The sequence below is a fragment of the Anser brachyrhynchus genome (assembly GCF_964034855.1).
Source record: "Anser brachyrhynchus genome assembly, chromosome: 4".
Classification (NCBI taxonomy): Eukaryota; Metazoa; Chordata; class Aves; order Anseriformes; family Anatidae; genus Anser; species Anser brachyrhynchus.
Genome location: NC_137698.1, coordinates 16,710,575 through 16,832,470, shown reverse-complemented (window position 1 = coordinate 16,832,470; position 121,896 = coordinate 16,710,575). Strand labels below are relative to the sequence as shown.

The following is a 121,896-nucleotide window of genomic DNA, read 5'->3' as shown; positions in this document are numbered from 1 at the left end:
TCATTGACTAGAAGCTTTGCCCGACTTTAATGTGTTCAGGGTTGTTTACTGATGGTACTTTTTTACCCAGAAGGATGAAGGATTTACTACTTTAATTTAAAAAAAAAAAAAATCTAACCTAAGCTTGAGATAAAGCACTGAAAGGGTTTTATCTGACCAAAGAGAAAACAACTTCCTTTCGTAATATTCTGATGCTGTGATAAAGCTAGGAGATGGAGCTTGCTCCCATGCAGCATGAAGCCTGATACACCCTAGCCACCTTTGACTCCTCTGTCTTGCATTTCAGTCACTCTCTTCTCAAAGGTCAGTAAAATTGTCTTGTTGTCATTTTGCTTTTAATAAATACATATATTTAGAGAGGACAGATGTAACTTTAACATGATGCCTTTAAGTCTGTAGCTCACTACACTAGGATACAATGCCTATCCTTGGTTTTAGTTCTAAGATTACCAACTTTTTTCTAGGTAGCACCTTTTCCTTTCAAAGACCTTTGGGAAATGATACCTTGAAGGCCACTGTGACATGCTTTAAGAAGAATCCGCGATCCTGACAGCTATATGTTTAGTGCACATTTCACCTCTTCACAGAATATGCGAGACCACAAATCATTACTGAAATAAAGAAAAATCCAATCTTTTCCCACTGTCTCTACATGGACAAGGAGTAAGAGACTACCTCTGTGCACTATGCATAACATAAAAGGTTTTGTTAATGAATATTTTAAAAATACACTGAGATTAGGTTATTAAAAGATAAAGTATGCATCTCAAACTGCTATTGATGCTGGATTCTTGAAGGGATTTAAAAATATATTTTTAAAATACGCCTTTAAATAATGACGAACTTGGGCTTTCATCGCCTCCTCATCTACACACAGCCCTGTTAGTGAAAGCAGAAAAAAGCGTTTCCCAAACTGAGCGCCCAGCAGTTTCCTCCCTTCTCAGGGAGGAAGTTTCCTCCCTTCTCTTTATAGGGTGACTGCATTTCAGTTTTGGATAGCCAATGCAAACGTGCACATATACTGGCTACAAAAAGCATGTGCCCACCCGGTCTTTAGTTTTGGGGAAACATATGATTGACCATGCTCACGCAGTACAGCTTTCTAGCAGAGCTGCAGTCAGTCCAGCAGCACCCAGATGACAAAGTACAGAAGTCACCAGGCAGCACCCTGGAAATCAATCCAGCATGCTCTTTCCACAAACCTCAGCATTAAACATTTTTCTACTGCCTAGCACATCTGCATGCGTACTGCCAACCAGGACTCTGTTTTTATCTCACTGTTCCAGTCCCCCAAATCCACTCCCATCCCCAACAAACCCTGAAAGATGGGAACAAGTATGCTTGGGAAAGCCCTGTGAAAGGAAATGTATTTGCAATGGTTCAGATCCCCTGAAATATTTTTCTTTTCTTCCCCACAGGGCACCTCTGGTGTAAAGTCACTACCCACCCTGTTAGCATGCCATCTTTTCTTAAGGCTTTGAGTAGTAGTTAGCCTGTATACAGGTCATTTACAATTTTGTTTTGTCATAACCAGATTTCACTAATGCTGGGAAATGAGGCTTAACTGCCTTCCTACAAGGAGCGTCATAAAGAAAAAACACTGAAGTGCCATTTGCCTTGCTGCTCTCATTTCCACTCCAGTCAGTTTCCTCCTAATGACCAACTCAGAGGCCTTGCAGCTAGCACTGTAATCACAGGACTCCTCCTGCTGGAAAGATGACGCTTTCAGGAGAGAAGAAAGCATTTGTTAATCACTATCCTTTTTTTTTTTTTTTTTAGTTAAAAAAGTAAAATTAGGCTTCAGTGGGGTTTTGTTTGTTTCCAACTAAGTTTTCTTTAAGATGAGGGAAAAGTCACCCAAATGTTTCTCCACTTCAACAAAACCCACAAAGACCACTACAACTCCAGCTGCAAAGAAATACCATCAGCACGGGTTTGTGATATAAAGATATAAAGATAACCTAGCACAACATATTGGGCCCTGAAGAGTCCTGCTGCCCCACTGAGGATCACACCGAGCAGTTTCCCACGGTCACAGCCCTAACGTATACCTGTCTAGCTCCACCACTGACCAAAACAATACAGCATCATGAGGTTACCAAGGGCAGTAACTGCTTCCTCACTCGGCATTTCCAACTTCCTAGCAATTTTGGACGAACAACTTTCCCCCTTTCTTTCCCCAAATACTCTTGGAGCTAGAAAACTGTCTCACATTTAACTTAATGGAACTTTATGGTAGCAAATTCCGCTCTGTTTTGACTATTTTTACATTTTTCATAGGCTGTTTTAGCAGAAAGCCTCATCTTTGTTCTCAAAAGCCTCTCAAATGAGTGCCTGCCTTTGCAAGGTGACGGAATGTTACCCACCACAGGTACAGGTAACCCTAAAAATAAGCATCTTATGTTGAAGGCCACTGATGAAAAACAGTACTAAGCCTTAGATGTCAACCCAAGCCCACTTTCTCACAAAGCCTCTTCCTCATAGCAGGGTGCCATATTGTATTTTCAGTCAGTCATGACAGCTTCATTTCCCCCTCTCCTAATTAAGTCAATGGAAGTTTTATCCTATGGGCAGAACTAAGCTTAGCATTAGCTTCACCCAAAATTGGGAGACCACAATCCAGACTGACAATGCCAACGGTACTGCAGAACATGAACGTAGCCATGCTAGCCAGATTTCCGTTCCACTACTCCTTCCCTTCTTGCTTTTAAAGGTGTTTTTCTCACCTTTGTGCACGAAGGAGGAACTTCTGGAACAGAAAGTGCTTGGAACACCACTTTTACTGCCCCACACTGTCCCCTTTTGCACAGTAGTTAGGGATTTTGTTAATGACATTTCCTTCACCTTCTCATTTCCATGCATTGTATGTTACAGACAAAACCTGTCTCTGCATCTAGAATGACCTTATTCATTGTAGGCACCATGGGATGTTTAAACAAGACTTCATCAGTGACATCACCCAGACAAGCATCGTGCTGAGCCCAGATTTTCCAAGCAGTTTTGTTTGCTCCAAACGAAGCGCTCAGCCTGACACCTTAGGCCAGCCTAACTTTCAGAGCAGGGGCAGCACGCAGCAGGACTTGGCAGCTCTGGAAAAATTAACGAGGGAGCCCGGACCTGACAAGTTAAATCAGGATGTGTACAAGGCTGATGTTACTTGACATTTTGGAGGCAGTGCTCCGTTACAGTACGGCAAAATGGCAACTGTGGGACTAGTGCTAATCCCAACAGTGAGCAACCTGGGAAATCCCCAGCCAGTCCTTTCGTGCATCAGTTTTGAACGCTGCATTTGCAACATCCCTATCCTGCTCTAGCTTTACCTCTGTGCCATAGTTTACAGCAAAAGCTCTGTGAACTCAGGTTGACCTACCCAGATTGAAGTTTTTTGGAGTGCAACTAATTTCCATACAAGTCCAGGTTTAGGCTGACAGCCTAAACCCTTCATTCCCCACAACTGCACACACGCTTCCATTGTAATTTCTTCCTTGTTTGGGCACATTTTTCTCTAAGTATCAACTGGGAATTTAAGTTCATTGCCTGCTTCCCCTTAGTTATACAGCAGTTTCATATGGGATAATTTTAAAAGCAATCATACATCATCTGCATTACAAAGTACACTGCAGCACTCCCTCCTTTTCACAAGGAGACAGACCTGGGTTAATGGAGTTTTGCTTTTGATGGAAGATCTCTGCTCTATTTACCTACCGAAGGAGTATTAAGCATTCATTAACAGAAACGCTGGCAAAGGGCTGCCTCTTATCATACGTGACTTACAAGAACTTAATGTTCAGGACAGATAACCAATTTATATACTGCCATAACTAAATCAGAAACCACCAAAGCATTACAAAACCACACTTGGCAAATAGTACAGTAGTATTCATAGCTAGATGCAAGCGACACCATCTTAGTTATGCTTACATGACAATTAAACAGGTTTCCAAGGCACACTGGCACAAAAACCACACATACAACAGTTCCTACTCTGCTTGTTTTGGGACTAAGCTTATTACAGGGGATCAATCACAGGTTGTCTTCCTCCTTTTCATCTCTCCTCTATCTCCATCAAACATTTCAGGATAAAATCATAATATAAACAACGTTTTGTATAATGCCGTTTCGGTATTATGAAGGCCAGGAGCATTATTACTACATCAATTAGTAACATGGCGTACTCAAAACTGCAAGATTTTCAGATGCATTTGTTCAGGTACAGTTTGCTGAGTTCATTAGCTATTTTTTTCCTCACCTGACCTCTAGAGATTCAGATTTACAGTATTGCCACAGCGTTCAAATTTTCAAAGTATGCATTTCTGAAGGAATATACAGTACTCCACATTTTTATTCTCTGAAAATACATTCGGCAGTCAGCCTGAGATACGTTCACCTGTGTATTTATGCTTAAGCATTGCTAAATAAAACAGAACACCCATCTTCTAAACAACAGGCCTGCAACAACGGATAGTAAAATCTGAAATAAGTCAAGAAAACTACATGAGACCAAGAAACCTAGGCAAATGATATCATAAGCCTAACTTGTCTATATCAGCAGGTATCTTACCTTCATCATGTTCCACTGCAGTCACAAACAGCACATAACAATATCTCATAGCATTACTCGTATATACAATTTGTTAGTGCTAAAGATGCTGTTTGCTTACATGCACACATAAAACTTTCTCTGCAGAGTGGAACCCTGTAAAAAAATCCTACTTTTTGCTAAAAGTGTTAATCAATTGCTCGTGAACTATCTGAGTTGCGCAGAAGCTTAAGAGACATCCTCAAGCCAAGGCACACCTCCCATGGCTTGATCTTCCCTGTTCAGACCTATGTACAAACTCCAAGTTAAAAAAAAAAAAAAGCTTACCGTATAAGTGATGTACCTTTAGAGGAAGCTGTACTTGAGCTAATGAAGCTAGACATCGTACAGGCAAGGAACTTGTAGAAAAAATTGATCATGTTCATTAGAAAAAGTCATCTCAGAAAACATTGTCAAAAGCAATCAAGCCTTTTGTTGCAGAGTAAGTTGCTCCTCCGCTCTACGCTGGCGTAAACTAGACTTGCTTGCACACAGCCAGCAATCAGCACAGCCAGCTATTTAAGACACAGGGTGTCTTAAATACATTTTAAAATTAAACCTAAACTTCAATGCTAATGCTTTGGAATCTAATGCTTCAGAAAAAAACATTTCTCTTTATTATATATCTTTCTATGTCTTCTGAAAGTTGCCAATTCTGTCTCAACTAATCATGGATACACACGTTTTTATAGGGAAACACCTCCCCTTGCAATACCTCTTTTCTTGATCTAGCTAGGATTGGACCAAATTTGATGTTTAGGTCAGTTAACTTCACTGAATATATTTGACACAGTATTTCTGCCAGTCGCACCAACTCACTTCCACAAACATCGGTTGATATTTCTTCTTTCCACAAGGCATGAGCACAGCCCATAGCCAAGGTTGTTTATATAGCTATTCAGAAGTACTGACATTGCCTTTTTGCAAATACTACATAGAAAGTCTACTGAAGTTAGCGCGAAGCCTTCCTTTACCCTTAAGACAATTTTCTGATGAAATTGCATAAAGCACTCCACATACTTAAAGAAACAGCAGTGTGGCCTAGCAGCAAGCTGTCAGGCACCCTGACTGACCACAGCCAAATGCTTCAGATAGAGGCACAAGGATTTCTAAGCATATATGGGTAACCTCCTCAAAAACAAATCAACAACTCACGTCCAATAAAAGGAATGATTTAAAGCCCCAAACACAAGCTACCCCTCCAGGTTTGGATAACCTCATCCCCTTTTATATGGCCTATCCTTTCTGGAATCATCTTAATTCTTTGGATTCCTTTCTACTAGCATATGTCTAGCAATGAAACACAAAAATATCAGCAAGAAACTTCCCCTAACAACCCTACATACGGGAAACAAGAATGCCACCTGCTGGAAACAACGTGCAGAAAGCTGAGAAAAATTCTGCAGCAAGGTGGAAAAACACCTGTTTTTTAACCAGCCAGTTAAAAGACGCATGGATATTTTTTCTGGTCTCCAGTTAATAATTAAGAACTATGCTGGAAAAAAAAAATACAAATAGGCAAAATAACAGGTCACAGCAATTGCCACACAAACTGAATTAAATTGAGCAGAATGACAGGATCACACTACAAGCACACTCATTACTACCTGTTGCAAAAAAAGGGTTGGTGTTTTGTTTTTAATTGGTTTGACCCACACCAACTAGCCCTCAAGAACAAAAAGCTAACTGTGCAAAAAGTTGAAACATTGCCAAGTTGAGCCTTCTGGTGTAAGAGCTCAAACCCCAACAAGAGTTTAATTCATTTGTCAAACTGTGCTATTCCTAAAAGAGATCTCCATTCCAACTAAGAAGCCTTTACCTTCAAGATTTTCCACCAAAGCTAAGTGGTATTCATAGTTACCATGAGTCAAAGGAACAAGCTAAGCTAATACATAACCAAAAAGGGACCCAACAGCCTTTTTTTTTTTTCTCCCTGTACACTGGCAGAGGAGTTGGGGAGCCTCCACCCAATGAGCAAATCGGGATTTTCTAAGCCAAGTCTAGTGGTCCGTGCACTCTCGAGATAACTAACCCAGCACAGGACCACGGCCCTACATATCCTAGCTACTCACTGCTGCTCTTATGTACGTGCTCTTCATTCCCAGCTGGTAACACATGAAATACTCCTAAGGCATCAGTCAGCATTTTGAGGCAAAGTCTCAACACAAAGCATACCGCAGGAGCCTTCTTAGGCTCCTTAGGCTTCTTCACCAGTATGGAACCAAGACCTCCTGCTTGTTGTGAAGCTGCCTCTTGCGCCCCTTCAAAACATATCCGCTTATCCCTTGTGGTTATTTGGAAGCCCATCAAAAGGAACCTCTTTGGCCGACCAGAAAGGGATACTTAAATTTTGTAGCTTCACTCAGGTCTCATCTCAAAATAGTTTAAGATCAACTCTTTCCAGGGTAGTACAAACAAGCCACTAATTGGGTTCGCTGAGGGGCATAATATCAATTATGCATTGACGAAGTGTTGTTAGAAAAAGAGGGTGCACAATCACTCCTCTCGAAGAAGATAATCCGTTTTTTTCTGTAGAAAAAAAATCAACTATTAAAGTTTGTCACAAAGGCAATCCCACATTCAGAAGTAATTTCAGAGTGCCAAGTAGAACAGAAACCCATACATCACACCTCTATGTATGTAGATTAAATGAAAACAAAGTGGGATACCATAAGCATCATGCAAACGTGGCTCCCACCAACTCAAAAGCAAAACCACCTCTGATTTTGCAGAAAACAGGATGGTAAATTAAAATCTAGCTTTTCTCTTGGCAAGTTATACAGCAGCTTTCCAGAAGTAACTGCATTAGCTTCTCTGTGTGAGGTTGGGTCTAACAGACAAAAACACTGAACAATTTTGCAATTTCAACAGAGTAGAAAACCCAGCATTATGGATATAACACGTGCTGGCCTTTCAGCTGCAGCTGTGGAAATTGGATAGCAGTACCTCGAGCTTACAGCACTACATTTATTAGACTAAGAACTATTATGTGCAAAGAAAAAAAAAAAAAAACACAAATTAGGGAACTGTCAGCTACCAAAAAGAAGAAACTTAGTGTCTTCAGTTTTGACAACATACTCCCGTTTGTGACATAGTTACTTGTTACACAGAATTTAAAAATGAAACTTGTGTATTTATTTTTCCTTTTCACAGAATATGATTTGAAATCCACCATTTGCTTTCCAAGCCTGATCATCAGATCTACAAGGAAAGGCATCAGGTACTAACAGATTCTTGAACAGGTTTTTCTTCATCATCTCCTTCCATTGTTTCTTCTTCTTTTTCTTCTACTTTCTCTACCTCAGGAAGAAGTCCATCAAGGTTCAATAGCAAGCCTTCACTGGTTGAAGATCTAATAACCAACTTCTGCACAAAGGGACCTACAAAACAAAGGACGCCACCAATTTAGTTACTCCAACACTTTTTGTGTCTCCAGGCTGAGTTACCTTAGTACTAATCTAGATCGTGTCAGGTGTATGACAGTCACAGAACGGTATGAGTAGACAAATCATTTCAGTACAGACAGTTTAACATGCACCCTGCCAGATAGGGCTCAAAATGCACTTCACACTCTGGTGCTACAAAAAGGTAGTAACACAATGGCTACCTTATTCCTTCAGTACCTCACCAGCAGTTGACATAATTGATATTCCTGGGCCTTGGAACATACAAATCAAGCTACACACACATACACAGTCTCCTCTAAAGTATAGAAAAAAATCAAGTCAATTTGGAATCTAGTCTGACTAGCAAATTACAGATGGGAAGTTCCTGACAACCTAACAGCTTTTCTTCCAGCAGTCAAATACACCAGCCTAGGATCCAGTTTTCTGAAGAGTGCCTTGGGAAGCGCTTGACATATAAGCATAAGTGAAAAGCCTGCTTTTTAAAGGCAACAGGCATGCCATTCCACGAACAAAACCCTACATTTTTATCTACCACAACATGTAGCACCCATAGCTTCTGCATGGGTTAAGAATGGTGCTCTGCTATCCTGTGCTCTCCAAGAAATTATTTGGGTATTACAAAGCAGTGGAAATAATACCGAGCTCAAGGCAGAAAGTCCAACACATGCTTCCTCCCTATTCCTCCTCCAGAGCAGCAGAGGGAGCAATGCAGGAAAGTTCTGTGAAGTGCAGTCTGATTATCTGTCAATCACATCTGCATTTTGGATTGAAGCTGCACAGGAGGCAAAGGTAAGGACAACAGCATGCATTTGAGGAAGGGGCTGCTGAGGTAGGCAGCGGTTTTCAAGTTCCCTTTGGATTTGGAAAGGAACTGAATAAAACCCAGACTGTGGAGGAAAAGGCTAAGATGTTGTGGTTATTTGTAACACACACATATCCGATCAAGATGATTAGGAAGCAGTAGAGATGATACATGTCTGATAGCTAAAATAGAGCCCCTAGTACAAAGAAAAAAAAAAAGCAAACCAATCCCATAGAGCAGGAAGAATACATTTCAAGGTGAGAAACCTAACAAGTCAAAAGACTGAAATAAATGATGATAGATATATTAACACAACACACTCTTCCCACATACAGCAAATAACATTCTCTCAGGTCAACTCCAATCATCCTTTCATCTTCATGATGTCAATGCCATCCCTACATAGCTTGGCTTCTGAGTGTTCACAATTCCTTATATACAATAATTAAGCCCTCTTTCTAACATTTTAATCCTAGTAAAGATGACCACATGGGCACTGAGTTCATTTCCAACCCTCCCACTCCACCCCTCACTGAGTGGTCAGGTCAGAACAACCATGTCAAAAAAAAAAAAAAGCTGCTGTAGGCTCCAAAACACATTACAATTGGCTTTCCCCTATTTGCAACTTCACAAAAATTAACTAGCCACCTGTTGATCGCACAAATATTCAGGCGTGCGTGATAGAGAGCACCAAAATAGCCCAAACAATCCTATTTCAGGATCCTACCAACAAATGCTGAAGGAGTCTTTTGACAAGAGGCACTACAGAAATAACCCAATTTCTTTGTGGAGGATTAATTAGAACTACATTATACTCTGAGAACATATGGCTGGTGGTATTTTTAGCCTTGCATTAGATCAAGTGACTTGCAGAGGGATGCCTTTTTAGTGGTAACTGCATAGTTGCACGAAGACACACTACTACATATGGAAAATCTAAAACGAACAGAAATCTGTAAACGAAGCGACTGACAATTAGCAAGCCTACCTAGATTCCCTTCCTGTAAAGATATGTTGAGGACCACGCTTGCTTCCTACAAATGGCAAATATTTTTGACCAAGCAAGTAAGAACAAGACAAAAGAAACACACCACAGTCATCAAGCTTGATACCAGCAAACAAACAGAAACGTTATCAAGTCCAGAACGGCTTACCCTTACTTAACCAAGTTGGTGTAGTTGATATATGAATCTCATCAATAAAAAAAAAAATCATGACTTTCTGCTTTTATTTAGTTTTATTTTTAGTCAACTAACCCCTTATACTTTTATTTGGGATTAAATGCTTCCAAAGGCTTGTTTAGTTTGCTTTTCACGGTCCATTCTGTTTGTACAGTCAGAGCATCAGTGGAAGAGACAAAATTTGACTCTTTTTTGCAGACATTAAACCAATATTAATATAAAAATTGGTTGGTTAGATTACAGAAGGCTATTCTTCCCTAGAATTATGTTTTTAAATCACTGTTTCCACTCCAGTAATGCAACTGACATCTGTTTTACATTTACTTCAATATGAAAAAGAACAGCTAGTATATTAGTTGGTCAAATTCTTTACAAAAGAACAGTGAGCAGAACCCACAGGAACAGCATGCCGAATTCATGCTTTTACTCCTTTGTAACATGATCATTCAGTTAGAGAAGGAAAAGAAAAGATTAACAGCTTTGCACCAGGAACAGCAGAAATTTAAAAAACATCTTGGCGACAGAAAAAAATGGTTGTATATATTCAAACGGGTAGTTAGTATCAGACTAGATGTTAGCTGAAGCACTGGCGTTGTCTTAAGCAACTGCAGGTGGATTCTGGGTTCGGATTCTTTGTATTCAGCTTCAAGTGGTGTAAACCAATCCACCCATACCCTGAAGACCCCCATGTCTCACAAGGATTCCAATGTATTGTTATAATCCATTTAAGCATCAACCCGCCAACTCAGTTTTGTACATCATCTCACTTCTTTCCTCACACAGACACTTCTGCAGTGCAATGAGAGTTCACGTCAATAAGAGCAGACACTATTCATGTCCTTAAGTGCTGTCAAGCTGTCAAGCGTTAATTCACTGAGTAGCCTAACAGCTCCCTCCTCCCGTCCCAAGTAGACAAAGCAATGAGGTCATTTAATGACACCCTGGTTAATAATCATTTCTTTATTTTGTTTCTAGAGCTTCAACTAATAGACTGGAAGAACAGCTACTTACCAGAACTTGATGGCTTGAATTTGCAGATATCCTCTAAAATTGTTTTTAGATTGGCAACTATCTGCTCAGTAGGCATATCCAGCTGAAAAAGAATAATGCAGAATTAGCCATGGTGATACTTAAACCCTTAGATTAATAAATCAGTATGTGCTGGGTATGAACATATTTCATTTGGATACATCTTGTTTCTCTGTATCCCTGTTAAAAGAGTTACAAATCCCATTAATGGCCTCATCAAAATGACTCTGAGAAGTATACAAGGCTGTATTTTTATCGTTATTTTCCTTCTCTCTACTCATGACATTCAATTATTCCATTCCCATGACTCTGTATACAACATGTAGCCTTAAAGATGTTTTTAAAAACAACCCACATAAAAGTGCTTTTGTGAAATAGTACTGAAATTAAGTATTAAATATGGGCCCCCAGCATAAGAAGGATGCAGGGATCTGTTAGAACGGGTCCACAGGAAGGCCACGAAGTTGATCAGAGGGCTGGAGCACCTCTCCTACGAAGAAAGACTGAGAGAGCTGGGGATGTTCAGCCTGAAGAAGAGAAGGCTCTGGGGTGACCTCATTGCAGCTTTCCAATACTTAAAGGGGGCTTAAAAAAAGAGATGGAGAAGGACTTTTTGCTCAGGCAGATAATAACAGGACAAGGGGGAACGGTTTTAAATTGAATGAGGGAGATTTAGATTAGATGTTAGGAGGAAATTCTTCACTCAGAGGGTGGTGAGGCGCTGAACAGGTTGCCCAGAGAAGCTGTGGATGCCCCATCCCTGGAGGTTCAAGGCCAGGTTGGATGGGACATCCACCGTAGACTGGTGGCTCCTGGTTCTGCCCGACGTGCTCACGTAACGAAGTACTTACACACTACTTCAGGCACATAAGCAGTCCTCACTGAACAGATCACAAATACTTGGGAGTAAACCAACACTGCTGCTAAAAAATTAGTATCTCCATCTTCCCTCATCTATTAATCACCTTAAACCACAACTGCTATTCATCTCACCTGGAGTCTCTTCAACAATGAGCAACTCACGAGGAAGAGACGCACAAACCTGAACACCCTCGGGTCAAACCCAGGGCTGACTTCTCTCAGCTCCTGGAGAGCTTAACGCACGTTTCTCAGAGTTAATGTTCTGCTAGCGTTAACGCCCTGCTATGCCTTATTTAATCTCCCTGGTCTCACCCGTATCACCCAGACATGTTTATGAAGTCTTTTTCTAGAAGTTTCAGAAGTGGAATTAAGAAAAATGAGCTTGCTTTTTTTTTTTTTTTTAAACAGAATTAGCTTTGTTTCAGTGGAGTGTACAGACATCACTCGGTCCCGCCTTCTCCACTCCCTCTCAATGTAGCACAAGCAGGTTTTAACAATTCACTTGTCCATAAAGGCATGCATTACAATAGAAATCTTGTTATACTTCCCTAGTCTCCTCCCAGATTTGGTCCATTAATTTCTTTTCATGCTCCTCTGGCAGACTTTTGATCCAAATGCCATTCTTCTGTTACACAGGCCAGTAACCATTCATCTTTATTACTGTTAGGCTGACTGTGAAGTGCTTAATCTTTCATAAATTAACAGCTGTAAAAATTTGTTTGCTAATGCTGAGCATTTCACTTCACTGACAGACTCACCATGCTGTACAGAATTCAAAATAAAGGAACACTTGCAACAATTTCAACAATTATAGTAACTAATTAGAAGCTATATATAAAGGCTTGAACTGTGTTTGCTTCCTAATCTTGCACTAGGTTCAAGTCTCAAGCAAGCCTCCAATTGTGCAACTTGAGTGAGCTACTTAATATTCATCATCTGTCACCAAGCCTGCAAGAACACAAAATATACAGAACTAGCAAGCTGCTCTAAACAGTAAGTTACAATTTCTTCTAAGAACTATAACACATTATGAGAGAAGACAAACATGTCAAAATATGAAGACATTAGTTAATATCCCCTGTTTGATACTACAGGAAAATAGGGCAAAGCGAGTTACATTCCATCATGCAACATGACACATCCCAAGAGATCGTGTACCACAATTTTCTTGAGATGCAGATGGCTCCATAATGAAGACAGGTAATGCCCAAAGGGTTTTAAGTATTTCAAAGTAGCTTCTACATCACCAAAGTATCCCACAGTAACTCTTGGTGTGCGCACAGTCACTGTGTATCAGCACTTAGATATTTAGGTTAATTCTAGCCTTCCCCAAACTGACAGAAGCACCCTGGACCAGATCTCCAAAGCTGCACGAGCTGCTCTGCTCAGATCGATTCCGGTGGGACCTCAACATCCAAGTCCTGAGCCACCCTGACAAATAACAATGCCTCCAGAGGGAACAACTATGAATTTATTTCTAGTCCACTTTGTATAAATACAACCTAACCACAATGGAGCTTGAAAAGATGGCAGTATGTGCTAAAACCAGAGCGCAGAACTGAAGCGTTACCTAACTATAGTTTAGGTCGCTTCTCTCTAGAGCAGCACAAGGTGCTGTAAGGAGGTACAGAGAAGTTATTTGTTCTTTCTGGGGGGAAGAAACAAGTTTCTTTAACAGGACCTCTCACTACCTCTGCTGCCTAGGCAGAAGCTACCTATGAATATCCAGCACTGTACAAGTTTAACCAAAAGAGATGATGTTTAAAGCTCCATTCACAAAGTCCCAAAGCTTCTAATCTACTAGAGGATCTTTAGAAGGCTGCAACTGAACACACAGAAGACCCACTCAGCCATTTGGTGGATACATCTGCAAATGAAGAACTAGAAGATGCCCCGCTATCAAAACACTAGCTTTAAGTGTTAAACTGCGCTTAGGGAATTGTATCAAGAGATCAGTCGTGGCACTACACCTGCTCTACTGATTTGACTACAAGGGCTGTATGTAGGGAATGCAGCCATGGCAGGGCAGAAAAACCTGACAATATAAAAAAAGTTATCAATACCAACAACTCAGAACACTGTGGTAAACAGGATTATCACCAGCTAGTTAACTAAACGCTCTGGGAATCTGGGGACCGGAGAATCAAGTCAAGCTAGCTACAGAAGTCATTTAGACACAGCAAAGGTGCTTTGCATGGCAGAATCTGTACAGAGAATGTGCACAGCATGGGAGGAAGTGGGATATGCCCAAAAAGGAACACGACGTTTGAGACATTCGAGCTCAAGAGCTGTAGGAACCTCCCTCCAAAAACAGTGAGACAGCCAAGTCTTCCAGATGCTAACCTTAAAGGCTGAAAGTAACTGTTGCCTTATACACCCCAGCTGACAAAAAACCCTTCCCACTCCTTGGTGCAGGGAAGAGGTGTGATTTGAGAGGTTCATGATCATGCTGTAAGATACTTAACGGTCTGGGAACCATCATGTGGAAAGACTTATTTGGTAAATATGAAATAAAGAAGCAGCATGTATGATTTATGCATCCAAAAGGCTATACATACACATAGGTTTGCTGTTGTTGTTTTTAATTGAGCAACAAAAAATAAAGGTAATGCTAAAAGGCTTCCTGATGGGAATTTCTATCAATTTCTTCAGGTTGCGACTTGTTTTACAATGGTTTCACTGCCTGGGCTAAAAAGCAAAGCAGAACACCACCTACCTAACCACAAAGCTGACAGCTCTGAAGTTCAAGTCATGCACTAACATATGTACAAACCTACACGTCCACTGCAATCTGCAACCAACTTACACAAATCCAGAAAATGGCTAGCCCTGCACATTAAACAAAACAAGAAGCATGCCAAGGCAAACCAAGGAAGAATGGCACATCTGTTTGCCATTACCTTCTCTGAACATCTCTGGTGCACCAAGATAAAAAAGCCCTAGTCCAGGCATACTGCTGTTGCATTTCAGAAAATGGACGTGCCATCTTTCCCAAAGTTAGACAAGGTCTAACAGTGTACAGCATTGTACAAAGTCTAGTTTTGGTTCATCTATAAAAGATAATGGTTTGAAACTCCATGATCCTTTCAGTTAAGTGACAAAGTCCAGTAGCCCTTCCTTTTATTTAGAAATAACCCTCTTCACATATTTTTGTTATTGAATGGAACTGTACTTGACCATCTCAGCTACTAACATTTTAGTCCCTCATATTTTAAACACTATTGAATCAATTAGAATAACTTCTAAACATAAATGAAAATACTAGCAGGTACGGCACCCCTGCATCAAAAGGAAAACCCCGTAGCTGACATGCTGAAGCTGCCTCATTTCCCTCATAAGCAAGGGTTATGTACAAGAAACGTGGTTAGGTATTAACTTCCAAGTGTACCAATCCAACTGTCCTCATTCCTGTGTCCAGTAAGAGTCCTGTAATACTACCTGCATTGCCATGTTTGTTTTGTTCTACTCATTTCTGCCCCAAGGAGGACAAAGAGAGCCTTTTTCCTCCTCTTTTCCATGCCATTCTAACAGAACAGTCACTTTCAGTTCAGAACAGAGTCATTTCACACCACATTCAAGAAATTTAAAGGAGCTATAAAGCTTGTGCCTTGATCTCAACGTTCACACGTCCTCTTCTTCAGGCAACCAGGATGAAGGATAATGTAAGCTCTAACATGTAGTCCTAAAATAATGCCCTCCAGAGAGCCTCATAGAGTGGGGCAGATCAGTCTGCCCTCTACTTCCAGCCACTTTACCTCCATGGTGGCATGGCCAGAACACCCATGTATCAGCACGGATCCACCTACGCATTTCCAGCTCGGTCTCCAGCTGAGGGTCTTCCCACCTGCAGTCATGAGGACTGGGGCTCCCACAGTGAAGGCTGCAATCAGCCAGAAATTAAGAGTTTTGGCACCTTCACTCAGAACTCAGGTTCCAGCTTTTCTGAAGACTTACAGGGCAATGCAACCACTAAAAACTGGCCGTTTCAAAAAGGGAACTGGAATTTTTATGGCTTTATCTCACGGCATGTCAGAGACCTGGGCTGCCTAGCAGCCATTCAGCCAGAAAGCTAAATCAGTTCTCAAGGCACTTAAACTGGGCTTACAGTCGTGGCATCTGACATGGGGGAAATCTACTCCAAGTCCCATACTACAGCTCTCATAAGACAATCTAACAAGAACAGAAAACCCACAGATCCCCAGCATTTCACGGTTTAGCTCCATCAACTCCAAGATCTAGAGTTCCAACTACCAACAATACTTTATTTTTTATTTCAGTCAAATGTGAAACAAGTTCATGAAGAGAGACATGAGTTCACAGCTCTGTTTTCTGAGCAAGTACATTTTGTCTCCTGGTGCTACTAAGAGATGAACAGAGCCCTGTTTTACCTGTTAGCAATGGTGAGACATTTCTGGAGCACAGTAAGCCGCCAAGCAATTAACAACGGTACTGTAACCAGCATCCCGTAACAATATGTAACCTCTGTATGTCTCTGCATTATTCAAGTAAAACCAGATTTCCTCTTAATTTCAAGAGAAGCACTTGACTCGGCTGAACTCCAAGAACTTGTCCTCAGATGTCTCTATATAAAATGTTAACTAAATCTCTTCAGAGCAGGTTTAGAGCAACTCCTAACAAATTTTACTTTGCACTGCACCAGCATAATAAAACGACTCCATTTTGCCATAATTCAGGGAAGTCAAATGCCTCTCATGACAGCGAAGGCGGGAACTGGAACATCTCTGCTTTCAGGAACAAAAAAAAAGCCCCCAAACCAAGAGCTAAGTGCTGACAAACGTGGCAGATGAACATTTCCACAGAATTGGAGAAAACATTTAGTGGACAGACAGTATCAGTTAAAGAGCACTGACCCATTTTGTGTTGCCTTGCTTTCACTGGCTTCAGCTCAGTTATGAACCTTCCCAAGAAGGTCAGAAGGGAAAGGAAAAAAAGCATTTCTCTGTAAGAGCCTGGTGACCCTGCAGATATCCTTTTCTCATCCTGGCACTCAAGCTGGTTGCACTTCTGAGATACTAGCAATGTATAGGAAAGAAAAATGCAGGCACAGAATACCCCTTACTGAGGCTGTGCCCTTGGTCCTCGCTGTTGTAAAGTGCTGTTTCCTGTTCTATAGTTTACTTCGCTATGTTTTTCGCCATCCTCAGTCCTTGTTTTGTTCCAAATTCAAGCCTTTTGCCATATAGGATTACTAGGAAGACATTACTTTGGTATAGCACATACCATCAAGAGTTCCGCAAGACCTTCAGCTCTTGCTGAGGTATGTATTGTAAGGCTCAATGTCCCTCACAGCCTGCAAGGACACTGACACTTCTGGCCCTCCCGACGCTGACAGACGAGGGAGGTAGGTGCTACTGCCAGTGCAAATTGCCATTTCCAGCCTCAACTCATGATTTCCACTCACCAAGTTTGAGAGGCCTCTGGTTCAGTACACCTCTCTCCACACTCCTAACCCTGTAAAGGAAATGGTGCTCCTGTGCACGTCCCTCCCCAAAATGTATATCCTTCCAAACAAACTTTTAAGTCTCACCTCAAAATAACCTTCCTGCATTTCACAAGAGAACTGCTTCCCAGGCAGCTCCCTGCACAGACACAGAAACAAACCAAAAACTCCTTCCTGGTGTCACCTTTACATTTTCTAAAGACAACACCTCCAACTTTGGAGAAAGAATACTTCATAGCAGTCAACAGCAGCCTATCCCAATTCAAAAGCTGTGTCAAAACCCTCAACAAAAATGACTTCAAGCTGCCCTCTTCAGATAGCATGATTCTGAAGGAGACATCCCAAGTGTCTCAGTTGTCTCTCTTCTGCTCTAAGCTCTGTGTCTTAAAAGATGATTTTACATTCTTGGTTTCACAACTTCAGATCTACTAATTAGACTTAACTATTGCCAACTCCTGGGCTTTTCAAAGACATCTCAATTACTCACTACATAAGAAAACACCACTGAGGCTGCTGACTTATGTGGGAGGGCGGCATTACTTCAAGCTATGGGCCATAACTGAACTAACAGGCAACATAAGACAGCAAGCAGCACTAAAGGGAAAAGCTCTCTTTGAGAAACACCAGCTTGGCAGAGTCCCAGAAACATCTATGCCACTGCTTGGAACACAGCAATAGATCTTTACACTTCTGTGTAATTCACAAATGATTATTTTCTCACTGACAAGGTTTAAATTTAAAGAGCTCTTGATTTAGTGGTGAGCAGACATGCATAACCACTCAAGGCTTCCACCACCTCCCAGAGCCTTGCCTGTGCCAGCTTTCCTCCCAGCGGCGCTGCACAAACAGCAGCACAACTAGGTCAGGCACAGGAGAGCAGCTACAGAGGGTGGAGACATTTTACACGAGCCGTAACCACAGTCATCCTCTGGCGTCCAACTCCCTGAACACGTCACTTCCACTGCGGTGGAGTCACCTCTGCCACGGAGCTGATGTTACCTTACCACAGCTCAACTGCGCACAAGTAAACCCCCAGCACGCTATTTCCGATCCAAGATTAAGAGCTCATTCACAAGAACCTGCTATTTACTAATTATAATTTAAAAAATGACATCTCTGGCTGCACCGTAGCTTCAGAAGTGCTTACAGAAATGCAGGGCCTGGGCCACCCAAAGAACCTAAGGTGCCCTGTAACGCCAGCAGCTCATGGCAGTAACAGGACGTGGTTTAAGTCTCAGAAACTCTAACCACAGCAGTAAGAAGCTATACCAAGTACAACCAACTGCAATTGCACGGAATGCTGTCAAGCTATCCGAGTTTTGATTGTTGTTATTAAAAAAAATTATTAAAAAAAAATGTTGTTGTTTTTTTTAGATTAAGTGTGAAAAAAACTTTCAAAGATATTTAATTTGCAAGTATTTTAAAGGCTGATCAAGAGGATTACAATTAAAGTAGTCCAAAGCAAAAAATTAAAGATATAGAATACAGGCAAAATACTTGAAAAGTATTTTCTTTTTTTTTCTTTTTCCATTTTATCTATGGATTTGAAGTGTTTTATGTAGTCACATCAGACTTATAGACAGCTAAAGATACCTCCTGCCTGTATGAGAATCTAATACATAACACATTTTGGGAGAATAGTCCTGAAAACCGCAGTTTTGAGGTATTGTACAGAAGAACAAGCCCTTTAAATTCATATGCACAACTCACAGGAGCTAGCCAAAATCAACAAACTTGCTTATCTAATATCACCAGCCAGAACTGCAGAGAACACAAGTCTTGTGAACTTCCTTTCTGTACCAGTATCAGTTAAAGTTACAAACGGGTAGGATTACAAATAGACAAAATAGAATGGAAGTAAAACAATTTGGAACAGGAAAAAAAATACGGAAAAAAGCTTAAGAGCCTATAACAAGAGAAAAGACACCCTTCAATAACCCGGTTTCTTATGACGGTAGTCAAAGCGCAGATTAATTTTACGTTTCAGGTATGGTGCAAACAGTTGGTTTGTTTCCTCCCCTGAACCAGGACTAAAAGTTCTTAAAATTAAACCATGACTAAAAATTTCCTAAATTAAACCAGCCTTTAATTATTAGGTTCAAGTGAATACAGTTTGATCCAGAGATCCCACTCTTGGCATCCTTAACTTCTCAGCATTAGATATGTCTTGCTTCCAGTGGAACCAGCTTCCATCACCATACTTCAGTGACATACAAGGCTCACATCAGCTGAACACGTTGCACAAGAAACAGTAAAGTTCTTTTTAGTCAGTGAAATAACACTTAAAATCTTGAGAATGCACAGGTCAAAAACTTTTCTTCCCTGCTTTAATACTAACTTCAACTCTGCTCAGTAGAAACACTTAAGAACTCTCCATACTTACTCTTGCTATTCTCGTCTTGATCACGCGCTCGTCTTCCACCGTGTACTCTAGACCTTCTCTAAAGAGTTGTAGCATTTTGGGGATATCGTGGCCCAGAGAATCTAATTAAAGACACAAAATCTGGTTAATGTTTATGAGTAGGGCATAACATACTGCTAGAAAAGGGAGAACTCAATGTTTCAGCTAAAGCAGTTAAACTCCAAAGAAAAATGTAGTTTCATGAAGCACCCTCACACATCTTCTATGAAAATCTCTCTCCATATTCATTCCTTCCTCATCAATCAGCAGACATTAATAGATGATATAGTAAAAAAAAAAAAAAAAAAAAGTTAAGTAAGATTTCACTTCCAATAAAGAACCTGTGAAGAGCGTACATAAGCAGTCATTATTACCTAATTCCTAATATAATTAGTTTGGAAGATCAGAACCTACTGAGTTAAATTTAGAATAAGCCCCAAGCGTCTACCTTGAAAACAAACACTCCACAACTGTGCAATAGCAAGATTACACACTACGTGAAACATCCTGGCCCAGTCCAGCCATTGAACAAGTCAAGACAGCTGTTTTGTTATCTCAGCTGCAGCTCATCTGACAGATTTACAGCACCACTCGGTTGCTTCAACTACAAGTATTATTTCTCCCACATGCCTTTGAGTGTCTCCAAGAGAAAGCAGCCACCAATAACCTACAAACCAAGCAAATTTGTAATGGCGTAACATAACTTTTGTTTGTCCCCCGAACATCTGGAGTATTCTGTTGCAATGCTTTGGGCAGGTTCGTATGTTTGCCTCAAACATTTAGGAGGCTAAAAACACTGCCTGCAGCCTGTAAAAACATTGTTAGGGCAGCAGGGGAAAGGAATTTGGTTCAAGATTTAGCGTTTCATGCAACTGACGCTGCTCACGTGAATAACTTTTTTCCTGTGTTTGAAAGACCCCCGAAGTACAGCAAAAATAAATCAAGTCAGCAAGGGAGACAAAATATTCAGAGACATTTGATGCTGTGAGAACCTGATCTGAATAGGAAGTTTCTCGAGCATAATGAAAAGGGAGCAACCACACAGAAAAGTTAACAGGTTATACTAACAAGAAGCATAAATACTGTTATTAAGAAGCACAGACAAGTACATAGAGCAGTCATGTAGCTGGGATCCAAACAACTGTACAACAGTCAGACAGCGCAACTATCTCAGTGAACATCTTTTTTTCCCCAAAGTTGTTTCTATTTTCCTACGTAACTTCACTCCATAAAGTTTGCAGTACTATTACAGTTGATCAGATATTAACTCACACACACAACTAGTTGACAAAACTTACCTTGACCGTAATCCCAACGTTTTTGTTGCAGGGGAAAGGCACAGTACTAGGTTCCTAAAACAACTTTCACATATGACAAAAGGAGTGGCTCAGTCATATGCAGTCAAATACTCAGTGTAATTATATGTCCTCATGAAAAAAAAAAAATCACCTCAAGAGTTAATCTTGTCCCAGTACTTAGATTTATTAAAAAAATAAAAATGCTTCTTACTTCTTTTTGTGCTGGGGTATTTTCGTCTTAGCTTGCCTCTTAATGGTATTAGTTTAGGCATTATTGCAGGAACAGCTACATAGGAGTCCACTTGGATTTCATCTTCCAAAATCTGCAATAAAACAAGGTAAAATATATTTAGGAACACAATAAATTAACGAAGTACACAACTTCTATGCACAAAAATGTCAGAGCACAGAAACCAGTATCTTACTCTTTATATTGGCTGCTAACCTCAAGCTAGAGCTTGCTGGACATTAAGTTCTTTGCCCCCTCCCCGCTTGGTCACTGTTAAAAGCTACAATGTTTAATTTAGATAATTCTTAAAAAAAAAATAAATACCCATTTGATTAATTCAACTCCTCCTACAACAGCAGCTCCATTCTCTCGAGCTATTTCAGCTTCTTGCTCATTCTGTTGAGAGAAAAAGAATTTATTAGCATCTGTACTACCAATTAGTCTATATCAACAGCATTGGATAGGTTCTTTACCTTGACAACGGGATGTAAGAACGGACTATATACTAGTTAAGAAGGGAAGAAGAGTTTAAGACAAACCAGAGATGAAAAAAATATATCTAACACTGGCGATTTAGTATTGGAGCAGCAACCCCAGTTCACTTCCAGTCCTAATAGAAAGCAGTATTCAAGCTTTCAGTTTCTTTCTGGATAAAAAAAAAAAAAAAAAATCATCCCTTTGGGGAACAGCTCTGTCCCATGCCCTTTCTCTCTGATCGTCATCCTCTGGAAGCTTCAACCAATCATCCACTAGGTGGAGTCAACATGTGCCATTAATCAAAGCTAAAAGAAAAGCATGAAGCAGGCTTCTTAAAACCACCATAAAATACGGCTATTTACTTCTGAAAGTGCTATTAAACTATTGCTTCAAATAGCATTTAGAAGTCAACTTTGGTTTTCCTGTTTTCAAAGAACCATCAACTAAATCCAGGGCACTTCTCTAGAATCATTTCATACAGGTTATTTTGTTAGAAAGATTAACAGGCGAAGAACAACAGCAAAGAGACTGAACTAGCCTCACACAGATGCTACAAAGGCTCTCCACACCATTTCACATCACTGATCTCCTAGCACGGCAGATGAAAGGTTTGGGGGTGAGGCGGGGCAGGGTATTATTTAGATTGGTTGTCTATATTTTTTATTTGAGAAGTTACTGAACACCACCGCCACTCAATGGCGAGCCGTTACAGCATAAGCCACTGCGAGTAACTTCTAATTTGCACTGCCTACTAAGGCTTCAGACAGCAAGGTTAGACATGACTGCTAAACCAAACTGTCCACCTTTATTACAGGATAATCAAAGTTTTTACTCTGCAAACAGACTTCAATAATTTCTCTCCCTCAGTCACACCTACGCAGATGTTCACTCCCTGAGTGTATTGCTAGAATAAATTACGCATACGTAGATATATCAAGATGAAGGAAATTCAAGGTGGTTGTTAACACATTAAGGCGCTGCTGAAGATGAATCCTCAACAGGCTTGAGAATCCTGCAAAGCATTTAGAAAGCCTTCCCAACACAAGGTACAGCGCATACAACACGACTAGATCCCATGCAAGAGCATGCTAGGTTCATAGCACATATAACTAAGTAACTCGTGCTTACCCACCTCTGTGAAAACCAGGACCTTATTCACTTCGTCTGTAAAGCGATATGGAAGAAGAACGGTGCTTGCAAACGGATCTACTTTTTTCTAAAAATAAAGGAAAATATTGAAACAAAAAAGAAATCATGACTTCAGAGCAAGTCATACTAAATAATTTTGCACCCACACAAATGCACAGATGCAAGCATCTTTGACTAAAACATTTTTAACCACAATATACTTGCACGTAATAATCATAATAAACCAGCACAATGCACAGATTCTGACTGCCTTTGTAGGTCTGGTTTGGAGTAGCAGAATCTAGACTTCACCAACATAAAAATACATGATTTATGTATGCTGATGCTTGCCCAAGAGAAAGGGGCTGGGGTCAGTGACTCCTGCACGTGGAACTGCTGCCACGCTCAGGTGCCGACAGTAACGCACAGGGGGGTTCTGCAGTCACAGCTCATTTACATTAAGTTTCTGAGTAGGTAGTGGCCAATGCAAAGCATCAGCAAGAAACGTGTCTCTCACCAAGGCTTAAGAATGCCTCACTGCTACTGGAAGCAGGAACAAGAGGTCTGTGAAAGCATAAACTTATCTAGCTCTAAGTGACTCTGGTATACCAAAGGGATATTTAGTTACACGCACAAAGAAAGAAACTTTAAAGAGACCAAACTGTTTTCTAGCTCTGAGGGAAGGAGAAAGAGTTTCAGGGAAAATCTAAACTGGGCTAGGTGCCTTTGAACTGACAAAAGGGAAGAATGGCAATAAAAGCTAAAATACTCCACCAAGACAACACTCAGACCAGACTCCTAACAACCTCCTCTGAAGCTGAGAGCGCAAGAAATGTCACCTAGCAAAAATTTGTCCACACTTTTTCCTCATTTCTTAACCAGCATCCTCTGAAGACTTGCAAGGACACCATCCACTTTTAGTGTCATGAAAAGTGCTCACATTGACATTTCCACTTAACGTGAACATGTCATTAATCCAAGCCAGAAAAAACAAATAGCTGCAAGAAACTCCTCCAGAAATGATGGTCTTAGCAGCTTAACAGGAATCCTGGCTCTCTTGCACTTCACCAAGGTAACAGAGCAAGTCCCTCTGCTCTGGATTCAAGTCCAGTCTGTTATACTGACTAGGAACTGGTACCAACTGTGGTCAAGGGAAGTGAAACTATCTCCCAGTAATTGCTGAAGATACCGGCAGCTCTTTGGCATGCAGCAATGTAAATAGGGGTCTTGCATGAACCCCAAAGATCCCAGGGAAATAAATGATGAAATAAGGTTCTTCAAAACAACAACAACAACAAAAAAGGCTTCCCTTTCACTGCCTCTTGGTATGGAAGAAGAGCTGTGTATGCGTAAGTGCCTTCACTCCAACAGTACCCACAAAAAACATCATAAGCAAACAATACCCTACTTTCAAGGCGCACGACTGAAAAACAAAAATAAAAATATGGCAGGGGACAGAGATGGGAAGAAGCTAATCTACACTTCTCCCTGTAACAAAGAATCCAGAACAAAATATAAGCATGATTTTGGTAACACACCTTCAATTGGAAAGCCCAAACAAATGTGAAGTTCAGTTTGATCTGTTCTGCCTGGACCTGATTTTCAGTCACATAATAGCCCATCTTTGAAATTCTTGAAGGTGCTTACCTTGACCCCAAGAATTTGAGCCGTATTTAATAAGCATACACACAATAAAGGCATAAAGCCACCTGCAAAAGCAGACTGTACTCTGACAGCCAAACAGAGCAGTTGGAAGAAGCAGCTGAGAAGGCCAACAGAAACATCTACTCTACATTTAAAACTCAGCCTTCCCATGTTACAAAAAAAATCAGAACACCTCCTTATCCTCTTTGAACTTACCTTCTTCTGCAGTGCCGTATCTAGAAACACATTAATATACACATACTGTTTTGGGTATGTGAAGTCTAGTTCCTGAAATTTCTTTAGCATACCGACAGCCTCTTCTACATTATAGGATGGCCGCTTGTAAAGCCATGTCAAGTACACATCATCCACTGGCTTGCTCATCAGAGGCCGCCTGATAATTCCTTTTTTCTTTTTTGTTTCTTCCTGCTTGGCCTTTTGTGAACCTCTTTTTGCATTTCTGAGACAAAAAGAAAACAAACACCATTGTTAGATCATCAGCAGAAGAGTTTGGCACTTGCTCCAAGAAAAAGAAGTAAACACTGTCATAGGTCAGTTAATTAATGAGTAGTTACCAAGGTAGGCTCTACACATAAGAGCAAGTAACATCCTTAAATTCACTCCAATCACTTGTCTCATATGGCCAAGACAAATCAAGCTTCCAGTGGAGTTAACAAACACAAGCTCCAGTCTTTAACTCCGCTATTTTGAAAGGCTCTCAAAATGAGGGGGAAAAATAGAGATAGAAAAGGATGCTCCATTCCTCTATTAAAATGAAGGTTAAAATTGAAAAAGTTAACTATATTCCAACGCTCTTGGTGTACAGCATGCTCCGCTGTTCCGCGCACAGAACGCATTTTTCTTCTCCCACTTATGCAGCAGTATCAGACTTTAAGAAACATCAAAGCAATCTAGGTGTCTAGCTGAGGTCACTTGGTTTGTTCAGCTTGGGTTCCACACAAGGGTCAGGCGCTGAGCTCTGCTCTCTGGGGAGAGCGACAGGACCCAAGGGAACGGCACGGAGCTGGGACAGGGGAGGGTCAGGCTGGGTGTTAGGGAAAGGTTCTGCACCCAGAGGGTGGTCGGGCACTGGGACAGGCTCCCCAAGGCGGTGCTCACAGCACTGAGCCTGCTGGAAATCGAGAAGTGTTTGGACAACGCTCTCAGACATCTGGTCTGATTTTTGGGTGGTCCTCTGTGGAGCCAGGATTTGGGCTCTATGATCACTCTGGATCCCTGCCAGCTCACGATATTCTGTGCTGTGATTTTATGATAACGTGAGGCAAGAAGAGGAACGGTCTGAAACCAGTTCCATAAGCTCAGCAGCTTCCAAGCTGACACGATTCCTTCAGCTGTAACCCAGCCATCCTTTTCAAAACCACATAACAAAACCCATCGGGTTCCCCCCCCCCCCAACAGCCGTTGCACTCCTTACTTGAACCACTACCAAAAACCCTCCCTGCGGGCCCAGCCCTGATCTCCCCTCTCCGCACTGCTTCCCTGGGACCCCACTGCCTGCGGGAAGCCCCCCGAGAGCAGCTCGGAGTGAGGGCAACACCTCACACACCACCACCACGGCCCCCTCAGGGGCAGCGGGACCCTCCTGGACTCAAAGCCCAGCCGAGGGGCAGAACTACGCACTCACTTGGCGGCCGCAGCGTAGCAGCAGACGGGCTGCGGGGGGCGAGGCGAGGCGGCGGCGAGCGGCTGGCGGAGCCCGGCCAAAGCCCATCGGCAGTGCGGGGCCAGAACTGCGGGAAAAAAATAAACGCAAACGGCGCCTCAGCCAGCCGCCCGGCCGCCTCCTCGGGCTCCCTTCACCCCCGGGCGGGTGAGGGCGAGGAGACAAGCGGCCGGCTGGACGCAGACGAGGCCCCGGGAGCCGCGCCCCCCCCCCCTTCACCTCTCCACACGCAGCGGCCGCTGCCGGCCGCCATCTTGCGCGCCCGCCGCGCCGCCCCGCCGAGCCTGCGGCGGCGCCACCGCCCCGCCGTCCCCCCGAGCGCCGCTGCCGGCGCCCAACGTTCCCCCCGCTCCAAGGTCCCTCCCACCCCCTTCGCTCTCTGCTTAAAGGCCGGGGAAAACGGCGCCGTCCCGGCATGGTCCGAAGGCCAAGCACCAAAAAAACGCCCCTCGGGGCTTTCAGGGGGCCGGGTGGCGTGATGTGTGTGAAGGGAGGGTTTGGGCGGACAGTATTAAGGGGATCGTGAGGCACCGTGCGCCCGCCGCCGTGCCCAGATCCCGACAGGCCCCGCATCGCTTTGCCATGGCCCTGAGCCGGTGGCTGCCAGGGGAAAGGGTTTAAACCATCACGGTTTAAGCTGACAGCAGCCAGAAACCTGAAATGTGCAGTACAGATCTTACCCATAAACATGCTAAAATAGAAACAAGGCAGAACGAGTCGCGGGAGAAATGCACCGCGTGAGTCACTGCCAGCCTGCTGCGGCTACTCCCCGATTTCCTCCTGCTTCCCTAGCCACAGTGCTCACAACCAGGGACATTTCCATGTGGAATAAACTCCCCTGTGAGTTAACATCAGCTGCTCTGCTCCAAAATGATATGCTGAGAGTCCCTAACAAAACTCTGCCTGCCCCAGACATCGGCTGCCAAGTCAGGGACTGATGTCCTCCAAAGCTGCGCGGTTTGTGTAGCCAGGGTGTCAGCCCTGGTTTAAACCTGCTGCATCCTGCAGCCGCTCCCAAGCCTTGCTGTGCTCATCTGGAGACACTCGATGCTTCTGGCTGGGAAATTCAGCCCTGCCAGAAACCCCAGTTCCAGGGTACGTGGCTTTAAAAGCCACGTTTGTGCTATTAATAACGGAAACAGTTGTCAATTAATTCCCAGTTGTTCCAAATAACTCAAGAAAGCTATTTTCTGGCCAAAGTCACCCTTGCCCCATTTCAAATGTGTTTGGAAAAGATCTGTCTGGTCTACAAAACTACCTGTGGAGCACGTAAGGACTCTGTTTATGTGGATGCTGAGCTGCTCCAATATACACCATGCGCTATATTCCAGTCTCTTGCTCACTAAAGGGGGACCACTTATTTCACACAGACGTGCTTTTGGCTACAAACATGCTGACTTCTGCAGTTTCATTCCCTCCCTGATGAACCTGGGACCAAGAATATTCTCCACATTCTTTTTTTCTTAGAACTCCGAAGAGAGGTTTATCTATCTCTTCTATTGGTTTGCTCTGAAGTGTTTGTGAAACATCTGACTCACATTGACACTGTATGTTTCTCTTCTGAACAGTGTATTTTCCAGTAGCACAAGACGAGTCTAATTTTTCCCTGTAAGCTTCTTACTGACTTTAATAGACTCTGACGGGGGCCTAACCCAGTCTGCCGTATTCTCTTGCTGTTTCAGTGCCTTTGTGCTCTCCTGAGTAAGAGGCTGCCACACTCGCTGGAAGTCTGACCTGGAAGGGGTCTCAGCCCAGATCACCGTGCCCCTTTGGTGAAGAAAGAAATGCAGCTTTTGTCTCTACAGGGACCACGGGTAATGGGTAATGACCCTGCTGAAGGCCTGGCAGTTGTTTTGCAGGCAGCTGTTTGATGTTTACATCTCCTCGTGCATTCCCAAATACGGCAGGGAGCCCCTCGAACTAGAATAGTTATTTTTAAATCAGAGTAGCTGATGTTATGTGCACATGCAAAACATGGCATAACAAACCCGATACAGGTTTCTCCAATGTAACTGTTCACTCTGTATCCCAGGAAAGGATCCAGGAAGATGGGAAGGTACAAGGATGACAGGAGGAAGAAAACCTCCTCAGTTAAAAAGTCTTAATGACAAGTGAAAAAGCACAAAATCCAAGCATGGAGGCAGATCAGGTTTGGGCAATGGGGTTTCTTTTTGGATGGGCAATAGGCACCTACGTATCCTATAGCGGTGGCAAACGTAATACAAGACTTACCATGCGGGTCTGCTTAATATGCACCTGTGATCGGGTATCAACCCGCATCCTTCACCCTGTTCCTCCATGACTTCTGAATCCCCTCATGAGCTTCCCATTTGTTCAACAAAAGGTCACTGCTGCAGATTGTGGGTTTTGGCTCTGTGGGGAAACACAGGCTCACGGTTAACTTGCTAATGATTCTTCCGTATCACCTGTACAGATACTCTGAATACCTCTTGTGCACAGCACGGTGAGGAACACAGACATAACAAATTTATTCTGCAAAGGAAGCAGGGCCTTGGGGAGGCTGCGGTTTGCTGTACAAGTGGTGGGGGAGCCCCCAGGAGATGCTGATCCTGCCAGCGGTGACCCCGGGCAGGCCACTCGCAGAACCTGGTTTCTCAGTTACGCTCCCTTTTGAGAAGGGAGGGAAACAATACCTGAGGTGAGGGTGGCGAGGCCCTGGCCTGTAATGGGAGCTGGGAAACCTACAGAATGATTAACCCAGGCAGGGGAAAAAGGGAGGGCACAGTCCTCCTTCACTGGTCCGTTTGTATTTTTCAGGGGAGAGGAGTAATGAGTGAAACAGTTAAAGGCACCAATATCAAAGAAGTCAGTACCAAAGCCTTTAAAAGGCTGTACATGATCTTTCTCCTAAGAAAGGCAGGCCACTAAACTTCTATTTGAAGAGTCTTTTTCTTTCTCCCTCCTTTCTCTCTGCCCTGCTCTGTATGTCCGTGCTTGCTCCTGATTACTCATTTCCTCCATTTGCTAACAGAACCCCTTGAAAAATCGTGGAGGCTCCTTCCACACTTCTTGTTCTCTGAGCATAAACGAGTCCAGCATGAGTCTAGACAGCTGCAGAAGAACTGAGTTTCAGTAAGAACTGCTTGTCCTACCCTACACCTCCCCAGCTGCTTGCTACGAGGTACCTCACAGGTACTTCCTGGCAGCTCTATGCTGCTTTTGTTGCCAGTTTTCCCTCCTGTGCTATCCCACAGAATGAGCACACGAAGACCTACACTCCTCTCCACCCCTGGTTTCTTCTTTTTCATTTTTTCTGTTTTGAATCCATGCTCTGTCCTCATGCAACACCCCTATTTTTTCTCTTTGAACTTGGGAGCAGCCCTGAGAAGAAGGCAACCTCCAACTTTGGTGTGCCCAACTGGAGAAAATGGGCTCTAACACTGGCACGCCGTTTACCTGCGTTCCCGTGCTTCGTCCGCCCTCAGACACGGGCCTGTACAGCCACAGCGTGGGCGCCCAAAAGGTTTTGCAGCAGACAGACGCTTCCTTTGGAGAAACAGAGGTGACGAATGTGAGCTAAGACACCACCTACACCCTCAACACTCGGCTTTTGCCTCACGCTCGGCGAGGGGCCCGCTCACCCCGACATCTGCCTCACTTCCTCAGCTCGGCAGGCCTTTGCGGGGTGCCCTCTTCACGCAGGCTCTGGAAAAGGCTCCTCACTGCAATTAACGGCAACAATTAGCTGCGGAGGGCTGCTTACCCTCACTGCACTGGGGGGGCACGGGGTGGCCTCGCTGGGGTCGTGGCACCATTTTGGGCTGGGGCACCGCTTCGGGGTCCCGTCACTATTTGAAGGTCCCGTCACCATTTCGGGATCCCGTCACTATTTGAGGGTCCCTCCACCATTTCGGGGTCCCGTCACTATTTGAGGGTCCCGTCACCATTGCGGGGTCCCGTCCCCACTCGGGGCTCCGAGCACCCCCTCCCGTCCCCAGCACCGCCCGCCCCGCTCCCTCCTCCTCCTCCCCCCGTCCCCACCTCCCTCTCCCCCGCCCTCCGCGCCGCCCGAGCCCCGGCCCGCTCCTCCCCGCCGCCGCCACCGCCGCCACCGTCTCCCCGTCCCCGTCCCCGTCCCCGTCCCCGGCGGGCCGCCGCCTGCATGTCGTTGCTGCCCGCCGCCCCGCCGCCGCCGCCGCCCCGCCGCCAGCCGCGCCGGATGCAGGTGAGCGCCGCCGGGGCCTGCCCGGGGAGCGGGGCCGCCATGTCGGGGCCTGCGCCGCCCCGCCGGCCGCGGGGAAAGGGGAGCCCGGCCCCGGGAAGGGGAGCCCGGGGTTGGGGGGGGGGAGCAGGCGAAGCCGGTTCCCCCTCCCCGTGCCCCACGGGCGTGGGGCGGGCTGCCCGCTGCGGGGGGCTCGGGGGGTTCGGCTGCCCGGCCCCGCGCCCTGGCGGAGTTTGCGGGGACGGGGAGCGGGGGCTCGCTGTGGAAACTTGCTGGGGAACGCGGCGGGGAACGTGGCCTTCCGAGAGCCCCCCCGAGCCGCCCGCCGTGGGATCTTGGAGCAGGCCAAGCGATCGCTTTGGGGAGCTGTGACTTGTCGCCGGGCGGCCTGGGGTAATGGGGTGCTGTCAGCGTCGCTGTCACCCCCACGCCACGCTGTGCCGCTTGGACAGGCGCGGGGACGTGTCCCCGCCACCTGCAGCCAACCTGAAGGGGAAAACACCTCGCCTCGAGGCTGCTTCTCGCCTGTGTGGACATGGCCGATAACGAAAGTGACGATAACGCGGCTATTTTTAGCCCCCGCCGTTCCTCTGAGATGTTTGTGCCCCGGTGCACGTTTTTTAACAAAAAAAAAAACACAAAGTGTGTTCCTTCTCATAACGCCTTCTCTGTGACAAAACCCCAGGAATTCCTAGAAGCTGCATCCGAATTTGGAGGGCCAGAAGGCTTTGACAGGGGAGGAGCGTGGCCTTTACAAACACAGCACAGCCGGTGACTTTATTTCTGTGTTCTCCCCATAAATACACCGAGTTACGGTGAAATTCGTACAGACGAGCACCAAAACACAGCCCGCACGAGGTGCAGCCATGCGCTAGCAGTGCCTCATGGAAGGTGGAGGCTGGCTGTACGTGCGAGGCTCGCTTCGTGCCAGCACGGCAGCTTGACCTGGCTTCGTCTCCACTCCCACCCTGCTGCATCTCGGGCCGGCTTCTTGTTATTGAAGCAGCTTTGCAGCGACCTGCGGGACTGCAGACGCTCACCTGGAGCTCACTGTGCTCCCTCGGAGGGTAGCAAGGAGTTATTTACGACTTTATCCCGTAATGTTGCTCCAGAGTAGATCAGCGGTGCATGCTTGTGACATCTCGCTGCTCCATGCCCTGGGATAACTACGTGCATCACCATATGCATGACCCGCAGTGTCGTGTTGATTCATCCGAACAGAACTTATGTTCGAGCATCCGCTGGGGCATGAAATCTCCTTGCCCGCTGTCTTCAGAGATGATTGCAGATGATAAAAGGCCTGTTGCAGTTTGCCTGTTCGGTTTAACTGAACAGTGGGAATTTTGCCGTGCTTTGCTGCCTGCCTCTCTCCGTCTGCTAAACGCATCCCGTCAAACACTTTCGGTTTTGTTCTCTTCTTGCTGTTAAAAGCAAGAACTTTTTAGCACCATGAGTGCTAAGGTACAGCAGAACTTAATTTATTTGCTTTTGCCTTTTCTTCCTGCAGGGGCTCTTGCTTTCTAATTTAGTTTGTGAATGTAAAGTACGATGTAAGTGGATGATAGGTATTGCCGCATTCCTGGGCTAAGTTTAGGTTTCTTCTCCCCTCGGAAGCCAAGATGCTAACATGCCCACGACACAGGAGCAAGAATGCCGATCGTCAGACTGTTTGTTGGAAAAAGTTCTTTTGGCAGCGGCCTGAAAAACGCGAAACTTTGCAGATTCACTTTGATCGCTGTTGAGCTTCACACCAGGTCTATATGGCAAACTTCTGCTGGCACAGCTCTGTCTGCGAGCGTGGTGACGAAGTGTGACCCGTGACTGACATAGCTGTGCCAGCAGAAGCCCCAGCTGTAGATGCAGTTATCTGCACAAGTGGACTTTTACTGATAGAGCTTGTTTTCGTTTTTAAGGGTGTTTTTTTCCCTATGCTGGTAGCAGTGGCGTTGTCAGGAAAGCACAACTCTTGCAGGGCAGGAGGGGATCTGGTGTAATCAGCCGTTCGGCTGCCTGACTCGGAAGGCACGAGCGGTCAGTCTGTGTTTCGTGTGCGTGGCTCTCCTCTCCCCGCCCGTCGTCACTAGGGGCTCGGTAACTTCTGCAGTGGGAACTCTCCGCAAGTAAGTGGTGTTATGACTGCTACTTGTTTTCTTGCCTTGCGAGGGTATTTATAAAACTTCGTTTCATGTGATAAGCTGGGATTTTTTTATCATTCAGACTCTGGTTGTTTTTCATTACCGGTCTTATTTTTATAAAAAGCAAGGCAGGCTTTTCTCTGAGTTCGCCAAGCACAGCAATATTTAGCTCTCACACCAGTCTGACCAGAAGTAAGCCAGAACGTGACCCCAAGGTGTGTGTGGACTCTGGAAGTGAAGTGAAGGAATCAGTGGAGAAAAAATAATTAATTTGCACACCCGGGTGAGTCTTTACTTAATTTAAATCTAAAACATCGCAAAGAAAAACTCACATTTAGGTAGCTCACAGCAGCTGCTGTCTTTTTTGTTCAGAGTCAATGTGCACAAACGGGGAGGTGTCTCTCTTTTCTTCCTTCTGCAAACATTCCGTTTTAAGTGGTAACATGCATAATTCTAGAGCAAATTTCCTTTAACCACACAAAACCACTGCTTAGATCAGCCTCAGTCTGCTGGAGGCTTTCAGGTCACATAAGTTTAAGAAGGGGGCTAAATGCAAATAAACGGTTTGCTTTTTATTTACCAGAAAGAGATTTCTGAGTTGCAGACGGGTGTGTGAGGCACTGGGTGTAATCTGATTTGCAGAGCGCTGAGAAAGCCAGCGTCATGGTGGAGATCAGTTGTTTGGGAGCCTCAGATGGCGCTTCAGAAAACTTTAAAAAACGAGTTAAAATATGTTTTACTCATACCTCCTGGATCTAATTCAGGAGGATTTGCTGTGGATTTTCTACTTAAAGCGTTAAATGCTAAGCTTCTGCTAATATATATATTTTTTAATTCAGTGCTTAATTTTGATAATGGCCTGTGACAAAGCTTGCATGCTAGTTACTTGCCTCCCTCCATCTAACAGAGCGTTTCTTCTGCCTCAAGCAGATGTGTTAGAGCTGTTGAAACATCGACAGCCCTTAAGCAGACACTCTCCTCTGCACTTGTCCATGTGCGCTGTGTCCCACCGGTGGCTCAAGCTAGCAAGCTCCCCATGCTGCTGCTTGCCCAACCCTTGCCCTGCTCGTTTGCATTGTCATCGGGTCTTCCGTCACCCTAGCCAGCTGTGTAGAAATTGCGAGCGGATCCAAGAGCTGCGCCTTCTCCCCCATTTACCGGGTTGTAAATTTGCGTGTCAAAACGTGCGGCAGGCTCCGTGGAGTTGTCACCGTCCCAGCGGAGCGCGCTGCGCTTTGCTGGAGCCAGAAGGGGAAGCCCTGCTCTCCTCCCAGCCCTGCCTGCCTCGGCTCTGGCACGTGTTGGGTCCTGTGCTGAACCGGTTTCGCTCCCTCACCTGGCGGTAAATAAACAAAGCAGGAGACAGAGGCTGCGGGGCGCTCGTGTTTTTGAGAAGCGGTGGTGGTTGGATCACCAGAAGGCACCGTGTAACTTCATCTTCTGAGCAGTCCTGTGGCTTTTAGCGATTCGTCTTCACGGCTCCTGCCTCTCATCTGTAATGGTAAAAGCAGAGAGGGTTTTAGGACGTTTCTTCATGGCTATCTTTATCTGATGACAGCATTTCTGAATCTTAAAAGGCTCACACTTCCCAGCTCTGTGTCAGTAAACTTCACACATGTACTTCCAGCCACAAGACACCCCTCCAAAAAATGAACGGACAGCTCAGAGGGGACAAAGCGAACTCTCAAGGAACCTGCAGGAGATGGCAAAAGGACTCTACGCAGAGAATTTACTGGGTCCCTTTGTGACTCTTTCAGGAGTAGACCTCAGAGAGCGAGGTGCAGAAGGGACTGTAGGCTTTTAGCAGAACACGCTGCCTCGTTTTGCTGTAAGCTTGATACACTCACAAAAGGGCAAAGTTACAGCTACCTGTGCTGGCATGGTACTGGACGTGACTCGGTTCCCATTATTTAGGAGAGGACTTATCTCGCTGGTCAGTGCTGAAAACCAAAAAACCTGACCTGGAATTGTTCTGAAGGAAAAAAGAAGTGCATTGGAGGAAGATCTCACCAGAAAAGTTGCTCCGGAGTCCTGTTCAGCAGAATAACTTTTGCAGCCACTTGCACATCTCCGTACAGAGGATCAAGAAGTGATTTAACAGTGATTTAACAGTGTTCAGACACTACCAGAAAGCTTTCCCTCTAGGGCTGAAAAGGCAGTCATTTAAAATACGATTAAAGCTAGGCAGATATACCTTATGTGATGTTCTACAAGAAACAATTTTTACACCTTTCGAGGGAAGACATTAAATCAGCATTGAAAAAAATTCCACAAGATTAAGAAAAAGCAGCTGCAGACAATTTTAGACACTACTCGTGCAGGCAGCGAACACGGAGATTTTGGAGTGACACAAAGCCGGCACCCAGGGCTGGGGAGCAGAACCCCATTTAGCTGCTGCATGTCGGCAAACGACTGGTTTAACTAAAGCTTGCAACCTGCGTGTGTACACAAGGAGCAGATAAGGCTGTGTGTTCTCCCTTACTTTGGCATTTCCTGATGTAAATGATTAATGGCGTTTTATGGTTGCACGGCATTGTAGCTGGTTATGCTTAGCGTTTCGCTGAAGGGTTTTATTGTCTTTCTGCCTGCCGGTAGGGGGGCATTATACGTGATATTTGCCCCGAGAAAGATGTATAAAATAGGATTAAAAGGGCTGTAGGACTGTCTGCAGATTTCCTAGGATGTGTAGATGTGTATTTCAAATAAAGTTAACACTGTGTGTGTTCTCTGCAGGCAGGTTTCACAGATCTACAGCACTTGTACGCAGTCATGTTAACAAAGGTGTTCAGACAGTCACACACCTGGAGAGAAATGAAATACTTTTCCCTTTTTTGTCAAAGTTAACATGTTGGGGAATGCGAAATGCTGCCACTTTGAGCACAACGCTGTGAGTAGGGCCAGGGGAGAGAGGAAGAGGAGGGCTTTTTTGCTCATCACCTTGCTGCTGAAAGCAAGGCAAGGCTTGCTTATGACATTGGTAGTTAAAGATGGTGGGGTCAAAACTGGTTACTTGAGGATCAAAGCAGCAGCAGGCTGGCTCCCATGCCAGTAGGTCCATGGGAGCTCTTGTACAGCTTTACTTTGTCCACCAGATTATCTGTCTTGCCTACGACCATCAGCAGTGCTTATTCCAGAGAGAAAAGTTGCTGGAGGTGGCGGGACTGATATGGGAATAAAGGTGCCAGCCCTCTGGAGGAGACATACGCTTTCTGAATCCACGTGGTGATGGAACTTCAGATGGGACTTAATTTTTTTCCTTTTTTTAACCCGTTTGCAGCTTGAGGGTTGGTAAATCTTTGCTGGTGTACAGACCTGAACTGACCGATCCTTCACAGCACCCTGCAGCCATCCATCCCTGCTGATGAGTAGGGTCTCTGGGGGCCCGTGTGGGCAATGGGAACACAACCAAAAGCTCCTGCCTTTGCGTCCTTCGTCCTCAGCACCAGCTCTTCCACAGACACTACTGCAGGTTGGCACCTCTCCGGTCCCTTCTTGCAGCCAGCTGAAACTCAAAACCAATGTGAATATTTTAAACTCTTTTTAAAGGCAAAAGAATATTCACAGGTTGAGGCAGCTCTGCAGGTAGTGGAATAGAGATGAACGATTAGTACACTGCTGCTGCAGAGTGAGTTTTGTTGTGAGCTTTTGGGGGAGGCAGGGAGGGAAACGGTCTCCTCAGGAAGCAAGGAGAAAAGGGAATCGCCTTCTTTCAGCAATAAACCAGCTCGTTTACTTTTTTTTTTATGGCAGGAGAACTGTGAAAGAAGGAAAGCAGAGAAGCTGCTCTGGGTGCTTGGCTCAGTATTGTGGTCCTGTCTTCTGTGAATAACGGGGTGGAGAGCTCTCGCAGGTTTTTAAGCTTTCAGTTATGTGGCCTGCAGCTGTTCCAGCTTCTGGTGCTCAGCACTAAGGTTTCACAGCCTAGAGAGGTGTTAGAGAGTTTCCGATGGAAAGGCCCCGTTCAAATGCCGCGGAAACATTTGTCTCTTCCACGGAAGCTGGGGAGTTTGCTCCTGGGAGATGGAGGTGAATGGCCACCCGAGACTTGCCTGCCCCACGCACCTTGACTTACACTTGCATGAAGTAATTAAGCTTTCTGGTGGCTCTGGGGTGAGGGGGTCTTCCCAAACAAACGCCTTTGTTCTTCTGTAGTGCCCTCGACACATGGGGTATTTCCTTTGCCTTTCTCCTCGCTTTGGGCATAGAGAGCAGGAGCAGAGTTACAACGCTTGGGGAAAGAATAATGTTATCACCCGGCCATCTGCGGGCAGAACCACGGACAGGAACTGCTGCCAGCGCTGTGAGACTGCGAGCGTTGCCTGGTTTTTCGGAGAGGGCTTGCTCACTAGCTTCTTGTCGGAGCACGTATTGGTATGCACCGCTCAGCTTGTACACAAACGACACAGGCTGCTGCTAAACAGAGCTTCCTGCTGATAAAGAGAAATGTGAAACTTAAAACTGATTTTCACGGGACACAAAGGCAGAATATTTGTCCAAAAAGTTCTCTCCGGGCAAGGGAAAACACTCTCTTTGGCGTTTTCTTAGAGGAGAGGAACTGACCAGCCCAGAGCGGGAAAAGGCCAGCTGGGGCAGTGGTGGACGTAATTCCAGAGAACTGGGCACTTCTTTTTTACTCTATTCCTTAAAACTCAATATGTATTTACTCTGGTAGATGAATTTACAACTGGCCTTGGAAATGGGAGAGAGCTACCACAGGATGAATTATCCACCCAGCAGAAATTTCCACTTGTGAACGCCTTTCCTCTAATCCCTTTTTGTTGTGGAAAGTTAAGAAAGCAAAAGGAAAACAGGGCTAGGCAACTTCTCACATGACAGAATATAGTCTTAAGTGCCAGGAAGAGCTGGGTTCAGATCATCAGGTTGCCCTTAGCTTGCATTTTTTCCTCCAGACAAATTAGGTCTTACCATTGGGAGCAGTTAAATCTTCAGTTTTGGTTTTTGTTTTTTGTTTTTTTTTGCTTGTGCAATGACCCTCATCCTTCTCCCTCTTAGTCTGGAGGGGAAGATTGGGAAGGAGGGAAGCTTGTCAGATAAATGAGGAATATTTTGAGTGGATGAGAGAAGCATATATATCAAGTATTTGAGACCTGCTAACATATGGGCCTTAGGATATCCATTTCATTCTTTGATGCATTTTTTGATGTACGGTTTGACTTGAAGACAGTAAACAGTCCTGTGATGACTGCGAGATGTTTTTCTGCCTGTTGCAGTAACCCCAAAGTGCTGCTGAACTGAGCTCCCCTTGCATTTGAAGGTGCTGCTGTTCAGGTTTAAATTGATGCCATTCCTCTCGTGGTAGATGCAGGTACGGCCAAAGTAACCCTGGATGTGTATGCAGGGAGATGAGTACAACTTTACAGTATTTTCTACTTACAACATTCGGTGTTCTAAAATGTAGACAGTGCTACAGTATTCCTAAATCCATACCTGTCTCCTCTGTATACCCACTGTGTCTGTGCTCTTGCTTTAGATGCTGTCTCTGCGAAGCAGTGGCGTGTGTGCAGCCCGGAGGTGAGTGCCGCTTGGTAGGACCGCTGTCTGAGATTGGGCTCTTCTGTCGCTTCTTTCAGAGACCATCTTCTTCTTTGCAGGCTTACGTAGCACTTGGATGCCCCCACATCTCAGGGCATTGCCACCCTTGAAAGGCAGTGCGTGCTGCAGCTCTTCCAGCAGCAGCCGATGGCTTGCCTAGCTCCGAATCTGCAGCGAAGGACTGCAACCAAAACTCGGCGTGGTGGGGAGGGAAGGGGACTGCGGGGAGGCCTTTCCGAAAACAAACGTTAGGGAACTCTTTAATCATCTTGTGTGCCAGCCTGTGTGCTAACCGAGAACAGAAAACTGATCTGTTTGTGGAACGTCAGCAAAAATTGCCAAGGGTATTCCCTGGTGAGGTAATGAGCGCGCATTAGATGAAATCCCTTCCAGTGGCGAGCGGGGGAACCACCCAAGTCTAACTTACCTTTTGGCAGAGGAACGAGCCGAGTTGGGTAGCTCCTGGCCGTGCCCCTTGCTAGCTAGCATACACGGCAGGGTTCCTTCACGTTTCACTCTAATAGACTAAGAGTGAGCATTAATCTTTGTTCAGGGCAGCAGAATTAGCCTTACACGAATTCAGATTTAGAGACGGGCATACCTCAGTGCTGGGCAGCACCTTCACCCACTGGGGGTCACAGCTCGTGTGCCTCGTCGTTGCGGGCAGGTTTTATGGGTGCTTGGAGCAAGTTAACCTTCAGATGTTCGGGGCTGGTTCTTCTGTTAGATAAGAATTCCTTGGTCCCCACGGAGACGGTTTTGGGCTGTTATTAGCGTAATTTCTCATTTGCCATCATTCTGGAATGCATCTAGAAGTACATGTTAATTGTTAACATTGATTTTAAAACTAAACCTAGCATTTAGAGCTTAGGTTTGGTATAAGTGCACACGGGAGGAGTTGGATTATCGAATACAGGAGAAGCTGAACTAATTTTTGATACCTAATAGCTTTTTTTCTGGCAATCAGGCAAATTTTCTTACTTCTTTGAGTAAAAAAGTAAAGTACATTTAAATATACCCTACCAAGAAAGGGATTTATGCCTAGAAAGTACTTCATTTTTTAAATAATCCCTTTTATTTCTCCTCCACTTTTGGGCACACAGGCCTAGTGCAGCATCCCACGGCCCGGTTAAACTGGACTCTAATATGAAAGGGCTAGTTTTTTGTGCCAGTGATTGCAAAACACTTTCCACTACTGGTGTGCTTTTTCTTTGACTTTTTTTTTTATTTTATTTTGACTAGTCCAAATCTCCCCATAGCTGAACAGGGCAGGCTTTGTAACTTTAAAGCTGTTTGAAGCAAGTTTTGTGGTGGCACACTTCCACGTTGTTAATTATTGCTGCAAAGACCAGATTGTGAGAGATAAGCTGGCTGTTATCTCCCTGTCACGGAGGGAGAGTAGCTGAAGTGCTGCTGGGCTCTGCTTATGTTGTTAGAGCGCTGGCAGCCTACCACGGAAAGGTTAAGATAGCTTTGTAGCCACGGAAATAATCGCATTCGTTCTTTTCTCCGAACACAAACTTGCTTCGGATGATGAAAGATTTTTGATGATTGGCATTGTGTTTTAAAGAAAGGAAGCAGCATTTATTGAGCAGGCCCCTTCAGAGCTGCTGCAGTGGAGTGTGCAAATTAATAATTCTGGTGTGGTTCTGCTCAAAAGACGGATCGATAGCCAGCTTCTCTCCAGTTATTGAGCACAAGGAGCTGAATGAGCCAAGGTGTTGGCTCAGGGCAACCTGAACAGGCTCTTTGTTTCTGAGCGAGTGGCTGAATGAAGTGAGGTGTAGGATTAGGTTTGTCAATACAATAGTCCCTTCCCTAGAGGCTGCGAGCGATGCTAGTAAGCTCCAACACTTTGAACCTACTCAGTTCTCAGCGTTGGAAGTTTTCCATCTCCTTGGTCCTATCAATGTCAGGCAGGTAGCAAGAAAACCTGCTCTCAGCTGCAGCCACACACCGCTGTTTTTCTTCTGTGCTCACAGCCCAGGACAGTATTTTGTCTCAATGTTTACTATGGATCAGGCAGCCGCAGTGGCTGCTTCCTTCCCCAGACCCCCAGTGACTTTAGTTCTTAATCCTTTAAGCCACGCTGCCCCATCTCATTAACAGACCAGCGCTCTCCGGGGGCTGGGGAGGCACTGCAAGTGGGTCACTTCTTTGAACTGGTGTGGGACACTCATGTAAATAAACACGCTGCTTAAACCATCCCTCTGGGGGCTCCTGGTGAGATTTATTTACAGGCTGGCTGTTGAAACTGTCTTCTCTCCTTGTCCCATAACTGAGCCTGGTATGCACGTCTGGTAAATGGAGCTTTGCTTTTGAGCAGGTACCTACCACATATTTGCATGTAAACTAGTCCCTAAGAACCCTCCTTACGGTTACAGGTATAAAACACCTGCAAACAAAGGCAGGCATTACTTACTGGGACTGGATGCAGATGTTCAGGAGAGGTCATGTACACAACGAGAGGTAACAGACAGTTTCAAATAGAGCAGAAGCTGCTCTAAGTAAAACTGAAATGTTAACTCAATACAGAAATTCAAGTAACTACTTAATGCTGCATAGTATTTCCACGCAGTAAAAGGTTCAGCTGTTCTTGTAAACGGGGCTGTGACATAAAGGAAAAGGAAGGGCGGAAACCTGGATTTTCTTGCATTACCTGCAATTTAAGGAAAGCCTCACTACTTCATTTAAAGGAGATGAGGAAACGGGGGGAAATAACTCATGGGTGTATGTCAGTAGGGCAATTAGCATTTCAGTCAAGTGCCAGTTGGCTCTGAAATTAACAGAATACAGCTAGTTCCCTCCCTTCCCACTCCTCCCTTTGGCTTTTGCTCCTTTTTCTTTTTTTTTTTTTGTGACTTTTCTGTGCTTCTCTTGGCTTTTATGATCGTCGCTGAAGTGATAATGTGAAGCCCTCTGGGACCCCGCCACCACTGAAGTTGCTATCAGCTGCTGCATCCTGGCTACCTCTTGAATTGCATGATTCCCCCTGCAAATGAAATTCACTGTGCTCAGGCTTGTACTCCGTGTCAAGGCAAGCGACGCCACAGATGAGCAGGAGGTGGGAAGCCTCGCAGGATGTGGTTGCTGAACGTCGCTGCACCCAGCTGAACATCTTGTTTTGCTTGCCTTGCAGGGGCTTGACAGCACGTGGGTGAGCAGAGACAGCGCTCTAATCAGCGTGCCAGGCACAGGCAATTTTGTACTGAAAACGAAGCAAGTTAGGGTGACAGTGAACATGTCCTCAGTCCCTGAGCACAGTCACTTCACAGGGATTTGCCAGACACTGGTACAAACTGCTGCACCTCTTGCATGACGGGGAGCTCACTGATGAACAAAGAGAGGATTGCCTGTTAAACTGAGCATATGAAACTTAAATAGCCTCCTCTTGCTGAGCCTAATCTAAGTACTGCGTGGAAAAAAACTAGGGCAAGATTTGGACAAGTTCCATGTATTGTCGCTGTGCTTGTTGTTGACATGGCCTTGTCACCATGCTTCTGGGCTCACTAGCTGGAGCGGGTAGGTGCAAGGCCAAAATCCTGCAGTCAGTCTCTCACAGAGTTGCCACCAGTGATAAAGACTACAGCACTCCCTAAATCGTCAGCCCAAGACAACAGTTGCTCCATGAAGACTCCTTCTGCCCGTGTGAGCTTCTTTGAAGCCTGGTGGTTGTCTGAGTCTCTGCTGATGACCAAAGAGGTAATGCTGCCAGGCAGCACTGTAGTGAGAATCTGCTCCCTTCTGCTTTTCAGGGAAGAGATGCCTCTTGACTGATTACAGCTGGGAATAACAGCTTCTCATTCTCTCAGCGTTAGTATAGAGATCCCATGACTTAAGTCTTCGTAGTCTTCTACTTACTTTGCTTCCCTGACCCACCCCCCATTACGTGGGTGGGAGAAGATTGCATCAATTGTGATATAAAGCTACACTCTGGGCCTTGAAGGAGCTCTGCCAGATGAGGCTTTGATAGTTGCAAGTAAGGCCAAAGCAAGCTGCTTCTGAAGCTTTTGTTGAAATATTTCCTACATCTAATATTTACCTTGATGATGGAGCAGAGCAGGGTTTTAATGAAGCATTCAGCTTGCAATGTGTGTAGACTCTAAGAGCTTCAAGTTAAGGAAGTGAAATCCTGGAGCTAGACCTAACAAAATTATCTTAATTCTCAGTAAAGCACATTTGTTTTCAGATGCGTGACTGATGTGGTTCAAAACAACCTCCATATTACCTTGCTGTATTTTTAAATATGTTAGGAGTCGAGAAGAATACAAGCAGATGTAATTCGCTAACAGCATTCCACAAGCAAGGTCCTGTCTTTTCCACTTGGAGCACAGATTATGTTTTAAAAAAAGCAAACAGTGCTGAGGCTCTGTCTACAGGTTACAGTAGAGGCAAAGTTTCTGTTGCTACAGACTTGAAAGAAGTTAGAAGTAAATGATCTTAAATGCTGCAAATTTCCAAAGTTCCCCTGGCTATGTGGTTTGGGGCTCTTTCTGAGAAAGAAAAGATTGCTAATGAGTGGAGATCACTCCTCAACAGTCCTACTGAGTTCATGTAGAGAAACCCTCTGTATTGCAGAGTCAGTGTGCCATCTCACGAGGAACAGTTTTCTTGAATGGATGATAGGAAAAGAAATACATCTTTTTATAGGTTTATAAAACAAAGGACTTTTTCAGTTGCATTTGTGGACTGCGTAGTTTGTTGCTAGCTCCATAGTACTAAGCTCAAAATTGTAGCTGTTATTTCTAAGACTTAACATTAACTTCAAATTTGGTCTTTTGCCTTGTGGTATTTTCCTCGTTATTTTCCTCTTTGTTATTTTTTATGCTGTTGGTAGGACACTTACTTGTGTTCAAGTAGCCTCTATTTATTTATTTTGTCTGTACTTTCAAATCTTGTTTGAAACCTCAGTTTTGGGAAATGACCATAACAGAAAGCCTATTTTCTCTTACTCATTAAAAAAAAAAAACTATGAAGAGGTATTTTAATTCATTTCACTGATAACCTCTATTTCCAATCACATTGCTTGGAATAGGAAATTGAAGAGAGACAGTACCTTTGTTGACAGACCCCCAGCGTTCACTGAGCTCCTGGTAGATGCAATGGCTAGAGAGGTGGTTGAACACGTTCCTGTAGGAATGCACGAGGAAAAAATTCAGATCCAAGCAAAGACTATCACAGTTCTCCATACATATTTTCTTGCTAGTATATACACTAGCTACTGTATATACACTAACGTACCCTAAGCTAATATATCTGTACATATATTATCAGTTATGTTTTAAACCCCCCATAACGTACCATTGAACAATCACATTGTTTTTTTTTTTTGTTTTTTGTTTTAACTCTTCAGCTCAAAGTACTCCAAAAGCCAGTTTTTGTATTTGTGGGCATTGGCTGTACTTTCTCTTCTCCTTGGGGAGCCTGAGATGAGACTTGTCTGAAACTTGTATGAAAATGGAGCGTGCTTATTACAGAGCAGTAGTCTTCCTCTCCACCCTTTGCAACCATTTAGCCTTGTTTACAAGATACATAGATTAAAAATGGTTCTGTTTTCCAGCTTGGAGTCCAACTTTCCAATGTTAAATAACACATGCCTCTGTGTATATGTATGCATATATAATACATATATAAACAAACACATGCACATGCTCTGGCCTTGTCAGCCAGCAAGATTTTTAAACCCTGGTGAGGGATTACTGCATGGAAGTGGATGGACAGTAAGCTGTTACTGTGCAGAGGAAGGAGGAATGATTCAGGCCTGTCTGCTGGATAGTTTTCAAAATGCTTTGGCAGTTTGACTCATGTATACACAGAGGCTGAAATATCACAAAGAATGTCACTCTGCTGGAGGCCAGGATTTTGAGTTGTACCAACACATCCACAAATATAGGGCAGAAAGGAGATGAAGCTGTAGCTCTCTTCGATTTTTTCTCAATTTCTGCCCTCATTACAAATAGACAACTTATTTACGCATTGAGTTCTGAAAGAACTTGCACGGAACAACATTAGAGTAGCTGTTGTTTAAGAAATGCATCTTTTAAGCTCCCCAGGGAAGGGACTGGTCATTATTTTGGAACAGCACATAGCTCTAAGGGACTTTGACCTATCTGGCTTCAAAGTCCTCCTGCAACATAGATGCCAAATAATCAGGACAGCTTTGAGCAGTGTTTTTCTTTCCATGGAACATACATTAATCCTTTGGCTATATACGGTGTATTTGCCTTCAGAGTAAGAGACCCGACTATTAGAAATGGTAGAGCAGCTCATCTCTCATAGCAACCCCCAGGTACTTAATTTGGCTTGTCTTGATGTGCTGTGTAATGGAAGAGATTTTCCATATCCTCAACTGCCATTGATTTCCCCCTACCCATACAAACCACCCCCACAGCATAGTTTGGGAGATTTTTTGTCCCTAGCACAGCGTCCTCATTTCTCCTCTTGAGTTGATGTGATTTGTAGGGCCGCCTTCAGCTTCTCACTGAGAGGAGTCATGGTTTATAATTCACACTGCTAACTATATTCTGCTTATCTCATGCTCTCCACACCTACACAGCTTGAGAAGATCTCAGATAGTTAGATACTGAAGAGCATTGCTCTTTTCTGTTGTTACCTGTTTGGGTTTTTTTGAAACTCCAAGCATGCAGAAGCTCCTGTTGTTCATTACCCAAAACATCTCTTCAGAGTAAGAGCCTGATAGCTTGATACTTCTTTCCTCAATAGACCACACTCTTCACATCTTCAGTGCTATTATATTATGCCTTTTTTTGTTCTAGTTGATAGTCAGTAAGCCCTATAGAGAAGAAATAATAATAAAAAAATCCTACAATAGCATTTAAAAGCAACAAGAGAGAAGAAAAAAATGAGAAAACCCACACCAAAGGCAGCACTAAGAGGGATACAGACCTGCTGCTTATACACTCCAAAATCAAGCACCCTCCTTTTAGCCCCTTTTATAAACATTTGAGCTAGAGTTGCTCAAGTTCACCTGGGACCACACTTGGTTTCAGCTGGGTAACATTGCTCTGCCAGTCAACTTCTGGCCTCTGAGGGCAGACTCAGAGGAAGAGTTAGCACACAAGCATGAAACTGTTCTTAGGAACCCACAGATTTCAAAGTTTGTTTGGAGCTTAAATATCATTTTTGTAATGCACTCATGTTCTCAGATCCAGATTTTCTTTGCTTTATACAATATCAGGGTCATACTGTTGAAGTTTACATATTTAGGTTTTTAGTGGAGAGCAAGTTTTAATAGCTTCATAAATTTCTCAAGGGAACTCTTTGGAAGAAAAGACGTCGGAAATTTTCTTTTTTGTCCCACTTCAAAAGAAAAGAAACAGCGCACACATTCTGCTCATGTCACACCACATTAGCTGAGCTTTAGCAGAGGCCCCACGAAACTCGCAAGGTGCGATCCCTGCCAGCTGAAGCTGCCCCAAACCTGTGCTGCTTCGGTCCCCGTGCCCCTGGCTGCTTTGCTCCTTGTGACGCCACTACTGCTCGAACAATTCGGGGGTTAACGGATTCAAGGGACTTGGTGTAGCTCCCTGAAGACTGAGCAAAAATAGGTTGGGATTTTTTGATATTGGCTTAGCGCCAGGACAAGCAGAGGGGGAGAGGGAACCGTAGGAGCTGGGAACTCAGTCAGAATTCGGTTTTGCTTCAAAAAAACACACGCAGTGGCTTTCGAGTCTTGCTTAACGTTGCTGTTATGCCGAAGAAACAAGTATATTTGATTTGGGTTTGTTTTCCCTTTTTCTGTAACTGTGGAAATCACACTGATCTTTGACTCACAACTATTTCAAAATAATCCTACAGTGACTAACATCTGAAAAATGTGTGTGTCGTTCGACTCGCCGTTCGGGGCTCGTTTCGTTGGAGGGCCCCTGATTGCCGCAAATTGCTTTAAATTGGCAGAGCCCTTCTCATAACAGGCGATATTTCAACATAAGTTAATTGGGTTCCCTCCCAAAGAGGAAACAGCCATCCTGAAGCTTTTCGAAGGTGTCACCCGGTCGGTGGTCACCCTGGGCCGGCGGGCAGGTATGGATGAGCGCGGGGTGACTCAGGCTCCAGCCACCTCGGCACGAAGGCCGTCATCACCGGGCCGTGGGATGTTTTTCTGACTTCTGCCGGGCGGAGAGGAGCAAGGCTGCGGGGATCTGGCGGCGTGAGCCCTGCTCTGGTTCACAGCAGGAGGAGGCCTGTGCCGCTCACAGGCCTTGACTCGCCGTGCATGTGACAGCAAGGACCCCTGGCTGGACCAGGCCTGCCTGAGCTGTTAGCCATCTGCGCCTGGCTTGCGATGAAACAGCAAGCAGGAATACAAATGATTTCCCACTTGCCTTTTTTAACTGGAAGTGCGCCTCGAGAACTCGTAGGAAGCGGCCACGGCCAAGCCTTTCGCCAGCAGTACGCAGCAGGAGGTGTGTGTGTGTGTGTTCAGTGTGCAGAAACTGACATTTAAGTCTGTCTGGGTCTGATATTACTGTAACGTTATGCTGACAAAACAATCAGAAAAGCCATGTGAGCGTAGCCTGTCTCACCAAGAACTGACCCGAGTGCTAACACTGGCTATTGGGAAGCAAAGTTTGCGCTGCTGCAGCTGTCCTAGGCACAGATGTGGTGGAAGTACAGATTGGTTTCAGATATGACAGATTAAAAAGCAAAATTAAGACCCGTCCTGGTTTGGTTAAAATGCTTGATGATTAAGACTTAAAGATCCAAAAAGCTCTCTCCTACCATAAGCCCTTAATCCTTTGTGGGCATTCTGCTTGATTTTTAACACATAGCCTTTCAGTTCCCCCCATATAATCGGCATTATGCCTTACGGAGGAAATAAACACTGCCAGGTAATGAAACCTCATCTTCTATTAAGGGATCATTGCAGGCAATCCCATGGCAGTGATGCGACGGTGACATGACAGCTCTACTTGCTAGAAAGCTGGCTGCTTTTTGGCACGGACAAGCACTAGGACCTGATTTGGGTGCATCTCGTGTCAGATTTGTACCGAGCAGTACCGAGATAGCACAGGCAGCGCTGCACAAGGTGGTTAGGCTGGGACAGGAGGTAGGGTGGCAGTGAGATGTGCATCCTTGCAGGTATTGGGACTGGAGCCGTGCCCGCCAGGCTGCCAGGGCCTGCAGCTGTTCACAGCCCAGCTCTGGTCGGCTCCAGGGGTCTACCAAAATCCAGGAAGAGCCGTGTCAAGACATGCTGGAATGTGGATTAGCTTTATACACGTCTAAGGGCAAGGATGCCCAGGAGGAGATGCGAAATAGGGCCGCTCTGGCTCTCTGCAGGGGCTGTGAGGGTCTCTTCATGAGGCCAGGGGCTGCTGCTCCCTGCCTCTGCACATGCACACGTTTAACAGTGAGAATAAGTGCAGCAAAACACCAGATCTGGAGACTTAGCAGCTCTGAAATGTATCCTGTACCTGGAGCTGTGTCGGGCAGTACCGTTCCTGGTGTTGGGACCTAAGCTTTTCGGGTCTAATCCCGTGTCTTTAACTAATCTGTCTCATTCATCTCCCAGAACTGGATCTGTGCGGCTGAGCAGCGTGAGCGCAGAATCCTCTTAGGCCGTAGCTTTCATTGCCGTATGACTTCACCTGCAAATAGCAGGGCGCTATAATTAGCACCACGGCTTGCCTCTGCCCCGTGCTTGAAGCAGGCGGTCGTAATTCAGCGTGAATGGGATTCCCGTGTGTGCTCATCGGGGGGTGAAGACGCAGACCAGTAACCGAGACCGATCACAAAGGACAGCCCTGGTACCTCATCTCGCTGCAAAGTGCCAGCAATCCCTACCGGCTGGAAAACCTGCAGCACTTTAAACAGGGCTCACAGCGGGGACGCGTGAGCTTTGCGCAGCTGGGCTGGCTGAAAAAAGCTGAACGAGTTTCCTCAAATTCTTCATAGGTTTCTGTCTTGTCAGTTGAGCAAATGGCACCAATTAGAGTTATTTTAAGAGCTTCCCAGCTATTGGAGCCCATTGGAAAAGAGACATATGTATGAGGAAAAAAAATGCATCCTGGAGACCAGCTGCTTTGGATTTGTGTAAAATCAAGGTCTGTGTATTTTGTGTGTCTGGGGATGAAGAACAGGGCAGGGTTGACAGGACCAGTGACCAGAAAATTCAGCTGATCTTGTGTTCTTAAATCAAACAACTCCTCTCCCCCCAGGTGCTTCTTAGCCCAATGGCCTGGCAAGGAATGGAAGGAAACCTCCCTCCACGTCGTCTGCAAAGCGCATGGTTTTTGAGTGGGATGCCCAAGCTCTCTTCTGACAAGAATCTGGAAAATGAGATCATTTGCATTTGTGTGAAGCCCCATGTGTGTTAGAACCGCAAAAGTGAATTTTACCTGAACTTCCTTTGTGGCTCCTGGGCCATTAGGAGTCAATATGTCTTGGCTGATACTGGGCTCGAAAAACCACAAAGCACAAAAGCTAGACTGCTAATGGAAAAAAAATGAGCCAATTCCCCTTTAAATTGCAATTTCCAGTTTTGTATAAGTGGAGTGCAAAAGGGGGACTTCGCCTGTTGAAAATAATTGCTGTAAAAACAAAGGGAAGAGTCTTCCCTTCAGTTGTTGTTTCCTGTGAAAACTACGGGAGGGAGCAATCCGCATGCTTTTTCTCAGTGAATGGGCGAAACGCTGTTGTCCTGTCTACTTGCACAGCAAGTAACCTGGTGGTGATGGAGGTTATGCCTCGGTCTGGGCTATAAACGAGGAAATACAGAAATTCTGCATTGGAACGGTACAAGGGAACATTGTAGAAGACTGCAGAAAACCAAACTCTAGAGGGAAAAATGCCTTTTTCTGTTACGGGCCTGTATTCTGCAAAGGTCTGAGCACCTGCTTAGCTCCACGGGCTGTGAGCAGCCGGGCTGATGTCAGCGTAATATTTCTTGTCCATAAACTCCAGGGTGTGTGGTTCTGCAGGCTGTCACTGGGGATGTGATCTCCCGGCGGGGTGGAAATGAAGAAATGTTGTTAAGCGGCAGACGGTAATGGCTGTGATGTTCTTTCAGACTAAGAGGGATGCCAAAGGAAAAATATGATCCTCCCGATCCTCGCAGGATTTACACCATCATGTCAGCAGAAGAGGTAGCCAATGGGAAGAAGTCTCACTGGGCCGAATTAGAGATCTCGGGTGAGTCGATTTGCCTTTGAATTTTGGTTCGGCAGAGTTGTCGGTGCCCCGGAATTGCACCGGCCGCTTTCAGGGAGGGGATCCTGCAGTGAAAACAGTTTTTGTGCGGTGGGGGGGAGCATTAATTAACTTACCAGATTGCTTTCCAGCTTTGCTGACTCACTTGCAGCCCCGTTGATGTAAAACACCGACTGAGAATGGACGTGAGTTGTTGGATAGTGCTTCTCCTTCCCTAGAACCATACCTCTGTCTCTGTCCTCTTAACTGGGAGGGTTAGGTAACTGTTCAAGAGATGCTCCTGGAAAAGATAACACACAATTATCTTCTGCAGGCCTCACTGGGGCTGGGTTTTCACCCTGGGACCCCCGCCCAGCTCTCCCAGGGGGCGTTCTGATGTTCCCCATGGTTTGTATCTAATGGTTTGAGAGTGTAAAGCTGGCTGAAGATGTGGTTTGTCACTATTCTTTTTTAGGTAGAGTGCGGAGCTTAAGTACGTCGCTTTGGTCGCTGACGCACTTGACTGCTCTACACCTCAATGACAACAATCTGACTCGCATTCCACCTGATATTGCCAAGCTTCATAATCTGGTTTACCTGGATCTGTCATCCAACAAACTCAGAAGTTTACCAGCAGAACTAGGAAACATGGTATCTCTCAGGTGAGAGGAAGTACGCTGGTTACATTTTCAGGAAAAGTCTATATTCTGGGATTGGAATTGAGTTTGTTTGTTTTTTTTTTTTAATTTCGATTCACTCTTCTTTGACTTAAAACCATTCTTAGATTTAAGGTAGTTCTGAAAAATTCAAGATTGATATAAAGGTTCAGTTCTAGCAATTACTTTTGGTTATATTATTTTTTTTTTCTAATCTCTACAGATACATGTCCATAAACTGTGTAGTCTTCTGCTTTAAAACATTCTCACTTTGAGACTGTGTGATTGCCTGCTGTTTATATTTCCCTGATATGATTTTGTTGGATGTTTTGTTGTTGTTGCTTTGGCTTTAGTTTGTTTTGGTTTGTTTTTTCCTAATGAGAATATTTCAGTTGTGCTTTGAAATGGGAAGATTGGCATATCTTTCCATAATACAAAAAATTCAGCGTGAAAAGTGCCATCTTTGAAGATGAGCAGCACAGAGAGCTTTAAGAGCTTTCTTCTGAAGTGATAACTCATCAAAAGTGTTTTTGCATTTGCTGCAGGGAATTGCTTTTAAATAACAATCTGTTACGGGTTTTGCCTTATGAACTTGGACGGCTCTTCCAGCTACAAACCCTAGGTTTGAAAGGTGAGTGAGTTCTTTACGGTTAAGTATTCCGCGGAGTACTCTTGGATTAACGAGGAAGTTGGGCTCAAAAGCTTTGTGTGTTACCTCTACGTTTTCTTACAGTTACAGATATTGAGGTTAGAGCACCAATGACTAGCTAGTTTGGAAAACAGTGCTTATTTTTAATGCTATTAAGCTTCATTATGAACCTATTTCAAATCTATAAATAGGTAAATAAACCCCGTAATTTACTCTATTTATTGATTGAGGTGAGCTGAAGGAACACAGTCTGCATGTGCTAGCTGTTTCTAAAGCATCTGTTACTGTGGTGTTCTAGAGTTACAAGTTAAGCAATCTAAATACCTTCTGGGTCAATTTGTCTGTTCTCATTATGGGAGATTTTCTTTTATTGGAAAGCCTCAGGAAAGTCAGGCAGCTAATCACCGGGTTGTTTTCTGTTGTTGGCAGGCAATCCTTTATCACAAGATATTCTCAGCCTCTACCAAGATCCAGACGGAACTCGAAAGCTACTGAACTACATGCTTGACAATCTAGCAGGTGACAGACCTACAAACCTTGATTGACAGAAGTGGTTTAAAAGCATGCATAGCTGACAGTATTTGCCACTAAAACAAGAAAGTGAACCACTGAGGGGGAACATTTTTCTAACTGCTTTTATGTTTCTGCCAAGTGGTTCCACTCATAGACACACACTTGCACTCAGGGAAGGAAGTTAACATATTTCATCTAAGCTTTGCCCGTGTTACCCAGATGGTATCCCAAAATAACCCTTTAGTTTCCAACAAAGCCTAAAGCCTTCCTCGATAAAGCCATTTTGATACTTTCCAATAGAAATTATAATCCAAATGCAAGCAGGATGTCAGATTTAGATCTAGAAATACCACTGTGATTAATAATATCTAGGACCTGCCTCATGGTTCTGTAACTGAGCTTTCTGTTTTGCCATAGAAACTGTGGTAAAACAAAACAAACCTCCGCCTCTGCGCTAAATTTCCACAGATGGTCTCAGGGTCAGCTCGCAGCTGAACTTGACTGTGTTGTAAAGTGGCCAGGGTTTGACACGGCCCTTCTCTTGTGCCACCTCACAGCAATCCCTAGCTGCGTAAGTGGAGAGCACGCGTTGCAGGACTGACGGATGTGGGGCGAGGATAGGATGTCTGAACCACTGTCTCAACCGTTCTTCCTCAGCAATTTATTCAAGGTGCAGGACTCTTTCAGTGGTTCTAGATTTGCAAGAAAGAGACAAAAATAGTGAATCTTACAACTGACAGGCTTGTTCTTAACTGTAATTAACTGCTTCTGGCATTTAAATGCTTTTTGTGCATCCTTGTCTCCCGTGGAGCTTAAAAAGGCTGGGGAGTTGGGGTTGCAAATACAGTATGGAACATTATTGTTCAGTCATCAGTTTGATTTAGAAACTGTAACTTACAATGATAAACCCCAAATTAATCACTGTTGTGTGTTTTTTTTTTCTTTTTTAGTTCATCCAGAGCAGCTGCCTCCAAGGCCATGGATTACTTTAAAAGAACGAGACCAAATTCTGCCCTCAGGTAAAACTGTGGTTCTTTTCCCTGCGATCAAACAATGATGTGCTGAAGGACTGTTTTTGGGCTTTATTTACAGAGAATTCTTCTGGCTTACATGGCTCAGATTGAAAACAGCAATTTGTGTTCATTTGTATTAAATAATTAGCACATGGTTGTGCCGTAAATACAATTTTTGTAACTCAGATGGAATGCTGGTCATTTCTTCTCTCTGTTAGACTTTTTCATAACTGTTCCAGCTACTGATGCCAAAGGAGAAGAGCTCCTTTTTTAAAGCCTTTTCACAGAAATAATAAGAACTGAAATAACTGCATACAATTCCGTATCGATACATAAACTGACTAGAGTGAGACTTCGCGAAGTTCTATCTGCAAGAGAACACACTGGTACTGAGTGGTACTGAAGTTAGTTTAATGCCCTCTATTGTTGATTTTGGTGAAGTGCAAGAGGCAGCATTTCTTCAGTATACAAATCCAGTGCCTCTTCTTCCCCTGCACATCCTCAATATAGCCCTCAAAAAACACCCAAGAGCTTTTGTAAAGAACAAAAATGCTAATATTTTTATTGCAGAAGATCAGATTAGTAATCATCAAGGGCAATGTGGCAGTCCTCTACACTTTTGTTTTTAGAAGCTCGAAGATGGCAGGTCTTCAAAACTTAGCTGAATATTGTGTTAGGCAAGGTAGCATTGCAGTTAAGATCATCTGTCCTTTTATAATATTAAAGAACAACAAGTCCGAAAGAAAAAAAAAACAGTAGGAAAGGGGAAAATGCAAAAAGTCCTGTAAGCCACCACCACATTAGGTTCTGCATTTCTGTTTTAATATCCTTTACAAATCAGTATCTCATTGCAGTTCTACAGAGTTTGGTTTTATTTTTTAATCCATCATCTTTAGCAGAAACAGAATTTAGAATTCATTAAATAGCATTGCATTAAGCAAATGAGCTGTGGGATATTTCATGATAAAAACTGCAATAAGCCAATTGATTGTTATTATCAAATTGAAAGAACCAAACAGCAATCTTCTTTGACTGCAAGTAGGAAACATACAGCAGTAACCTCATACATTACATAACATACAGGTAACCTCACAGTAAAACCTCACTTCGTTCTCTGCAAATATGAGTAGTCTTTTCCAAGTGGCATGATGCTAGGGTGTTATATTTACTTATATTTTTTTTGAGAATTTTTTTATGTGAAAGCGTGATTCAGTTTGAATAATCTCATGAGCTGCATGCTGACTTCTCTCTCTCTTTTTTTTTTTTAAACGTCACCAAATAATATATATATGCTTGCCAATTGGTGATTTCATTTTTCATTCTCTTCCCTGACCTCACCTGGGGCTCTCTCTTCCCCTTGTACTCAATATACTTTAACCAGACGTAAGAGGAACAGCATTCTTTTCTAGGCCACTAGAAATGTTGTACGGGTGCTATGAAAATTGTACAAATGTTTTGGAATCGAACTGCCTAAAATGATGCCTTCTAAAGCAGCATTTCTTTCTGATGCTGTGGTATCATGACGTGGCGACAGCTTCTTTAGTAGATTGGTTTTGATATTGCTGTTGACCTGCACAGGTCATTTATGCCTGAAGTCGCTGTATCAAGGCACCTAATGCACTAATGACTGGGTTTTGACTCTATCACTGAAATGCGTGCTCCTTTCCTTCTGACTCCAGTTGCAGAGAGAGACACTGTTCCGAATTGTTGCCCACCAGTAGAGTTGTCCCATCCCCCATGCAAATCAAATTTAACTGCCAAATGGGATTGCATTGCTTTCTTACACATATGCCTTCTCATTTTGATAGTAAAGCTGATTTTTTTCAGGAAGAGGTTAGCCTTACATCGTAACTGCTGCCTCATGAGGGCCTTTTTACTCCCGTTCATGAAACTCTCAGTGGATTATCCCACTGACTTGTGTTCAGTAGGCCCTTCAGAACAGACCCTGTAAGAGCCGGTATTTTGACTTGAACACCTTCATCATTTGCTATCTTCAGAGCTTGGTAACATTTTTCTGTCTTTGTTTCCTTCTAGCTTCATTCACAGTTATGTGCTACAATGTGTTGTGTGATAAATATGCCACTCGGCAGCTCTATGGCTACTGCCCGTCTTGGGCGCTGAACTGGGAGTATAGAAAAAAGGGAATCATGGAAGAAATCGTCAACTGTGATGCAGATATCATTAGTCTTCAGGTAACCGGAACATTATTTTTCATCAGAAGCAGAAAATACTAACTTCCACCTTTAGAATGAAATGCTCCCTTGAAAACATCAAATTCTCCAGCTCACTAACAAATTCCAGGGCCTACCAATACAAGCTGTGCACACAGCTCCTTGTTCACATATTGTCTTGTGATTTATGAAACAAGATAAAGTGAGTGAGATAAACTTAGCAAAATTAGTATGTAATGTGCACTGCAAGATACGGGGTTTGCCTCTCAGCTACATGTCCTAAATACTCTCCCTCTGGGTGTATGAGGTTTCCTACAAAAGGGGAGACTGCAGAATGCTATATCCCCAAATGCCACTGTTCCTCCGTGGTAAAGAAATTAAAGTCTCAAAAATAATCTCACTGGAAAACGAGGGCATTGACCCATCAAAGTTAAATATTGATTGTCATTGGTACACGTATACTGTTGTGCTATTAGAAATCTATCGCCAATGTTTAGAACAGCTGAGCACTTCTGCCTTTAGACTGGTATTCTGTTTTCTAAGCAAGCTCTGGTAAGTAAATATTCCACACAAGAAGAGAATAGCTGTCTTGGTCTGAAACCTCAAGAGAATCCGCCCAGAGATCAGATGCTATTACAAAGAAAATGGATTGTTAGACTACAGTGAGAGACCCTTCTGTGTCAGAGTTCTCGAGGTTAAATATTAACTGGCACTGGATATCTATCGACCTCTAACAAGTTTTAACCTAGGACAGTATCTGCATTCATATGTCAAAAGCAGCAGGTGTAATCTCTTGCTATTCAAAATCCACCCATCACTTTCCCTTTTGAGGGGATTCCAGGTTATCCAGGAATGCAAATCTGTTTCCATCAGGCCATTAATCTAGGAAGTGAGATGATTTGTGCAAACAGAAGCTTTTGACTTCGGTAAGAGCTTCTGATTGCAAGCCAAGACAAGCACTAGCTGTCACATAGGAAGGGTTTACTCGACTTTGTTAGCCTAAAGTATTTGTGTTCAATTCCAGGAAGTGGAAACAGAGCAATACTTCACCCTTTTTCTGCCAGCATTGAAAGAACGAGGATATGATGGATTCTTTTCTCCAAAGTCACGTGCCAAAATCATGTCTGAGCAGGAGAAAAAGCATGTGGATGGCTGTGCAATATTCTTCAAAACTGAGAAGTAAGGAGCAGAAGCAGCTTTTCGTACATACATCATAAAAAGTTTGATTTAGATCTGAAAGTCTCCCTCTCTCAGGGTGCACAGTAACCAAACTACTGTGTTATAACACAAAAAAGTAAAGCTCACTACAAAGAATGATCCTCCCTCCCCTTGCTGCCCTGATTATTTGCAACAGAGTCTTTCCCTTTCTTTCAGACTAACGATATCTCTTAAGAATGTATCTTGAAGATATCTTAAGAAACATAAAAGTTGGAGGAGGGCTAGTATGAGTAAAAACACACATGCTTCACGTGTGTGTTTTTTGGCTGATCTAATAAATAGCTCACTTTCTTTACAAACCTTTGCCTTGCTTGACAAGTTTCACCCCCCTAAGATTAATCTTTAAAGGTCTTCAATCTTTAAAGCTGTGCTGGCTTAATCTTCAGGTATTAAAGGGTGTATTGCTGCCACAGGATCACAGAACACTCTTGGCTTTAATGTGGGTGTATTATTGAATATCTTTTCCAAAATGTTCTGCCACACTAAAAGCATCAAACCACTGGGAAGGCAGGAGAAGCTCTGGCATTCACGCTTCTCATTTGTGTGAACTGCTCAGGGGGCTGCACCCATGTTGTACCACACTGAGTATCCCTCTGAATATTCCCTTAGAACAGTTTTCAGTAAAAACTCTACCTACTTGCTAATAATAATCATACTTTTTATTATTATTATTTTCTGAGAGGACAAAAACAAAAAATCACTTTCAAGAGGCAGCTTTCGGTTTGTCCTGAAGCGAGGCGTTTTGGGGCATCCTATGGCTGTAAAGGAAGGAAAAAACAATGTCACAAAGCTAATGGTGGTAGCTAGAGGTTAGAAGGAAGCTGTTTTTAATAATGCATTTGCCCAAAGTAAAAGACAAGCCTTTAATTACTATCTCATCCTGATTTTTTTGCCTAGAACAGTTGTGGGGAGGTGTAATAACCTCTCAGCATTGCTCTGAGTAGTCCTTTCAGAGTGCTCTGCTGAAGCACATAAACGCTTCCTAAACCCCAGAGATCTCCTATTCCAGGACAGTCTCTGTCTTGTCAAGCAGAGACCTCTGCCCTGACTGGAAGACTGCTTCTTAGAACTGTTTTTGCTTCATGAAATGAGAGGCCAAAAGAAACGTGCCTCACCCTGTCCTTCAGACTCTGTCCCTGGATGTTGCAGACTGGAGGTCAGAGAGGAACCACGCCTTTCACGCAGCTGTATGTCACCCGTGTTCATGTGCGATTCTGCTTGTTTCACCAGGTTTACGCTGGTGCAGAAGCACACCGTGGAGTTCAACCAGGTGGCAATGGCCAACTCAGAAGGTTCAGAAGCGATGTTAAACAGAGTGATGACGAAGGACAACATCGGAGTTGCTGTGGTGTTAGAGGTGCACAAGGAATTATTTGGAGCAAGTGAGTATGACCGTGGCTATCTCACGGACTGACTGCTCAGTTCCCCTTGAAGGCACGACATTCCTTTGGCAATACATCTCCACGTGATATCACTGCCATTGGCGGTGGTAACCGAGTACTTGCAAATAAGCAAGCACTGCTCACTTTGCTAATTTGAGAAATGGAAGCCCATCGGTGGCTGAGGCAGGACACAGGTGACATGATTTCCAGTTCTGACTGCACTTTCATCCAGATGCCCAGCATTCAGCTTTCTCCTGTGAGGCTTTTGTCCTTGTTTAGTTAGACTGCTAAATTTTACTTGATGAATTAAGCTTTTCCAAGGTCACCGTGTCTGCATGCATATGCTCTTACCGGTAGTTGTTGGTAATATTCAACTTCTATTTTCAAGTCTCTTTTTTTTTCCCTTGATTGAATCCTTCTGTCCTCCCCCAGTGATTACATGACACTGCTGATGTATTGATGTGGAAGAATGAGATTATCAGGTGTCTTTTGATGCCACTTGATTGACTGACGCTCACTCTTTCATTATGTTTGATCAGACGCAGTAGACAATTTAAAGATACTTAAAATTGCCACCCTGCTCTGTCTGCGTGTCTGGATTTTTGATCACTGCTTTCTAATGTGTATTCTTCAAAGGAGCAGGGTGTCCAGATCGCAGGACAGGGAGAAATTGTGTGTAACTTCATGCCCCACCATTCAGAGTACTGCTTCTCAGGTATATAGTAAAAGCAGCTGTAGTGTTTTCCAGCAACTAGGTTCATACTGCATTTATTTAAGCAGATGCCTTCTTTTCCCAAGGGAGTAATTAATAAGCTAAGCTAATCTATTAATAATAATCTTAGCTGTGGCAACTAAGAGTCAAGAAATTTGCTTGTGCTTTAACCATTGAAGATTGGTGCATAGTTTATAAGTCAAGTGATGGCCACCTTCACCTTTAAGTTCATTATGTCCTTTAGTGACTGGGCATTGGAGAAGATTCTTGAGAAAATCTGTCCTTGAGATGTGGAAAGGAAGAGAAAGGGAGAGCATTCAGAAGATGTTAAGAAAAGCAGTTGACCAGTAGAGAAGGAATGCAACTGTAATTGTATCAGCTTATGCTGATTATTTCTTCCCTGTATTGGTGAGATTTAGTGAAGTGGTATTACGTACGAGCTGCTGATTTTGAAAGGAGACGTGGGTTAAGTAGTGCCTTTTTCTCAGCAATGAAAGGACATCTGTTTTCTGGTGTGCATCCCTTCAAGTCCTTAGTAGCTAGACCCTGATCATAACGAGGGATAAATCTGCTGTGTTCACACAATCAGCCTTTTCACTGAAAAAAAATGTATTTATCTATCTAGGTATAAAATCTCTTCATGTGGACAAACAGCTGCTTATTGTGGCCAATGCCCACATGCACTGGGACCCTGAATACTCGGATGTGAAACTCATTCAGACTATGATGTTTGTCTCAGAACTGAAAAATATCCTTGAGAAAGCCTCAAGCAGGCCTGGTAGCCCAACAGCAGATCCTAATTCTATCCCACTGGTGCTGTGTGCAGATCTTAACTCATTGCCTGATTCAGGTAAGACTGGTTGTGTCTTAATTTTTAACGTACCTTTTTAGAGTCCTTTTTTCCTCTGTGGGTGATTAAGTAGCTTGTACTTCCCTGGGTAGCTGTTGTGGAAAGATTTTTTAGAAGCAGCAGTCCTCTAAAATTTGAATGAAGAAAATGCAAGTCCTCCAGCTGAGCAGATTGCTTTTTATGATCAATCGTGCTCTCTAGAAAAGTTGGTCATGCCTCAAAAGATACATAGACAAGGACAAATAGATCTTAAATAAATGGTTAAAGAAATACCTGGATGGGAGGTTCATGACATAACATGAAAACTTCCTAAGGAGATGCACTTGCTTTAGTAATTGTGATTTTTGATACTGTTATATCAGGCACATGTAAAAAAGCTGCCTCTCTAGCACCCCTTGTGTCACATATATATAGCAGTATACACACTGTGGTTTTACTGTAATCCTCAAGAAATTGTGCCGGAACTGCTGGAGAGCTCCTGTTCCTTGGCTGCCTCTCAGAAAGGGGCAAACGTATCAGGAATGGACACGCTGGCTGTGCAGATTTCTGCTCTTTTTTTCCTGATTCCGTGGGGTCTCTTATCAATGGTCTGGTTTTTAACTCCGAGGGCAAAATTCCTCGGATCTTGTATTTTAAAGCAACTGCCTGAACCCTTTCCTTTGCAAACAGGTGTGGTGGAATACTTAAGCAATGGCATAGTAGCTGACAACCACAAGGACTTCAAGGAGTTGCGTTACAACGAGTGTCTCATGAACTTCAGCGGCAATGGGAAAAACGGGGCTTCTGAAGGAAGAATTACACATGGCTTCCAACTCAAGAGCGCCTATGAAAACAACTTGATGCCTTACACCAATTACACTTTTGATTTCAAAGTAAGCAGCGATTTTTCTGAAATGGCAGACATTGACCTGGTCTCCCCAGGATGCTGTCTTAACTTTCTGACCGTTTCTCTCTGTTCCTGTAAGTGCTTCTTCACTGGCTCCTACACTTGCTGGACGCTTTCCTACCACACAAAAGTCCTTGATTTGTTGGCGTTTTTAAGCTTCTGACCTGGCTCTGGCCAGTGACTTAACGAAAACGGATGCAGTGCTTTGAACGCGAAGTGGCGTGCGCATTGATTTCCCTAATTCCAGGGCCGTGTGTCTTCCCGTGACTCGCAGCGAGCAGCCAGTCGAGTTGAGGTTGCCAGAACCGAGGCCTGTTCTCACTGTCATGTTTCTCTTTCTCCCTAGGGTGTGATTGACTACATTTTCTATTCCAACACTCACATGAACGTGCTTGGTGTCCTGGGGCCTTTGGACCCTCAGTGGCTGGTTGAGAACAACATCACTGGGTGTCCACACCCTCACATCCCTTCAGACCACTTCTCACTGTTAACACAACTCGAACTCCATCCTCCGCTCCTGCCTCTTGTCAACGGTGTGCACTTGCCGAACAGGAGGTAGTGGAGCCCTGCCCCTTTGAGGGCAAGGACCTGTTGTTATGGACCTGTACAGTTGTAAATCAAAGTATATAGGAGTGAAGTATGGCCAACCTTAAGCTGCTTCTTCAAGCTCCTTTCCTTATGTGTTTGATATGAGATTTTGCACATTTTGGTGCATATTGGTATCATTTGGCACTAGGGCTGGAACCAAAGTATTATTCCCTTTCCAGGTTTTTAATTTAATTCTGTTTTTTAAACTGGCAAGCTTTTTCTTTTCAGTAGGAAGCTGCACTTATAAATGGACAAATGAGATTAAAAACTTGCATATTAACGTATTTAAACATAAAGCTTTTTTTTCCAGAACGGGGCAAAACGCGCCAACCTTTTAGGAGAAAGAAAAACAAAAATAGAAGTGACTGGTTTGTAGGAAGAATATTAGAAAATCTGTTTGTTTGAACCCAAAATGGAGACTGAGCTCCGCATCCAAAATAAAATTTGCACATTAGCAAAGCACTTAATACCCGACTCTAAGTTATTAGCAGTGTGGCCCTGCCCATTATTTAACTAACAGTAGAAAACCAAAGATGGCTTAATACCCATGATAAAACTTGAGGTCTAAATTCTCGTGACATAAATTCGCTTACCACAAAAATTCCAATGAACATACATCTCACAAGGATTGAGTTTGAGCATTTGATGCCATGGTAGATCGCTTGCTTGGCAGACATAATGGTAGCTTTTGTTTTTTTGGAGCTCTGAAGAACGTGGTCCGTTCTGGGCAAGATATTCAGGAATCCAAACGGCCTCTGTGAGACAGAGCTGCCTCTCTGCTTTGGCAGGCCAGGACGACCCGCTGCTCAGCGGCATGGCTTGGGAGCAGGGTTTTGGGGGTGGGAAAGAATTGCACTTAAAGCAAGCAGTTACAAGCAGCTGAGAACAAAGAAGTTCCAATTCCCTTCTAGGTTCCCTTTGCTGAAGTTCAGTTGCAAAGATGAGGAACTTTGGATGAGCTGGTTGAGCTTAGGGTACAGGAAAAAGCCACTGGAAATGATCTTAATTCTGTCTCCAAAGCGCATGTGAGGTAGCTGTGTGGATGCTTTTGTCACTGGGGGAGAGAGCAGTAGCCATAATCATTCCTTGGATTATTTTTCCTGACCCTAGTTGCCAAATAGCCATCATATGTTTTTAATAATCTTTATTTTCTGTTGTCGGTCAGGGTTGAATTCAAAAGCTGCTGGTTCATTCCCAACTGTTAATGCTCTTTAGATGTGTTGGAAATCCTTTTTTCTTTTTTTTCTTTTTTATGCTCTAGGTGGCCAGTTCAAAACCTTGTGCCTCGAGAGGCGTTAAACCTAATGCAATTTTCTGCAAGAATTGGTTGGCTGCTTAATGTTAAAAAAAAATGGCACAGTAATAGGAAAAGGTTGTGTCTGTGTTTTTAAGTTTTTCTTTATTCTGCTTTTTTGCTGCTATAAGATTTTCTTGAACTTATATTTTAAACTTTTCATGCACTTTACTGTTTCTAGTCTCAAAATGTGATATTTTTAATAAATGAAAAAATTTTCAATTACGTGAATGAAATTTTTAAACAGATTGATAGCCTATATTTATGTCTCATTCGTATACTTAAAGAAGTCAAATTTAAATTGTTAAATCAGTTTTAAATGCTAAGGAGCCATCTTCTGTCTTGCAAAACTGATAAGTCAGGCTGTTCCTCTACTCTTTAAATATGCATTTCCTTTGTCGTTTTATACATAGGAAATTATCCATAGGAAAAAGCAATTGGACCTAGAGTAGAAAATATTCCCTGACTTTTGCTGGTGGGCCGGGGAGGGGATGGTGTGGGACAAATGCAAAAATCAGTTCAACGAAATGACAACTCCCTCTTTAAAAAAAAAAAAAAAGTGCCTAAAAATGGAGGCGTCATCTATTGCCTAACATAAATTGGAAGCTATCATAGCTGGGTGAAATTAATGTACATAAATTGCTTTGTGCAGCACCAAAAAAAGCCCTTTTGAAAGACGGATTTTCCTCTAGGTGCAGGTATCTCTTTTTTAATATACCTCAGCGTTCGACACCTAGCCATGCAGATAAATCGAGAACGTGACTGAGAGTATAGTACTGGAAAGTAGAATAGCATGAAAAACTTAATTTTGTGGACATTACCTTTCTGTAATCAGCTACTGTATCTTTTTTGGACGGGGGTTCTCTGCTCTGGAGGTATGCACTAACAAACCATTCTCCTCCTTTCGTACACGCATGTTAACGAGCAACGTGAGCAATATTTCCTACCATACTTCACTCCCAATATTTTTTGAGATGTTTGTATAAAATGGAATTTAAAGTTCACCTATGATTGTATATGAACTGCAGAGGAGCCCGTTTATTAATAAAAATAAAAACCAACAACAATCTTTTGTAATATCAGGGTGGGAGAGGGTGGGGATGAAAACACCAACAACCGGTAAGCATTGTAAACTGCGCAGGTACTGCTTTCCTTTGGTTTATAACTGACTGAAGTGTTCTGTTGCAGGAAGGTGTTTAATTGGATTTTCTCTGCTTCAAAATGCACCTCACAAAGCCCATTATGCTGTGCAATTTTTAAAAAGTTCTTTTCCCAGACATTGCACAAAACCTCTGGATTTAAAAAAAAATCTGTTTAAAGCTCTGTTCATGTTTCACTTGTTGCACGTAACTGGGGGCATGTTTGCTTGCCATTCACACGTCTGGCTCCCTCCCTGTTTTCCTCCTGGTTTTTCCCCTTCCCTGCAGAAGGAGCAGTAAGGGGGTCGTGCTTTTTCCTCTAGCCGAGCAGATTTTCTGCTCCCAGACGAGAGGGAATGTGGAGCCCTCGGCATGCCTCGTGTTGGGATGTGAGCTGTTCCAGAAACACATCTCCCACGTGGCGATGCTCCTTTTCTTTTGACCCAGAAGGATGCTGACAGCATCCTGCAGGGTATTTTCTAAGGGAGAGGGAGGGAAGTAATACACGAACCCAAATATCACCAACTATAAACAGTTTTTCTTCGTGGCTGCCCCTGGTTTCTCTTCCTCGAACAGATTGCATTGCCCTCACAACCAAAAGCCTGGAAAAAAAAGCTTGAAGCCTTTTACTGCTCCTTGCTGTCTTGGTTTGGTTCCAAAAATACTGTGCCTGGTGTCAACTTCTAAGCAACAGCACTGCCTAAAGCAAGCAGAGAAAAAAAAATCCAACACCGTTCTACAGGCAACTTTTTAAAATTCAATATGGTAAATCTGTTAGCTATGGGGTTTTGTGTGTATATATATATATATATATATATAAAAAGAGAATTTTGTACAATGTAGCTGAATATTTTTGTTTCCTTATTTTGATGTAAGGAGTATGAACATTTGCGTACCACTCGCTGAAGTCAGGTATGGCACAATGGGTTCTGAGACCAGCTTTTCTTCCCATTTGCCTCGTTAAAAGCTTTTTTCCGTCATTTTCTGGCATTCATCGAGAAAATATGTCATTTTGTCAGCAAGCTGTCTCTGTGTGTCCGAAGCCACTCCTGTTTAGTCTGCAGAAGCCTTCGGAAAAGTTCTTGTTAGGCTCAGCTCCTCGCTATTCTCTGTTTTATAGACTATAAAGCCAAAATCTTTGAATCCCAACCTTTTCAGAAGCTCTTACCACTGACCTAACATAGCATCCAAAACCGTGCTGTGGTCTTCAGAGGTCAGGCACCGCTGCAGGCCACTGCAGGTCTCCCACCTTGCCAGCTTTGCTGCTGGGACTCCTAAATCCGTGCTTATGTGCTTGAACTCGAGGCCAGGCTTACAAAGGTGCTGAGCAGCTGCAGCTCCCAAACCCTGAGTGTCGGGCCAGGTTTCTCCCAGTGCATCAGCATGGCTTTAGGAGGCCGGCCAGGTTGGGAAAACACCATGAAGGTTCCCAGCTGGAGGGCAGTAGTGATGCCTTCCTAGTAGTGAGCAGCAGCCAGAGCGGGCTGACAGCCCTTAGCGTTGAAGACGAGATTTAATCCCAGCAACGCAGGAGTAGCTTTCATTTTTTACAAGGCGTTTTTAAGCTTCTAGCATCCAAACCTTCCTTTGGCGTGAAGCTTGGCATAGCGGGGTTGATGGAAAGGTTTTTTTTCATCCTATCCAAGCCAAATCAATAGCCTGCACTAGAAATAGCACAACAGTGCAATACCCACTTATGTCTTGGTTTAAAAGGGAGTCTAACCTCAGACAGCAGTTGTCATCCCCCAAGTCCTCAGCTTTGTACGTAATTGTGATTTGTCTGTTCTCAGCTACCACACATTTCTTAATAGACTTTTTTTTTTGGTAATAACGATTTAATGTCCAATGTAAACATAAGGATTGATGCTCTCCCTGCTGGGAGAGCCAAGGACTGAGCCAAGCACGACCTCATCTGGCACTCCCCCCAGCTTCCTGAGACGATACCAAGGTGTTAGAGTGAGAAATGCCATCCCTCCCTCGTCATTTTACACCAGTTTATTACACTTTTGCAATGGATCTGTGTTGTTTTTTCTTTTCCCCTAATAACTAAAGAGTCCCTTTCCTCACTGCCAGTGAAGCAGGTGGTGTAGCCCGTAGGTGGATTTGAGGGATTCCTGAGGCTGTGCAAACTCCGGAGCCTGCCGTGTGCCCTGGCATGCCCACCAGCAGGAGGTCACTCCACTGAAGCCAGGCTGTTGGAAGAGCAGTGGGTCACTCTCCTACACAGCCTAGCAGACTCACAGTAAGGTCAAAAACAATTTATAGGCGAGATGATAAAGCTGCAGACGCAGCTGTGAGTGACGCGGGACCTTCTCCTGTGACCACTCTGTGCTGGTGCTGACCACGGGTTTGCTTTTCTTCTGGGAAATGAGTGCAGGGACTCTCAAACAGCGGGGCTGATGAGGTAGGCACGGGTACTGCACAAACAGCAAAGGGACAAAACCAACAGCCTCAAAGAGCTGTCAGCAGGAGAGAAGTCGTTTGACTCCCCAGTGGGTGTTCGGAGGTGGCAGTTCGCTGCTTCGGCTGTGTGTGAGGACAAAGGACTCCAGGAGCAGTTCCTGGGAGCACAGCTGAAAGTAACCAGGAAGGTGGAGAAATAAATGCTCGTGCGCTTTGGTGCGGGGTTTTTAACACAGCACTGATGGCAACGCACGCCAAGTGGTGTGGCTCTTTCTTTCTGCCCTCTCCTGCAATAGCACGATGTATTTAGCCCGCACAAGCTCTCACCGTTTAGCGGCGAGGTTCGGAGTGATTCTGGTCCATGGTCTCATCCTCTTTGTTCAACAGTTCCTAAAATTTAGGCATTTTTCCAAGTTTGCATTTGTCTGTATTTGTCTTTGTTCCAAAGCAAGAATTAAAAAAAAAAAAAAAAAAAAACATGGTGGCTGTCTTTACAAGTGACGTTACATGGCTTTGTTTCTAGTTTTTAATTACTGCATCATGTGTTTTCCTTCTGAAATTAAAGTGTTTGTGCGCACCGCGTGAGCTACATCTGCCCTCAGCCCCTAACCTCAGGGGCCTGAACTGCCCCCCCGCCCCACCTGCAGCTCTTGGTTCGGGAGGGTGGCTTTGTTCAGCCTCCTTTCTTTCTTTCTTTCTCTTTTTTTTTTTTTTTTCCTTTTTTCTGTGACACAACATCCTCTCCCCCCGAACGTGGAACTGCCCGCAGATGGAGAACCAGGAAGCGGCAGTGCCACTCTCGGGCACGCTGAAGTTTTAAGGGGCTTTACGGGGCGTTTCGTGGAAATGGCAGCCCAGCCTGAAATTGGGAGCACGCCGGAGAGGGTTTCTCCCTCTCCCTCCCTCCCTCCCTCCCTCCCAGTAATTTGTGTTTTCCATCCTTGCGCGCTCTGTAAAGGGAAAGCCAGCTCCACTTGTACAAAAAGATCCTGTTTTGCACTCTGAAAAAACACATTCTGCACAACATGCTATGCCCCCCCGAACCCTGTACCCCCACTTCTCAAGGAGGAGCTCCCAGGGCAGGCAAAGAGACGAACGTCCCACGAGCTGGGGGGACAGCAGGGACACGGGCAGCGGCGGGGCCAGGGCTGAGCCTCTGGGGGACTCACTCTGCGCAGGGACCAGCCAGAGAAAAAGGAGGACACCTGAGCCAAGCAGTCCTGCCTGCTTTAACCTTACAACAGCCTGGTGAAGGGACATGCTCAAAACCCCAAACTGTCACTTTTTTTCTCCACCCCTCCTGTTTTATTTTTACCATTGGAAATTGGGTACTGCTCACACGCGATGCATAGGGCTAAATATCTGCTTGTTTCCTAGCACCTGTGTACTTTTGTTTCCTTCTGCAGGCAATAAATGGCCGTTTTGCGACCCCTCTGGTCTCCTGCTGTGGTTCCTGGGAAGCACGGGGTGGGAGGGAACCCGTTGGGACCGGCAGCGGGCTTTGCACCTCGGCCACCGCCCTGGGGTGCACTTGATGGCAATTGTGATTTTCGTGCAAACCCTCATGGAAAAAGCTGCCACAACGAGGGAGAGCACGTTCATGTTTTTATTGAGCGGCACCCAGGGCAGGCTGGCACCACGCACGGGAGCAGCAGGGTCACTGGAACAAGGGGCAGCAGTGGGAACCACCAGGAAAGCCTTTTTGGGGGAGGACGAGGGGACGGAGGAAGGCTCCTGCCCTCTGCCAAAACCGCGGGGCCAGGAGCGGAGCAAGCGCCTGCGCCGTGCTGCGACACCAGGCAGGTCTGAGCGTGGGGTGGTCACACCACTGCTGTCCCTGTGGGCGGATAAATAACCGCGTCTGGTTATTGCTCATCGTAGCTGGACAGGGGCAGAGGCGGGGGATGCTGGGGGGGGGGGGGGCACGGGCCCTGTCAGGGGGCCAGCGGCCGCCTCTCCGCATCCCTCCGCGACCGCGCCGCCGCCTCTTTCCTGGTGCCATTCCTCTGCGTCAGCTTGTGGATGAGCAGCTGGATCCAGGGCGCCTCGGGGGCCACGCACACCTTCCTGCTCCTCGTCAGGGAGAGGCTGCAAGGCGACCAGACCCGCTCAGTCCCCCGCGAGGAGCCTCTTTCCCCAGAGATTTCCCAACCGCGCTGCCATCTGCAGGGAAAACCCCTCCTGCCCCCCCCCCCCGGCATGGTCACAGGGCAGCTGGGACGGAGTTTGTCCCGAGCACAGCCCTTGTACCGAGAGGGGCAGCTTTGGTGGGCTCTGACCCCAGCTCTGGGAGCCGTGCCGGAGGTAACCCCGGTTAAAACAGGCGGCAGCATCCCCTGCAAGAGGCTGGGCCTTGCGAGAGGCACCGCGGGGTTTTGGGGCTTTGGAGAGGGTGCAAGCACCCGGGTGTTTTCGCACCGATCGGGCCCTGGGCTCTGCACTTACATGATCTCCTTCCTCCTGCAGTGAATGCCTGGCGGCATAACGTCAATGGCGAGGATCAGCCCCAAGCTGATGACCTGGGCGGTCGATTTGACGCACTTGCACCTCTTGTTGGTCAGCAGGCTCTCCAGCGACAGACCTGCGCCGCAGCAGCCCACGTCCCAGGCTCAGTCCCCAGCCGGTGGGGGACAAACGGGGTCACCCCCCACTGCTGTCCCCAGTCCCCGTCCCGACCCCCCTGTGGTGCCATTTAGTGGGGCTCGCAGCAGACAAGGGCAAAAGCAGCTGGCGTTGGAAGGCGCAAGGCTGAAGCAAGGCTCATCCCTCCCCAAAGAGCTTCAAATCTCTCTTCCCGTGCATATCGCAGGGTTTAGCTTCGGGGTTTTGAAAACTCAGCTGATGTTTCCAGAACCAAGACTGTTCCCTGCCCACCCGCCAAGCGCTCAGGCCTACAGGGCCTTGAAGAGAAGCAGCTTAACCCCACCGTGCGAATCCCACCCCACGCATCCCCCCTCGGCTCAGCCGGCGGGTTGAAAAGATGAAATATTGAGTTCAACGATTGCCGAAAGGTGAAGGAGAAATCTGAAAGCTTGGAGAAGCCCCACGCATCCAACAGCACTGCCCGAGCCCCAAAATCGCTCACCGTCCCCTGGCGCCAGGCTGCTCAGGAGCAGGGCCAGGGCCAGCGCCGCCGGCAGCAGCCGCATCCTCGCCGCCCGCCCCGAGCCACGGGCAGGACGCTTTATAGCCAGCCCCGGCGGGGATTTTGCGGGTAGGGAAACGCAGGGGGAAAAGGATCTGCCCCGCGCCCCCGGCTTCGACTTCCCTGCTGTCGCTTCCCCCTTTCGCACGTGGCCCGAAGCGCCTCCCGCCCTGCATCACCACCGAAAAATGCAGAAACCAGCACGGCCATGGCCCAAACCCGGGTTCACCTGCTAGCACGAAAACTGAGTGAAGCTGCCCCCTGCCCCGAGCCCCACGGCGCACTGCAGGGACACCAGGGACGGTAATTGAGGGTGGCCACCTTTATTCGATGCTTGTGCCCGAAGGGGACATTTCGCTTTTTGCTGGGGCCAAGGGGCTGCGGGGGGAACGTCACTGTGGGGTGGGGGCAAGGGAAGCGTGCACAGGCATTTGCAGGGGTTTAGGTGTATAAAATGGGGGAAACCTCGGGGGGAAATGGCCGCGGGGCATCACACAGCAGCACGCTCCCCTCCGGGCTGGGGACGAAGCAACGGCAGGGAGGGGGCTGCCCAGCTTTGGGCACGGCCCATCTGTGTGTCCCGGTGGCGGCAGCTTCCTCAGGGAGGAGCAGCTTTCTTCCTCCTGCCGACAGCAGAAGGGGAAAATGTGTGAAGAGCGGGTCCTGGGAGGGATCCCAGGCCTCCCGGGGACCCCCTTCAGTGCCGGGGCTGCTTACAGCTTCGGGAGGTCCTGCAGGAGTTTCTTCACCCAGAGGGCGTTGGGATCCACGCAGACCCTCTCAAGGGATTTTAGTTTAATCCTAGAAAACACACGGGGTTTCGGCACCACCACGTCCAGCCCCTCCAGGGGGAGGCTCAGGGAACCGAGCCCCCTCCTGGCCCCCACCCAGTGCTTCCTATAGTGAGGGGAGGTGTAGGAGTGCAGGATCTGACAGAGGGCAGAGGGGAGCAGTATCTCCACCCCCAGGAGCCACTTACACCACCTCGAGGCGCCGGCAGCTGCTCCCCACCGGCCGGACCTCGACGCTCCCGTACTTGGACGGGTGGATGAAGGTGGCCGTGGTCTTGGCGCAGCGGCAGCTTAGGTTGCCGTTGGCTTCCAGGAGGGCTGGAGGGGCACACAGCTCACACACCGCCCCAAAACCCACCCCCGACCGCTTCCCCCGTCCCGTCCCCCTGCAAAACCCTTTCTGGAAAACGCGTCTCCCCCCCTGCCCCAATCCTCCCAGGGCCGGCACCTCTTTGCCAAAGAGCCTCAGAAACATTTCAGCCCCCGGGAGAGCAGCACGATGCCACTCCAAAAACCTCCCCCCTCCTCCCGGCAGCCCCGCAGATGGAAGGGGGGCACGGGGAGCCCCCCCGGCCTCACCTGCGCCCCCGGGGCGGTGGGTCGCCAGCAGCACCCCCAGCAGCAGGGCCGCCCACCATGCCATGCCGGCCCCATCCCCGGCCCCATCGGCATCCCCCTATTTGAGCCGGAAAATAGGAGAAGTGCGGCGGCGCAGGCGGGAGGCCCCGGGGTCCGGTGGTTTTCACCCGCCGCCCTTCCCTGCTGACAGTGCTCACCGAGGTCGCAGCGCTGCTGATAAAGAGCGGGTTGGGGCTGTGTCGGGGTGCGGGCTTCCCGAAACCGGCGCTGTTTTCCCTTTCCTGAGAAGCTGGATCTTGTAAAAACATTCTTCGTTTCCCCCATCGCTTGTTCTTAGTTCACACAGCCACACAAAGCTGGGGTGTTTTAACCTTCTGCAGGGCCAGCCATTCCTTGTTTCTGCACGGTCACTGTTTGTGTGTCAGCTGTAACAGCCTGGCACACTTAAAAAATATTCCCCACTTACTTTGCCGATTCAGAATCGGCAGGAGGCGAGCTAACGAAGCACCTCAGAACATCAGCAGGTCCATGACATCCGTGCCCCACAAGCTGATTTCCCCCCCACCAGGCACATCCTGGCCTGAGCTTTGGGGATACTCGCTTTGGCTCTTTCCCCCCTGACCCTCCCTGGGGCCTCAAGGCTGGGACACCCATCCCAGCTAACGCTGCCGCCTTGCACAAACCTCTGTCTCCGTCCTAATGCCAAAGGGGTTTTCATCCCCTGATCTGTCATGAAAGTGCTCCATCTGATGTGCATTCAAAGCGCACCACAATGCCTGCGGCACGCCAGCCAAGGATCAGTCAGAGAGCACCCCAGGTGCAGAACAAAAGCAAGCTCAGGTCTAAGTTACAACAGCTGGGGTTTACCAAAGCCCCACGGAGCATCTTCAAAACTAGGCTCAAGGCAAGACCCAGGGAAAACACAACAGAAGAAAAACCCAGATTTTATTTGACTCGAGCTCTCAGGACACCGGGCACCGCGCCCTGTAAGGAGAGACAAGATGCACGCTCTGTTGGTGAGTGCTCTCAAAGTTACTCCGAGAGAGGTGGGAATAGCCCCTGAAAAACACAGACTTCAAAGTGCATGGGCAGGGGAACAAACAAAGGGTTCACTCTCAACACTCACACATCTGTGAGTACAGGGAGCAGCTCGGCTGCCACAGGGCCAGACACGGGGCTCTGGCTTTCGGGAAAGGGGGAAGCAGGGGCAGAGCGAGGAGCTGCCAGGTTTCCACGCCTGTGCATCATCTGGCAGTCTGCCTCGGGGCTCTGAGCATCAACTTCCTCAGCAGGAAACTTATTTTTTCTTCCTGCAAAAAGCAGAAGGAGGAGAAATGTGTGAATGCAGAAGAAAACGGGTCCTAGGGGAGGAAGCTCCTGCCCGAGCTGGAGGAGGTCACCACCATTTCCCCTGGGGCTGGTGTCACCGGCAGGGACAGAAGCCTCCTGCCACCCCTCCGCTCTGCCAGGGACCTGGCACCACTGCAGGAGGAAATTTTCCCAGCCTAGCACTGAAGCACCATTGCACTCTCATGACAGCTCCTGCCACGATTTTTTTCCCCAAAAAACCATTCTTTTCCCCCCCCGAGATGTTTTCAGAGGTGCGGCACCGCACACAAACCGAGACAAGCACAGCCTAGGGGTGGCGGTGTCGGTGCACAACCAAGCGCTACGAGGCTCACCCTGCTGGGTGACCCCATGGGACGGGGTCCCTCAGCCCCACAGAAAGCCCCAGCAGCCCCCCAGGAGCCCTTGTTCCTGGAAGCTCTTCCCAGGACTGCAGGCACGAGCCAAAGGGGCTTCAGCAAAGAAACTTACGTGGTCGCAATACGCTTCAGTAGTTTCTTTACCCAAGGGGCCTCGGGGTTCACGCACACTTTTGCCGAAGTTCTTAATTTAATTCTGAAACACAATGTTTATGAGCATTATACTCCCTCCAGAGGCAGGGATTTGAACAGCCGGAGCTGATCTGCAAGAAACAGCTTTCATTCACAGCGCTCGCCACACGTGGGACCTGCAGAAAGCTGCGTGCAATAGAGGAAAGCCGAAGAGAAGAGGGAAAAGCGGGATGCAATGCGTTCCTGTGCTGAGCAGAGACCGCACCTGAAGCCCAGGGGCCACCACACGAAGGTGGTTTCTCTGCAGATGTACACAAGTGAAACCATTCGCATTTTGGAGCAAAGGCAATCTATCAGCCACTATTCAATCAATTAATATGTGCCAGAAGGCATAAATGTATCAGTGCTGAGCACCTGAAGAAATCCTACGCTTGCACTTAACACCCTGCCTCACAGGACAGAGGCAAGAAGATAAGGGTTTGAGCTGAGATCTGCTTGCTCTCAGAAGTGTTGTAGGTCAGTGGAGGAAAAACCTGGTTGTGGCTCATCCTACAAACTACAAGCACACCCCACCCGTATGCTCGCCACTCAGCACCAGTGCTAGGAAATCACGCTTTCCCCTGCTTGGAAAGGCTCGTTTAAAACTTCAGCGCCTCATTTCTGGGAGGTAATTCTGCAGAAGCCGAAGCAGTGGGAAGATGAGCAGTGTTCCCTGCAGCTGCACAAGGGAGCACGGCTGCATGGGTCCCGGGGACCTCTGGCACACTGGCTCCGATACATTTCCTTCGCCAGAGGTGACCTGAAGTTTTCCAGCCCTGAAGCATGAGTGCTGCTGAGATTTTTGAAAGGATTTAGCTTTCAGAAAGGAAGCTGAGCAGCACAGTGGTTGCAGAAGACGACGCTCAGTGCTGGCCCTGCATCTCTGCGGGAGCAGAGGAGAAAGCAGCTTTCTGCCCCTACGGCTACGGCAAGCAGCTCGCGGCACTTACATGATCTCTGTACGTCTGCAGGTGCTTCCCACGGGTCTTATTTCAATGCTTTCATATCTCTTTGGGCTGATGTAGTCTGAAGTTGTCTTTACACACCTACAGCTCAGGTTTCCGTTCACTTCCAGGATGGCTGAGAAAGAGAGAAGGGAGCAGCTTACAGAGACAAAGCGTTATTGAGAGATGCTGTAACTCTGGAGCTCCCAGAGAGCCAAAGCTGCCCCTGGCCATGCTTCTACTGACAGTGCTTTGGGGACCAGTATAAGAAACAGCTATCTGTGCCTGTACTTCTGTTCCCTACAGCTCCTGCCAGCTGAACCAGCAAAGAGGAAGGCAGAACTCCTTCCTTGGCTACAGGAGAAGCCCTCGGTGAGGCACCCAGGGTAGTCCCTGGCTCCTCGGGTCTCCTGTGGTGCAGGATGAGGGTTTGACACCTTCCCCTGCTGAGGCAGCAGGGACCGAGGCTGGCTGACCGCTCCCAGCCGCGGGTATCTGCGAGGACGCCAGAAGCTCACCTGCATGGGCCGAGCGGGACATCATCATCATCATCAGCAGCAGCAGCCCCAGGAGCATGGTGGCTCCTGTTCCCCCCCGGGCCAACGGGTGCATCGTGGCAGTGTAAGGAGCCGGCGGAACAAACTCCTCTATTTATCCGCGGGGGCCACGCTCCGATACGCAGCGGCCGGAGTCAGACCTGTCACACACGGCAGGCAGACCGTGAAGGAGAGATGAGATCATTTCTCGGAGGCTCACCGCAGGCAGGCCAGGAGCCAAATTTGCAATGTTATTGATAAAAGCCGGCTTTGGGGATGGAACGCGCGCTTGGTTTCCCCAAGTAATCTCCACCTCCCCACCCCGACCCTTTCACATTAGCTGGGTCTGTACAAACGACATCAGCGTTCCTTCCCTTTAGTATTTACTCAACCACAACAGGAGCCCAAAATAAAGTCAGAGCCCAAGCCCCATGTAAGCAGGATTTTTTGTTTTGTTTTGAGGCAGCCAGATATTTACATATTTCTTTCTGAGGGCCATAATCCCCCACGCTATTTTTTGCACACTCTTACATCAGCAAAAAAAAGCTCAGCGCCGTACAGTGGAAAAAGAACAAAGAACTTGGCAGCATGTTTCCACCCAGCCCCTTCAAATCTAGCACTTTGCTTTACTAGCAAAAGCACCCAGGAAATGCAAGAGATGACTGGCACAGCGGCACCAGCAGAAGGGAAACTATTCCTACACCTCTGCATGCTTCGATTAATGCTGAGGTGAGCATTTAGCAGTGGCTTTTCTCATACCAGTGGCCCGGGAGCAAAGCACAAGAGGGTGTCAGGCAACAGCAGCAGGAACAGCAGTGGGGCACTTGAAACAGGGTTCCCTCAGAACCGAAGGGACAAAGCACCGCGTGTTGGCATGCGGGGGGTTGGTCCCATAAAGCCAGCATTGTTGGCACTGACACGGGATGTGCAAGGCCCGTTTTCAGCCCCTGTGGCCCCAAAAGCCATCTTCATGGCAGCACCAGCGCCGTGGGGCTGCGGTGGGACGGGGGCTGCCCTCAGGGCAAAGTCACCAGCCGGGAAGGAAAAGGGGAAGGGGACACACAGCCACGAGAGAGAAGTGAGGAGGAAGGAAGAGGGCAGCAGAAAGATGATGTGGTTGGGTGATAATGCTGTAATTTGGAGCTTTCAAATCACGTCTGTGTTTTATATAGTAATATGACAGTAAACTAAAAAAAAAAAAAAAAAACCAAACCACCTGAGTCTTCTACTTAGAGCATAAGCCACTCTTCTTTCTCTTAGAGGCTTGTTTTTCCCTGAGACAGGTGCAAAAATCTTGCAAAGATCTTGTTCAAAAGACCAAAGCCAAAAATGGGGAGTTGAACTCAGAGCCTAGGGACAATTTCCAGGATCTGTTCACAAAGTCCTGCAGAGGGAACGACATCACCCTGCTGCAATGCCAGTGGAAAAGGAGATGGCTTTAAAACTGTTTTTTATTCAATATTTCCAAAGTTTTCAAGTTCCTGTGACAGCTTCAAGGCATTTTGCTGGATCGTGGCAGGAACCTCTTGAAAGAGAAGTCCACAAAATGGTGGGGAAGGCATCAAGTTAGCTGGGGGAGAATCATCCACCTACGCGAAGTACTACAGAGACTCCAAAGCTTCAAAACCTTTCTGAAGTTTATGACTTTGACACGGTCCTGCTGGGGAAGACTGAGAGAAGCGAAGGCAACCTTTCCTGAAGCAGCACGGCAGAGAGGAGGGGGAAAAATGAGGAGCTGGGACAAAACAAGGAGCTCACCCCCAGGCTGCGGGGAAGCCGCAGTTGTAGCCTTGTCCCTTGGCTGGGCAGTGCTGGCCAAGGGCATCCCTGGCCCTGCTCCTGGAAACTTTACTATGGGGAGAAAAACAGCCAGAGCCTGCATGGCACAACCTGTCCAGAATGGTTCAGTAGCAGGCAAAGGTGCACTGGGCATCCAGCTAGCACGGTGGACACACCATTTATTATGGTTTTCTCTCTGTGTCGTTGGCGCACCTTTTCCTGTAACAGCCTTCCCTGTTTTTCAGAAACTTCTCCCGGGGTGTCTTTTCCAGTTACAGGACCTGCAGACAAGACAGATTAACTGCTCGGCGTGCGATCACTTGTGCCAAGTAGCATCAAGGGCATCTCCTCTGCAGAGGCAGACTCAAGCGCCAGCTTGACCCTGCGTGCCAAAACCAAGGCCCACGGTGATTTCAGGCCCTGGAGTCGTGTGGCAGTCACTGCCCGTGTGGCTGTGAAGATAAACCGAGCACAGCCAGCAGCTCCTGCTCAGACACGTCCTCTTGATTCATACCTAGATGCGGATTTTCATAGCAAAGCCCAGCTCTTGCTCAGTCGCCGCTGGGTTTCCCCCAGCAGGCCGGGCAGTTTGGTGAATCCCCGCACACATTTGCCTAGCTGCCGGTCCCCAAGCTGCTGGAAGTTTCTGCTTTGGGTAGGAAAAGTGAAATAGATGTGGACGTGGCAAGAAAGGAGAACTTGACAGAGATACTGTAATCCCAGGGTGTTTAAACTGCCTTGGTAGCAGTCATGGTGGTTTTAATGCGTGACTAACATGTACATTGACAAACATTGTGGAAGAAAAGCTTGCAGTCACTGCTGATCGCTAATATTTGTGCATGCTGAGTGGTAATTCTGAAAAGGCAGAAGGAGGGTGAGGATCTAGCCCACAACTGTACTTAAACAAACCACATCCCAGCTGCCAGTAATTCAGAAAAGGGGCCCTGGCACCTCAGGCAGCGCGTTTATCTGAGCCATCACCAACTGAAACACGTCAGAAATATCCTAGCAGCTTCTGCATTTTCTGCAGCAGCTGCACCTTTGACTCAAATCAAAGCCTCGCCTGCATTTTTGGGTTTTGTTATTACTTTTTTTTTTTTTTTTTAATCCACTGGATCCTCCAGAAATCCTTCCTATGGCACCTACACAGACGTGGTGCAAACACCTCGCTAAGGACATGAGTGTGGCAGAAGAGCAGCACTCTGCTCGGTGGCTTTGCTGTGCTTCTGCAGCCATCAAACAGCTTAACACACACAATTTAGTGACAGAGACAGAGAAGGCCTCAGGCTGGTTCTCCAGGGTCAAAGATTTCCTTGAAGGCACTGAAAAATAGATGGTGTGAAATGAGAAGGGAGGCAGGTGAGGCATTTATGGCAAGGAGAAGAAAGCTCTCTTTTTGGCAGAGGGAGGCTGGAGACTTTACATGCTGTAAAAGACGAGGGAGGAGAACCTGTCGCAGCACTTCCACACGCATGAGCCAGGGGCAGAGCAAGGATTTGGTCTGTAGTAACGGGGTAACTTTGGAGATGACGAGAACGAGAAAGCGACCTGAACTAAGAAAACCAGGAGGAAAAAAAAAAAAATTTGCCATGTGCAACAGAAACCCAACCCTGATGTAAATGAAGTGGGGACACCGGCCACCCTGCCCCTCGGAGAGGATCTGTGCACTGCACTAGAGAGCAGGTAAGGGTCCCTAAGAGGCTGTGTTGAAGACATCTGCTTCGCTCACCGCAACGCCAGAGCTGGAGCCTCTCGGCCGCACTGAAACCCGCTGCACTCATGGGGAGTGAAAGTGCACTTCCAGCACACCCCTTCCATCCCAGCACCCCTCGCGCGAGACAGCAAAACTATTTCAAAGGAGAAAAAAAAAGTACCCCTGAGAAAACCCCAATGGCAGCGAATTGCCACCGCTGCGGTTTGTGGTCCGTCACCTGCTTCAGAGATAGATGTGAAAGATACGTGAGGGAGAGTCGCACAGGCACCTGTTTCGGTGCCACTCGTGCCTTTCAATTCCCATTTATCGTGTTTAGAAAACTCATGGGCATTTCCACCCTAACTGGGAGCAAAGCCTAAAGCAGAAAAATCAGGAGCTCAAACCTACCCAAAATAACACTGACCAAGCGGCACAGCCCAGGGGAAGGGAACAACTGACCTCCTCCAAAGAACTGGGTGAATCTGACCCTCTGCAAGCCAGCCCCAAAGGCTGGCAGAGCTTTATTTATACTCAGATGCAAAACAGTCGGCGCTTACCGAGGCAAGCTCCAGGTACAGAAATTAAATTTCAACATGAGAGCACCAGAATTAGAGAAATTCTAACAAAATCAGCCCAAAGCTAGGTCATTCAACCACATACCAAGCTGACGTTTGCTGTCCTAGAATGAAGGTACATGGATGTGCTCATGATGTGCCGTGGGAACAAGATCTCGTTTTCTCCTCTGATCTCCTGAAAGCCAGAGGTGTAATCACACCTGCCAGCAGGTGAAAAACATATTTAAAACTACAGGTATCTTTCAAAGTAGGGCTTAACTATTTGGTTTGCTTGAAGACTAAAGGAAAGGGGCGCAGACAGAAGAGGGAGGTTTAAAAGGGAAAAGAGAAGGAGGAAAGTTCAGAACGAGAACAAAAACTCAACTGGGATGAGAGAAATTGAGGAAAACCTTTAAGGAATTGGGCACTCAGGGCAGACAAACACCATGAGTCACCTTCCAGCCTTTCTCCTTTATAATCAGAGTTGTGAGGCCCTCCTGCTCAGGAGAGCCAGCCACGGTGCCGACATTTGTGCATCTCACATCAGTCCCTGGCCAGAGGAGCAGTGTGGAGCAGTGACCTTGCTTTTTGGTCCTTTTTGCCGAAGGGAAAGCACAGGACGCGTTCAGCAGCGCACCAGAGCACGCCACCCAGCCAGAGTACAGGGGCAGTCTCTCTGGGACTGTCCGTCCACCCCGGGGATGCAAATAGCACCGGGCAAGTGCAGGAGAAAACCCCCAGACTGCGTGCTAATTTACACTTGTAGCCAGAAAAGGATGCAGGAGAAATACCCAGCACCCCCGTGCTTCAGTGCCCAAAGCCCTGTGCCGGTCTGTTTCAAACATGAATTAACCTGAAATTAACTCAACGTTGAGCAGAGGAGAAGTGCCATTCCCCAAAGGCACCCTGGGAAAGCACGGCAGGCGGCGTTGCACGAAGTGGGAGCAGACCCCGAGGGCTCTACCAGCGAGCCCCGGTGGCTGCAGCCATGCTGAGGGGCTGAGCACCCTCTGTGCGCATTTGCATGCAGCGGGCGCAGAGGAACCGGTCTAGACGCCGCAGGTGCAGGGCGCACCGTTAGTGGTTTGCACGGGGGCGCCGGGCTGACCCCGACACCGGAGCGAGTCAATGATGAGTTGAAACGAAGTCAGAGCGCGACAGGGAGGGAGCCAATGAAGCGCCAGCCCGTGCGTTATAAGCGAGGCTTGCCTGTTGGCACGCTGCTTGTGTCACGGAGCTGGTAGCTTCCCTGGAAGGGAAAAAGGTGCTGAAGGTGGGTGAGGATGGTCCAACACCTGAGGAGGCTGACACGGTGCACCAGGGAAGCAGCTGAAAACTCAGAGCGGCAGGGTTACGTTGCTCGCTTGTCCTGTTTCAGGGGGACCTGGGGGGACTGCTGAGTTGTGGAGGGAGAAAAGGAAGCCTGACAAATGCTGTGAAGGCCACAAATACAACAAAGTTGGTGGCATGCAGAGCCCTGAAGGACTGAGGACTCCGTACCTGAGCGAGCAGCCTCCTGAAGGCACATTTTAATTGTCCAAGGTGCATTGCACCTCATTTCTGTAACTTATTTAGGCAAGTGGTAAAAGTTTTACCACCATCCTCCCAAGGAAGGCTGCAGCACGGTCTCCTCCCCTCCTTCCTACAGCCTGACGTCTTGATTAACGCAGCTAGAGGCTGGCAGGTTTGGGTCAAGGGATTCCCCCCCAAATATTCATGGTTTCCATTTTAGTCGAGTCAGTAGTTAAGCCATCTCCATATCATTTGGCTTGCAGAATAACTCATGACTTATTTCTCGAATAGCTGACACATTTTCTAGTGGTTAGCTCCAAGACGTACGGAGGAGCACTAAGAGGCACCTCTCACAAAGAGGGGCACCACTTGCTTCCTAGCCTGATAAAAGCCTCTTCGGCGACAACAAAAGGCTTGCCCCCGGCATCTAGTGGCACATCTCCGCTTCACATTTATGTCTGTGACTCATTTCCCTACAAATGTCAGCCGTTTCTTTCCAGACTATCCGGGGCTGATTGCCACAGCACATATGACATTTGTTTCTTCTGTTTTCCACCTGTTCAAATCAGCATTTACACATCTTGTGCTTGCAGTAGCTTGGCATTTCCAGTCTGACCAAGCAACGTTGCATTTATCCATCCTGCCTGTAAAGTTCACAAAGCACACAGCTGGTTTAGCCCACACCTCACATCAGGGCTCACCCGATGAGTTAGTCTGATCGAGTTACCCGAAGGTGACAAAAACTAGCTGAAAGCTTTGCCAGTCACTTTTGCCCCAGGAACCACTTCTCCAAGAGGGATTTGCTTTGACAGCCCAGGATGAAAAACCTAAAGGACGGGAAACCAGCAAGTCGGGACAAAGGACAAAAGGACATGAGGGGCTGTGAGGGGTGGGAGGCTACCCAGTTTTGGGAAGGAGGAGGAAATGCTGTAGAGGTGGGGTTGTGCACGGCGAGCAGGGACAGCTCAGTTGCATCCAGGCACAGGGACGACCAAGTGCCCGCCCTGTCCTGGCAGCAGCATCCACCCTCCCCTCCTGGGGGCCAGGCAGGCTTCCCACGTTGCACCATACCCGGCTACCCAGAGGGGATGTTTTTGACTGGGGTCTCATCCCCAGGGGAACTCAAACACACCTGAGCGTGCCACATTTCATACCGGGACCAGAAACAAATTGAAGCACCAGGCTCGAGATTACACCCAGAGCCATTATTTTCACTAAGGTCCACTTAGTGTCTCAGGACCTTTCCTTACCTTCTCTTTGCCAAGTGTCTCCCTACCTCTTCTCTCAGGGAAGATCTTTCCCCACCTCCCACCTGCAAACCCCCATTGAAGTACTTTAAAAAAAACTAGCCAGCAAGAGCCACTGTTCTCTGGCAGCGAGTACAAATGGCAAGGAGGGGAAATCCAAGTCTCCACAGAGAAGGAACCACACTGCTGCTATACAAATGTCTTTTGGGGGGGACAAGCAGCCCCCCCAGCCCTGGAAAGCCCCTTCTCAACACTTTCTCGCTGGACCCAGCACCCTTGAATCAGCACTTCAGGCACCGTGAGCCGACACGGCCACCTCGAGCTGCTCTCAGCAGAGAAGGAGAAATTTGAGGCCAACTTCTGCAAGGGACTTAAAGCCTCTCCAGCTGAGAGAAACGATACCGAAAGGGTCATCTCAGAGCTAAAATAACCCAACGTCGCTTCGGGTTGGTGGGGTGAAGGCCTCCCGAGGCAGGAAGGTCAACGAGTTGTCGCCTGCTGCCCAGCAGGCTGCAGGGCAGGAATGGGGAGGCAGATGAGAGGGCAGCGCTCACGCAGAGAGGAAAGGCTTAGGGAGATACTGGAAAGTGAAAACAAGAAGCATGAACCCATGAAACCATGAAATCGGCTTTGATCTTTCCTCAGCTTTTATCTCAGTCGTTGCGTGCTAAACACACCCTGAAAACTGATGCGGCCTGAAAAGTCTCATCTGTGGCAGGGCACGGCCTTGGGCTGGATCCAGGACATCCCTGAAGCTATCTGCACGTCTCCTCTTCCTCTCACATCCCACCTGCTTGTGGCTCGGGTGGCTGCCTGTCACAGGCAAGGCACAGAGCATCTCCTGGCTCGAGGTTTTGCTGCACCAGAAAGGTTTTCCAGCCTAAGCCCACAGCTGTCTGGCGCCGTTAGCCAAGCAAGTGGAAAACAGATGAAAAGCAGTTTTTATCCAACCAGACTGCTTTTTTCATGCATGTGTAGCAAGGAGGCAAGCTCCCTGCTTGATCTCAGCCTTCAGAAGAGAGGGATTTCAGTTTTTCTCTTGCTATTTTTGGACACGCAAACTTAAATCACAGCCACAGTGAACTCCTTACTTTGTCTCCAGCATCACCCAAAAAGTCCAGCTATGACAAGTGCTAAATTTAATGCTGCCAGGTTCTTGGCATAGCTTTTTATTCCTGACTTAGTCTGGTCTGGTCCTGTGGACTGACCTGGCCCAGACTTGGTGAGCTTCATGGTTTATTTTCACTGGAAGGTAACTGAGTTCATGCTCTTGAGGGAAGCAGGAATGCTGAGGATATTTGGTCCAAAAAAACACATTTGGTGATCCAAACTGAAACACTAGTGTCCCTGGGGTGTGGTAGAAGGCACTGGGGTCATTACTAAGCTAAGCAATAGCTGTACTCGTTGGTGTACCTATGCTATGCTGTTTGCCACCGGCTTGCCGTAGCACTCAGCTATCTCTCTGTACAAGTGCCACATTAATCCCACATTTGCATGCGGATGTATTTTTAGAACAGGAAGGAAGGTACGTTGCTATTAGAGAGCACAAGAAGCCCACAAAAGACAGGATTAGCTTCCCAGGAGAGGCACAAGGACCTGTTGTGAAATGCCTGGTAGCAAAACCAAGCCCACTCTGGCTACTTGGAGGAAAATTACCCGGCCTGTGCTAAGGGACCCACACCACCAGCTGTGTCAGTGCAGATAGGCAGCTGCATGGGCTGCTCGAAGAGGAGCAGTACACGAGGCATGCTCTGGGCTTTTTGAGGTTCATTCCCACCTTAGAAACATTTGCAAGTAAAAAGGAACCCAGTATCTTGTCATGTGGTTTTGCCTTGAACCTCTGCAAGACATAATCCATGGTAGAAATGTTTGAGTCAGTACAGGCACCTGTGTGATAGATACTGTGCCTTGCTCAGTGCTGGGCAGCCTTAGGCCATGAAAGGCCAGGGACACTGGTAATGAGTGCTGTTATATCACAGAGTCACACATAAACTCAGATGGTATTCCAAAACCAAGATGCTGATGGAGCTGGTACAAAGTGAAAAGCTTATCTGGAGGCTGAGCAATAGAAAGGAGAAAGAGGTGCAGTGTCTGCTGAGTACTGGAGACGAGACTTGGAGTTCTTTACACCATTATAGACCTGCTGCCTGCTTGAAGATTTAACAGGGCACTGAGATGTGTTGTGTTCCTCCAACCTGATAAACTTAACCCTACAAAATGGTCACCAAAGGCGCGCTCATAAAGGTCTGGAGCCAAAGGCAAGTGCTGAAAGCGAAGTCATTTGGAAACTCTTCTGCCTACAGTGGTACTTGCCCGGGTGATTTCCCAGGGCCCCAAAGGGAGAAAGACATCTCCAAATACCTTCATTAAAGGTGTGACCCTGCTGCTTAGTCACTTGAACCAATCCTTTTTTTGTCCAAAGCAAAAAAAGTCAAGCACTTCAGAGGCTGAGCTGGGTGCAGGGAGGGATCAGAGATGCGAGTAGGAAGCGAGCGTGCACACCCTGACACCTCCTGGTGCCTTCAGGCATAACGAGATACTCAGCGTGAGCATTGTAGAGAGCTTCCCAACTGGGAAATATCCTTTCTTGAAGCAGAAATACTAAATAACTATAATTACCATGATAAAATATTAATAACTAAACATTAAAACTCACTTGTTTCCTAATTGAGGCAACATCGGTGTTTCTGACAGTCTGACATAATTGATATCTGAGGGAAACTTACTTTCATCTGTCTCAATAAATATTTTATCACCTTCTCCTGTTAAACACAATCTACAGGACATCCACAAGATAAACTCCTGCCCTTGCCTGCACCTGGATTTGTCAGAAAACAGCCTTTTCTTTCCTTTTATGTGCTAAAGAAAGATGGAGATGCACACATGGCTTGGAAGAAAAATAGAAACAATATCCTACAGAAAACCTGGATTCTTTGACAATTCAACTATTTTGATGTAGACCCTAAAAAAAAAAGTTATTTTCCTTGTTCAAACAACAATATAAAAAGAAAACTTCCGAGGGTCTGTAACATCTGTGTTTCAAATGAAGTAAGTTTCACAGATGGGGGGTACCGTGGCGTGACCCAAGCTGAGCTGAAAGAACAAATCTTTCTGATTATTTCTCTAACACAAGAGGACACAAGTCTGAAAACCTGCATATATTAAGGTATCACAGAGCATAGAAAATATGTGAAAATATCTACCAGCATTTGGCACAATGCAAATATTCTACCCCAAGAGAGAGAAACAGTGTAAACTTTTGAGCTACACAGATTGTTATTCACGCAAATTGTGATGTTACAACAGCAACTCTTGTTTTAGTTGGAAAAACCCAAAGGTGGTGAGCAGGGGACACGGTGGCTTGTGAGAAAGCATGTTTAGGTACTTAGCCATCTAATTTAGCTGGATAAGGAAAAATGTAATGTTTTCCTGTTGTTAAACATTGCCACCCGTATCGCTGGCACACAAACTATTCGTACTGGAGCAAACAATTTGTGAATAGCATGTGCCAACACAAATGTGCCTGTACCAGCAGCCCTGTTAGATTGCAGCGATGATTCACTGACACCAAGTTTGAAGAGAACTGCAGTCATATCCACACCACTTGACACAGCCAGGTAGAAGACTCCTAGAGACACCAATGAAATTCCAACGTGGAATGAAACCCCTACAGCACCACATTCTTTGAAAACTTTTTTCAGCTGCGCGGCTCTGCCCGGCCTCGCAGGGCGGACAGAGCGGGGGCCCGCGGGGCGGTGGGCCTGGGCGCAGCAGCAGGCAGAACACGGCAGCACCCAGTGCGCGTGGGTGGGCACCCAAAACGGAGAAATGCAGCAGCCAGCAGCGGGGTGGGCAGGTACCCGGAGCTGATGGTGGGGTGGGCGGCGGTGCTGGGGGCAATCGTACGGCACCAACAATTGACCAGTCATAACATTTTCTAACAGTGACTGAGTAAATGGTGCGTGTAACCCATATGTAGTCAGTCTTTCTTAATTCTTTAATTAGGTCCCAGTGGAAGGCATTATATTTATTTGGACCGTTGGGTCGCACCTGCACCGCTAAAGCCATTCCTACTGGGTCCCCGTCCTTTAGCGCTTCCCGGCGCACCAGCTCCCATTGTTCCCGCGGGTCGAAAGCTTGGGCCCCCAGGGAAGCATTATCGGGGATAGGCAAGGCGGGAGTCGAGGGGGTCAGCGGGCAGGGGCTCTGCGACGGCGGTCTGTGGCCCTCTTCCTTGTTGTCCCTCAGGTCTATCAAATTACACTGCTCTGGTGACCTTGCAGGCTCTGATCTTGGTTTGGCTGCTGTTATTGCCTGGCCAGCGGCGTTCTGTACTTCCTTTTCTACCTGCCACGATCTTAAAGTCTCAGTCACCAGCTGCCACGTGGTCATCACCTCAGCAGCATTAGTATCCCCACTGGACGCTGCTTCCCATATTTTTTCCCCCACTTAATCCCAAGTTTTTACATCAAATACTGTGGAAGCCATTGAGGGAACCCTTGTTTTCACAAAAATTTCAATAATAGCTTTATCTTAAATGGATCATTTTTTACTCCCCTGTCTATTAGGAGTTGCGTTAGTAGTTTCACTATAGCCTCTTCCTCTGCCGAAAGGCTAGCTCCCATGATCACTGCTCAGCTGCTTACCTGTCCTTCAGGTGATGTCCTGGGGTTGAAGCTGCAGTCCAGCTGCGAGCTTGATTCATTTGGCTGGGTTCCCTTCGGACACTCGTGCAGCGCTGCTCCTCCATGATCACGTCGGGGTCACCATTTGAAGGAATGCACCACACGGACTCCTGATGGCTCTTGAACAGGAGAACATTTATTGCCCTTTTTCACTACTACACATACTTTCCCCGTAGCCCCACGCGCTGGCCACGCGTCCAAATCTGTCTCACAATTGGTTAGAGACGCTCAGACACGCACCTTGAGCCAGCCAGCAACTGGCCACTGCCCAAAGCTCATCTTTAACAGTGTAGCCAATTTACTTTATCTCGACCTTGCTCAAGTTTTTGGTTCTACAGCTGTTTTCCTCATTATCTCTAACTCAGGGAAGTGTGAAACAGCACAAAGCTCCCTGCGAATTCCTTTCCCACAACAGAATCCATCATAGAATATATCATAGAACCACAGGGCCTAACACAGGGCCTAACACAGGGCCTAACACAGGGCCTAACACAGGGCCTAACACAGGGCCTAACACAGGGCCTAACACAGGGCCTAACACAGGGCCTAACACAGGACCTAACACAGAACAATAGTATCTGTCATAGTATCTATCATAGAATCATAATATTTATCATAGAACCACAGAATTTATAATACAATACATCACAGAATCATAGAATACATCAGAGAATCCATCATAGGATCTATCACACAACCATAGAACTTATCACAGAATCTATCATAGAATCTATCAGAGATCCTATGATTCTATGATAGATTTCATGATAGATTCTGTGATTCTATGATAGAGTCTGACAGATTCTATGATGGAATCTATCATAGAATCATAGGATCTATACTAGAATGACAAAATCTATCATAGTATCTATCATAAAATCATATTATTTATCATAGAATCATAGAACTTACCATAATATCCATCACAGAATCATAGAATCCATCACAGAATCATAGAATCTGTCATAGAATCTATTATAGAATGATAGTATCTGTCAGAGAATCTATCATAGAATCATATTATTTATCACAGAATCATAGAATTTATAATAGAATCTATCACAGAATCCATCATAGAATCTCAGAGATTCTATCATAAAATCTAACATAGAATGTATCATAGAATCTATCGTTGAATCCATCATAGAATCTATCATCACAGAATCCATCATAGAATCTATCATAGAACCAAAGAACATATCATAGAATCTATCATAGATTCTATCATAGAATGATAGTATCTGTCAGAGAATCTATCATAGAATCATAGTATTTAACATAGAATCATAGAATTTACAATAGAATCTATCACAGAATTCATCACAGAATAATAGAACCTATCATAGAATCTACCACAGAATCATAGAACACATCAGAGAATCTACCATAGAATCTACCATAGACTCATAGAATACATCAGAGAATCCATCACAGAATCTATCATAGAACCATAGAACTTATCATAGAATCTATCAGAGGTTCTATCAGAGATCCTATGATTCTATGATAGATTCTATTATATATTCTAGCATAGAATCTGTAATGGAATCTATCATAGAATCATAGAATCTAGCATAGAATCTATAATAGAATGATAGAATCTATCGTAGTACCTATCATAGAATCATATTATTTATCATAGAATCTAACATAGAATCTAACATAGAATCCATCACAGAATCAGAATCTATCATAGAATACGTCATAGAATGAATCATACAATCAATCTATCATTTAATCACAGAATCTATCATCGTATCTATCATAGAATCTATCACAGAATCTGCCAAAGAACCTATCACAGAATCATATTCCATCATAGAATCCATCATAGAATCTGTCATAAAATCTAACATAGAATCTATCGTAGAACCTATCACAGAATCCATCATAGAATCTATCATAGAATCATAGAATTTATAATAGATTCTATGACATTCTATCAGAGAATCTATCACAGAATCTATCATAGAACATATCATAGATCTTTCATACAATCCATCTTAGAATCTATCTGAGAAACTATGATTCTATGATAGATTCTACCACATATTCTATCATAGAATCTGTCATAGACTCTATCATAGAATCACAGAATCTATCACGGAATCTATCATCCAATCAAAGAATCTATAATAGAATGATAGAATCTATCATAGAACTTATCACAGAATCGTAGAATCCATCGTAGAATCCATCGTAGAATCCATCGTAGAATCCATCGTAGAATCCATCGTAGAATCCATCGTAGAATCCATCGTAGAATCCATCGTAGAATCCATCGTAGAATCCATCGTAGAATCCATCGTAGAATCCATCGTAGAATCCATCGTAGAATCCATCGTAGAATCCATCGTAGAATCCATCGTAGAATCCATCGTAGAATCCATCGTAGAATCCATCGTAGAATCCATCGTAGAATCCATCGTAGAATCCATCGTAGAATCCATCGTAGAATCCATCGTAGAATCCATCGTAGAATCCATCGTAGAATCCATCGTAGAATCCATCGTAGAATCCATCGTAGAATCCATCATAGAATCCATCGTAGAATCCATCGTAGAATCCATCGTAGAATCCATCGTAGAATCCATCGTAGAATCCATCGTAGAATCCATCGTAGAATCCATCGTAGAATCCATCGTAGAATCCATCGTAGAATCCATCGTAGAATCCATCGTAGAATCCATCGTAGAATCCATCATAGAATCCATCATAGAATCCATCATAGAATCCATCGTAGAATCCATCATAGAATCCATCGTAGAATCCATCGTAGAATCCATCGTAGAATCCATCATAGAATCCATCATAGAATCCATCGTAGAATCCATCGTAGAATCCATCATAGAATCCATCGTAGAATCCATCATAGAATCCATCATAGAATCCATCATAGAATCCATCGTAGAATCCATCGTAGAATCCATCGTAGAATCCATCGTAGAATCCATCGTAGAATCCATCATAGAATCCATCATAGAATCCATCATAGAATCCATCATAGAATCCATCATAGAATCCATCGTAGAATCCATCGTAGAATCCATCATAGAATCCATCATAGAATCCATCATAGAATCCATCATAGAATCCATCATAGAATCCATCGTAGAATCCATCATAGAATCCATCATAGAATCCATCATAGAATCCATCATAGAATCCATCGTAGAATCCATCGTAGAATCCATCATAGAATCCATCATAGAATCCATCATAGAATCCATCGTAGAATCCATCATAGAATCCATCATAGAATCCATCACAGAATCCATCATAGAATCCATCATAGAATCCATCATAGAATCCATCGTAGAATCCATCGTAGAATCCATCATAGAATCCATCGTAGAATCCATCGTAGAATCCATCGTAGAATCCATCATAGAATCCATCATAGAATCCATCGTAGAATCCATCGTAGAATCCATCATAGAATCCATCATAGAATCCATCATAGAATCCATCGTAGAATCCATCATAGAATCCATCATAGAATCCATCATAGAATCCATCATAGAATCCATCGTAGAATCCATCGTAGAATCCATCCTAGAATCCATCCTAGAATCCATCGTAGAATCCATCGTAGAATCCATCATAGAATCCATCATAGAATCCATCGTAGAATCCATCATAGAATCCATCGTAGAATCCATCGTAGAATCCATCATAGAATCCATCGTAGAATCCATCGTAGAATCCATCGTAGAATCCATCGTAGAATCCATCGTAGAATCCATCATAGAATCCATCGTAGAATCCATCGTAGAATCCATCGTAGAATCCATCGTAGAATCCATCGTAGAATCCATCGTAGAATCCATCATAGAATCCATCATAGAATCCATCGTAGAATCCATCGTAGAATCCATCATAGAATCCATCGTAGAATCCATCGTAGAATCCATCATAGAATCCATCATAGAATCCATCATAGAATCCATCATAGAATCCATCGTAGAATCCATCGTAGAATCCATCGTAGAATCCATCGTAGAATCCATCGTAGAATCCATCGTAGAATCCATCATAGAATCCATCATAGAATCCATCATAGAATCCATCATAGAATCCATCATAGAATCCATCGTAGAATCCATCATAGAATCCATCATAGAATCCATCATAGAATCCATCATAGAATCCATCGTAGAATCCATCATAGAATCCATCGTAGAATCCATCATAGAATCCATCGTAGAATCCATCATAGAATCCATCATAGAATCCATCATAGAATCCATCGTAGAATCCATCGTAGAATCCATCGTAGAATCCATCATAGAATCCATCGTAGAATCCATCATAGAATCCATCATAGAATCCATCGTAGAATCCATCGTAGAATCCATCATAGAATCCATCATAGAATCCATCATAGAATCCATCATAGAATCCATCATAGAATCCATCATAGAATCCATCATAGAATCCATCATAGAATCCATCATAGAATCCATCATAGAATCCATCGTAGAATCCATCGTAGAATCCATCGTAGAATCCATCATAGAATCCATCATAGAATCCATCATAGAATCCATCGTAGAATCCATCGTAGAATCCATCATAGAATCCATCATAGAATCCATCATAGAATCCATCATAGAATCCATCATAGAATCCATCATAGAATCCATCGTAGAATCCATCATAGAATCCATCATAGAATCCATCATAGAATCCATCGTAGAATCCATCGTAGAATCCATCGTAGAATCCATCGTAGAATCCATCATAGAATCCATCATAGAATCCATCATGGAATCCATCGTAGAATCCATCGTAGAATCCATCGTAGAATCCATCATAGAATCCATCGTAGAATCCATCGTAGAATCCATCGTAGAATCCATCATAGAATCCATCATAGAATCCATCATAGAATCCATCGTAGAATCCATCGTAGAATCCATCATAGAATCCATCATAGAATCCATCGTAGAATCCATCATAGAATCCATCGTAGAATCCATCATAGAATCCATCATAGAATCCATCATAGAATCCATCATAGAATCCATCCTAGAATCCATCATAGAATCCATCGTAGAATCCATCATAGAATCCATCGTAGAATCCATCGTAGAATCCATCGTAGAATCCATCGTAGAATCCATCATAGAATCCATCGTAGAATCCATCATAGAATCCATCATAGAATCCATCATAGAATCCATCATAGAATCCATAATGGAATCCATCATAGAATCCATCGTAGAATCCATCGTAGAATCCATCGTAGAATCCATCATAGAATCCATCGTAGAATCCATCGTAGAATCCATCGTAGAATCCATCATAGAATCCATCATAGAATCCATCATAGAATCCATCGTAGAATCCATCGTAGAATCCATCATAGAATCCATCGTAGAATCCATCGTAGAATCCATCGTAGAATCCATCGTAGAATCCATCATAGAATCCATCATAGAATCCATCATAGAATCCATCATAGAATCCATCGTAGAATCCATCGTAGAATCCATCGTAGAATCCATCGTAGAATCCATCGTAGAATCCATCGTAGAATCCATCATAGAATCCATCATAGAATCCATCGTAGAATCCATCGTAGAATCCATCGTAGAATCCATCATAGAATCCATCATAGAATCCATCATAGAATCCATCGTAGAATCCATCATAGAATCCATCATAGAATCCATCATAGAATCCATCATAGAATCCATCGTAGAATCCATCGTAGAATCCATCGTAGAATCCATCATAGAATCCATCGTAGAATCCATCGTAGAATCCATCGTAGAATCCATCATAGAATCCATCATAGAATCCATCGTAGAATCCATCCTAGAATCCATCGTAGAATCCATCATAGAATCCATCATAGAATCCATCATAGAATCCATCGTAGAATCCATCGTAGAATCCATCGTAGAATCCATCGTAGAATCCATCATAGAATCCATCATAGAATCCATCATAGAATCCATCGTAGAATCCATCATAGAATCCATCGTAGAATCCATCATAGAATCCATCGTAGAATCCATCGTAGAATCCATCGTAGAATCCATCATAGAATCCATCATAGAATCCATCGTAGAATCCATCATAGAATCCATCGTAGAATCCATCGTAGAATCCATCGTAGAATCCATCGTAGAATCCATCGTAGAATCCATCGTAGAATCCATCGTAGAATCCATCGTAGAATCCATCGTAGAATCCATCGTAGAATCCATCGTAGAATCCATCATAGAATCCATCGTAGAATCCATCGTAGAATCCATCGTAGAATCCATCATAGAATCCATCGTAGAATCCATCGTAGAATCCATCGTAGAATCCATCGTAGAATCCATCGTAGAATCCATCGTAGAATCCATCGTAGAATCCATCGTAGAATCCATCATAGAATCCATCGTAGAATCCATCGTAGAATCCATCGTAGAATCCATCGTAGAATCCATCGTAGAATCCATCATAGAATCCATCATAGAATCCATCATAGAATCCATCGTAGAATCCATCATAGAATCCATCGTAGAATCCATAGTAGAATCCATCGTAGAATCCATCGTAGAATCCATCGTAGAATCCATCGTAGAATCCATCATAGAATCCATCATAGAATCCATCATAGAATCCATCATAGAATCCATCGTAGAATCCATCATAGAATCCATCGTAGAATCCATCGTAGAATCCATCGTAGAATCCATCGTAGAATCCATCGTAGAATCCATCATAGAATCCATCGTAGAATCCATCGTAGAATCCATCGTAGAATCCATCATAGAATCCATCATAGAATCCATCGTAGAATCCATCGTAGAATCCATCATAGAATCCATCATAGAATCCATCATAGAATCCATCATAGAATCCATCGTAGAATCCATCGTAGAATCCATCATAGAATCCATCATAGAATCCATCATAGAATCCATCGTAGAATCCATCGTAGAATCCATCATAGAATCCATCATAGAATCCATCATAGAATCCATCGTAGAATCCATCATAGAATCCATCATAGAATCCATCGTAGAATCCATCATAGAATCCATCATAGAATCCATCATAGAATCCATCATAGAATCCATTGTAGAATCCATCGTAGAATCCATCATAGAATCCATCATAGAATCCATCGTAGAATCCATCATAGAATCCATCATAGAATCCATCATAGAATCCATCGTAGAATCCATCGTAGAATCCATCATAGAATCCATCATAGAATCCATCATAGAATCCATCATAGAATCCATCATAGAATCCATCGTAGAATCCATCATAGAATCCATCATAGAATCCATCGTAGAATCCATCATAGAATCCATCATAGAATCCATCATAGAATCCATCATAGAATCCATCATAGAATCCATCGTAGAATCCATCATAGAATCCATCGTAGAATCCATCGTAGAATCCATCATAGAATCCATCATAGAATCCATCGTAGAATCCATCATAGAATCCATCATAGAATCCATCATAGAATCCATCGTAGAATCCATCGTAGAATCCATCGTAGAATCCATCATAGAATCCATCATAGAATCCATCATAGAATCCATCATAGAATCCATCATAGAATCCATCATAGAATCCATCATAGAATCCATCATAGAATCCATCGTAGAATCCATCATAGAATCCATCATAGAATCCATCGTAGAATCCATCATAGAATCCATCATAGAATCCATCGTAGAATCCATCATAGAATCCATCATAGAATCCATCGTAGAATCCATCGTAGAATCCATCATAGAATCCATCATAGAATCCATCATAGAATCCATCATAGAATCCATCATAGAATCCATCATAGAATCCATCGTAGAATCCATCATAGAATCCATCATAGAATCCATCGTAGAATCCATCATAGAATCCATCGTAGAATCCATCATAGAATCCATCATAGAATCCATCATAGAATCCATCATAGAATCCATCGTAGAATCCATCATAGAATCCATCATAGAATCCATCGTAGAATCCATCATAGAATCCATCGTAGAATCCATCGTAGAATCCATCATAGAATCCATCATAGAATCCATCATAGAATCCATCATAGAATCCATCATAGAATCCATCGTAGAATCCATCGTAGAATCCATCATAGAATCCATCGTAGAATCCATCATAGAATCCATCATAGAATCCATCATAGAATCCATCATAGAATCCATCATAGAATCCATCATAGAATCCATCGTAGAATCCATCATAGAATCCATCATAGAATCCATCATAGAATCCATCATAGAATCCATCATAGAATCCATCATAGAATCCATCGTAGAATCCATCGTAGAATCCATCATAGAATCCATCGTAGAATCCATCATAGAATCCATCGTAGAATCCATCGTAGAATCCATCATAGAATCCATCATAGAATCCATCATAGAATCCATCATAGAATCCATCATAGAATCCATCATAGAATCCATCGTAGAATCCATCGTTGAATCCATCATAGAATCCATCATAGAATCCAACATAGAATCCATCATAGAATCCATCATAGAATCCATCATAGAATCCATCATAGAATCCATCGTAGAATCCATCATAGAATCCATCGTAGAATCCATCATAGAATCCATCATAGAATCCATCGTAGAATCCATCGTAGAATCCATCATAGAATCCATCGTAGAATCCATCGTAGAATCCATCATAGAATCCATCATAGAATCCATCCTAGAATCCATCATAGAATCCATCGTAGAATCCATCGTAGAATCCATCATAGAATCCATCGTAGAATCCATCATAGAATCCATCATAGAATCCATCATAGAATCCATCATAGAATCCATCGTAGAATCCATCATAGAATCCATCGTAGAATCCATCGTAGAATCCATCGTAGAATCCATCATAGAATCCATCATAGAATCCATCGTAGAATCCATCATAGAATCCATCGTAGAATCCATCGTAGAATCCATCATAGAATCCATGATAGAATCCATGATAGAACCCATCATAGAATCCATCGTAGAATCCATCATAGAATCCATCATAGAATCCATCATAGAATCCATCGTAGAATCCATCATAGAATCCATCGTAGAATCCATCATAGAATCCATCATAGAATCCATCGTAGAATCCATCATAGAATCCATCGTAGAATCCATCGTAGAATCCATCGTAGAATCCATCGTAGAATCCATCATAGAATCCATCGTACAATCCATCGTAGAATCCATCGTAGAATCCATCGTAGAATCCATCGTAGAATCCATCATAGAATCCATCGTAGAATCCATCATAGAATCCATCGTAGAATCAATCATAGAATCCATCGTAGAATCCATCGTAGAGTCCATCGTAGAATCCATCGTAGAATCCATCGTAGAATCCATCGTAGAATCCATCATAGAATCCATCGTAGAATCCATCGTAGAATCCATCGTAGAATCCATCATAGAATCCATCATAGAATCCATCGTAGAATCCATCGTAGAATCCATCGTAGAATCCATCGTAGAATCCATCATAGAATCCATCGTAGAATCCATCGTAGAATCCATCATAGAATCCATCGTAGAATCCATCGTAGAATCCATCGTAGAATCCATCATAGAATCCATCATAGAATCCATCGTAGAATCCATCGTAGAATCCATCATAGAATCCATCGTAGAATCCATCGTAGAATCCATCGTAGAATCCATCGTAGAATCCATCGTAGAATCCATCGTAGAATCCATCGTAGAATCCATCATAGAATCCATCGTAGAATCCATCGTAGAATCCATCGTAGAATCCATCGTAGAATCCATCGTAGAATCCATCGTAGAATCCATCATAGAATCCATCATAGAATCCATCATAGAATCCATCATAGAATCCATCATAGAATCCATCATAGAATCCATCGTAGAATCCATCGTAGAATCCATCATAGAATCCATCATAGAATCCATCATAGAATCCATCGTAGAATCCATCATAGAATCCATCGTAGAATCCATCGTAGAATCCATCATAGAATCCATCATAGAATCCATCGTAGAATCCATCGTAGAATCCATCGTAGAATCCATCATAGAATCCATCATAGAATCCATCATAGAATCCATCATAGAATCCATCATAGAATCCATCGTAGAATCCATCGTAGAATCCATCGTAGAATCCATCGTAGAATCCATCGTAGAATCCATCATAGAATCCATCATAGAATCCATCATAGAATCCATCATAGAATCCATCGTAGAATCCATCATAGAATCCATCGTAGAATCCATCATAGAATCCATCGTAGAATCCATCATAGAATCCATCATAGAATCCATCGTAGAATCCATCGTAGAATCCATCATAGAATCCATCATAGAATCCATCATAGAATCCATCATAGAATCCATCATAGAATCCATCGTAGAATCCATCATAGAATCCATCATAGAATCCATCATAGAATCCATCGTAGAATCCATCGTAGAATCCATCATAGAATCCATCATAGAATCCATCTAGAATCCATCATAGAATCCATCATAGAATCCATCGTAGAATCCATCATAGAATCCATCATAGAATCCATCGTAGAATCCATCGTAGAATCCATCATAGAATCCATCATAGAATCCATCATAGAATCCATCATAGAATCCATCGTAGAATCCATCATAGAATCCATCATAGAATCCATCGTAGAATCCATCATAGAATCCATCATAGAATCCATCATAGAATCCATCGTAGAATCCATCATAGAATCCATCATAGAATCCATCGTAGAATCCATCGTAGAATCCATCGTAGAATCCATCATAGAATCCATCATAGAATCCATCATAGAATCCATCATAGAATCCATCATAGAATCCATCATAGAATCCATCATAGAATCCATCGTAGAATCCATCATAGAATCCATCATAGAATCCATCGTAGAATCCATCGTAGAATCCATCATAGAATCCATCATAGAATCCATCATAGAATCCATCATAGAATCCATCGTAGAATCCATCATAGAATCCATCGTAGAATCCATCGTAGAATCCATCGTAGAATCCATCATAGAATCCATCATAGAATCCATCATAGAATCCATCATAGAATCCATCATAGAATCCATCGTAGAATCCATCGTAGAATCCATCATAGAATCCATCATAGAATCCATCATAGAATCCATCGTAGAATCCATCATAGAATCCATCATAGAATCCATCGTAGAATCCATCATAGAATCCATCATAGAATCCATCGTAGAATCCATCATAGAATCCATCATAGAATCCATCGTAGAATCCATCATAGAATCCATCATAGAATCCATCGTAGAATCCATCATAGAATCCATCATAGAATCCATCGTAGAATCCATCATAGAATCCATCGTAGAATCCATCGTAGAATCCATCATAGAATCCATCGTAGAATCCATCATAGAATCCATCGTAGAATCCATCGTAGAATCCATCATAGAATCCATCATAGAATCCATCATAGAATCCATCGTAGAATCCATCGTAGAATCCATCATAGAATCCATCATAGAATCCATCATAGAATCCATCATAGAATCCATCGTAGAATCCATCATAGAATCCATCATAGAATCCATCATAGAATCCATCGTAGAATCCATCGTAGAATCCATCATAGAATCCATCATAGAATCCATCGTAGAATCCATCATAGAATCCATCATAGAATCCATCGTAGAATCCATCGTAGAATCCATCATAGAATCCATCATAGAATCCATCATAGAATCCATCATAGAATCCATCATAGAATCCATCGTAGAATCCATCGTAGAATCCATCATAGAATCCATCGTAGAATCCATCGTAGAATCCATCATAGAATCCATCATAGAATCCATCATAGAATCCATCATAGAATCCATCGTAGAATCCATCATAGAATCCATCATAGAATCCATCATAGAATCCATCGTAGAATCCATCGTAGAATCCATCGTAGAATCCATCGTAGAATCCATCATAGAATCCATCGTGGAATCCATCATAGAATCCATCGTAGAATCCATCGTAGAATCCATCGTAGAATCCATCATAGAATCCATCATAGAATCCATCATAGAATCCATCATAGAATCCATCATAGAATCCATCGTAGAATCTATCATAGAATCCATCATAGAATCCATCATAGAATCCATCATAGAATCCATCATAGAATCCATCATAGAATCCATCATAGAATCCATCGTAGAATCCATCATAGAATCCATCGTAGAATCCATCATAGAATCCATCGTAGAATCCATCGTAGAATCCATCATAGAATCCATCATAGAATCCATCATAGAATCCATCATAGAATCCATCGTAGAATCCATCATAGAATCCATCGTAGAATCCATCATAGAATCCATCATAGAATCCATCGTAGAATCCATCATAGAATCCATCATAGAATCCATCGTAGAATCCATCGTAGAATCCATCATAGAATCCATCGTAGAATCCATCGTAGAATCCATCGTAGAATCCATCGTAGAATCCATCGTAGAATCCATCGTAGAATCCATCGTAGAATCCATCGTAGAATCCATCATAGAATCCATCGTAGAATCCATCGTAGAATCCATCGTAGAATCCATCATAGAATCCATCGTAGAATCCATCGTAGAATCCATCGTAGAATCCATCGTAGAATCCATCATAGAATCCATCATAGAATCCATCGTAGAATCCATCGTAGAATCCATCGTAGAATCCATCGTAGAATCCATCATAGAATCCATCGTAGAATCCATCGTAGAATCCATCGTAGAATCCATCGTAGAATCCATCGTAGAATCCATCGTAGAATCCATCGTAGAATCCATCATAGAATCCATCATAGAATCCATCATAGAATCCATCATAGAATCCATCATAGAATCCATCGTAGAATCCATCATAGAATCCATCATAGAATCCATCATAGAATCCATCGTAGAATCCATCATAGAATCCATCATAGAATCCATCATAGAATCCATCATAGAATCCATCATAGAATCCATCATAGAATCCATCATAGAATCCATCGTAGAATCCATCGGAATCCATCGTAGAATCCATCGTAGAATCCATCGTAGAATCCATCATAGAATCCATCATAGAATCCATCATAGAATCCATCGTAGAATCCATCATAGAATCCATCGTAGAATCCATCGTAGAATCCATCGTAGAATCCATCATAGAATCCATCATAGAATCCATCGTAGAATCCATCATAGAATCCATCATAGAATCCATCGTAGAATCCATCGTAGAATCCATCGTAGAATCCATCGTAGAATCCATCATAGAATCCATCATAGAATCCATCGTAGAATCCATCATAGAATCCATCGTAGAATCCATCATAGAATCCATCATAGAATCCATCGTAGAATCCATCGTAGAATCCATCGTAGAATCCATCATAGAATCCATCATAGAATCCATCGTAGAATCCATCGTAGAATCCATCATAGAATCCATCATAGAATCCATCATAGAATCCATCGTAGAATCCATCGTAGAATCCATCATAGAATCCATCATAGAATCCATCATAGAATCCATCATAGAATCCATCGTAGAATCCATCATAGAATCCATCATAGAATCCATCACAGAATCCATCACAGAATCCATCGTAGAATCCATCGTAGAATCCATCATAGAATCCATCGTAGAATCCATCATAGAATCCATCATAGAATCCATCATAGAATCCATCATAGAATCCATCGTAGAATCCATCGTAGAATCCATCGTAGAATCCATCATAGAATCCATCCTAGAATCCATCATAGAATCCATCATAGAATCCATCATAGAATCCATCATAGAATCCATCGTAGAATCCATCATAGAATCCATCATAGAATCCATCATAGAATCCATCATAGAATCCATCGTAGAATCCATCGTAGAATCCATCATAGAATCCATCATAGAATCCATCATGGAATCCATCGTAGAATCCATCGTAGAATCCATCGTAGAATCCATCATAGAATCCATCGTAGAATCCATCGTAGAATCCATCGTAGAATCCATCATAGAATCCATCATAGAATCCATCATAGAATCCATCGTAGAATCCATCGTAGAATCCATCATAGAATCCATCATAGAATCCATCGTAGAATCCATCATAGAATCCATCGTAGAATCCATCATAGAATCCATCATAGAATCCATCATAGAATCCATCATAGAATCCATCCTAGAATCCATCCTAGAATCCATCGTAGAATCCATCATAGAATCCATCGCAGAATCCATCCTAGAATCCATCGTAGAATCCATCATAGAATCCATCGTAGAATCCATCGTAGAATCCATCATAGAATCCATCGTAGAATCCATCATAGAATCCATCATAGAATCCATCATGGAATCCATCATAGAATCCATCGTAGAATCCATCGTAGAATCCATCGTAGAATCCATCGTAGAATCCATCATAGAATCCATCGTAGAATCCATCGTAGAATCCATCGTAGAATCCATCATAGAATCCATCATAGAATCCATCATAGAATCCATCATAGAATCCATCGTAGAATCCATCGTAGAATCCATCATAGAATCCATCGTAGAATCCATCGTAGAATCCATCGTAGAATCCATCATAGAATCCATCATAGAATCCATCATAGAATCCATCATAGAATCCATCATAGAATCCATCATAGAATCCATCGTAGAATCCATCGTAGAATCCATCGTAGAATCCATCGTAGAATCCATCATAGAATCCATCGTAGAATCCATCGTAGAATCCATCGTAGAATCCATCATAGAATCCATCATAGAATCCATCATAGAATCCATCGTAGAATCCATCATAGAATCCATCATAGAATCCATCGTAGAATCCTATCATAGAATCCATCATAGAATCCATCATAGAATCCATCATAGAATCCATCGTAGAATCCATCATAGAATCCATCATAGAATCCATCGTAGAATCCATCATAGAATCCATCGTAGAATCCATCATAGAATCCATCGTAGAATCCATCGTAGAATCCATCATAGAATCCATCATAGAATCCATCATAGAATCCATCATAGAATCCATCGTAGAATCCATCATAGAATCCATCGTAGAATCCATCATAGAATCCATCATAGAATCCATCATAGAATCCATCATAGAATCCATCATAGAATCCATCATAGAATCCATCGTAGAATCCATCATAGAATCCATCGTAGAATCCATCGTAGAATCGTAGAATCCATCGTAGAATCCATCATAGAATCCATCGTAGAATCCATCGTAGAATCCATCGTAGAATCCATCGTAGAATCCATCGTAGAAGATCCATCATAGAATCCATCATAGAATCCATCGTAGAATCCATCGTAGAATCCATCTAAGAATCCATCGTAGAATCCATCGTAGAATCCATCGTAGAATCCATCGTAGAATCCATCGTAGAATCCATCGAAGAATCCATCATAGAATCCCATCGTAGAATCCAATCGTAGAATCCATCGATAGAATCCATCATAGAATCATCGTAGAATCCATCGTAGAATCCATCGTAGAATCCATCGTAGATCCATCGTAGAATCCATCATAGAATCCATCATAGAATCCATCATAGAATCCATCATAGAATCCATCATAGAATCCATCATAGAATCCATCGTAGAATCCATCATAGAATCCATCATAGAATCATCATAGAATCCATCATAGAACCTTCAGTCGAATCCATCATAGAATCCATCATAGAATCCATCATAGAATCCATCATAGAATCCATCGTAGAATCCATCGTAGAATCACAAACGTAGAATCCATCGTAGAATCCATCGTAGAATCCATCGTAGAATCCATCGTAGAATCCATCATAGATCCTCATAGAATCCATCGTAGAATCCATCGTAGAATCCATCATAGAATCAATCAGTAGAATCCATCGTAGAATCCATCGTAGAATCCATCATAGAATCCATCATAGAATCCATCGTAGAATCCAATCATAGAATCATCATAGAATCCATCATAATCCATCGTAGAATCCATCGTAGAATCCATCGTAGAATCCATCATAGAATCCATCATAGAATCCATCGTAGAATCCATCGTAGAATCCATCATAGAATCCATCATAGAATCCATCATAGAATCCATCGATAGAATCCATCGTAGAATCCATCGAATCAGAATCCATCATAGAATCCATCGTAGAATCCATCGTAGAATCCATCATAGAATCCATCATAGAATCCATCATAGAATCATCGTAGAATCCATCGTAGAATCCATCATAGAATCCATCATAGAATCCATCATAGAATCCATCATAGAATCCATCGTAGAATCCATCGATAGAATCCATCATAGAATCCATCGTAGAATCCATCGTAGAATCCATCGTAGAATCCATCATAGAATCCATCGTAGAATCCATCAGTAGAATCCATCGTAGAATCCATCATAGAATCCATCATAGAATCCATCATAGAATCCATCATAGAATCCATCGTAGAATCCATCATAGAATCCATCATAGAATCATCGTAGAATCCATCATAGAATCCATCATAGAATCCATCATAGAATCCATCGTTAGAATCCCAATCGTAGAATCCATACATAGAATCCATCATAGAATCCATCGTAGAATCCATCGTAGAATCCATCATAGAATCCATCATAGAATCCATCATAGAATCCATCGTAGAATCCATCATAGATCCATCGTAGAATCCATCGTAGAATCCATCGATAGAATCCATCGAGAATCCATCTAGAATCCATCATAGAATCCATCATAGAATCCATCATAGAATCCATCGTAGAATCCATCAGTAGAATCCATCATAGAATCCATCATAGAATCCACTAACATCTAGAATCCATCGTAGAATCCATCATAGAATCCATCATAGAATCAGAACATCATAGAATCCATCCTAGAATCCATCCTAGAATCCATCGTTAGAATCCATCATAGAATCCATCGCAGAATCCATCCTAGAATCCATCGTAGAATCCATCATAGAATCCATCGTAGAATCCATCGTAGAATCCATCATAGAACTCCATCGTAGAATCCATCATAGAATCCATCATAGAATCCATCATGGAATCCATCATAGAATCATCGTAGAATCCATCGTAGAATCCATCGTAGAATCCATCGTAGAATCCATCATAGAATCCATCGTAGAATCCATCGTAGAATCCATCGTAGAATCCATCATAGAATCCATCATAGAATCCATCATAGAATCCATCATAGAATCCATCGTAGAATCCATCGTAGAATCCATCATAGAATCCATCGTAGAATCCATCGTAGAATCCATCGTAGAATCCATCATAGAATCCATCATAGAATCCATCATAGAATCCATCATAGAATCCATCATAGAATCCATCATAGAATCCATCGTAGAATCCATCGTAGAATCCATCGTAGAAATCCATCGTAGAATCCATCATAGAATCCATCGTAGATTCCATCGTAGAATCCATCGTAGAATCCATCATAGAATCCATCATAGAATCCATCATAGAATCCATCGTAGAATCCATCGTAGAATCCATCATAGAATCCTCATCATAGAATCCATCATAGAATCCATCGTAGAAATCCATCGTAGAATCCATCGTAGAATCCATCATAGAATCCATCGTAGAATCCATCGTAGAATCCATCGTAGAATCCATCATAGAATCCATCATAGAATCCATCATAGAATCCATCGTAGAATCCATCATAGAATCCATCAGAGAATCCATCATAGAATCCATCATAGAATCCATGCTAGAATCCATCGTAGAATCCATCAGAGAATCCATCATAGAATCCCATCATAGAATCCATCATAGAATCCATCGTAGAATCCATCATAGAATCCATCGTAGAATCCATCATAGAATCCATCATAGAATCCATCATAGAATCCATCGTAGAATCCATCATAGAATCCATCATAGAATCCATCGTTAGAATCCATCATAGAATCCATCATAGAATCCATCGTAGAATCCATCGTAGAATCCATCATAGAATCCATCGTAGAATCCATCATAGAAATCCATCATAGAATCCATCGATAGAATCCATCATAGAATCCATCATAGAATCCATCATAGAATCCATCGTAGAATCCATCGTAGAATCCATCATAGAATCCATCGTAGAATCATCGTAGAATCCATCGTAGAATCCATCATAGAATCCATCATAGAATCCATCGTAGAATCCATCATAGAATCCATCATAGAATCCACACATCGTAGAATCCATCGTAGAATCCATCGTAGAATCCATCGTAGAATCCATCATAGAATCCATCATAGAATCCATCGTAGAATCCATCATAGAATCCCATCATAGAATACATCGTAGAATCCATCATAGAATCCATCGTAGAATCCATCATAGAATCCATCGTAGAATCCATCATAGAATCCATCGTAGAATCCATCGTAGAATCCATCGTAGAATCCATCATAGAATCCATCATAGAATCCATCATAGAATCCATCATAGAATCCATCGTAGAATCCATCGTAGAATCCATCGTAGAATCCATCGTAGAATCCATCATAGAATCCATCGTAGAATCCATCGTAGAATCCATCATAGAATCCATCGTTAGAATCCATCGTAGAATCCATCATAGAATCCATCATAGAATCCATCATAGAATCCATCGTAGAATCCATCGTAGAATCCATCGTAGAATCCATCATAGAATCCATCATAGAATCCATCGTAGAATCCATCATAGAATCCATCATAGAATCCATCGTAGAATCCATCATAGAAACCATCGTAGAATCCATCATAGAATCCATCGTCTAGAATCCATCATAGAATCCATCGTAGAATCCATCGTAGAATCCATCGTAGAATCCATCATAGAATCCATCATAGAATCCATCATAGAATCCATCATAGAATCCATCGTAGAATCCATCGTAGAATCCATCATAGAATCCATCATAGAATCCATCATAGAATCCATCGTAGAATCCATCGTAGAATCCATCATAGAATCCATCCATAAAATCTATCGTAGAATCCATCAGTAGAATCCCATCATAGAATCCATCGTAGAATCCATCGATAGAATCCATCGTAGAATCCATCGTAGGAATCCATCGTAGAATCCATCGTAGAATCCATCGTAGAATCCATCGTAGAATCCATCGTAGAATCCATCGTAGAATCCATCGTAGAATCCATCATAGAATCCATCGTAGAGAATCCATCGTAGAATCCATCGTGGAATCCATCGTAGAATCCATCGTAGAATCCATCGTAGAATCCATCATAGAATCCATCGTAGAATCCATCGTAGAATCCATCGTAGAATCCATCGTAGAATCCATCGTAGAATCCATCGTAAGAATCCATCGATAGAATCCATCGTAGAGATCCATCATAGAATCCATCGTAGAATCCATCGTAGAATCCATCGTAGAATCCATCGTAGAATCCATCATAGAATCCATCATAGAATCCCATCATAGAATCCATCATAGAATCCATCGTAGAATCCATCGTAGAATCCATCGTAGAATCCATCGTAGAATCCATCGTAGAATCCATCATAGAATCCATCATAGAATCCATCATAGAATCCATCATAGAATCCATCATAGAATCCATCGTAGAATCCATCGTAGAATCCATCATAGAATCCATCGTAGAATCCATCGTAGAATCCATCGTAGAATCCATCATAGAATCCATCATAGAATCCATCATAGAATCCATCATAGAATCCATCATAGAATCCATCATAGAATCCATCATAGAATCCATCGTAGAATCCATCGTAGAATCCATCGTAGAATCCATCATAGAATCCATCATAGAATCCATCATAGAATCCATCGTAGAATCCATCGTAGAGTCCATCATAGAATCCATCATAGAATCCCATCATAGAATCCATCATAGAATCCATCGTAGAATCCATCATAGAATCCATCATAGAATCCATCGTAGAATCCATCGTAGAATCCATCATAGAATCCATCATAGAATCCATCATAGAATCCATCATAGAATCCATCGTAGAATCCATCATAGAATCCATCGTAGAATCCATCGTAGAATCCATCGTAGAATCCATCATAGAATCCATCATAGAATCCATCATAGAATCCATCATAGAATCCATCATAGAATCCATCGTAGAATCCATCGTAGAATCCATCATAGAATCCATCATAGAATCCATCATAGAATCCATCGTAGAATCCATCATAGAATCCATCATAGAATCCATCGTAGAATCCATCATAGAATCCATCATAGAATCCATCGTAGAATCCATCATAGAATCCATCGTAGAATCCATCGTAGAATCCATCATAGAATCCATCATAGAATCCATCGTAGAATCCATCATAGAATCCATCATAGAATCCATCGTAGAATCCATCATAGAATCCATCGTAGAATCCATCGTAGAATCCATCATAGAATCCATCGTAGAATCCATCATAGAATCCATCGTAGAATCCATCGTAGAATCCATCATAGAATCCATCATAGAATCCATCATAGAATCCATCGTAGAATCCATCGTAGAATCCATCATAGAATCCATCATAGAATCCATCATAGAATCCATCATAGAATCCATCGTAGAATCCATCATAGAATCCATCATAGAATCCATCATAGAATCCATCGTAGAATCCATCGTAGAATCCATCATAGAATCCATCATAGAATCCATCGTAGAATCCATCATAGAATCCATCGTAGAATCCATCGTAGAATCCATCATAGAATCCATCATAGAATCCATCATAGAATCCATCATAGAATCCATCATAGAATCCATCGTAGAATCCATCGTAGAATCCATCATAGAATCCATCGTAGAATCCATCGTAGAATCCATCATAGAATCCATCATAGAATCCATCATAGAATCCATCATAGAATCCATCGTAGAATCCATCATAGAATCCATCATAGAATCCATCATAGAATCCATCGTAGAATCCATCGTAGAATCCATCGTAGAATCCATCGTAGAATCCATCATAGAATCCATCGTAGGAATCCATCATAGAATCCATCGTAGAATCCATCGTAGAATCCATCGTAGAATCCATCATAGAATCCATCATAGAATCCATCATAGAATCCATCATAGAATCCATCATAGAATCCATCGTAGAATCCATCGTAGAATCTATCATAGAATCCATCATAGAATCCATCATAGAATCCATCATAGAATCCATCATAGAATCCATCATAGAATCCATCGTAGAATCCATCATAGAATCCATCGTAGAATCCATCATAGAATCCATCGTAGAATCCATCGTAGAATCCATCATAGAATCCATCATAGAATCCATCATAGAATCCATCATAGAATCCATCGTAGAATCCATCATAGAATCCATCGTAGAATCCATCATAGAATCCATCATAGAATCCATCATAGAATCCATCATAGAATCCATCATAGAATCCATCATAGAATCCATCGTAGAATCCATCATAGAATCCATCGTAGAATCCATCGTAGAATCCATCATAGAATCCATCGTAGAATCCATCGTAGAATCCATCGTAGAATCCATCGTAGAATCCATCGTAGAATCCATCATAGAATCCATCGTAGAATCCATCGTAGAATCCATCGTAGATCCATCGTAGAATCCATCATAGAATCCATCGTAGAATCCATCGTAGAATCCATCGTAGAATCCATCGTAGAATCCATCGTAGAATCCATCGTAGAATCCATCATAGAATCCATCATAGAATCCATCATAGAATCCATCGTAGAATCCATCGTAGAATCCATCATAGAATCCATCATAGAATCCATCGTAGAATCCATCGTAGAATCCATCGATAGAATCCATCGATAGAATCCATCATAGAATCCATCATAGAATCCATCATAGAATCCATCATAGAATCCATCGTAGAATCCATCGTAGAAATCCATCGTAGAATCCATCGTAGAATCCATCATAGAATCCATCATAGAATCCATCATAGAATCCATCATAGAATCCATCATAGAATCCATCGTAGAATCCATCGTAGAATCCATCATAGAATCCATCGTAGAATCCATCGTAGAATCCATCGTAGAATCCATCGTAGAATCCATCATAGAATCCATCATAGAATCCATCGTAGAATCCATCATAGAATCCATCATAGAATCCATCATAGAATCCATCATAGAATCCATCGTAGAATCCATCGTAGAATCCATCGTAGAATCCATCATAGAATCCATCATAGAATCCATCGTAGAATCCATCGTAGAATCCATCATAGAACCCATCATAGAATCCATCATAGAATCCATCGTAGAATCCATCGTAGAATCCATCATAGAATCCATCATAGAATCCATCATAGAATCCATCATAGAATCCATCGTAGAATCCATCATAGAATCCATCATAGAATCCATCACAGAATCCATCACAGAATCCATCGTAGAATCCATCGTAGAATCCATCATAGAATCCATCGTAGAATCCATCATAGAATCCATCATAGAATCCATCCTAGAATCCATCATAGAATCCATCGTAGAATCCATCGTAGAATCCATCGTAGAATCCATCATAGAATCCATCCTAGAATCCATCATAGAATCCATCATAGAATCCATCATAGAATCCATCGTAGAATCCATCGTAGAATCCATCCTAGAATCCATCATAGAATCCATCATGGAATCCATCGTAGAATCCATCGTAGAATCCATCGTAGAATCCATCATAGAATCCATCGTAGAATCCATCGTAGAATCCATCGTAGAATCCATCATAGAATCCATCATAGAATCCATCATAGAATCCATCGTAGAATCCATCGTAGAATCCATCATAGAATCCATCATAGAATCCATCGTAGAATCCATCATAGAATCCATCGTAGAATCCATCATAGAATCCATCATAGAATCCATCATAGAATCCATCATAGAATCCATCCTAGAATCCATCCTAGAATCCATCGTAGAATCCATCATAGAATCCATCGCAGAATCCATCCTAGAATCCATCGTAGAATCCATCATAGAATCCATCGTAGAATCCATCGTAGAATCCATCATAGAATCCATCGTAGAATCCATCATAGAATCCATCATAGAATCCATCATGGAATCCATCATAGAATCCATCGTAGAATCCATCGTAGAATCCATCGTAGAATCCATCGTAGAATCCATCATAGAATCCATCGTAGAATCCATCGTAGAATCCATCGTAGAATCCATCATAGAATCCATCATAGAATCCATCATAGAATCCATCATAGAATCCATCGTAGAATCCATCGTAGAATCCATCATAGAATCCATCGTAGAATCCATCGTAGAATCCATCGTAGAATCCATCATAGAATCCATCATAGAATCCATCATAGAATCCATCATAGAATCCATCGTAGAATCCATCGTAGAATCCATCGTAGAATCCATCGTAGAATCCATCATAGAATCCATCGTAGAATCCATCGTAGAATCCATCGTAGAATCCATCATAGAATCCATCATAGAATCCATCATAGAATCCATCGTAGAATCCATCGTAGAATCCATCATAGAATCCATCATAGAATCCATCATAGAATCCATCGTAGAATCCATCGTAGAATCCATCGTAGAATCCATCATAGAATCCATCGTAGAATCCATCGTAGAATCCATCGTAGAATCCATCATAGAATCCATCATAGAATCCATCATAGAATCCATCGTAGAATCCATCATAGAATCCATCAGAGAATCCATCATAGAATCCATCATAGAATCCATCGTAGAATCCATCGTAGAATCCATCATAGAATCCATCATAGAATCCATCATAGAATCCATCATAGAATCCATCGTAGAATCCATCATAGAATCCATCGTAGAATCCATCATAGAATCCATCGTAGAATCCATCATAGAATCCATCGTAGAATCCATCATAGAATCCATCATAGAATCCATCATAGAATCCATCATAGAATCCATCGTAGAATCCATCATAGAATCCATCATAGAATCCATCGTAGAATCCATCGTAGAATCCATCATAGAATCCATCGTAGAATCCATCATAGAATCCATCGTAGAATCCATCGTAGAATCCATCATAGAATCCATCATAGAATCCATCATAGAATCCATCGTAGAATCCATCGTAGAATCCATCGTAGAATCCATCGTAGAATCCATCGTAGAATCCATCATAGAATCCATCGTAGAATCCATCGTAGAATCCATCGTAGAATCCATCGTAGAATCCATCATAGAATCCATCATAGAATCCATCATAGAATCCATCATAGAATCCATCGTAGAATCCATCATAGAATCCATCATAGAATCCATCGTAGAATCCATCATAGAATCCATCGTAGAATCCATCATAGAATCCATCATAGAATCCATCATAGAATCCATCATAGAATCCATCATAGAATCCATCGTAGAATCCATCATAGAATCCATCATAGAATCCATCGTAGAATCCATCGTAGAATCCATCATAGAATCCATCGTAGAATCCATCATAGAATCCATCATAGAATCCATCGTAGAATCCATCGTAGAATCCATCGTAGAATCCATCGTAGAATCCATCGTAGAATCCATCATAGAATCCATCATAGAATCCATCATAGAATCCATCGTAGAATCCATCATAGAATCCATCGTAGAATCCATCGTAGAATCCATCGTAGAATCCATCGTAGAATCCATCATAGAATCCATCGTAGAATCCATCATAGAATCCATCGTAGAATCCATCGTAGAATCCATCGTAGAATCCATCGTAGAATCCATCATAGAATCCATCATAGAATCCATCATAGAATCCATCGTAGAATCCATCGTAGAATCCATCGTAGAATCCATCATAGAATCCATCGTAGAATCCATCGTAGAATCCATCGTAGAATCCATCGTAGAATCCATCGTAGAATCCATCGTAGAATCCATCGTAGAATCCATCGTAGAATCCATCGTAGAATCCATCGTAGAATCCATCGTAGAATCCATCGTAGAATCCATCGTAGAATCCATCGTAGAATCCATCGTAGAATCCATCGTAGAATCCATCGTAGAATCCATCGTAGAATCCATCGTAGAATCCATCGTAGAATCCATCGTAGAATCCATCGTAGAATCCATCGTAGAATCCATCATAGAATCCATCGTAGAATCCATCGTAGAATCCATCGTGGAATCCATCGTAGAATCCATCGTAGAATCCATCGTAGAATCCATCATAGAATCCATCGTAGAATCCATCGTAGAATCCATCGTAGAATCCATCGTAGAATCCATCGTAGAATCCATCGTAGAATCCATTTTAGAATCCATCGTAGAATCCATCATAGAATCCATCGTAGAATCCATCGTAGAATCCATCGTAGAATCCATCGTAGAATCCATCATAGAATCCATCATAGAATCCATCATAGAATCCATCATAGAATCCATCATAGAATCCATCGTAGAATCCATCGTAGAATCCATCATAGAATCCATCATAGAATCCATCATAGAATCCATCGTAGAATCCATCCTAGAATCCATCCTAGAATCCATCATAGAATCCATCGTAGAATCCATCATAGAATCCATCATAGAATCCATCATAGAATCCATCGTAGAATCCATCGTAGAATCCATCATAGAATCCGTCATAGAATCCATCATAGAATCCATCATAGAATCCATCATAGAATCCATCATAGAATCCATCGTAGAATCCATCATAGAATCCATCGTAGAATCCATCGTAGAATCCATCATAGAATCCATCGTAGAATCCATCATAGAATCCATCATAGAATCCATCATAGAATCCATCGTAGAATCCATCGTAGAATCCATCATAGAATCCATCGTAGAATCCATCATAGAATCCATCATAGAATCCATCATAGAATCCATCATAGAATCCATCATAGAATCCATCATAGAATCCATCGTAGAATCCATCATAGAATCCATCATAGAATCCATCATAGAATCCATCATAGAATCCATCATAGAATCCATCATAGAATCCATCGTAGAATCCATCGTAGAATCCATCATAGAATCCATCGTAGAATCCATCATAGAATCCATCATAGAATCCATCGTAGAATCCATCGTAGAATCCATCGTAGAATCCATCATAGAATCCATCATAGAATCCATCATAGAATCCATCATAGAATCCATCATAGAATCCATCGTAGAATCCATCGTAGAATCCATCATAGAATCCATCATAGAATCCATCATAGAATCCATCGTAGAATCCATCATAGAATCCATCGTAGAATCCATCATAGAATCCATCGTAGAATCCATCATAGAATCCATCGTAGAATCCATCATAGAATCCATCATAGAATCCATCGTAGAATCCATCGTAGAATCCATCATAGAATCCATCGTAGAATCCATCATAGAATCCATCATAGAATCCATCATAGAATCCATCATAGAATCCATCATAGAATCCATCGTAGAATCCATCATAGAATCCATCATAGAATCCATCATAGAATCCATCATAGAATCCATCGTAGAATCCATCGTAGAATCCATCATAGAATCCATCGTAGAATCCATCATAGAATCCATCATAGAATCCATCATAGAATCCATCATAGAATCCATCGTAGAATCCATCATAGAATCCATCGTAGAATCCATCATAGAATCCATCATAGAATCCATCATAGAATCCATCATAGAATCCATCGTAGAATCCATCGTAGAATCCATCATAGAATCCATCATAGAATCCATCGTAGAATCCATCATAGAATCCATCATAGAATCCATCGTAGAATCCATCATAGAATCCATCATAGAATCCATCGTAGAATCCATCATAGAATCCATAATAGAATCCATCATAGAATCCATCATAGAATCCATCGTAGAATCCATCATAGAATCCATCATAGAATCCATCATAGAATACATCGTAGAATCCATCATAGAATCCATCGTAGAATCCATCATAGAATCCATCGTAGAATCCATCGTAGAATCCATCATAGAATCCATCGTAGAATCCATCGTAGAATCCATCCTAGAATCCATCCTAGAATCCATCACAGAATCCATCGTAGAATCCATCGTAGAATCCATCGTAGAATCCATCGTAGAATCCATCGTAGAATCCATCCTAGAATCCATCCTAGAATCCATCCTAGAATCCATCGTAGAATCCATCGTAGAATCCATCGTAGAATCCATCGTAGAATCCATCGTAGAATCCATCGTAGAATCCATCGTAGAATCCATCGTAGAATCCATCGTAGAATCCATCATAGAATCCATCATAGAATCCATCGTAGAATCCATCGTAGAATCCATCGTAGAATCCATCATAGAATCCATCATAGAATCCATCGTAGAATCCATCGTAGAATCCATCGTAGAATCCATCATAGAATCCATCGTAGAATCCATCGTAGAATCCATCGTAGAATCCATCGTAGAATCCATCGTAGAATCCATCATAGAATCCATCGTAGAATCCACCGTAGAATCCACCGTAGAATCCATCGTAGAATCCATCGTAGAATCCATCGTAGAATCCATCATAGAATCCATCGTAGAATCCATCATAGAATCCATCATAGAATCCATCGTAGAATCCATCGTAGAATCCATCGTAGAATCCATCGTAGAATCCATCGTAGAATCCATCGTAGAATCCATCGTAGAATCCATCGTAGAATCCATCGTAGAATCCATCGTAGAATCCATCGTAGAATCCATCGTAGAATCCATCGTAGAATCCATCGTAGAATCCATCGTAGAATCCATCGTAGAATCCATCGTAGAATCCATCATAGAATCCATCATAGAATCCATCATAGAATCCATCATAGAATCCATCGTAGAATCCATCATAGAATCCATCATAGAATCCATCATAGAATCCATCATAGAATCCATCATAGAATCCATCATAGAATCCATCGTAGAATCCATCATAGAATCCATCGTAGAATCCATCGTAGAATCCATCGTAGAATCCATCGTAGAATCCATCGTAGAATCCATCGTAGAATCCATCATAGAATCCATCATAGAATCCATCATAGAATCCATCGTAGAATCCATCATAGAATCCATCGTAGAATCCATCATAGAATCCATCGTAGAATCCATCGTAGAATCCATCGTAGAATCCATCGTAGAATCCATCATAGAATCCATCATAGAATCCATCGTAGAATCCATCATAGAATCCATCGTAGAATCCATCATAGATTCCATCATAGAATCCATCGTAGAATCCATCATAGAATCCATCATAGAATCCATCATAGAATCCATCATAGAATCCATCATAGAATCCATCATAGAATCCATCGTAGAATCCATCATAGAATCCATCATAGAATCCATCATAGAATCCATCGTAGAATCCATCGTAGAATCCATCCTGGAATCCATCATAGAATCCATCATAGAATCCAACATAGAATCCATCATAGAATCCATCGTAGAATCCATCATAGAATCCATCATAGAATCCATCGTAGAATCCATCGTAGAATCCATCATAGAATCCATCATAGAATCCATCATAGAATCCATCTTAGAATCCATCGTAGAATCCATCGTAGAATCCATCATAGAATCCATCATAGAATCCATCGTAGAATCCATCATAGAATCCATCATAGAATCCATCATAGAATCCATCATAGAATCCATCATAGAATCCATCATAGAATCCATCATAGAATCCATCGTAGAATCCATCGTAGAATCCATCATAGAATCCATCATAGAATCCATCATAGAATCCATCATAGAATCCATCGTAGAATCCATCATAGAATCCATCATAGAATCCATCGTAGAATCCATCATAGAATCCATCATAGAATCCATCGTAGAATCCATCATAGAATCCATCATAGAATCCATCGTAGAATCCATCATAGAATCCATCATAGAATCCATCATAGAATCCATCATAGAATCCATCCTAGAATCCATCGTAGAATCCATCGTAGAATCCATCCTAGAATCCATCGTAGAATCCATCATAGAATCCATCCTAGAATCCATCGTAGAATCCATCATAGAATCCATCATAGAATCCATCGTAGAATCCATCATAGAATCCATCATAGAATCCATCATAGAATCCATCATAGAATCCATCATAGAATCCATCATAGAATCCATCATAGAATCCATCATAGAATCCATCGTAGAATCCATCGCAGAATCCATCATAGAATCCATCATAGAATCCATCGTAGAATCCATCATAGAATCCATCATAGAATCCATCGTAGAATCCATCATAGAATCCATCATAGAATCCATCATAGAATCCATCATAGAATCCATCATAGAATCCATCGTAGAATCCATCATAGAATCCATCATAGAATCCATCGTAGAATCCATCATAGAATCCATCATAGAATCCATCGTAGAATCCATCATAGAATCCATCATAGAATCCATCATAGAATCCATCATAGAATCCATCATAGAATCCATCATAGAATCCATCGTAGAATCCATCCTAGAATCCATCGTAGAATCCATCGTAGAATCCATCATAGAATCCATCATAGAATCCATCATAGAATCCATCATAGAATCCATCATAGAATCCATCGTAGAATCCATCGTAGAATCCATCGTAGAATCCATCATAGAATCCATCGTAGAATCCATGATAGAATCCATCATAGAATCCATCATAGAATCCATCATAGAATCCATCGTAGAATCCATCATAGAATCCATCATAGAATCCATCGTAGAATCCATCATAGAATCCATCGTAGAATCCATCGTAGAATCCATCATAGAATCCATCGTAGAATCCATCGTAGAATCCATCATAGAATCCATCATAGAATCCATCGTAGAATCCATCATAGAATCCATCGTAGAATCCATCGTAGAATCCATCATAGAATCCATCGTAGAATCCATCATAGAATCCATCATAGAATCCATCGTAGAATCCATCATAGAATCCATCGTAGAATCCATCATAGAATCCATCATAGAATCCATCATAGAATCCATCGTAGAATCCATCATAGAATCCATCGTAGAATCCATCGTAGAATCCATCATAGAATCCATCGTAGAATCCATCATAGAATCCATCGTAGAATCCATCATAGAATCCATCATAGAATCCATCGTAGAATCCATCATAGAATCCATCATAGAATCCATCGTAGAATCCATCGTAGAATCCATCATAGAATCCATCATAGAATCCATCATAGAATCCATCATAGAATACATCGTAGAATCCATCATAGAATCCATCATAGAATCCATCGTAGAATCCATCATAGAATCCATCGTAGAATCCATCATAGAATCCATCGTAGAATCCATCATAGAATCCATCGTAGAATCCATCATAGAATCCATCATAGAATCCATCGTAGAATCCATCATAGAATCCATCGTAGAATCCATCATAGAATCCATCATAGAATCCATCATAGAATCCATCGTAGAATCCATCATAGAATCCATCGTAGAATCCATCATAGAATCCATCATAGAATCCATCATAGAATCCATCATAGAATCCATCGTAGAATCCATCGTAGAATCCATCATAGAATCCATCATAGAATCCATCGTAGAATCCATCATAGAATCCATCATAGAATCCATCGTAGAATCCATCATAGAATCCATCGTAGAATCCATCGTAGAATCCATCATAGAATCCATCATAGAATCCATCATAGAATCCATCATAGAATCCATCGTAGAATCCATCATAGAATCCATCATAGAATCCATCATAGAATCCATCATAGAATCCATCGTAGAATCCATCGTAGAATCCATCATAGAATCCATCATAGAATCCATCATAGAATCCATCGTAGAATCCATCGTAGAATCCATCATAGAATCCATCGTAGAATCCATCATAGAATCCATCGTAGAATCCATCGTAGAATCCATCATAGAATCCATCATAGAATCCATCATAGAATCTATCGTAGAATCCATCATAGAATCCATCGTAGAATCCATCATAGAATCCATCATAGAATCCATCATAGAATCCATCATAGAATCCATCATAGAATCCATCATAGAATCCATCATAGAATCCATCGTAGAATCCATCGTAGAATCCATCGTAGAATCCATCATAGAATCCATCATAGAATCCATCATAGAATCCATCGTAGAATCCATCGTAGAATCCATCGTAGAATCCATCGTAGAATCCATCATAGAATCCATCATAGAATCCATCATAGAATCCATCATAGAATCCATCATAGAATCCATCATAGAATCCATCGTAGAATCCATCGTAGAATCCATCGTAGAATCCATCATAGAATCCATCATAGAATCCATCGTGGAATCCATCATAGAATCCATCGTAGAATCCATCGTAGAATCCATCGTAGAATCAATCATAGAATCCATCATAGAATCCATCATAGAATCCATCATAGAATCCATCATAGAATCCATCATAGAATCCATCATAGAATCCATCGTAGAATCCATCGTAGAATCCATCGTAGAATCCATCATAGAATCCATCGTAGAATCCATCATAGAATCCATCATAGAATCCATCGTGGAATCCATCATAGAATCCATCGTAGAATCCATCGTAGAATCCATCGTAGAATCCATCATAGAATCCATCATAGAATCCATCATAGAATCCATCATAGAATCCATCATAGAATCCATCATAGAATCCATCGTAGAATCTATCATAGAATCCATCGTAGAATCCATCATAGAATCCATCATAGAATCCATCGTAGAATCCATCGTAGAATCCATCATAGAATCCATCATAGAATCCATCGTAGAATCCATCATAGAATCCATCATAGAATCCATCGTAGAATCCATCATAGAATCCATCGTAGAATCCATCGTAGAATCCATCGTAGAATCCATCGTAGAATCCATCATAGAATCCATCATAGAATCCATCGTAGAATCCATCGTAGAATCCATCATAGAATCCATCATAGAATCCATCGTAGAATCCATCGTAGAATCCATCGTAGAATCCATCATAGAATCCATCATAGAATCCATCGTAGAATCCATCGTAGAATCCATCGTAGAATCCATCATAGAATCCATCATAGAATCCATCATAGAATCCATCGTAGAATCCATCGTAGAATCCATCATAGAATCCATCATAGAATCCATCATAGAATCCATCATAGAATCCATCATAGAATCCATCGTAGAATCCATCGTAGAATCCATCATAGAATCCATCATAGAATCCATCATAGAATCCATCGTAGAATCCATCGTAGAATCCATCGTAGAATCCATCATAGAATCCATCATAGAATCCATCGTAGAATCCATCATAGAATCCATCATAGAATCCATCATAGAATCCATCGTAGAATCCATCGTAGAATCCATCGTAGAATCCATCGTAGAATCCATCGTAGAATCCATCGTAGAATCCATCGTAGAATCCATCATAGAATCCATCCTAGAATCCATCGTGGAATCCATCATAGAATCCATCATAGAATCCATCATAGAATCCATCGTAGAATCCATCGTAGAATCCATCGTAGAATCCATCGTAGAATCCATCGTAGAATCCATCGTAGAATCCATCCTAGAATCCATCGTAGAATCCATCATAGAATCCATCGTAGAATCCATCGTAGAATCCATCGTAGAATCCATCGTAGAATCCATCGTAGAATCCATCGTAGAATCCATCGTAGAATCCATCGTAGAATCCATCATAGAATCCATCGTAGAATCCATCATAGAATCCATCGTAGAATCCATCGTAGAATCCATCATAGAATCCATCATAGAATCCATCATAGAATCCATCATAGAATCCATCATAGAATCCATCATAGAATCCATCGTAGAATCCATCGTAGAATCCATCGTAGAATCCATCGTAGAATCCATCATAGAATCCATCATAGAATCCATCGTAGAATCCATCATAGAATCCATCGTAGAATCCATCGTAGAATCCATCATAGAATCCATCGTAGAATCCATCGTAGAATCCATCGTAGAATCCATCGTAGAATCCATCATAGAATCCATCATAGAATCCATCATAGAATCCATCATAGAATCCATCGTAGAATCCATCGTAGAATCCATCGTAGAATCCATCGTAGAATCCATCGTAGAATCCATCATAGAATCCATCGTAGAATCCATCATAGAATCCATCGTAGAATCCATCATAGAATCCATCATAGAATCCATCGTAGAATCCATCGTAGAATCCATCATAGAATCCATCATAGAATCCATCATAGAATCCATCATAGAATCCATCGTAGAATCCATCGTAGAATCCATCATAGAATCCATCATAGAATCCATCATAGAATCCATCGTAGAATCCATCGTAGAATCCATCGTAGAATCCATCGTAGAATCCATCATAGAATCCATCATAGAATCCATCATAGAATCCATCGTAGAATCCATCATAGAATCCATCGTAGAATCCATCATAGAATCCATCGTAGAATCCATCGTAGAATCCATCGTAGAATCCATCATAGAATCCATCACAGAATCCATCATAGAATCCATCGTAGAATCCATCATAGAATCCATCGTAGAATCCATCATAGAATCCATCGTAGAATCCATCGTAGAATCCATCATAGAATCCATCATAGAATCCATCATAGAATCCATCATAGAATCCATCGTAGAATCCATCATAGAATCCATCGTAGAATCCATCATAGAATCCATCATAGAATCCATCATAGAATCCATCATAGAATCCATCATAGAATCCATCATAGAATCCATCATAGAATCCATCGTAGAATCCATCATAGAATCCATCGTAGAATCCATCGTAGAATCCATCATAGAATCCATCGTAGAATCCATCGTAGAATCCATCGTAGAATCCATCGTAGAATCCATCGTAGAATCCATCATAGAATCCATCATAGAATCCATCGTAGAATCCATCGTAGAATCCATCATAGAATCCATCATAGAATCCATCGTAGAATCCATCGTAGAATCCATCGTAGAATCCATCATAGAATCCATCATAGAATCCATCGTAGAATCCATCGTAGAATCCATCGTAGAATCCATCGTAGAATCCATCGTAGAATCCATCGTAGAATCCATCGTAGAATCCATCGTAGAATCCATCGTAGAATCCATCGTAGAATCCATCGTAGAATCCATCGTAGAATCCATCATAGAATCCATCATAGAATCCATCATAGAATCCATCATAGAATCCATCTAGAATCCATCGTAGAATCCATCATAGAATCCATCATAGAATCCATCATAGAATCCATCGTAGAATCCATCATAGAATCCATCATAGAATCCATCATAGAATCCATCATAGAATCCATCATAGAATCCATCGTAGAATCCATCATAGAATCCATCGTAGAATCCATCGTAGAATCCATCGTAGAATCCATCATAGAATCCATCATAGAATCCATCATAGAATCCATCATAGAATCCATCGTAGAATCCATCATAGAATCCATCGTAGAATCCATCGTAGAATCCATCGTAGAATCCATCATAGAATCCATCATAGAATCCATCGTAGAATCCATCATAGAATCCATCATAGAATCCATCGTAGAATCCATCGTAGAATCCATCGTAGAATCCATCGTAGAATCCATCATAGAATCCATCATAGAATCCATCGTAGAATCCATCATAGAATCCATCATAGAATCCATCATAGAATCCATCATAGAATCCATCGTAGAATCCATCATAGAATCCATCGTAGAATCCATCATAGAATCCATCATAGAATCCATCGTAGAATCCATCGTAGAATCCATCATAGAATCCATCATAGAATCCATCATAGAATCCATCGTAGAATCCATCGTAGAATCCATCATAGAATCCATCATAGAATCCATCGTAGAATCCATCGTAGAATCCATCGTAGAATCCATCGTAGAATCCATCATAGAATCCATCACAGAATCCATCACAGAATCCATCGTAGAATCCATCGTAGAATCCATCATAGAATCCATCATAGAATCCATCATAGAATCCATCACAGAATCCATCACAGAATCCATCGTAGAATCCATCGTAGAATCCATCATAGAATCCATCATAGAATCCATCACAGAATCCATCACAGAATCCATCGTAGAATCCATCGTAGAATCCATCGTAGAATCCATCGTAGAATCCATCATAGAATCCATCATAGAATCCATCATAGAATCCATCGTAGAATCCATCGTAGAATCCATCGTAGAATCCATCGTAGAATCCATCATAGAATCCATCCTAGAATCCATCATAGAATCCATCATAGAATCCATCATAGAATCCATCATAGAATCCATCGTAGAATCCATCATAGAATCCATCATAGAATCCATCATAGAATCCATCATAGAATCCATCGTAGAATCCATCGTAGAATCCATCATAGAATCCATCATAGAATCCATCATGGAATCCATCGTAGAATCCATCGTAGAATCCATCGTAGAATCCATCATAGAATCCATCGTAGAATCCATCGTAGAATCCATCGTAGAATCCATCATAGAATCCATCGTAGAATCCATCATAGAATCCATCGTAGAATCCATCGTAGAATCCATCATAGAATCCATCATAGAATCCATCGTAGAATCCATCATAGAATCCATCGTAGAATCCATCATAGAATCCATCATAGAATCCATCATAGAATCCATCATAGAATCCATCCTAGAATCCATCATAGAATCCATCGTAGAATCCATCATAGAATCCATCGCAGAATCCATCCTAGAATCCATCGTAGAATCCATCATAGAATCCATCGTAGAATCCATCGTAGAATCCATCATAGAATCCATCGTAGAATCCATCATAGAATCCATCATAGAATCCATCATGGAATCCATCATAGAATCCATCGTAGAATCCATCGTAGAATCCATCGTAGAATCCATCATAGAATCCATCGTAGAATCCATCGTAGAATCCATCGTAGAATCCATCATAGAATCCATCATAGAATCCATCATAGAATCCATCATAGAATCCATCGTAGAATCCATCGTAGAATCCATCATAGAATCCATCGTAGAATCCATCGTAGAATCCATCGTAGAATCCATCGTAGAATCCATCATAGAATCCATCATAGAATCCATCATAGAATCCATCATAGAATCCATCGTAGAATCCATCGTAGAATCCATCGTAGAATCCATCGTAGAATCCATCGTAGAATCCATCGTAGAATCCATCGTAGAATCCATCGTAGAATCCATCGTAGAATCCATCATAGAATCCATCATAGAATCCATCGTAGAATCCATCATAGAATCCATCATAGAATCCATCATAGAATCCATCGTAGAATCCATCGTAGAATCCATCGTAGAATCCATCGTAGAATCCATCATAGAATCCATCATAGAATCCATCGTAGAATCCATCGTAGAATCCATCGTAGAATCCATCATAGAATCCATCATAGAATCCATCATAGAATCCATCATAGAATCCATCAGAGAATCCATCATAGAATCCATCATGGAATCCATCGTAGAATCCATCGTAGAATCCATCATAGAATCCATCATAGAATCCATCATAGAATCCATCATAGAATCCATCGTAGAATCCATCATAGAATCCATCGTAGAATCCATCATAGAATCCATCGTAGAATCCATCATAGAATCCATCGTAGAATCCATCATAGAATCCATCATAGAATCCATCATTGAATCCATCATAGAATCCATCGTAGAATCCATCGTAGAATCCATCATAGAATCCATCGTAGAATCCATCATAGAATCCATCATAGAATCCATCATAGAATCCATCATAGAATCCATCATAGAATCCATCGTAGAATCCATCATAGAATCCATCATAGAATCCATCATAGAATCCATCGTAGAATCCATCGTAGAATCCATCATAGAATCCATCGTAGAATCCATCGTAGAATCCATCGTAGAATCCATCATAGAATCCATCATAGAATCCATCGTAGAATCCATCATAGAATCCATCATAGAATCCATCGTAGAATCCATCGTAGAATCCATCGTAGAATCCATCGTAGAATCCATCATAGAATCCATCATAGAATCCATCGTAGAATCCATCATAGAATCCATCATAGAATCCATCGTAGAATCCATCATAGAATCCATCATAGAATCCATCATAGAATCCATCGTAGAATCCATCATAGAATCCATCGTAGAATCCATCGTAGAATCCATCGTAGAATCCATCATAGAATCCATCATAGAATCCATCATAGAATCCATCATAGAATCCATCGTAGAATCCATCGTAGAATCCATCGTAGAATCCATCGTAGAATCCATCATAGAATCCATCGTAGAATCCATCGTAGAATCCATCGTAGAATCCATCTAGAATCCATCGTAGAATCCATCATAGAATCCATCATAGAATCCATCATAGAATCCATCGTAGAATCCATCATAGAATCCATCATAGAATCCATCGTAGAATCCATCATAGAATCCATCGTAGAATCCATCATAGAATCCATCATAGAATCCATCATAGAATCCATCATAGAATCCATCGTAGAATCCATCGTAGAATCCATCATAGAATCCATCATAGAATCCATCATAGAATCCATCGTAGAATCCATCGTAGAATCCATCATAGAATCCATCGTAGAATCCATCATAGAATCCATCATAGAATCCATCATAGAATCCATCGTAGAATCCATCGTAGAATCCATCGTAGAATCCATCATAGAATCCATCATAGAATCCATCGTAGAATCCATCATAGAATCCATCATAGAATCCATCGTAGAATCCATCATAGAATCCA

General features: G+C 43.4%; 5 protein-coding genes and 1 long non-coding RNA gene across 8 annotated transcripts; 1 reads left to right on the top strand and 5 right to left on the bottom strand.

Moving 5' to 3' along the window:
* Positions 1-7,691: 7,691 nt before the first annotated feature.
* Positions 7,692-26,548, bottom strand: MRPL1 (mitochondrial ribosomal protein L1). Its single transcript, XM_080590439.1, has 9 exons — positions 26,401-26,548; positions 26,143-26,248; positions 24,714-24,957; positions 22,858-22,941; positions 21,573-21,644; positions 21,231-21,342; positions 19,704-19,804; positions 10,981-11,062; positions 7,692-7,959 (listed from the first exon to the last, which is right to left on the bottom strand). The coding sequence occupies exons 1-9, from the start codon at positions 26,432-26,434 to the stop codon at positions 7,796-7,798; spliced, it is 999 nt and encodes a 332-aa protein (XP_080446565.1). The 5' UTR covers positions 26,435-26,548; the 3' UTR covers positions 7,692-7,795.
* Positions 26,549-30,182: 3,634 nt separating this feature from the next.
* Positions 30,183-65,154, top strand: CNOT6L (CCR4-NOT transcription complex subunit 6 like). Of its 3 annotated transcripts, XM_080590412.1 has the most exons (13): positions 30,183-30,367; positions 37,991-38,031; positions 49,085-49,206; positions 49,679-49,865; positions 50,405-50,490; positions 50,938-51,027; positions 51,972-52,040; positions 54,069-54,226; positions 55,230-55,384; positions 56,654-56,805; positions 58,143-58,367; positions 59,037-59,239; positions 59,600-65,154. In XM_080590412.1, exons 1-13 carry the CDS (start codon positions 30,305-30,307, stop codon positions 59,810-59,812), a joined length of 1,764 nt encoding a protein of 587 aa, XP_080446538.1. In that variant the 5' UTR covers positions 30,183-30,304; the 3' UTR covers positions 59,813-65,154. The 3 variants fall into 3 exon arrangements, with proteins under 3 accessions (XP_080446538.1, XP_080446540.1, XP_080446539.1); XM_080590414.1 differs by lacking the exon at positions 37,991-38,031 and having other exon boundaries at positions 30,185-30,367; XM_080590413.1 differs by lacking the exons at positions 30,183-30,367; positions 37,991-38,031 and adding an exon at positions 30,448-32,484.
* LOC308194465 lies at positions 32,491-46,093 on the bottom strand. The gene is made up of 4 exons (XR_013950540.1): positions 44,666-46,093; positions 37,948-43,182; positions 33,836-37,842; positions 32,491-33,209 (listed from the first exon to the last, which is right to left on the bottom strand). It is a non-coding gene; the product is annotated as an uncharacterized lncRNA (long non-coding RNA).
* A 1,115-nt stretch (positions 65,155-66,269) lies between the features above and the next one.
* LOC308194460 (C-X-C motif chemokine 2-like) lies at positions 66,270-67,978 on the bottom strand. The gene is made up of 3 exons (XM_080590455.1): positions 67,763-67,978; positions 67,123-67,258; positions 66,270-66,765 (listed from the first exon to the last, which is right to left on the bottom strand). The coding sequence occupies exons 1-3, from the start codon at positions 67,824-67,826 to the stop codon at positions 66,612-66,614; spliced, it is 354 nt and encodes a 117-aa protein (XP_080446581.1). The 5' UTR covers positions 67,827-67,978; the 3' UTR covers positions 66,270-66,611.
* A 156-nt stretch (positions 67,979-68,134) lies between these two features.
* LOC308194462 (alveolar macrophage chemotactic factor-like) lies at positions 68,135-69,757 on the bottom strand. The gene is made up of 4 exons (XM_080590457.1): positions 69,193-69,757; positions 68,802-68,931; positions 68,540-68,623; positions 68,135-68,445 (listed from the first exon to the last, which is right to left on the bottom strand). The coding sequence occupies exons 1-4, from the start codon at positions 69,254-69,256 to the stop codon at positions 68,421-68,423; spliced, it is 303 nt and encodes a 100-aa protein (XP_080446583.1). The 5' UTR covers positions 69,257-69,757; the 3' UTR covers positions 68,135-68,420.
* Positions 69,758-70,129: 372 nt separating this feature from the next.
* LOC308194461 (growth-regulated alpha protein-like) lies at positions 70,130-84,117 on the bottom strand. Its single transcript, XM_080590456.1, has 5 exons — positions 83,981-84,117; positions 72,532-72,710; positions 72,020-72,149; positions 71,011-71,094; positions 70,130-70,502 (listed from the first exon to the last, which is right to left on the bottom strand). The coding sequence occupies exons 2-5, from the start codon at positions 72,623-72,625 to the stop codon at positions 70,490-70,492; spliced, it is 321 nt and encodes a 106-aa protein (XP_080446582.1). The 5' UTR covers positions 72,626-72,710; positions 83,981-84,117; the 3' UTR covers positions 70,130-70,489.
* Between the last annotated feature and the right edge of the window lie 37,779 nt (positions 84,118-121,896).

What these genes read in the sequence shown, in the direction of transcription:
- CNOT6L (XM_080590412.1), top strand. Translation starts at nt 30,305, where the DNA reads ATGTCGTTGCTGCCCGCCGCCCCGCCGCCGCCGCCGCCCCGCCGCCAG. An exon ending in GCCAGCCGCGCCGGATGCAG is followed by an intron (nt 30,368 to 37,990) that starts GTGAGCGCCGCC and finishes CTCTTGCTTTAG; the next exon opens with ATGCTGTCTCTGCGAAGCAG. An exon ending in CATGCTTGACAATCTAGCAG is followed by an intron (nt 51,028 to 51,971) that starts GTGACAGACCTA and finishes TTTCTTTTTTAG; the next exon opens with TTCATCCAGAGCAGCTGCCT.
- MRPL1 (XM_080590439.1), bottom strand. Translation starts at nt 26,434, where the DNA reads ATGGCGGCCGGCAGCGGCCGCTGCGTGTGGAGAG. An exon ending in TGCTACGCTGCGGCCGCCAA is followed by an intron (nt 24,958 to 26,142) that starts GTGAGTGCGTAG and finishes TTTTTGTCTCAG; the next exon opens with AAATGCAAAAAGAGGTTCAC. An exon ending in ATACGGCACTGCAGAAGAAG is followed by an intron (nt 22,942 to 24,713) that starts GTAAGTTCAAAG and finishes CTTTATTTTTAG; the next exon opens with AAAAAAGTAGATCCGTTTGC.
- LOC308194461 (XM_080590456.1), bottom strand. Translation starts at nt 72,625, where the DNA reads ATGCACCCGTTGGCCCGGGGGGGAACAGGAGCCACCATGCTCCTGGGG. An exon ending in GTCCCGCTCGGCCCATGCAG is followed by an intron (nt 72,150 to 72,531) that starts GTGAGCTTCTGG and finishes TCTCTTTCTCAG; the next exon opens with CCATCCTGGAAGTGAACGGA. An exon ending in TGCAGACGTACAGAGATCAT is followed by an intron (nt 71,095 to 72,019) that starts GTAAGTGCCGCG and finishes ATTGTGTTTCAG; the next exon opens with AATTAAATTAAGAACTTCGG.
- LOC308194460 (XM_080590455.1), bottom strand. Translation starts at nt 67,826, where the DNA reads ATGCGGCTGCTGCCGGCGGCGCTGGCCCTGGCCCTGCTCCTGAGCAGC. An exon ending in CAGCCTGGCGCCAGGGGACG is followed by an intron (nt 67,259 to 67,762) that starts GTGAGCGATTTT and finishes GCTGCGGCGCAG; the next exon opens with GTCTGTCGCTGGAGAGCCTG. An exon ending in TGCAGGAGGAAGGAGATCAT is followed by an intron (nt 66,766 to 67,122) that starts GTAAGTGCAGAG and finishes GTCGCCTTGCAG; the next exon opens with CCTCTCCCTGACGAGGAGCA.
- LOC308194462 (XM_080590457.1), bottom strand. Translation starts at nt 69,256, where the DNA reads ATGGCATGGTGGGCGGCCCTGCTGCTGGGGGTGCTGCTGGCGACCCAC. An exon ending in CCACCGCCCCGGGGGCGCAG is followed by an intron (nt 68,932 to 69,192) that starts GTGAGGCCGGGG and finishes GTGCCCCTCCAG; the next exon opens with CCCTCCTGGAAGCCAACGGC. An exon ending in CTGCAGGACCTCCCGAAGCT is followed by an intron (nt 68,446 to 68,539) that starts GTAAGCAGCCCC and finishes TGCTGTCGGCAG; the next exon opens with GAGGAAGAAAGCTGCTCCTC.